The sequence below is a fragment of the Coloeus monedula genome, assembly GCF_965178545.1.
Source record: "Coloeus monedula genome assembly, chromosome: 8".
NCBI classification, from domain to species: Eukaryota; Metazoa; Chordata; class Aves; order Passeriformes; family Corvidae; genus Coloeus; species Coloeus monedula.
Window position 1 is genome coordinate 25,840,239 of NC_138788.1, and position 134,263 is coordinate 25,974,501.

A 134,263-nucleotide genomic window follows, 5' to 3' on the forward strand; every position below is an offset into this window, starting at 1 on the left:
GGCTCATCCAGGTTGTAATTAAGTAGGAAGCCATATCAGTGACTCCCATCAGCACTACTTTATTGTAAGCACCTGCACTGCGGTGGGCCTTTACAGACAGAAATCTCCACAGGGGTTTTAAATGGGTGACTCCAGCTGCAAGGTCAGCTCATCATCACCCAGAACAACAGCAGCAGCAGTGCAACTCCTTGGGGATGCTTAGGGATTCCATGGCCTTAGAGGTCTTTTTCAAACTAAATTATTCTTTGATTGGTATCCTATGCCTTGCTCTGCTGCACGTGATCTCAATAGCTGAGGCTAAATACCTACAAATCACTCTTTAATTACAAACCATGTTGATTACAATGAGTTGCCTGGCTTCTAGGAATTTATAAAAATGACCTGCTTCAGAAGCTACCAGTAAGTCTAATGTGCAAAAACATTGGAAAGTAATAGGGTGCAGTAATATCTCTCTGTACATGGCAATTGGCTTTTGCCTCAATTTTTCGTGGTGAAATTTGAGAACGGCAGAATGGGAGCAACTGTTGCAGTGAGAGATGGAAGGTGATCCATATGGTGAACACAGGAGCTGCTTCTTTGAGAGAAAGGCCCACAGAGAGATCTTAAATGATAATGGACAATGATAGTCCGTAGTTTCTGAAGTACACAGGATGAATGGAAATTATTCGTGGGAGAGAAATGTAAGTAGTTGATTAGTAAGACCACAGACAGGATATTTGCTGGATTACTGCCCCACCTGCCCAAGCAGCCATGTACATTTTTTTGTTTCCACTATGTCATTGTGCAGCTTGGCTCACGCTCCTTGGAGAAGAGGAGGCTCAGGGGGGACGTCACCGCTCTTGACAGCCCCTGTAGCAGGCTGTGATGGTGGGGTAGGTCTTTACTGCGTGCCTGCAGTGAGAGGGACATAAGAAATGGCCTCAAGCCAAGATTCAGATTAAATATGAGAAAATTTTTGTTTCACTGTTCGAGTTATCAGGCATTGGAATTGGTTGCCCGGCTGGTGGAGTTGCCATCCCTGGGGGTTTTCAAGTGGATCTGGCACTGGGTGATATGGTTTAGTGGCTTGGGGGTAACAGTGGTGGCGCTGGCGCGTGGCGCGTGGATGAACTTGAAGATCTTGTCCACCATCGCTGATTCCTTGATGATTCCACGATTCCCCTGACTCTAAGCGCTTGCGTCCCCCGCCCGGCTGCGTTTCCATGGCGACGGGCGGACGGACCATAGAGAAGGCGCCGTCCCCCGGCCAGAGAGGCTCCTGCGGCTGGGGGCGGGGCTATGCAAATAAGGGACCCGGGTGCCCTCACGCGCGATGGCTGCCGGGAGGTGCCGGCGGCTTCACTTGCCAGGATGCAAAATGGCCGCGGGGCGGGGCTGGGGGGGTGCGCATGCGCGATCGCGCCGTGCGCCCGCGGAGCGGCGGGGGAGCGCCGGTACCGGACGCAGGTAGGAGGCGCCGAGCGTCTCTCCCGCCTTATCGCTGGCCCCGGTTTGTCTCCCTGCCTGTAGTGTGGTGGGGCGGGGGCCCCCTCTCCGCTCAGTAATAAGGTGGTTCGGGTACGGAGGGAGAGACACTACCCCCTAGTGGGCCGCCTTTGCGGGGTGGGGGGTTCCCCCCTTCCCTGCAGTGGTAGAGCCCTGGCGGGGACTTCCCTTCATTATCGTGGACGATCCTACTTTGGACTGGGGGGTGACTTCGCACTCTGGTGTCAGTGCCCGTGGGCAGGGGGCTTAGCCCCGGAGCCGGTCGGGCTTTGGCTCCTGGCAGGGAGAGGCGGCTCTGGCATTGCCCTCTTCTCCTGGAGTGTGCAGCAGGTCTCTGGTGTCCCTGTTACACTTTCCCTTCACCTGGCAGGCTGCAACCCACTGCCGTGGAGCCTGCGGGAGAGCCCGCCAGGGAAGGGTGGCAGTGCCTCTGGAGAACCCGCTAGGGAAGGGTGGCACTGGCCCTGCCCGGCCACCCCTTCCTCTGCCAGGGCTGCCAGGCCTCCCTTTAGCGTGGAGGGCCCTTGTGTATGGGGCACAGGGGATGGCAGCGCTACTTGGGCACGTCCAAAGTCACGGTGTCCCCATCTCCAGCCTGACTCTGCAGGCATTGCCTGGCTCCCTGTGCTCCTGTCCCGCACGTGGGACGTCAGTGGCTGCAGTTGGTGACCCAGTGCTGTGCTTTCCAGCCATAAACGCCCCAGAGATCCCTGGTGGCCTCGGCAGCTGGGCTTCTTCCAGCCCTTCAGTCAGTGGCGTGTGGCCTCGTGGCGGCGGCTGGGGCCCTGCGGGGGGACGGTGGCTTTGGGAGGTTTGTATGGGTGAAGAGACTCCGTGTCCCCGGGAAGATGTGTGGCAGAAACTCCTGGTGGCTGCACTTGGCAGAGTGGTAAAAGTTGCTTCTCACCTGGTGCTTCCTGTTAAGTCCTAATAAAGAACAGGCAGTATCTGTGCAGTAATCTCAGCTCCTTTGAACCATCTCCTGGGGGTTGTATTCAATGATGATTTCATATTTACTTCTAGATTTGTAATTTGAGGCCAGAGTTACCTCGCAATTGTTCCCATCCTAGTGCTGTGAGGTCCTCTACAGGATTAGAGCTTATATTGACAGCAAATGATGGAGAACAATTTTTTAAATACATCTAACACTCCTCCTTTACACTGTAAAACATTGAGTTGTTTAGACACGGGATATCGCGTGTTGTTAAGGTAAAAGCCTCACCAAGTTCCAAGGCTATGAGATCTGCCCAGTTATCTCTATTGACAAGCCTTGTTGTCTTGTTAGGGAATGACATCTGATTGAACAAGATTGCTCAGCTGGAGTACAGTTCCATGGAAGCTACCAGCTGGTTCAAGGTGTTAATTGTCTGTGTGGCAGTTGTTTGCATGTATGAACTCAGCAGGAGTGATGGAAGCACTCGATGGAAGCACATGACTGCTTGTAATAAGAAGGGTATTACTTAACCTCATAGTACACGATCATCGGTGATTGTTGAATTGGTAAACAGTACTGGGAAACACCCTCATAGCCTCTTGCAGTCATGTTTCTGTGCCTGATCTAGGTGGTTTCAAAGGTTTCATTGCTTCACCCTTCGGATACCAGGCTGCTGGGAGCCTGCTGTTGGGGTGTTTGTTCATGTTTCACACAGGACTCTGTTTAGTGTTCCCTCCAGAGTCCTTGTTACTAAGTGGATTATCCAAGGGTGTTAGGATTTTAGAAGAAGTATGGAGTGGAGAAACTGAGAGCTTTGGATCTATATTCACCTCTGAAACGGTGCACAAGATCAAAGTTTAGTCAGAGGAGGCTAAATTTTGTGGAGTGTGTATCTAGGAAGGAGCTTTCCTGGGATAGAAATAGGATTTTGACAGGGATTTTTTTAAGTGGGGGCTCTTTTGATTTCATTCATTCAGATAGTTCTGTGAAGGGATTTCTCATTTTACTGACAGAGTTCTGCCAAAATCCAAGTAGCTTCATGAGCTGAGGACCCTCTGAGATGCCTTGTGTTGTGGAGCTGTCCTGGGGTACCATGCGTGGGAGGGAAGGAGTGTGCAGAACCTGGTCTGTGCTCCCAAAATGGGCTTATCACTGATGGATAAGCCTGACCAGACAAAGACATCCATGGCTGTCACTTGCAGGGTCTGGGAGGAACTGATGTGCCCAGCACCAGGCATTTTGCTGGGACAGGTCACAGGACATCAGCTCTTTCACAGGTGCCGCTCCAGCCCAGCTTCCCTGTGAATGGGGCTAGACTGCCAGCAGCCCGGTCCTGTCTGGCTGTGACAAATGTCTGTAAATAGGGTTTTCTCTCAGGTGGTTTTTCCAGCTGCTGGGTGGACTTATGTGGCAGTTGCAGAGATACAGAGCTGGTGTATTTGGCCCTCTGTTAATAACCCCCTCAAAACCCAGAATATGGGTGAGTGGCAGCTCAAGCAAGGCAGAATATGAGTGGCAGCTCAAGCAAGCATAGACATATCCTGAATTATTATTTGGGATATTCCAGCCTGCATTACCCACGCAGGGGAGAATGAATACAAGAGTCATCCTGATACTGTGGTCAGGTCTGCAGATGGCTGTTTCAGGTTGCTGAGTAGCAATTTCAGCACATAAAAATCATCTGGCCCTGCTTAACAGGCTGGCTTGAGCCAAGATTCACATGTATGGCTCTGCTGCTGGCTCAGTACAAGTGGCTTCAGCTGTGGAAGACTGGAGCTCAGCCTTGTTGTAAGGCCAAAGCATTGCTGAATCACCATGGGACACGAGGACTCGTGAATCCAGCTGTGAGCTGGCTAGGAAGTTAGAGCAGATGTGTGAGCCCCAAGCTGTGGTGTGTTCCAGACACAGCTGTATGCCAGCACTCTCAAACAAAAGCAGTGCTTTCCTGGTAGCCAGTGTTCCAACATCCTCCTCAGGAAGATAAGATCTGTGGACGTCACTGGCAGGAGCCAGATGTCAAATGCAGAGGAGGAAGTTTCTCAAATAAAGACTCATTGCTTTCTAATTTATGAGCTTGTTGCTTTATGACTGTGTTAGAAGTTCAGCATCAATGAATGATAGCTATTCCCTCCTGCAGCTCCTTTTCCCATTACTTCTTACAGCCTCATGTTGAAAAGTTCTGACATACTCCATGAGTAATTCTCCATCCTAAGGAAAAGGTTATGAAAATACCACTGTGGCAAGCTTAAATAACACAGTGCTTTGGGTGTAGAAGTAAAATCTGCTTTTTACAGACAACTGTGATTTGTTTCTTCTTAACTGCACATTTGCAGATGGGGAGGGAAAAATATCTATCAAATGACCTAATGGCTGTACTAGCAAAAGTGACATCACTTGCAAATATCAGCTGGCTGGAGGGGTTGCGCATCTGTGAGGGAGTGATGAGGGGGCAGAAGGAAAGAAAGTGGAACTTTACTCTCTTTGAACAGCGCTGTAGCATATATATGACAAAATGAGGTGTCTCTGGAAAGTTCAGCAGCTGTGGTTTGTGCGACGTGCTCAGTGAAGCACTATTTGATGGGGACAGTGTGAAGTGCAGCACTAACACCAAGGCTTGAGCGGGCTCTGCTTTCAAACAGGTTTTGGATAGCAGAGGCAAGCCCAGGATAAGAATCACGCTAGTGGATCACATTGTTGTGTTGGTCTGTCTCTCCCCACATCCTGCCCCACGGTGGCAGCAGGAGATGCCGTTTAGGGGAAGAGTACGTGAGCCTGGGCACCATCTGTGGCCTTTCCACTTGTCCACCCCCAGCCTGCACAGCTGGCTTGGGGCTGCTGCAGCGGATTTCCCCGCCTCATTTCCTTTAGTAGCTGTTTGTGTACAGCTGTTTTCCATGAATTTGTCTAATCCTTTGAACCTGCTGCCCAGCTCACTAATATCCTTTGGCAGCAAATGTCAGGTGTTTACTACCTGTCAGGTAAAGAAGTATTTTCGTGGGCTTTAAAATGATTTCCTGCTAGTTACAGTGAATGTTCCCAGTTCTTGTGTCCCCAACAGTTCCATGAGGGGGCCCAGCACTGTAGTGTCTTCATCTGCTCTTCAGTCAGTCCTCCACAGAAGGCTCTTGGTGAGAGACAGAGAACTTACCTGTGGGACAGTTGGCTTAACTCTCCCTTCTTTTTAACCTTTGTCTTTACATATCATGATTCCTTTCCAATTCTTGACCATACAAAATGAAGTTTCCCCTTGAGGCTTGTCTGTCTTTAATTACATCTATAAAGGTTCATTGTCAGGCTGAATTCCCTTCTAAGCAGTGTCTTTTATCTGGCCATGGGTTTTGGCCTGGCAGGGATGCAGAATGGTGTCTGAGCTCCACAAGGGCTCTGCAGTTGGATCCAGTTGAGGTCTAGTGCTTTGGCTGAGAGTGGAGCTGAGATACGTTTTCAATCTAGTGATGTAATTGATTGGAACAAGTGCTGTTCCTGCTCCTTTGGAGCTAGTTATGAGGAATTCCTTGGCCTAGGCAGAGCAGATGGTTATTTTTGCTTTTCTATTCTCGCCTAGAAGTGGTCAGACTCATGGCTTCAGGGAAATGCTGAACCGGACTGGCATTTCATCAGGTTTCATACCCAGACGTTTATTCTTCTGCTTGATTTTCTGCTTGGACTTGCTGCAGCTGGTGTTGCAAGCCCAAGAGGCTGGTGTGGTGCGTAGGTTCCTATTTCTTATGTGTTCAGTCTTATCCCACCTTGCAAGCCCCCACGATGTGTCTGAGTTGAGTGAATGCAGACCCTGGAGGGCTGAAGCAGGAGTGACACACAGCCCCTTATCTTGCTTTTGAGAGCACCAGGATAACAGCCTTGTTGTCACCCTTCGTGTGTGTGTGTGCTCTGAAAAGGGCTTCTCATGATGGCATGGGCTGGAGGAGCTGACTTGTACTGATTTAAGAAACCCTTGTGTCTCACATAAGTGCCTTGTGTTTTTGTGCCTTTGGTCTGTAGCAACTTAGTGTGAGAGAGGGCTCAGCCTGAAAAGCACAAGAGAACATTTCTGGCCCCACCCCCTGGCCATGAGCTCCAGTCAGTGCAGGTGTGGGGAATCCTCCTCTCACATTCAGCCCCTTGTGAACATACAGCGTCTTGTTCTGGTCTGAGGCTGCTGTGTCCATGTGTTTTATTTCTGTGTATATTGCTGTCCAGCCAAAGCATCTTTATTTCAGACTATGGCCCTAAGATTTAGGCCACTCCAAGACAAGCTGGACAGCTGCTAAGGCACTTCTGGTCACTTTTATTGCATGGTGGCAGCATGCCTGCTGCAGTCGTGTTCTGGTTGTGTCTCTTCATGCCACAAAGCAGCAGCACTGCTCACCATAAATAACTCCTGTCTGAGCCAGCCCAGGTGCAGTCAGCTGTGACTGCTTGGGGAAAGCAGTGTGCACGTGTGAGGTTACATCACAGCTGTTGTCATTTTTATTTGGGTAAAAATTTACATTAGTACCTAAAAATACCAGTGACTAGGTGTGTTTTCTGAAGCCTGCTTTTGTTTTCAGCTATCTAGCTTGATTCCTCCTGTGACCTTGCCTTTAAAGAGCTGGATTAATTGTCTACTTGCTGGATAACAAAGAACATTACAGGGTAAAGGACAGGGCAGGCTGCTCAGGAGGAGACAGTCATACCCCCAGGAGCCCACAGCCTGGCTTCAGCTTAATGAAACAGCTTTAGTGCAGCAGACAGCTTCTAGTCTCTTAAATCCCCTCCAATCCACTTTGGAACAGCTCCTCAAAGCAATATGAATTCTGATTTCTGCAGACAAAGATTTACCAATGAACTTGATTCAACTTCTACTTCATTTAAGAAAATTAACCTGGTTTTGTTTTATTTTATTTATTTTTTTATCTCCTGCAGGAGCAACAATGGATTGGCCCCAGCAAAGATGTAGTAGGTGTTGGGAGAAGACATCTCACCTGAAATGGAGGTGATCAAAGGAGCTGAATACTGACTGCACCAAAATGGGGCTGCGACTGCTGGCTTGTCTTTTCCATTTGCCCACTGCAGTGATCTACGGGTCTCTGTCGCTCTTTGTTTCCATTTTGCACAACGTTTTCCTCCTGTACTATGTGGACACCTTCGTCTCTGTTTACAAGATTGATAAACTGTCCTTTTGGATAGGAGAGGTTAGTTTTTTTCCATAGGCTTCTGTGCTCTTAAGTAGGAAACTCTGAAACCAAGATTGCTCCTTGCTAGAAATGTGAAAACTGTTAGTTATAACAGCAGTGTTCCCTTTTGGAGAGGGAGCAAGGGAGCCTTCCAAGTGCTAACTTAGGCTTTTCAGTTTTTCCCACTTACATAAAAGTAGAACAAGCAGGGATAGAAAATGCAGAGAGTTCTTAAGACTGCCTTTCCTCTGGGGACGTTGGGGTGTTTCACAGGCAATGAAAACCAGTGGCTTCACTGCCAGTTACCCCAAACAGGGGCATCCTACAATGGTGATGTGGCAGGGAAGGTGTGCTGGGACAGTTCCTGCTGGTGGCTCAGTGTGCCAGCTCAGCACTTCTTGCTTTGGTGACAGAACTGAGCTGTCCTGTGGTTTGTTTCACTATCCTGTTTTCTTTCCCAGACAGTGTTTCTGATCTGGAACAGCCTCAATGACCCTCTGTTTGGCTGGCTGAGTGACCGAGTGTTCCTTAGCACGCAGCAGTAAGTGAAGTTCTCTTTCACAAGAGTCTGGGAAGTTGTTTAGTCTCTGGGGAAGATGATGTCAAATTGGCACCTTTAAAATGATGGCATGGGAATGATTTATTGGGCATGGAACTCTTAAATACCTCCTTTTCGTGGCATCTTTGAAGCTCAGTGCTCATGAATGTTGTTTCCGTACTTGACTGTACAGAGAAAGTCACACACCTATTGGGTGGATCTGACCCTAACCTTTAACAGTCATGAGTGGTGCAGAACCTAAAATGTGGGCATCTAAAATCTTGAGTCCCTGATGTATGAGCAAGCCTCTTAATGGGGTGTTAGAGAGTATCTGTACATGGTTTGGGAGGCACAAGGGAGGAAAGTACAGTTATTTCCACATGGAATGCCTCAGATCAGTTGTTCCCAAACTCTCTAGGATGGGAGCTGAGGCAAGACAGCTCTGTATTGTTGGCCATTAGCATTTCTCATGTATTTACGTCAACATTTTAATGAAAATTGTGGCGTGGCTTCCTGCAACTAGTAAAAACTCATGAAAATCATTTACATTGTGCAAAGTGCAGACAGTATAGCATTGTCAGGGAGAGAAATGCACTGGAGAAAAAAAAAAAAAGTCTTTTCTTTTGGCCTTCTTAAACCCATATTTTCAGTATATTCACCATTAGCTGAGAAGGTACCTGATGGGGGTGGTTGTTACTTGAGCAAAAGCTGTATTTGTGTCTATGCCACTTACATGACTTCCTTGGAGAGGAAGAATATGTGATCATGCAGGATTTTGTCCAGGTACCTAAATTTTTTTTCTTCTTCTGTTGCAGGGCAGGAGCAGAGATTTCCTCTCCTGAAGTAGTTCTGAAGAGGCTCAGAGCACTAAGCCACAATGGCCCCCTCTTTGCCATTTCTTTCCTGGCTTTCTGGGTTGCCTGGGCTCATCCTGGTTTGCAGTTCCTCCTTTGCCTTTGCATGTACGACAGCTTTCTCACCATGGTCGACCTCCATCACAACGCCTTGCTTGCAGACCTGGCTGTTTCAGCAAAAGACAGGACTAGCCTCAACTTCTACTGCTCCCTCTTCAGTGCCATAGGCTCCCTGTCTGTCTTCATGTCCTATGCAGTGTGGAACAAGGAGGACTTCTTTTCCTTTCGCATATTTTGCGTCCTGCTGGCCCTCTGCTCCATTGTTGGTTTCACCCTGTCCACGCAGCTGCTCCGCCAGCGGTTTCAGGCTGATGGGAAGGCAAAATGGGACCAGGAATCAACCCTAAAAGAGTAAGGGTCACCAGTTCTCAGCAGGGACAAAGGCCTGGCATAGATTCTTGTCTATTGATACAGTTTTCAGGATCAGCTGTCACACTGGCTCCTCTGAAAACAGAACAAAACTGTCTTGTGTCACCCCTAGTCCAAACTGGAGGCAGAGGCCTGACCCCCTGTATGGCCATCCAGTGTTTGGAACATGAAATGAGTTCATGTCTAGAGCACCCAGTGAGGCCTGTGAGTGGTAAAATGTCAGAACCAGCTTATGAAAGCATTCCTGCTTGAGCGTGAGACCACATTACTGCCCATGCCCTACAGAGTTGGACAAGTGAATGTCTCACCCTGTTATTCACTTCAGCTGCCTGATAGTGGCTGAGCTGTTGGTAGGCCACACCAAGCTGATTTTCCCTGTTCAGCTCCTTCCTTGGGCTGCCTCACTTGTCATCTCTTGTTATAAGCTGCCAGCATATTATGCTGCAGTAGCAGCAGATCCTGATGAGATCTGCCAGGTGAGCTGACTGCAGGGACCTGGAAGAGGAACATATGTGTAGTGGAATGGCTAATAAGATGAGAATGCATTTATGGACAGAAATGTGAATTTTGTGTTAAGACAGATGTTCTTTGTTGCAACACGTGTTGCCTGTGCTTCTTACTAGCATTAAGCAATCACTGTTGTAGACTCCACTGTTTTGATTGGTCCAGGAAGACAAAAGGTTGGGATGGGAGCTGAGGAGAGACAGCTCTGCATCTACACGGGGAGAGCTGGGGACTCTGTCCTACTTGCTGTGAGGGGTTTATGGTTGCTTTTTATCCCTCCTTTTTCTTTAGGCTGTACATTGAGAAACATTCCATCCCCCAGGAGAAGAGGATCACCCTGGCAGAGTATCTCCAGCAGCTCTCCCGGCATCGCAACTTCCTCTGGTTTGTCTGCATGAATCTCATCCAGGTAGGCACAGAAGTGACACGCTGCAATTCAGAGGGTGAGCGCTGGCTCTGGCTGTTTGAGATGGTGATTCAGCAGTATGTGAGTTCCCCAGGAAGGGCAGAGATGTTTCCAGCACCCACTTGCTCTTGGAGCCTCCTGCACATGCTGGCTGATTCAGCAGCTGGTAGCCACTCTCCCTGCTTGTGACCAAGGATACTTCCTGAGCAAGCTGTGGGATGCTTCTTCCTCTCTCTGCAGCGTAGGCTGGGTTATGGGGGCTGACTGAGCTCTGTGCAGCCCATATGGGGTGCAGAAGCCCAGGGCTTGGCTCACAGAGGGGATGAGTTCAGGAGTGCTGTTTGCTGGCGTGGCTATCAGCACAGTCTCCTTTCCCTTTCCGTTTTCCTGAGGCTCACGTCACTCTTCTCACTGTCCAGCTGGATCCACCTCCCAGCTGGCTTTTACCATTTCTGTTCTTCATCCTCTTCAGTGATTACTACCAAATGCCGGCAGCCTGCCCAGCTTTGTGTGCTGGAATCATGGCTCCCTGGGGATCCCTCAGTTCCCCTCAGGCAGGCTCTTGATGCTGGTCTGCATCTTTGTGTTCAAGCCTCGCTGCCTTACCAATGTCTACCTGCCAGCTGCTTCCTCCCTTCTGCCATGCCACTGTCTCCCCCAAAGCCTCGTGGTCACTGCTGTCATCTGCTGGCCCTGTCTGTCCCAGAAGCACTGTGTTGTACAGCTGGGCAGTGGGCCTGACCCCGGGCACGCAGTGGGCATGGCTGATGGCATTGCAGCTTTCCAATCTCAGCCAGCAGTGTCAGAAATGCCACAGCCAAGGTCTTGCTCTGCTGAAGTACTCCAGGCCCATCGTGCATGATCCCCTGGCATGGGGCTCCTAGGACAACAGCACCCAGAGGGCTGTTAGCTTTTTCTGTTCTTTCTCACTGCTGTTCCTGCTGACCAGCTCGTCTGCATGCTGCCTTCACAGGTTTTTCACTGCCATTTTAACAGCAACTTCTTCCCTCTGTTCCTGGAGCACCTGCTGTCAGACCAGATCTCTGTCTCTACTGGATCCTTCCTGCTCGGTGAGTCTCAGGTGGGACTGGGGGGAGCAGGTGAGTTAGGTAAGACCTGGCCTCAGTCTGGGTTTGCTCTTCCCAAACTCCATCTGGGCAGAGGTGCGCTCACATGCAGGACTCTGGGCTGTGAAATTCACACATGCATGCACCCCACATGCTTCCCTGGGACCTCTGAGTTTTCCTCCCTGGCCACAGAACTAACTTGGAGGCTTTTCTAATAAGGACAAGCCTGGTGTGCTGGACACCAGACTCCAGAGAGGTATTGCTCTGAGCACTAGAGGCTGCAGATAGTGTTCCCAGGATGCAGCAGAGAACACAGCCCTGAATTTTATCCCTTTCCTTCTGCAGCATGTGGACCATTTCCAAGATGCCACAGATATGTGGGCATTGGTCCTAGAGTTACCCTGGGAGGGTTCTGTGCAGGCCAGGTCCGGTCAGGCAGTCCTGTCCCTCTTATTTCTGCTCCAGAGCTAAGTCAAAGCCTCTGCATGACACTGGGCAAGTCTTTTCTTCCTTCCTGTCCATGAGGTTGATGGAAGAAGGTCTCCCTCTGTAGGAAAGTGTGTGCTGTGCCACAAAGCCACGGAATAAATCTGCTGCAGCCTTCTGTATGTGCGTGGGAGCTACTCTGTATTGTTCTGCTGGCAGTAGCCAACCTTGCTGTCTTTCTCAGTATCGTGTCTGGGGGCATGGTGGAAACTGAAACTCCATCTAGCTGTTTGTGCCTCTCTCTCTGCTCAGGTGTTTCCTACATTGCCCCCCATCTCAACAACCTCTACTTCCTGTCGCTCTGCCGCCGCTGTGGGGTTTACGCTGTGGTGCGAGGACTCTTCTTCCTGAAGCTGGTTCTGAGTGTTGTCATGCTCCTGGCAGGACCTGATCAGGTGTATCTGCTCTGCATCTTCATTGCCAGGTAGGCAAGCAGTGGTCACTTCCCCTGCCCTCTGCCTCCTGGGAAGCAAAATGAGTTGTCCCTGTTCTAAGGAGAGGAGTGGAAGGCAGGGAACAGGGGGCAGGGTCACTGCAGAATTCACAGGCTGTCCCACTGCAGAGCGAGGAAGGCAGTGATACTCAGGAGGTCATAGACCAGCAGGGCTGGTGGCAGCCTGCAGCTGCCTTTGCCAGCTGCTTAGTGCTCATCTCCTCCTCTGCAGCCCTTGGTGTGTGCTGCAGCTGCCTGTGAGCCACAGGCCCAGTGTGTCCTGTCCCCAAGCCTGTCTGTGTGACAAGTCAGGACTGATCCGAGGTGTCACTGCAGGGTACAAAGGCTGATTGATAGTGGCGTTCCTCTCCTGTAACCAGGGCTTCTGAAATTCTTATTTCAAGTGTGGGGAAACCTTTCTCACCCTTGCCATTTTTTCTCATCTGTCACGTTTTCCTGTCATTTCTTGGTACCCCTATTCAGTACTTTGCCTGTTGTTCTGCAGCAACCGCGTGTTCACAGAAGGGACCTGTAAGTTACTCAACCTGGTGGTCACTGACTTGGTGGATGAGGATCTAGTCCTGAACCGTAGGAAGCAGGCAGCCTCAGCCCTGCTCTTTGGGATGGTGGCTCTGGTCACTAAGCCAGGCCAGACCTTCGCCCCTCTCATCGGCACCTGGCTGCTTTGTGCGTACACAGGTAAGGATGCTCCTGGGGAAAGCAGCGGAGCAGGACAGGGTAGACCTGTGAGTTCAGTGTCTTGTGCCCTGGGTGGGTGCAGAGGGCTCTTCAGTTGCTAACCTGTGCCTGGTCTCTGCCTCTCCACGGCCAGTCACTCAAAGAGAATGGGCAGAGGTCCATCCCGACTGTCCCCATTCTCACAAACTCTTCTCTGACACCAGGCTACGACATCTTCCAGCGCAACCCCCTAAACAACGTGGTGAGTGCCCAGCCAAAGCTGGAGTCTGCTGCGGCCTTGGAGCCAACTCTTCGCCAGGGCTGCTTTTACCTCCTCGTCTTCGTGCCCATCACGTGCGCGCTGCTGCAGCTCCTCAGCTGGTCACAGTTCAGCCTGCACGGGAAGCGGCTGCAGATGGTGAAAGCTCAGCGGCAGAGCCTGACACAAGGCCAAGCGCCAGATATCAAAACAATCTAAGGGTGCCTGAGCCCCCCCAGGGTGCTGCTGGAGGGCAGGCAAAGGGCAGGGATGGTGGGCTGAGAGAGCCTGATGTTCACCGTTCTGCTGTGAAATGCTGTGATGCCAGTGTTTACTCATTCCAGGTGGTGGTCACTGGGGAAGGCAGAGAAGTTCAGCATGTGAAGGGCCTGGGATAGATCACTTAATCTCAGGAGCAAGAACATTTTATTCCAGCCTGTCCCAGGGAGCAGAGAGCTGCTCATTCCAGCAAGGAGGTGCTGGGTTGCAGGTGCTAGAAACAGACACATCCCCAATGCACTTCTCTGCCCTGGCCATGGCTCTGGGGAGCCACAGCCTCTCTAGCTGAGCAGGAGGAAACTGCACAGGGAGTTCTTCCTTGCTAGAGCCTTGCAGCCTTGGGGAGTGGAGTGGGAGGCTCCTGAGGGACCAAGTGACCAAGGGAATGATTGCCAAACAGGATCAGGGATGAGAGGACCTTGAAGGACCTTGAAGGCCTTTCCCAGTAACTGGTACAACCCTCCCACATACAGTGCTGTGGTTTTTGGACCAAATCCAGTCTTAAGCATTTGTTGTTCCCAGGACAAGATCCTGCACAGCTAGGATGCTGAGTGTGCTGTTTTATGAGGTTCCCTCTTCTGTGGCCTTGTAGAGGGTGTTGTTGCTGGCCTGGGAAAGGTGCTGGCCTGAACTGAGTTCAGAGCCTTGAGCTGTATCATCCCATTGCATGCCATTTATCCCTCCTCTCCACAGCCCAGCTGTACCCTGAGCTCCCTCCCATTCTGGGCAAAGTCAGGGAACCAACCCCTAATCCAGCTGCTGGAAGTGCCTCCCTGCCCAGGGCCATCCCAGGTGACCTGGTGAGGCAGCCTGCAGGAGAGCACAAGCCTGGAGGAGACACCAGGTGTTGCTTTTGTGCCTTCGATTCCTCTTTGGAGCCTGACACAGTACTGGGCAATCACAGGGTTGGGATTTCACCCTGGTGGCGAGGGGCAGACACCTCAGCTCCTCAGCACTTGAAACAGTACCCAAGCCCTAAGCCAGGGAACAAGGAGAGCAGGTGCTTTGGTCTCCCTGGTTTCGACTGGGAGTCGACGGACAGGTAATCACCAAAGGGGCCCCTGAGGCAAGGTGACTCCTCAATCCCTGTGATGTTTGGGGGCAGGCAGAAGGGATGTGCCAAAGCCTGCACCTGCCTGCTGCAGGAGGCGGGCTTGGCAGGCAGCATTTGGAATTGCACTTTGAGGGATGTTCTTTGTTTAGTGCCAGGTTCCCTCTGGGGTCTCAGCCCACCAACCTGCCATCTTGCCTCAGGACATGGCTGCCTTCTGTGTTGGACCAAGACATTCCTGCCGTGAGGCTGCTGTAGTTCTTAATGGTTCAATCATAAGTTATTTGTGCAACTTCTAACCAAGTTTGAGAATGATTCTCCATAAATTAAAGATTATCTTTTTCTGAATTGCTTGATGATTTTCTTCTAGGCAGCAGTTCTAGCCTGGCTGGGTAGATGTGGTGCTGTGGCCGTGTGGAGACAAGGGGACATCTCCTTCCCTACAAAACTGCACTGGGGCTTGGCTGTTTCTGCAGGGGGCAGAGGGATCACCTGCCTTTGAGGGGAGGTGTCACTTACCCCTGCTCCTGTGGAATGCCCGAGAGTCTGTCCTGTTCCTACACCAGTGGCTGCTGCAGACAAGACAGGATGGTGGTAGGACTGGCCACTGTGCCGTCTTCCCAGGGCCCACCCTGTGAGCCTGGCTTGACCCACTGCTCTCTCTGCAAACACCTGGGCTGGCACCAGCTCTTCTCACAACAGCAGTGGCATTATCCTTGCTCAGCCCAGGCTCCTCTGTCCCAGCCTTTCACCTGTCTGCAGTGATAGAAGTCTCAGGGATAATGCCTGTAGGGGAGAGTAGATTTGGGCACCACAGCTGCATCCCAGGAATCTCCTCCCGCAAAAGCCAGGCCAAGAATGCAATCCTGGACCAGAGACGGCATCCCTTTGCAGTCTGGCCAGCAACAATTCTGCACAGGCAAGAGAACACAAGTTACCTCCTTAAAATTGCAAATGTGGGAAGAGGAGGCCAGGAGGCTTGAGTGTTGTATATGAATGACTTTATTTAAGTATGCTGGGCACCACCAGGCAACATGGTTTGGACAGTGTGCAAGGGAACAGTCAGGCAGACCAAATGAACGGTAGATTGGAGACAGCACCGTCCTGCCCAGTCACTGCAGGTTACAAAATGGAGCACTGCTGCTGCAAGGCCAGCGGCGGGGCTAGGGGATGGAGAGCACTGCCTGGGGCACGCAGTAATGGAACTGAGAGGAATTTGCTGGAATTCCCCTCTGTGTGCTGCAGCAAACCAGCGAGAACAGAACCAGTTTCCCAGCAGAAGGCTGCGCACTGATGGCTCTTTTCTGACAGGTTCTTGCTTAAAGCACAGTCTGCTCTGATGGGTGGAGATGAACAACCAGCCTGGCCTCAGCTGGGAGAGACCACCCCACCCACCTGCCTACAGCTTCTCCAAACCCATGGGTGAACCCCAAGAATATGGTTCCTGCAGTGACAACTGGCTGCTGCTTACATTCAACTCAGCTAGGGCAGTGCACTGGCCTTTCCCTCACCTCTGTGGCAGTCCTCCAGCTCTTACCCAATCTCTGCACCTGAGAGTGACCCCAAGGTGATGGGTGGTGATGAACAGAAAAGAGGGAAACAGGGAGCAACTGCCACCAAGCAACTCCAGCTCCATTGCTACTGTCAGGTTCTGCAGAAACCTAATGGGGGAAAAAAGAGAGCACCGAAAAATGCACAAGTAAAACCTAAAGGGGAAACAGTGGCATGCCCCAAGACAAGCAGGTCTGCTGGCTGCCCAGGGCTGTTAGAGCAGTAGAAGCAAAGCAGCCACCAGGTAAGCAGAAAGGCACCGCAGTGCAGTGGAACACAGCCAGCAGGACAGCTTCCTGCCCACAAACCTGCCACTCACACCAACCTCCTGGTGCGCTTTATTGTCCTCTCCCCTGGTGCATTCCCAGCGACCAGCGAGTCCCCGCGAAGCAGGGACAGGGTGCTGGTGCAGGGCTGGCCTTTCCACTAAGCGCGGGTGCTGTGTGCAGTGCGAACATTGAGCAGCGGGCAGCTGGGCAACAGGTGTTCAAAAAAGACCCAAAGCATAATTCCCAGGTGCTGTGGTCAGTATTTGAGAGATCCTCAGACATTTGAATAAATAAAACAATTCTTACATTACAATGCACCATCCCAATTATTATTTTGCCCCAGAATGGATAAAGTACACAAGAGTTACGCCTGGCTGTGAATACATGCTCCCTTTGCCCTGACAAGGCGGGAAGGAGGGAAACAGCCTCGACTCTTACAAAGAACACGAGAAGTCAGCACTGTAAATCTTGGCAGGTTGAGGGGGAACACATAAGTGCCTTCACCCCATTACGGGGTACTTGCTTCCAGAGGAGAAAAGGTATTTAAAACAAGGTACGAGAGAATAACCGTCTAGTACAATGATAGCTGATTAGATTTGCTTTGTTCTACTCCATGCAATACAAACTAAGTCCTATCGCCAACTTCTCCAGCTGTGGTGCAGACCCCACATCAGGCTAAGAACTTACACACTCATACACACACTCACACACCAAAACAGTGGGGGCAAATGGACTTAACTGTTGAGAATGTGCTTTCTCTTAATAAAAAATATATTAAAAACAACTTCAAAAACCTACTGATGGTGAAGACACCACTGAAGAAGGAAGTAGCTATGGGGCCTCAGCTATGTGTTTCCAGACAATCCAGGCATTGCAGTCAGGCTGACTAAAGCCTGCATGAACAGTCTGCAGTGGTTGGCTCCCTTCTGGCTTGCCAGGCAGTTTCTATAAGCTGTTCCCTTTGTTTTTGCTTATTTATTTTACAATGACATATGCGATTGTGATACAGAAAATAAGGGACTGAAATGAAAAAGGAATGGGCCATTCTGGAGAAATTTAGATTGGTATTTTCTCCTTTCCATAAAAAAAAACCAAAACAAAACAAAAAAAGAAGTTAGTAGTACTAATACAACCCTCCTGCTGCTGTTGTCTTTGCTCAGTGACATCGGGGCATGCTGGCGCACACACACACACACAGGCAGCTCTCAGACACTCGGACTCAGAAAAGCGAGTTTAAGTGAGTCTTCGGAGGAGACTGAGGACAGGTCCCAGGGCTAGAAGGTTTTTCGGTGGATGGCACGAGCTCCATCTTCTTCATATTCCTTTTTCGAAACCCACATTTTCTTAAAGGTGTCCAGAGAGGCCAAGATAGAGCCACTACGGAGAGACAGGCATGTTATGGGTTAAACAAAAATGCTGGGGGCACTGTGCAGAGATGGGCTGTTTCTATCGTGACACTTCCCCCATGACAGAAAGGTGCCGAGGCTCAGTTACCTGTGACAGACATGCTCTCTGGACAGTCACTCCCTCTCCCACTATCCTCAAAACGTGCCAGTACTACAGAGCCTGGTACCACCTGCCCCCTCCCACATGACCTGGTGACTGCTGCTCCAAGAACACGCCAAGCATTGCCCAGCTGAGCAACGCAACCCCCCTGACACACAGCACCACTTGGGATAACAACCTGAGAGCTGCCGGGTTGTGCTGCCTCAGCCCCATCCCACAGCAAAACGTGTTGCTGTGCAGTACATACCCAATCCACGTGGAATACAATCTCTCCTGAGGAGCCGATATCTGGGAGAAAGAGAGAATCAGTCAGTACCTTCCCAAGCTCCAGTCTGCTCCTCCTAGCACACTGCCCACACTTCACTCCAGCTAACACCTGACAAACACAGATGTGTTCTCTCCCAACACAAAGACACCCAGAAGTCCCCACAAAACAGCCACTCTGGTCCAGGATCCTGGACAGGGGTCACGTCAGAGGAGCCACCTTCTCAGTGATGAAACAAAACTGATTTTCATCACAGTAGCAAATGCTGTTAGGCATGTGAATGTCTCAGGAAAGCCATTTCTGGTTTGAAGTAAATGGCAGCTGTAGTGTGAGCAAGGTTCTTTCAAGGTCACAGAACAATATACTTGGCAAGTGACAAACACAAAAGAGATGGCTCCTACCCTTATTTTGACGTCCTTTGGAGCTAGTTTCTTCACTTCGCTCAACAGCCTGTCACCAAAGCCTACACAAGACAGAAAACGTGTAGTGTGAGCACCTCAGCAAAATCCCAAGTTCCATCCACTAACAAGGTGGACACATCCTATGTAGTCCTACTCAAATACCCCATTCCACATCTTACAGAGAGTCCAGTCTGGGAAGGCACAGAACACAGACCGTGACACAACAGGATTTTGTCTCACTGAGACCTCAAACACTGGCACAATGGGCTCTACTTCTCAGCAGCAACCTGAGTCAAGCAAACAAGGTTTGCTTTGGTTTAGCTAGGACCTCCTCCTTCCCTAGGCATTCCTCCTGTGTCCAGTCCATTTGTACAGGGAGCTGAATGGGAAGACCAGGATCTATTTGGAGATGTCCACCGGTGGATAACAGACTGATGGGTTCTGGCAGAGGGTATCTTTAGGTCAATAGGTACCAACTGAGCCCTGAAGGGATGGGTTGAAACCCTTCTGCACACACATAGCTGACACTCATGCAGGACTAGGACGGTTGAACCCTCACATATCAGAGATCTAAAGAAACCTTAGAAGATGGAAGAGCCCTTTTCGGTATCTAACCTCCGATATCGTGAGCTACAGCAGCAGGAATGAACACAGCTATTCAGTCCTTCCACTGGCACTAATTGGAGGAAAACAGTAAAAGGCCTCCAAGCCCAGAAAGTGATGTACGAGAGCAGGTGTCTAGCATACGCAGAAGGATATGACTAGGACTCAGAAAATTAGGCAGTAAATGCCCCAAGAGAGCAGAGTTTACACAGCCCTCACCCCAGAGGACAAGCTGGGTGATCTGGGTTATCTTCCCAGTTTCACATAAGAAACGAGATCAGGTATGTCACAGCACACTGAAAGAGAAGCAGGAACCTTTGAAAAGCGTGGAGCCTCCAGACAGCACAATGTTGGAGAACAGCGTTCGCCTCAGATCCATGTCTGACTTTTGAATGGCAAAAACGAGCACTTCATGAAGTCCTTCACATTCCTCTCCTATCAGGTCCGGCCGGAACAGGAGCTCTGGGGCTCGGAAACGGGCAGGGCCAATCTGCAAGAGCAGAAGTTAGCACAGAGGGAAGAGAACAGTGTGGCTTTGCTCACTACCTACAGATGGGCCTGCCTTTCTTAGGTGAAGCTTCAGAGTAAGGGAGCTTCCTGGACATTCCTGCTGCACCACTAGATCCCAAGTGAATGCCAGTTTGGACTACAGCTCCTACAAAGGGCACCATTTCCAGTTTGCAGATGAAAGAGATGAAGAAACTTGCTCAGCCCCATACAGCAGGTCTGGCATAAAGGGAGCAAATCTAGCCCTGGTACTGGAGGTAAAACCTGTATTTCCTTTCTTTGAACCATTCTATAATAGTGGGTTCAGTCTTCTGAGGAGTATTCCTAACTCTTCAAAGAAACTGTTAGTGCACAGGAGACAATTCTAGGCAGGACAAAAGGCGCATATAAAACCACTGCTGGATTCAGTGAGCTGACACCTACCCACACTCCATACCTGATCTGCATTAAGTTTTATTAGATCAGAGCCTGCTCTCAAACAGCTCAGAGTCCCCACAATCATGCTGCATCCTTAACCAGGACTTCTACTAGAGGTTGTGAGGTTTCTATTAAAGTTTTCTTTCCCTAAAAATTCCAGAGCCCAGTCAACAGCCTAGGATGAGTTTTGGTCTTTTAAAATTATCCCCTCCCATCTAACACTGTATGAAATTTCCCATCACTGGGGAGCTTTTCTGGAAATCCTGTGCTTCACATGAGGAATTCTCCAGGTGTGGTCCTTACAAACCTCAATAGTGCTTCCATCTGGCAGGTAGTACTGAGCCTTCTCAGTCTCTAGAGTCTCATCCTTCTGGGGGTTTATTGACAGGTAGCAGGCACGCTGGAGAGGAAACAGTCAGGGAGAGGAAGATGAGAAGTGTAAACCCAAATGCCTCTGATAAAATATTTTTCTCACAAATAATCAAAATCCACGTATCCCTTTGCAAGACTGATTTTAACAATATTATATGCTGGAGAAAAGACCCTTGGGGCTCACAGCAGGTAAACCACCTTGCAATATCCCACTTGTGATCCCTAGCTGCCATGGATTTTACTCCATGAAGGGTAAACAAACACTAGTAAAAGAGATCATCAGACCTTGAAAAACTGCAGCACAGGTAAATGCAAAACTGATTCTGAACCACCAACCCAGCTTCACCTCCCTGTTAATAGCCCCTCAAGAGGGATTAATGTGACTTTGACTGTAAGTGTCCCAGAATATGGGACAGCTAAGGTTGCAAATGACCTCTGGAGGTCATCTTGTCCACGCAGGGTTTCCCTAAAGCAGGGTGTCCGGGACCCTGTCCAGATGATATTACCAAGGATGGAGACTCCACAACCCTTTAGACAAACTGTGCCAGCACTTGGTCACCCTCACACTAAAAAAAGTCTGTGTTCAGACAGAACCTCCTTAGCTTCAGTTTGTGCATCTTGTCCTGTCACTGGACATCACTGAAATGAGTCCGGCTCTGTTTTCTCTGCACCCCCCCTTCAGACATTTATATACATTGATGAGACTCTCCCCAACCATTTCTTGTGGCTCAACAGTCCAAGCTCTCCCAGCCTTTCCATATACGAGAGTCCTTTAATCATCTTAGTGGCCCTAAACTCCCTCACGTAGATAATGGATTTAGGTCCAGAGCTAGGTAGGATGGAACTTCCCACCGGATTTCACAAGCCACAGTTTCCTTTGAGAAGAAATCCCCTCTTGGACCAACACAGAAACAAGGCAGGGCATCACCTCCTTGATGGTCTTGACAATCTCAAACTCGGAGGTTGTGTGGAAGTCATAGCCTTCCTTCCGGAGATAGAGACGCAGGAAGCGGGAGACATCCCGGCCAGCGATGTCAATCCGCATGATGGAGTGAGGCATGGCAAAGCCTTCGTAGATGGGAACTGCATGGGTGACGCCATCCCCAGAGTCCAGCACCACTCCCGTGGTCCTGCCGGTCGCATAGCTACCGAAGGGACAAAGGCTCAAGTCAGAACAAGCAACTCAAAGTGAGCCCAGGCAACACATCCACACTCAACTCAGGAGGCAGAGATTTCACACAAACAGGGGCTAAAAAACCCTCAAAACCCAAGTTCTCTTTGCATTTCAGCAGATTTCCTGTAAACTCTTTATTACACAAATTGAGTTTCAGTCCTTGCATGAAAAGGGGGTAAATCAGACATTAGTGAGGTTTTCCACAGGTTTATTTTGTAAAAGAATGGATTTTGTGGCAACATTCCACAAACACAAATCCAAGACGAAAGACACTTACAGGCTAAGCACAGCTTGCATGGAGATGAATAGCGCTGGCACATTGAAGGTCTCAAAAAACACCTCAGCAGCACGCTCTCTGTTCTTGCGCGGGTTTAGGGGTGCTTCTGTCAGCAGCACAGGATGCTGGGAAAGAGAAGAAGGAGCTGTGCTGCAGTAACCAGGAGGCAGTAGGGGTGTGTTCCTAAAAGTTTCTGCTTATTTATTTACTTCAGGAACCACTGGTGCAAGAGGACAGGTACAAAGGAGTAATTTCAGCTGAGCTGTATTGGACTGTGAATAATCTCTATTAGGTTGGAAGACCAGCAGGGTTCTGCTCTAGTTATGATGAAGTGTTAGGAAATGTGCTCTGTGAGTAACTCTGCCCCATGAAGGACAAACAAGATGATTCTCAGTGACAAAAATCAGCCAGATTAGCCAAAATACACAGACCCTAAAAAGGGTGAAGGCATATGGTTTTAGCACAAGCAGACAGAAATATTCCTACTCCACAACTTAGATTACTCTCAGACATTTAATAATTTTTTGGTCAGATCCTTCCAGACCACAAGACTGTGGTTTTCTCCTTCCTCACTTCAAATCATGTCACTGCTGAGTGGATATGCCTGATGTGCAGGCAGAACAAGAAAAGTCAGAAGCACTTGACCTAGAGTAGAATCATTAGAGAGAGTGTGGCTAGCAAACGTGAAAGGCAGATTTTCAGTCAGGCCAGACCATCAGATCTGGAGAGGAATTCTGCTTGGACAATTCTTGTGCAGTATCTCCTGAGAGGTGAAAGAGCCTAATTTAGCAACAGATACATATTTAGAAAGAAGGGCAAAGGAAAAGTCCCAAATCTTTCCCAGAGTCCCAAGGCTCCTGGTGTTACACACACACACCAAATAATGCCTGTGCCTTTATATAATGTGGTCTCTCACCTCTTCTGAGAACGTCTGGAGCTGGTCTTTAGAATACACGTACTGCCAGATGCGCTCCATGTCGTTCCAATCCTTCACTATGCCGTGCTCCATGGGGTATCGGATCGCAAGAAGACCTCTGTGCTCCTGAGCAAATGGAAAGGACAAGAGAGCATCAGAGCTTCCAACAATCATGCTTCTGAGCACTGTGACTTACTGTCAGACTCAACTTCAGTTTTGATTCCACTAAAAGATAACTTATCTATAGCATACAGGGCAAAACCTGAACACTCATCACAAATATCTCTCCCAGAGAAGCCAAGACTAGATAAGGCCTTTTCATACCAAGTAGGAACGTGTATGTCTGACATTTGCAGAGCATATTCCATCCTAACACTTTTCAAGTCAACACACAGACACCTATCATATGGTATCTTTGTACTACCAGCTCAGCCATGATATAAAACATAACAGGATGTTACTGGGGAATGCAGTTGGAAGGGCTCACAAGAAATGTGACCACACAACTGGCTACATGCTGACAGAAGCAGGACTGTGGAGAGAAGCTTCCTGCCCATGGCAGGGAGATATACAGCAATCGAGTAGGGTCCATTTCTAAAGCTCTCAGTCAAAAGTATGTAACCATATAGAGCTATAAGTAGCCTAAAAAGAAGAGAGAGATATCGAAGGCCTTGGGAACTAGGTCTGTGGTCAGCAGATTGGCACAAGAATGTCATTAAGCTTTCCACTGCACCTCAGACACACGTGTAAGCGACAATCTGTTCTACTCTTCAGACCTACACAATACCAAAGAACCACAGTCCAGCTGCCACACCCCTGCCTTACAGCAGCACACTGAGATATACGGAGAAGTGCAGGGTACAGGTGTTCTTACCTCTGCCTTTGGACCAATGAAAATGTCCCCTTCTAAAGCACCAGCCATAACACGAACGTGCTTTGGTCTGCCCACACTAGAACAGAGACAAGAGAGTAAACGCTTCTACAAAGAGTTCATATGTACCCAAGGATTGCCTCCTTTGTGTTCCTCTCTGTCCTAACCAGAACCTTCTCAAGCAATGGGTGTGTCTGGCAGCACTACCAGCTGCAGACAGACCCAGGTTTGCTCTGAGCTAATCTCAGAATCAGAGGTGAAAGGGACAGATTGTACAGTTCTGAATGGCTGGACATAAACCAGCTGAGTCTGGCCACATTTTTACTGATTATTCAGGACTCACCTGTTTCAACAGTGCCTGGGATGAACATGGCTAGACTGAACAACTGTTTGAGGTGTTGGATCCACACGTGCTGCCTTACCTGAGGCAGACTTCTCAGATTAGACATTTGTAGTCCCATACCCCACCATCTCATACAGAACACATTGCTCAGAACACAAAATTACTCATTAAAATCCCACTGCTTTGAAAATAAAAGCCAGTGACTATTCAGAGTTCCCGTTCCAGCAGTCTTCGTCCAAACTTACAAAGAAGACTGTCAGGAATCAAGACATCATACCACACACAAAAAATACAGAGGTCTTCACACCTCTCATCCCAAATTTTAGTTTTCCTAGTCCTCTTTCCTCATGTGTGCAGATTAAACGATCCTACAGCTTGGTTGTGTGTTGAGCCTGACAAAGTGATGTCATCTTTTATGATGTGTGTGTGTCCCTAAAAATCTCAAAATATTTAACAGCGGAGCTCTCATCTCCCTGGTGCTTCTTTGCAGCAGGCAGAAAAGAGTAACTCATTTTTCCATTTATAAAACAGGGCAATTCTTCCCCTCTACATATCAAAGAATTGGTACACAGTACTAGGAAGTTACCAAGACCAGCAGAGTACTTACTAGTTAGGAAAGCAGTATTTTGGTATTTGATCGCCTGCAAAACCTGCTTTAATCACACCCGAGCCCTGTGGAAGCAACAGACAAATACATGAGCTTATCATTCATTCCATTATCGTCACAAGTTTTAGAGATGTGACATAGTACATCAGCACTGCCAGATCCTGTCCTTTCTACTAGGAAGGTTGGGGATGGGAAGTGCCAGCTTGGCTATTGGAAGGAGTGACTAGCACCCTCCTTGGCAGTGACACATCTCACAGGGTACAACTACCCTGTGCACCCTGGTACTGCTCTGCACACACCCAAACACTGCCCTGTACAGACAAGTATTTTTGTAGCCAGGGCTACTGTGAGGGGTACAGGAGGCTAAATCCACACTCCACAATTGTCTATCGATATTAGATAATCTCTGGGGGGAGGAGAACGTTCTAGAAAGCCCAGCAAGAGCAACTGAACTCTGCCAGCTTCAGGAGGCACTGGGAGAATGAAAAATACAGGCCTCCGAGAAGGAGAAATGGAAAGAATGGAGGGAGGGCAGATAAAGTCAGAGAAGGAAGTAGCAAAGAATTGTGGGAAACAGATTGGAGATGAGACTAGGAAAAGGTGATCAAGTGGTGGATGAACTAGCTAATGCTAAGGAGGCAGAAAGGTGGTCAGAAAAGACACTTGAAACCAACCCAGACTGGGGTCCGGCTAGGACAAAGGTGCTGGTTACACTGCAAGGGGAAAGGCTGGGGGCAGGAAGCACAGCTGACGGGATAGAGCTTGTTCAGAAGAGACAAAGAAGAGATGAGGGATGGCAGTCAGAAAGGCACAGATCCAAAGAGCCTTCTGCAACATTCAAAGCAGCAAACATAGAGCGGGTAAAGCCAGCCGCAGCAAGGCCCTGGCAGGGAGTCAGTGCCAGGCATCTGGCCCCACGGCTCCCATCCCCGTCCGGAAGCATCCCGGGAACACCATCATCAACTTGGATCTTTGCTGACTCCTTCCCCTCCTCCATTTCCTCTCCCTGCACAAGGGAATGACATCTTGAAACAATGAGCAGCTTGCAGGAACACCCAAGTTTTGCTAAGGAGCGGATTTTCATAGGATCTCCTCAGATAAGCTGTTTCACTGGTAATCCCAGACTACCATGGGCGCAAGCTCTTCTGCAGAAAGAGGAGCAGTTCTGCTTAGCCCCATGGTGGGAGCAAAGTGTGTGTGAGTTTGCACTGAAAGCTGTGACCTGTGAAGTGCCTGTTCACTCTGCACAGGCAGAGAAGGGCTCTGCAGCAGAACTGCTCTGGTTTTGAGGCCAGAAAGACATTTTGGCTGCTCCACAGCATTTTAAAATGAGTAGCAACACAGCTCTTCCACGGCTTTCCACTTCTGACCACCTCTGCATGGGTAAGCATCACTGCTTTCACTTCCAGGCCAGGGCCAGATGAGTTGCTCAGGGCTCTGCCAGGCAAGCCCTGCCTGCCGCCATCCCAGAGCCAGAGCAGGCTCAGCACAAAGGAATGCGGGGCAGCCCCAGCCTCTCCCGTTCACAGTTCAGCGCTTTACTGCCAAGCTACTTCCATCAGCAGCTTCAGCCACGATGTCAGGCTCTGCACAGAGCACGTGCGCTCTGCCACCAGAGCCGGGATATTCCTGCCTCTGAACCACCAGAGCCAGATTTGTCAGGACACATCTGCAGAAGATGAGTGTCAGGAATACTCTGCAAACCAGAGGTAGCTATTTCTAAAGCATACGAAAGGTGGATTGCTTGAATCCTTGTCTCCTGATAAACACCTGCAGCCAAGCCGGCTCCAGGAGCACACCCAAGCTGCCAACTAGGGAGGACTAACTACTTCCTTTTGGCACAAGGGACTTGGCTCCACTTGCATCCCAAGGTCTCCACTAACTGATATCAGTGTGACAAAGTGGCCTGTGAAGTGTTAAAAAGACTTCATTGAGACAAACTCTCTTCTGGCTATTTCCTTCAAAGCTAAACAAGGAACAAACCAAAACCACTATTTTGATTTTTCTTATCATAGCTTATAAACAACTCTCTGCCCGGGAAAGAATACCACCACCCTGTGTCAAGGTTTGCAGAAAAATAGTTGAATGAAATGCAGTAACATAATGTAACCATGTTAGAATATTGCACTTATTGAATATTTTGTTCAGATAATGACTGATCTTGCTGCTAGCACATTCTGCTGCGGGGAACTGGTTTCAGGAGAACAATGATGCTCCTGTTTTAACTTAGAGATTGAAACTTCCTTATGTCAGGCCAAAAATGACCCAACATGTCCTGGTGAGATTCCCAGCAAGTTATATATTTTAAGATTTACATACTGAAGTTCAAAGTTAACCAAATGTGTTGGGAGTTCAGAACTCCAACTTGGAGTCAAAGACGAATGACTGCTTTGAATGTGCCGGTGGGATGGGACTTCAACACAGTTGTGCTTCCAAGTGCCTGGGAATAAACCAAGAACAACTGTTTGATATCCCCACACTACAAAGACCTCACTGCACTTTCTGACCTATTCAATTTTTCTTGAAAACATTTTACTTCCTTGAAGATATGTGCACACAGAGTAAATCTGTTTATCATAGACCAGTCTGAGATTCCTATGCAACGAGAGGAAAATGTTTACATTTTGAAATAACCCTGATTCAGAAGGTTTAAAGACCTGTTTTTCCATCTTTGTTTCAAATAAGTAAAAACACATGCATCTTCTCTTCTGCTACAAACTCTGATTTATTAAAACTTGAAAAAAATGTACAAATTAATATACTTCCACCAGTAATTATCCTGGCTGGGCTTTCATTCCATTTTGTTTGGCAGGGGTTTATTTTTTTTTTTTTAATCTGAGCAAAAGAATAAAAGAAGAAAAACTACATGTAAAATGTAAAGATCAAGGAAGATAAACTCATTCAAAATTCTTGTGAGTGCCTTGAAGGAACTGAACATACCTCAACCCTGAACATACCTCATCCACTAGCTCTGTAGCCACTTGGTTATGGATTCATTCATCCTGATGCATTTAAGACTCAAATTTAAATGGAAATCACCAATCAATCTTCCATGTAGCACTTTCTATGGAGAGTGCACATTTCATATTGTTGTAAAACTGTTTTACTTCATACAGAATTTATAAGATCAAGAACAAACCAAAGACACAACAGCCCTTGCTGACAGCTCAGCTGCATAAAATGCCACCACTTAGACTACAAAGCAAACAAGAGATAATTCCATGTTCCATGGAGGTCAAGGAATTTGCCCTGACTTAGGCCACAGCTGGACTGTCAACACGTGCATTATGTTCAACAAGGCTCCCAGACCATTCAGAGAGAGCTTGTTGGACTTCAGATGGGAATACAACTCTTAAAAATTAGACAATGAAGAGTATTAAAGTTGTGCTGAGGTACAGCTCCAACCTCCCACTGTACATTACAAAGCTCTCCCTGCTGAAAACATACAGTTAAGAGCAATGTTTGGTAAGAGGAAAGAACCTCCTTGTTGAGTTTTTAGCTACAGAACTTCATGTCCTTTTGGAACACACTGAGATACTAGAGCAGGGCTGGAGGGGTCTGGTTCTCACCAGCTCAGTATCTCACTTCCCCCTTCCCACCTTCCCACACACAGGCACACGTGAGACAGGATAACATTCAGCCTTCAAAAGGTGCCTGCAGCTCTCTGAGGAAAAGCAGTAATGGAACAGCAGTGGGAAGAGTGGTACCTGCTCTGTGCAGCTCCACTTCCTGTCCTGCCTGAACTCCAAAGAGTACCAAAAATGCAGTGTCACCACGAGGCTCCTCGGCCCACAGCCTGCCAGCGTTCCAGGCAGATGTCACAACAACTGCTCCATTCTACTTCTTGTACAGGGAGGGGAAGGGGAGGGAGCTCATTTATCGGAGAGGCAAGAAGAATTAGCTTTTATAAGACCATTTCATAAAATGAAAAAAGACACAATCAGCTGCTGGCACATGAGCCCTTCTTCAGGTCTGAGGCAGGGGAGGCAATCATTGCACTAAATAACAAAAGGACATGCTGAAATTAAATATAGACTGCTACTACGTGAATAGCTCAACAAAGTCATCCTCACAGTAACAGAACACCTAGAGGTAAGTTTATTGTTTAGCTAATCACTCGAAAACACAGCAGGCTCAGTGCTGATCCAGTCATTCCTAGAAACAATCAACATAACACATTTTTTAACATCTTCAATAAAGAAGGTACATGTTTTTCTCAACATAGTCTCAACATACTGCTTACTCTTATTTTCTGTTAGATGCTTTCCTTCAATGTCTAACCTAAATCTCTCTGCTGCAAGATTCCGGGGGAACGAAACAAAGCCAAAATTTTATCAGAGAGCTCAAGCTGTAGAGAGGAATTTGGGATCCAAAATAACGAAAAGGTCAGAAGAATAACTGCCTTTATCTGAGAAGACCTACAATCATTCACCTAATGGGGAGTTAAAGCAATAGGCTGAGAAGTGCCAGGCTAGCAAACCCACTCCATATGGCAAAAAGATTCAGCAGAAATTAAGCTTGTGGAGGAAGAATGGAGCACAGTACTGGCCCTTCAAAACAACACAATCTCAATCACTGGCGGTAGAGGTCAGAAGGGAGGAGCACGGGTTTGTGACTCGCTACACTGAAGGAGGCTACGTCCAAGATATGCCCTCCCACCCCTTCCTGGATGGTCCTTCCTCCTGGGAAGGCAGCATGGATGGGACAAATCAGAACTGGACCCAGAAGTACCTCAAAGAGGCACGGAATCACTGTCATTAATCTCCCGCAGAGCTGTAACACACACAGATTGAAGGTCTGCTTTGTGCTAATGAGCAGCATCAGCAGATTGGAGCAGCCATCTGCAACGCCATGCTACGCTGTCAAATTACAGCTGATGCAACCCGTGCTGGGCACAGATCCTTCAGCAGCGGCATTCCAAGGCATGGGAATCCACGCCTTGGTAAGGGCACTGCTTTGTTGTGACCACTGTGCTGTATGCAATGGAGGAGGGGCAGTGCAAGGGGCGAAGGCTTCTCTCTCACTGGGCCTGTGATGGGGGCCTGGCTGGAGAGCTCCATGTCCCGCATGGGCCAAGGGAAGTGCCGGCACCCCAGAGCCTGTGCGGGGTCCATCCACGGCCTGCCAGGAGCACGCTGGAACCCTGGCCAAAGCCTGCCCCGGAGCATGCTGGGAGAGCTGCCATGGCCTGGCCCAGCACCCCCATTGTCCCCCCAGCACAAAGAGGGGCAGGGCGGGGCCGGGGGAAGCCCCGCGTGACTGACAGCGCCAGCTACCAATGAGCGCAGGTGATCCAACGACAGTCCCGCCCCTCCCCGGCAGGTAGCAGCGGGCTGCCCCGCTGACTGACAGCCGCCCCAGCCAATGGGGGCGCGCCGCCCCTCCCAGCCAGAGGCAGCTCGGCGGCGGCGGGGGCTGCGCCCCCCAGCGCGGGGCAGCGGCCCCGCGGCGGATGACTGCCAGTCGCCCCAGCCAATCGCGGCGCGCCGAGGCGCAGCGGCCCCGCCCCCCGAGGACGCCGTATGGCGCTGTGCAAGGGCCGGAGGCGGCGGCCGGGCCGGCTGAGGTGGGGGTGCGGCGGCGGGCGGGGCGCGGCCGCCCCCGATGACAAAGGGATTGCGGGCCCTCCCCGCTCCCGGGACACGCGGCCGCCCGCACTCACGTTGTCTATCACGACGGGCTGGTTCGCTATCACATCGTAGGACTCCATGGCGAGGACCCGCCGCAGCCGCCCGTGAGGGAGCAACAGCCCAGCCCTCGCCGGCGCATGCGCGGAGCGGCGACGCAGCGCCGCCTGGGTGATGTATTCCCGCCGCCGCGGCGCCTACTGGGAGCTGTAGTCCGACGCTGCGCAGAGCCCAGCGGGGTGGTGCGCCGGAAGCGGGGCATGCCGGGAGCTGTAGGCCGGCGCCGGGAGCGAGCCATGCTGGGAGTTGTAGGACAGCGCGGGAGCGGGGAGTGCTGGGAGGCGGAGTTCGGAAAAAGGGAATCCTGCGGACACATCCACGGCCGAGCAACCGGTGGATGTTGCGGTCTAGGCGATAGCTGGGTGCTTCCACCAAAAATCCTGCATCGCAATTGGCTCGCTCCCGCTTAATACATTTCCACCCCCTAACTTTTTCTAATAGGAAAGGAGAAAAAGGTGATCCCATTAACTTCTGTAGAGGAGATCTATGACTAAGGAAAGCATTTTATTGTCCCAACATTTCATGGGATCATCTTTACAAACTACTGGTCATAACAGATCTGTTCCCTCCACGAAATACCTCCGTTTTTGAGGCAAGAGAACCACAAAAGAGGTGCCAGTATAAAGAATGCATATCATGAGCATTTCAGTGTTGAACCATGAACACATTGTCATTTTCCATTGATTGAGTATTCTAAAAGCACTTGGAATAATTGATGACTGAAACTCCAGGTCTTGTAATTAATTAAAATGAACTTCCATGCCAGTGAGCACACCTGTCTTGTCCCACATCTCTCCTGCAGACATGGATTTTTCTCCTGTAGTTCCCACTTTTAGCCCTGGTAGATGTCTCATCCCAGATGTTTACCTTAAGCGACCTTCCTCATTCAGCTAGTGTAAAAGAGGGAGTTTTGGTACAACAGCACTGAGGGGTTTAAATTGAGGCTAGTGTTGTATCACTTCAGTGAACACCAGGAGACACTCATTATGGCTGTATTGAGCCAACACAGCCTTTCATACAGACTCTGCTACATCCACCTTCTCAGCAGATTGTAGCTGACTTCTCAGGCAGATGTCACAAAAAGTAGTATCACGGTAACAGGACAAGTGAAATATTTTCCACTTTGTGAAGTGAGGACACCAACAGCTCACCTCCTTTATCAGGGGATTGTCACTTGGCTGCCAGCTTGTCAGCTTCTTGACCATGTGTGTTCTCCCAAACGGTGTCATCAATGTTTTTAGAATAAACTCTCACCTATTTAAGTGAGAAATGTGAGCATGAGCACTCACCTTCTCCTCTGAGCACTCTAAAGCTCGTATTTTCTATTTGCTGATTAAGAAGCAGGACCCTGCTCTAGCAAAGGTGTGCAGGACTATTGCACACACACCATCCACATGTACATACCTGGCTTTGCATGACCACAGGTGTAGTTGCAACTCAGGAATGAGCCAGATCCTTAAGTGTGCTTCGTGCACAAGTCACAATCCGCGATCAGAAAGCCCTCAAACTTCACCCACAGACACAGAGAATGCACGGGGAGAGTAAAGGTGCCTTGAGCACTGGAGGAGGCGCAAAGGCAGCAGTAACAAGCCCCTCCTCTGCCCTCAGGCCCGCCCAGGTACGGGCGCCTCCCGCTCCCCCCGGGACCCGGCTCCGCGTTCCCGCCACCGCCGCGCGCGGGCACCGCCCCGCCCACCGCCCCGCCCACCGCGGGGCCCCGCGCTGCCGCTAGGGGGCGCGCCCGCAGAGTAACGTGAGGCGGGGGCAGAGCCTCGGCCGCCCTCCGCTCCGCGCGTCGCCATTGGTCGAGCCGTCCTGTCACTCACACCGCGCGTGCAGCGGGGCCCCGCCCCCTCCGCGCGGAGCCCCGCGCAGCGCCGCCATTGGGGGGGCTCGCTTGTCACTCACACCGCCCGGCAGTAGGCCCCGCCCCCTCCTCCAGCGGCCCCACGCAGCCGCTTGGGCCGGGCCGGGCCGGGCCGGGAGCGGAGTGGGTTCGGCACCAACCGGGACGGGCCGGGACCAGCCGCCTCCGGGACATGGAGGGCGTGCGGCCGGGCGGGGGGCCCCCCGCGGGCGGGCCGGGGTCCGGCTCGGGGTCTGGGTCCGGATCCGGGTCCTTCCCGTCGCTGTTCCCGCCGGGGCTGCACGGTATCTACGGCGAGTGCCGCCGCCTCTACCCCGACCAGCCCAACCCGCTCCAAGTCACCGCCATCCTCAAGTACTGGTGAGGCGGCCTGGATGGGGCCGGGGTCTTGCGTGGAGCTGGGGCGAGCAGTGGGGCCGGCGCCTTGTGTGGGATAGGAGAAGGTTTGGGAGGAGTAGTGGGAGTGGGAGAGGTTTAGGAGAAGCCTTGGGGCTGGGAACGTTGCTCGGGGTGAGGCGGAGGGGCTGGGGAGGGTTGCAGCAAGGGGAGAGGGACTGGGCGTTCCGTCCTGGGTTAGAGGTAAGATGCAAGAGTTTTGGGGATATGCAGCGGATCTGGGGATGGTGGCATTAGGGATGCATTTGGTTGCCCAGGGGCTGTGTTTGGAGGGGCTCCTGAGGAGAATGTGCTGGCAATAGGAAGAGGGGTCTAGGGAGGTGTGCACTGAAGACAGGAGGGTGTATTGGGGTTTCTGTGGGGAATTGGAGGGCCCCTGAGTGAGGGGTGGCTGATGAACGCCCCGGCTGGGGCAGGTCGTACAAAAAGGGGGTGCATGTTACTCAGTGGAGGTGTTCCCACAGAAGGTGAGGGGCTGGAGTTTCCTCCCTGGACTGGAGGAACGTGCTGTCTTCTGGCCAGGAACCTGGGGTTCGAGTGTGGCCGGCAGTGACCGGAGTGAGCCCGTTGTTCCAGCCTCCAGGCCGGATACATGCCGTGTGTACCCATAAAGCCCGCCGGGGCAGTGCCAGCTTCTCTTGGCCTTACGTAGCCATGTGTTATCACAGACTGTGAATCTGCTGCTCAGTGTCTCTGCTGACACACTGTCTGACACCAGGAACAGCAATTGTTTATGTGGGAGAGTGGCATGAAGGAAGTGCTTGGATGTTTAGCTATCAAGATAAGTGTCTAGCGTCTAATCCCGTTTGAAGAGGAGTTCCTTTTGCTTTTTGCTATGGCTTAGCTGCTCAGCCCCCTCTTCTGGGGCTAAGGAACATGATCAAGTAACGCCCGAGTGTTTGCTTTACCTGACATTGGCCAGTCCCTACCCCAGCACATGGAAAAATTTATTAAATGCTCAACTTCTTTATTTATAGTTCATTTCACCTGTATGTCTTTACCTAATTAGAGTCTTGAGTAACAGCAGAATAACATCCTCCCTGTGTGCTGCTCTGACAGACAAAGCTGTTGCTGTAGTTGTCCACAGGAGTGTTGTTTTTTAAGTGATTCTAGCAAGTTTGTCTGTTAACCTTTATTGCTTAGGGGAGTAGTGTATTAAAATGATACAGTGGGCTGGGATAAAATGTTGCAAATCTGAGACCTCAAAATATAATTTCTTAGTCATTTGTGCACATTGGTGGTGGTCTGATCAGTCTGTGTTTACACCTATGTCTAGTCTTAGATACTCATGAAGAGTTTCCAGTCACATCAGCCCTTCTTATCTATCAACAGCTTAAAGTACTGACTATAGTGATGTAAGATTTGTGGGGAAATTTAAGTCTGTAATGAAGAATAGCAAAGACCCTTGTTTGGGAAGAAACCTTGTTGCTTGTTTGCTTAAGGGATTGATTAGAGTTTCACTGCAATTGGAGCTCAAACACTAAAAAAATTGCTGCTGGCAGTGATGGCAGGTTGCAAGTAAGAAGTAATGTGAAGACCTGTTTATCCTGGCGTTTTCCACTTAGCAGTTCCTCCAACTGTTAGCTCAGCCAGCAGTGAGAGCTGAGAGCTTCTGTTGTGGAGGTGAGCTTCCTACTGCTGTCCTGTGCAGGAAATGCTTGTGCGAGGTGAAGCCTACGTGGACACCACAAGTTCTTTCTCTCCTGTTGTTGGGTGAAACTTGGAGCTTGGTTTTAATTCAGTCTGGTAGAATGACTCCTGCCACAACTCTCTGCTAATCTCTCCTGCTTGGGCTGCCAGCTATTAGCTGGTTTAGATTAGAAGAGGAAATTGTTGAACAAAGTTCCCTGCCTTAGGAGGAATATTGTAACACTAATCAGCTTTTAATTCTGTGTACCGGTTTCTCCACAGTTAAGAGCAATTTGGCTTTTTTTGTTCCGGCAGCTGAAGTTGTAGTCTTTGGCTTGCACATTGGAGCAGATCCTTACTGTGTAACGTTGGAGAATCTGCAGAGCTCTATGCCTGTTACATAAAGGGGTTTAGCCGTGTAGATTATTTAATGGAACTAGTCTTTTAAAATGCTATTTGCATATCTTGGGAGAGAGTTTGGGATTCAGTCAGAATTTCCTGGAAGAGTTTCTGGCTGTGTTTGTGAAGGCCATGCACCAAGATGGAGTTTCTCTGTTGATATCCAGTGTCCACTTTTATTATAGAATGTGGTAGAATATCTCAGATTGAAATATCTTGTTGCGTGGAATTGCTAGTGAAAAAATAAAATTTGTTCTTTCCTTTGTGATAGGTTTTGAAATAGGCATAATTTGGGCTGGACTACTGGTTTTTTATCACATGTCTTAAATTTAGGCCATATACTCAAAAACCTGAGCTGTGGTTTGTGGCCTTTTGGGAATCACAGACTACTTCTGAAGGGTTGTCAAAAGGTAGCTGTGAAAAGCAGTCCTATTGTCAGCTACTGGGAAGTGACTACAAACAATACTCTAAGGGCTTTCCAGGGTGAACGAATTAGGAATTCTCCAATTTTTTTTCCATTGTGGGTCTCTTTCCTCTCTTCATTGTGCATTTCTCCTTCCACAGAAACTTCAGAGCACTCTTAACATCAGTCAAAAGAAGGCTCTTGGTGCAGATGCAAATACAGGGTTTCCCCTGAGGCAGCCCTTCTTGCTCCTGAATGAGCTCCATGAATAGAGAATGTAACAAATTTGTACTGTACCTCTGGCTTTGAAGTTGGGCTCTTCCTAATAAAATCCTCCAACGCTTCCAGCTCTTTGTGTGAGTGCATGTACTGATATGTAGATTGTGATACAAGGTCGATGCCTGCGCAGCGGCTGTGGGCGGGAGGATGTACCACAGCAGCGCTGATGTTACAGCAGTAAAACCTGCCACCGAAACTGGATGAATATCTGTGCTGACTAACCTTTGGTGAGCATTATGCCATTCCTATGTTACTATGTGCTGCAGGTAGCTGGCTTAAAGCTCACGTGGGATGCTCCTGCAGTTGCAGCGGTTTTGGGATAGGTGTATGGCTCGGCTATGTATTTTTCAAAATTTAATCAGTCGCCGCTGCAGGATTTTAGTCTACGTCTCTTCCAAGCCTACTGCATTTCTCAGTGAGTAAAGATGGTGTGACGGGATCATTGAACAGCAGTTGGTAGTGAACTCCAGGCAAGACTGAGCTCAGCTCCTCCAGGCTCCCTGGTGCTGCATTGCTGTGGTCACCTCTTGGGTAGCATGGTGCTGCAGTTCCCCAGAGAAGTTTGGCCTTTGGAGACAAACACAGGATTGCTGGCAGGAGTGAAGAGGTGTCTGGCTTGCCTGGTGCTGTCTAGGCAGGACTTGCCGTCTGCATCAGACCTGACAAGAATGTTTGAGTAGCCCTAGGGAAAAGCATGTGCTCATGGAACAGTCCCTGTCCTGAAAAGGGCAGTGTAGAGGTTTGTCTTGTGTCAGAGCATTGATTGTTTGGCTTCTAGATTGTTTGGCATTCATATGGGAGATGCTGGTTGCTTAGCAGTGATCCCTTCATCACAAAGCCCACACAGCTGCTCTGACCACTGACTAATCTTCTCACACTGGTCAGTGTATGAACCTCCCTCACTCTGGAGTCTTCCCAGTCCAGTAATAATTGTGTGTGGCTGCTGCTGTGCACTGCTGCTCCTCAAGGGTGAGTGTCCATCCTGGCTGGAATTGCATCCATCTGGCTGCTTCCACCATGGATCCCTGGGAGACTGAGCACTGTTCAGGACATAAGTGCCATGCTCTGAACAGAGCCACCTGAATGGGTGTTTCTGGTAGAGATCTCAGCCTCCAGTGTGACTTGATGCCAGTGAAATGGAACAGGTGAGGAAAGGGTGTCAGAGGGGACTTGGTTTTTGAGTGTTTCAAACTATTGCTAGACTTTGAGAACATGTTTTCTCAGGTGTCTGCTGAAGACTCAGCTCCATCCTGGTGTCTGACACGTGTTCGCCATGTTTGCTCACCGATTTGCCTTTTATGCCATGAAGATGCCAGTTGTCATACAAGAAGGCTGCATGGTTCTGGTGTAGCCCTTGGCAATGGACACCTGTGCTGCTTCTGGGGGTGAGCTGCTCACCCAATCTGTCCTGCCCCAGTATCCTGGGCTGCATCCTTAACTGACCTGCTGGAGAAACTGCAGCTGGTCTCAGCCACCATGGTGGCCTTATGTGACTTAAGAGGGGGGAAGCTGTCCTAGGTAAAGTCAGTCATGTTAGGTAACTGCTCTGGTTTTTTGCCAGCAGCAGTAGGAGCAAGGCAGCACAGCAGACCTGTGGAGAGAGCCCATGGGCCTTTTAGTACCCCAAGCCGATATTCTGTTTTGTACAGACTTGACAAGGTTGGGCAACAGGAGAAGGGCAGAGGATTTCAAATAGTGTCTCATTGTCACTAGAGCTGGTTCCATCTCTCCAGCCATGGAGATGGCTTATGATGATACACAAACCCACAGGACTAGTGAAGGAAACACAGCCATGCCCTGCAACTTGCAGATGATCGTGTCAGGGTCTGAACAGACAATAGAGATGAGAGGAATTGATGGTTCCAATGAATGGTGTTGTGTGAGTTTGGATTTTCTTGTTTGGAGCAGCTGAGAGTTTTACTTGAAGACAGAGTGCGTTGTAGGCACAAAATGGTTAAACAGCTGCTCAGCCGTGCCATAACATCTTGTGGTAGGTGTTCTGTGATTGACAGGGCAAACAGCAAAACAGTCCAGCATTTTCCTTCCTTCAGTGGGGATTTGTCCTGTCTTTGCACAGGTGACACGAGTGGCAGGAGGATGTGCTGTGCTCTCCACTGGCTCATGGCCTCGCTTCCCTGTGCCTTGTAGGGAAGGGTGGCTGCAGGCTTTGGTGATTGCTGCTTAGCGTAACCTGCCTGTGCTGCATTGACTTTTGAGTTATGTTCTTTTAAGGAACCCATTCTAATGCTGATGAGGAGGGTGCAGTGCTGCTTTCTATGCATTCTTGGTTAATGCAAGTGGTGTATTTTTAGAAGTTTTGGTGCTTATTTTACTGAATCAATGTTTTTCTTCTCCACTGTTTTAACTACTTTGTGTATGTTCATAAGTATGGATTACTCCTCTCAAAACGTAGCCATTTCAAATTCTGCTTTGAGGAATAGCATCACTTTTTTTGAGGTATGTGCCTCTGGACTAAATTAAGAGCTTGCAGTGCAGATACAGCCAGTGCTCTTTTATTAGTACAGTTTTTCAATTTTCTTTGTGTTTTGTGGAAGCTTTAATATGATTTTCCAGAGGTTTTTATGCTTTAATGTTAAAAACATTTTTAGTATGTTGCACACATGTACTTTGCTTTCCAGTGCTTGAAGCTTTCTGGACTTAACTTAACCTTTCTCCTCAATCTTTTTTTTTTTTTTTTTTTTAAGAGGTAGTTTGAATGTTTTAGTTTTTGTTTGAAAACAGGTCTTTGTACAACCTCTTGTAGCACCTGGGGAGACTTACCATTTGTCTTGAGTAAACTAACTTACCTAAGAATTTTTCTGGTTTTAATGCAGGTTGGGAGGACCTGACCCTCTGGACTATGTTAGCATGTACAGAAACCTGGGAAACCCAGCACTGAATGTTCCTGAGCACTGGCATTACGTCAGCTTTGGGTTAAGTGACTTGTATGGAGACAACAGAGTACATGAGTAAGTGTCATTTAAGTTCTGTAGCTGTGTGTTGTGTTTTGTGTTGCATTTTGGCGGTGTGTAGGTAAAACCCTGTCGTGCTGCTCATATTATTTGAACAGCTGGTTTTCTGTTGACAACACCCTAGGCCTGGTCTCACAAAAGATGACGTATGCCTGTTCTTGTATGTAGAAGAAATTCTGTGTTCCCCTCTGCAGGCTTTGAATGCAGTATATTTCCTTTCAGTGTTAAGTTGAGTGGGGTTTTGTTTAAATTTCTTTTAACTGGTTGGGAAATTTTCTTTTAACTGTCTGTCTTGTGTTTTTCACACTCGGTAGTCTGTTATGGTCATACGCTTAAAGCCTGACCCCTCCCTGTGCATGTTAAATGCCTTCCTCTGGAAAACTGCAGTAAGGGCATTTTTGCTGTTGCTGGCACAGCAGTGTTACTGTCAGCAGACTGCCACCCCAGTGGCTGCTGTATAAAGTGCCAATTTGTGTAACAGAAGCCTAAAACTCTTAATTGTTTGACTGTGTTTTCTCCAGTAATTAAATTATTAACTTGGGTTGTTGGTATGGATAGTTTCTAGCACGCACTTTGGATTAGACCAAGCAGGCAGCGTGAGCTAACCTTATTCTTGTCTTTCTTTAGCTGACCTTACTCCTTAACTCCAGTTAAAGTGGGTAGCAGTAGCCAAGTCATCATGATTTTGGGGCTGTGAACATGGCTTTTTAACCAGCCAGAAATGGCACAAGATCTCTACTGTAACTGTTTACTGGAACTGTCTTTGCACTGTGTTGTAGTTGCAGGGTAAATGTCCTTGATGAATGGTGCAGCAAAGGCTCCAGTTTGTTCACACAAGCTTTCCTCCTTTTGTTTGTCTTGGTTAAGATTCAGCCACCAGTTTTTTTCCACCAAAGTGCTTCTCTTGCAACAGCAGCAGTTGGGCAGTTTGTTTAACTTTACCCCTTCCTCAAGGCAGTTTCTCCTGGGTTTTTTTTCTCCTTGTGTTTGTGATTACAGAGCTGTTTTTCAGAAAACAAGTCTGGAGTTTATACAGGACCCTAATGTCTCAGAGATCTGCCTGGGACATCTAACCCACACTTCTACTAACAACAAACTCCAGTTTAGTTGCAGGGGCAGAGGAAAAGTAGGGCAAGTAAAAGAAATGAAGTTAAAGGCTTCCTTCCCTCACTTCCACAAGAGATCTTAGTGTGGCCATGTAGGCCTTCACATGGTGCCTTTGTTGACAGATCATGATATTTCATCTTTGATGCTGAGATATCTGAGGTTGCCAAGGTTAGATGACCTGTGTTTGCCCTCCTTGTTGTGATGGGACTAGTTTTGGAGGGAGTAAGTGCTGTGCTGACTGTTTCTCTTTGGTGACTTGTCAGCCTGAGTTTTTCCCATGAATAAACTGTTCTCTGCTCAGACTCTTTCCTGATGGTTTTGGGTGAGAGCAGGCAGTGTACATGAGGGTCTCAGCTGAAGATATAAAGGGTGTTGTGTTTTTATGAATGAAGAAGCAAATTCTCTAAGGACACAGCCTCCTTGGTGCTGGCACATGCTCTGGCTTCTCACTCCCAAAACCTGTCTGCTATACCAAAACCTGTTGTGCTTCTCTAGTGGAAAACTTGGGAGTGGAAGATTGAAAGTATCAAAGTGGGATGTCAGAACTTTAAATAACTTCCTGGCATGAGGCCTCCTATCGGTTCATACTGTCTTACGGTTTGGTCTGGAAATTTGGATTGAGATAGTGGAACGTTCCTTTTGCTGGTTGCAGGCCACAGGAATTAAATTCCCATCTCTAGACACAGGCTGCAGGTAATCTCCAAGACCTGCTGAGTGAAGCAGGAGCAAAGTCTGTGCCATGCTCTAGGAGGTCTGAAGTCCCCCATGTCCTGCATGTGCGTGATCCTGGACGGAGGCTTAGGGAGCCGGTGTGCTTTGGCTGCCCCTGGCACCCCGAAGCAACCCCGAAGGCTGCCGCAGCTGGGCACCGCAAGCAAATGTGAGTCATCATTGCTGTGCTGCTTTGGGGATATTGGCTGCAACCTCTTCAGCACAGACTGGCTCAGATTGATCAAATTGTTCTCCATGCCCTGAGTACACAGTGTGTACTCAGGTGTGTGTTTCCCTTCTCTCTGTGCATGGAACAGTGTCCCCAGCTGCACAGCACTGTGTCCCTGTGTCGCTTGCCCTGAGATAATCAGCTGTCTGCAGTTTGTCACCTTTAACGTGGCCTCATTCTTGGAGCTACAAAGCTTAATAGTATTTGTCCTGTCAAGTAGGTTCGTTCTACCTTTGTGTCCAAAAGTCTTAATATACAATTATCTATGTGGTAGAGCTGTCAGGACCTACACATCTCCTAAACACTGAACCTGAAGTTACCACCTGGTATGTGAGCACTGTAGACTTGCTAAGAGAAGATTTTCAAAGGAGCTGAGCACTCACCAGCAATTCTCACTCCCAGGAGCAATTGCTGTTTGCTAAAACTGCTCTCGAAATTTGATGGCCGTGGGAACTGCACGTCACCAGCCCAGCCCTGGGTGCACATTGCAGGAATGTGGTGGATTTTCCTATGCACTCAGGAGGTTCTGGTTCTCTGACAGGGAATTTAATAAAGCTTTATTTAAGAAAATCAGTCTCTTTTTTTGCTTGAAGGGCTTTGTGATTCTGCTGTCCCAGGTAAAGTGTGCTGTGGAATGGTTGGCAGGAGCATGCGGTGGCAGGGCAGTTGTTTAAATCTTTGGTATATTTCCTTTAAAGCTGGTGTGGCACTGAACTCTGCTCAGTTGCCCTGGCCTCTGGAGACAGGAAAGGGTTTGTGGGTTTTTTGGTTTCCCAGCTGTCTACAAAGATTGCAGAGCTGGATCTGTTTGTGACAGTCAGCAAGGTTCCTGCAACAGGGATGTGCTTCCATAGCCTTACTGTCCTTCATGCTTTAGAAAGGGAAGGATAGTATACTGCCAAAGGTCTTGTTAATTGCCCAGTTTGGGTAATGCAGAGCTTATTTCTTGTGGACCTCTTGTGGTAATACAGTACAGTCTAGAACAATTATAATGCAGTATTAAATGAAAAGGACTTTTTGATTTTTTTGGGTGAACTAACACTGAATTGGAGGCCCCTGTATTTTTATTTATAATGGAATAGCAAACAGATGTAGCAAATAATGTGAAAATGTTGACTTTAATTTATATTTTTTAATAAGAACCTGAAAAGTCTGAAGTGGAGCTCTCCCGGTGCCTCCCTGTTGACAGATTTATTTTCAGTTAAAGCAGCACTGTTTCCTGCTCTGCTTATGTATCAGCTGTACTCTGCTTACAGAACCAGTCTGGTTTTAAGAATCTGCAGAATAAGATGGAAGAAATCTAAGAATTTGAAACAAGGAAACCTTTTTCGTTTAATACTCCTCAGTGTTTCATAGTATAATGGCAACCATGACACCAGCTGTGCTGGGCTGATAGCTCTAAAAATCCTAAATCATGATGTCATGACAGTGTTAGGGAACCACAGGCCTTTCAGTGGGATTTCATGCCAAGCTGCTTGCATGGAAATAAGTCTCCAGTTCAGCATGTTGCACAACTTGAGTGGCAGCAGAAATCCTTCCAGGATGTTTTTGCACATTATACTCTGTTTTTAGCTTTTTCTATCTTCTTTCAAATCAAAACAAATGTGTAACTTCTTGAATCTATTCAGCAGGGTTAACGTGGGGCCTTTTGTTTTGGACTGTTCTTGCATTCTGAAGAGATTCTGCACTGCAGTGGTGAGTGTGTGCAGCGTGCTGGCAGAAATCATGTGGCCAGTGCAGTTGTGGGAGAGGAGACGCTGAGTCCTGCACTCTTCTCCACTCCTTGCTGGCAGCAACTGCCCACAGCAATGCCAGCAGCAAGGAACGTGTCCCTGTGTGTCTGCACAAAGCCAGTGCCTCACCTGGCAGTTGCAGGTTCATGTTCTGATGCCAGGCCATGAACAAGGTCAAGGTATTCCTGCAGTTTACAACATGATGATAACTTCTTCCTTGGAGGAGGACAGGTGCATGAGGAGGGCAACATCAGCAGGCATAGCTGGACTCCGACTCCATCAGTGGCAATGCCAGCTTCAGCTACTGATGAGTGCTGCCTTTGCAGCAGCCCCGGGAGTCTCTGACCCAGGAGGCAACGGGCAGAAACTGATGCACAGGAGTTCCACCTGCAGACGAGGAAGAGCTGAATTACTGTGTGGGTGACCATGCACTGGAATTACTGTGTGGGTGACCATGCACTGGAACAGATTGTCCGGAGAGGCTGTGGAGATATTAAAGAACTGTCTGGATGCAATCCTGTGCCATGTGCTCTGGGATTACCCTGCATGAGCAGGAAGGTTGGACCAGATGACACACTATGATCCCTTCCAATTTTACCCATTCTGTACTTCTGTGTTACTGTGGTGCAACAGTGTGTGCCAGCCCCAGACTGTGCTGGCACAGGTTTGCAGGGCTGTCCAGGAACTAAGAAGGAAAATGTGTTTTTCCCAGATGGGCTTCTGTCTTCAGTTTGCTCTAAGGCCAAGGTTGAATCTCCACTTAACTGTTTTGTAGTTTGAGTGCTCATCCTTTTTCCTGACACTTTAAAGGAGTGTATGGAAAGTGAAAACCATGATGTGATAGAATTCCTGAACACCTTGAATAGTCTTATTTGTATTAAAATTGCAGGGCTGTAATTCAGAGCTGCAGTAGAAAGTAAGGCTTAAATTATGGATAGATTGAGATAAGATTTTTATTTGTGGCCTTCCCACATCCCGCAAAGAGACATGCCAACTGTGTTTTGATGTTTACTACATCAGCTTCATACTGACAAGGGTGGTGGGGTTTGGGGTTTTTTGGTTTTGTTTTTTTTCCTGGCCCCTAGCCAGGAGCTGAAGTGCAGCATCTCATTTGCATAAAACCGGAGAGATTACAGCTGCCTTCATCTCTATTACAGATGCAGGGTACCACCCGCTGAGACAACAGGTTCCAGCTTGCTGTGGTCCTTTTGATTTGTGCTGCTTTCCATTTGGATCCGGAGGGAGCGGTGCATGCCGGGATAACGTGTTGTCTCTGTGGGTGGTGCCTCCCTATTAAAGGTGAGGGTAAGCATGAGCCTTTCAAGATCTTCAGTCCAGCTTGCGTTCTGCTTGCTTGTATAGATCCTCTGAATGACCTTAACTTGTAAAAGGGCAAGGATGCTTGTTAGAGCTGGGAGGAAGAAAAAGGAGCTCAAAACTGGATCAGGTAACTAATGCAAGGCTTGCAGAGGGGTGGATGTTTTCTGGAAGGCTTTTTCTGAGTATAAAAGGAGTTTGAAAAGAGTATTTAGAAAATAGCCTGGAAGTTGGAACGAGTGCTCTCTTTCTTTTGAGTGCCTGCTGGCTTCTCCTTTGAAGCTGCATGAATATAGAAGGGAGTGGTGCTGACAGCTGTCACTTTAGTGGCCTCTTAGTTCTGTAGCCTTTCATAAATTTAAAAGCTCACTGCCCTCAGCTTGCCAGCCTTTAGCCTTAAATTTTGCTATTTAATGGGTCCCTAAGTGCTTTATAAACCACATGCCTAAAGCACTGCTGAAATATTACACCAAACTCCAAGGTAACAGTGAACGCTTTTGAAATAGTGGAGATTTACTCTGCCTCCTCATTGTTTTTGTGAAAATGTGATAAAACAGAAGAGCTTTTGGAAGTCAGTAAATTAAGAGAGAGGTGGTGGATCCATATTTCAGATAAGATTTGTCAAGTTCAGTATGTCTACCTAGAGAGATGAAACATTGCTGGAGGTGGAGCATCTGCCCCAGCTAAAGGGAATTACATGGAAGAGGATATCAGTGAGCATCAATTTAGGAAAGAGGTATAAGAGGTCGGACTTGGAGGAGAGAGAGTCCAAGGTGGGCACCATACTCTGGACTTCCTTTTTCTTCCCAGGTCTTGTTTGCCTATCGAAGACTGACTCCAAATGTAGTGCTTATTTTTTCATTTGGTCTTTTGTCTTAGACAGAGGGGAGAGAGGAAGGTTCATGGCAGAGTGCAAAGGGAGGGGCCATGGAATTAGGGAGCTCTGTAACCAAAAAAAAGGTATTTTCTTTCAACGATAGCTTATTTGAGAATCCGTCAGTTGGAAAGAGAGTTTAGCTGCACAGCACAATAAAATCTGTCTTTTAATGGATTTGTCTTGTGATTAGATTTTTTCCATACCTATAAAGATATGAGTTAGAATGAGCTTTTCTTAAAATGAAGGGACTTTTAACAAGTCTCACCTGTGTGGATGCTCTGGTGTCTAGAAATATAGGTGAGCTTCTACTGAAACTTGCTTACTGGGAGCGCCTGTAAATCCTTCTCTTTCGTCTGGCTGTTTGTTTTCACATACTTTGCAGAAATGCGACATTGTGGGGACAGTTTTTCCTCTGAAGGACTTGATTGAATTTGTCCAATGAGTTCAGACATTGTAAAGAAGCATATACACAAGTGTGATCATGTAGGGTTCAATTCTCTATTTCCCAGACAAAAAAACTCAGTTAAACCAAGCATCATGCGTATTTATGTGCCCCAGTGAGGGTGTCCCTCCAGTGACTGCAGTGCACCAGAACCCTCTAAGGCTTGTGTTTCACTGCTGGAGGCAGACCTCCCCTGAAGCTATGGTCACCACAGGGAAATCTGATTTTCCCTCCTCCAAGGCAGAGTGCACTTGGCTTCCAAATGTCATTTGCTGGAGGTAGTTAGTACCCTTAATGAAATGAAACATGTAGGCCACCTATGGAGAGCAGCCCGCTTTGTGCTGCAGTCTGTGTTTACATGCAGGGGTTGTGGGATGAGACCACTCTTGAACTGCGCTAGATTTGGAATGTTTTTTTGAAGCATTGAAGGAAATTCATTTAACGTTTACAGCACAGTAGTTGAATTTACAAGAAGGACTGTTTTCAATCAAAAAAAAAAAAAAGGGAAAAAGATTGGAAGAAGGTTTAGTGCTGAGCATTACTGAAGGCAAGCTCCACTTCCTGTTCGGTAGTGTGTCTGCACTCCAGTCCTGCATCCTGGTAGGATGAGCCTCTTGCTGCCATGCAGAGGAAGGGGCATAGTGCTCAAACTGGATGATGTTATGGGGTTTTTTTGCCAACAGAACTTCTGCATTTATGATCTTGGCCCATTGGAGGAGAGTTGATCCAAGACAGGGCTTCCTTACTCTGATCTCTGAGCTGGGTTAGTGCTGAATGATGTGGGAGAGTTTGCAGGCTCTGCTCTCCCAGCGAGTTCAGTCTGCCAGGAAGAGAAGTGACTGGGGATCAAAACTGGGTCTTCGAATGAAGGATTGCTTTATGTGATAAAGATCTGTTTAGGATGTTTTAAAAATCAAGAATTAAAAAATAGTCAGCTTTTTTTTCAGTGGGACATTTTTGAGCAGTGCAGCCATTCCAGCTGTGAGATCAAAGGATAGCTGAAATTTTTTAATCCATTTGCTGCCTGGTATAGAGATACTAACAAAATGAATGTTTGAAGAAATAGATCCAAATGCTGTTATTCATAATCTGCTTTTTTTTTCCTCAATGCATTTTTAGTGTTGGGAACATGCCTTCCTGACTACTGCTAGAATAATGCATGTTTCTTGATGAGGCAGTGGCTACAATTGGTAACAACAAATGACCACTGATAATAAAGTTACCAATGTTATTTGAAATTTGAGCTACTGGTGTTTCTCTCTCTTAAGCTGGAAACTCCGTGGTGATGACCTAACTCAGCTGCCTCTCTACTGTCATCTCAATTTTGAATCAAGGCCCAATAGGCAGTGACACCAGGCTAACAAAAGAGGGCTGCAAATCTTGGTGGTCTCCCATTCAGATGGTATTGCCTTCCTTGGACAAAGGGGTGAGTAGGGCTCCTGAGTGCCACTCTGCCTCCAGGGATGGTAAACAAGGAACGGATCACTGGTGGGAGGCATTTTTTGATCACTTGACAAAGCTGGGTAGATGGGATACCACCTGACAAAGGGCTGCGGTTTAAAGGAAGATTTTGCAAGGGCTCTTAAGAACAAAAAGAAAAAAAATAGGCCAGAAAACTGGTTTTTTTCAGGATGTAAACAGGGTGGGTGGAGGTGAAGGGGGACTTGGCCATTCTTGGGGAGCTCTGATTTAAGCCCAGAGGATACAGACAAGGGAAGGAGGGAAGGGTGCACAGATGGCTCATTGTTTTGTCTAGCTCAGCATTCTTGCACTGCTGAAGTGAAGGACAATTGTTTTAAAATCCTTTTTGCAAAGAGTGCTCTTTGCTTTCCAGCTATCCCTGGTCCTCGAGATGCAAACTGTAAACCAGGGAGACTGGTCTTAAATGCCCGTTTGTTTTGGAGGGTCAGTCCAAGGGGCCCTGGGCAGTTGCTGGGCTGCAAGGCATCGTTCCTATAAGGGAATGGGGGGGAAAGAGTACTCCTGGGAAAAATGCACTGCAGCATTTGGGGAGGAGGCAAGAACAAAAGGATGCACACGGAGGGGCTGATGCAGAACCACATCTGGCTTGGGGGCCTTTACCAAAGCTATGAAATGTGGCATGAAACTGGCACATACCTTACCTGCAATGATATCTGATGTAGAGCATAGTTTTCTTACAGTATTTCACCTTTTTTTTGGTAGCAAATAATTCATTAGTGTAAAGAAATACTGCCATTTCTAGACTGTTACTCTTTCTGCTGCTCCAGTTGCACTGGCACAGCTCATTCCCCTCCTCCCCTGTAAATTGTTGTGGCCTTTCTGGAGCAGGGGCCTTTTTTGGCATAGTCGACAAAAATAAACCATAAAGGCAGCTGTTGTTATGAATAAGGCTCAACAGGGGAATTTTACCAGTAGAACTACAGCAGTATAATTATACTGGTAGACTAGTTACAGTAAATTTCCTCATGAAGACAAGCCTTAAGTTGACATTTCCTAGCTAAGTTGAATCCATATGTATAACCTTATTACGCAAAAATATGTCTCTGAGCCTTGAATTCTTTTTTACCCAGAAGAGTAACATTAAGCAGAAAAGCGAAGAATTTATTGTTCAGAGATAGATGGGGGATTTTCTCTAACAGAGTGGTTGTGATGGGCTGTATGCTGACCCTGGTGTTTTACTGGGCAGGTTATTCCTCCAGAAGTGATCAGGAACACGAGGAGAGTGTACCTGCTTACTGCATAAAACGTAAACAGTACTGAAATATGCTGTAAGTTGACATCTCTCTCCCAACTCTCCTCCTGTTTGAAAGACAAGCTGAGCCATTTTGCAGTTTCCATAACTGAAGTGGTTTGGCTGAGAGGCAAAACTATTTTGCCACTAGTAAAATTTTTAGGGGTAAGCCTGGAGCCACTGAAAGGAAGGTGGGGATGATGCTTTCTTTCCTCCTTTGATTTTTAAGAGGCAAAGATTTATTTTATCCTTTTGGACATTTTCTTACAACAAATGGAGTTTGTGTAACATTCACAAGCCAGGTGTTTATTTCTATAGAACAAAAATATCAGCCTATGATTCCTAGCCCTAGAAATTTCAAGTGCTTCAAAGGAAAGATAGTCTTGCAGGAGAAGCTTAACACTTAAAGGCAGATAAAAAAAAAAAAATCCGTAGTAGACTTTTCATTGCAAGTTTTCTGTTTCCCTTTTGGGAGTCTTTGACCAGCAGTCCAGTGCTTTCTTTTGCCTGGGATTACAGCTCAAGCTCCAAGGACCTTTTGCTGCCTGTTTCATTGATTAAGATGTCTCATGGTGCTCATCAGTATATTTTTAAGTGCACGCTTTGCAATGAAATGAGACTATGTAACAGCTCACCAGGGAAGGCAGAATTGTCTTAATTTCTATAGCTAATGAAGTGAAAGATCAGGGATTGAATTCCTGATCCATCAGGATCATAGAGACATAGAGGGGTTTAGGTGGAAAGGAATCGTAAAGATCATCTAGGTCATCTAGGTCCAGTCCCCACTAGACCAGCTTGCTCAAAGCCCCATCCAGCCTGGCCTGGAACACTTCCAGGAATGGGGCATCCATAGCTCCTCTGGACAGCCCTGCACCAGTGCCTCACCACCCTCACAGTAAAGAATTTCTTCCTAACATCGAATCTAAACCTCCTTTCTGTCAGTTTAAAGGCATTCCCCCTTGCCCTGTCACTACGTGCCCTTGTCAAAAATCCTTCTCCAGCTCTCCAGCCCTTTGAGTACTGGAAGGTGCTCTAAGGTCTCCCTGGAGCCTTCTCTTCTCCAGGCTGAACAGGCCCAACTCTCGGCCTGTCCCCAGTCCTCTGAGCATCTTCATGGCCATCATCAGGACTCACTCCAACACATCCATATTATTCTTAGGATGGGAGTCCCAGAGCTGGATGCAGCAGTTCAGGTAGGTTCTCACAAGAGCAGAGCAGAGGGGCAGGGCAGAACCACTTCCCTCGACCTGCTGGCCACACCTCTGGTGGTGCAGCCCAGGACACAGTTGACTTCCTGGGCTGCAGTCACACTTTGCTGGTTTGCATTGAGCATTTTGCCAACCAGCAATACATGGATGCCTACAGCTTGCTTGCAAGCTGTTGGAGTTCAGGCTCCTTAAAAGCTCCTGAATATCTTTTATGCCTCAAGTTGATTTATTGCACAGCTGAGAACTTAATTGTATGAGTGTCCTAAAAATGTGCTCATGGATATGCTAAAGTTGCTTCTTGCATGATTTTTCTAAATGTATGTTCTTTAGCCAGCAGGAAGGTAATGGGAGACACCAGTGTTTGTATTCTATGTAACGTATATGAGTCCTGATCCTCACCTGAGACTTTTAGGCAGTGCTGAAAAATACTAACTGTAGCTGTCAGTGGCTTGGAGTGTTTTTTCATTTCTTTCCACCCTCCCGTACTGCTTTTGAAAGGCGCTTTGTTATGCGAATAGGTTCCTCCCAGCAGCTGCAGAACTTTCCACAGTAGGAGCTATGAAGGAGCCAGCAGACACTGCAAGGAAAGTTGGTGCCCTTTTCCCGGCTGCTCACTAAGCACAGCAGTACTGCCCTTCCCAGTCACACTGGCTCAAACTAGCCCTTTGCTAATGTTTTCTTGCCTGGTGAGGTTGCAGCTGAGCCCTTAGGTGAAGCTGTGGAGATGTATTACTGTTCCCCATCTATCAGAGCTAAGGATTCAGTTCCAATGTGAAGCGGATCCATGTGCTGATGAAAGGTTGTCTTCTCTAGTGCACTGTGTTGTGCAGTGTCTGTGTGCTTTGTTGGCAGAATCACCTCCAGCTCAGGCCAAGTGAGAGCACTGTTCTTCTGGGCCTTGTAGAAACGAAGAAAGAGTAGTTCTGAAGTGCAGCATAAATAGGCAGCTTAAGTAAAATATTACAGATCTTGATAAGTTTTCTTTTTCACTAGTGCCCTCACCCTTGTTCTGTGAATGCAGTAGTAAATCCTTATTGTACTCCCAGCTTTTTTTTCCAGATCCTTTCAGTGGGCATTAAGATGATACAACTCTGCTGCAACTTCCCAGGCCATTGCAGTGAAACTGGTTGCACTTTCTTTGCCAAGAAGCCTCATTTGTGGTGCTGGTTCTGGTTGTTCAGAACCTGTACTCAACACCTCACCTGGGCTGGGACTGATTCTGCTGGCCATGAGGTGGGAAGCCAGAGTAGCTCTGTGGAGAAATGTGTGAGCCCTTGAGCTCAAACACATGGTCAGTAGTCTACCATTGATTACACCTACATTATTTATTTTTAAGACATTGTTTTGGAAATCATGAAGATGAAATGGTTTGGTCTTGTCAATTTAGTTATAACTGTAATGGGAGAGTAAACCATCACCTACTGGTATAGCTACAACCATGCACCATAAAATAGAGAAAATAAAATGTAAGCTGTCCTCATGTGTACATCTTTTGCTGGAGTAGGGAGTGACATATCCCATGCAACCTCCTGTTTCATATTTTGTTGTTTTAGTCATTTCCCGTGTTCAGTATTTGTCCATGCTGTGCAGAATGTGGAGTTAATTTCCCAGCTTTTGTGACCTTGATAGATGGAGTATATAAGCATTTCCTATATGATGAGTGTGTCATATTACTCTTTGAAGCAGAGAAAAATCATTATTTACAGCTGAGAATCAAATTCCTCAGTAACTTGTTGAGGAGGATGAGAAGTTTGTAGCAGACAGGAGGCTCAAACCTGGGTTACCTGGATGCTGTTTTAGCACTTTGAGAGTATTCTGAAGTTTCTTGACTTGGTGTTACTAATGAGACTGATTGATGCCTTTGGCACTGATAGGGCCTTTACAGCCTTTTACCCTTAATCTACAAGCACTATCCCTACAGGTGTGACTGTATGTTGGCACTCTCCAGAATGAGACAATAATGCTTCCAAGCCTCTGGAGCTCAAAGGGATTAACCTCCAGCAGCTAAGCATGATTCTGTCCTTCTAACAGCTTCTGCTTTCATGGCATGGACAGAAGCCACCCCTAGATTGCCTTAACTTGCAGCCCAGCACATTAAAGTGACCAGAAAACTGATGGTGGTTCACTTTAACATACAATGCTGGAGATAGCACAGTTCAGGAGCTGTTTCCAGGTGGCTGGGCAGGAGCTGAGTATAGGAAACACTTCTGTCAAAACGAGTTTAACTCAAGTGTTTGTGAGTTGTCTGTCAGCTGTGGGTCCAGCAAACACAGTTCTGGATACAGAGTATCGGTGGAATAAGTTCTTGCCTGTGTTCTCAGCCATGATGCTTTGTAGGATCACTTGGGTTGGAAGGGACCTCCAGAAGTTTCCAGTTGATGCTTTCTCAGAGGGCCGACTTCCCTGAATCACATCCCTGGATCCTGTTCTGGAGTTTGATCACTATCTAGTGACACTGTATGAAACAGTTGTGTCTGCAGAATTAGGAATAAGGTTGACTTGTCTCTGTAGGTTTAGAGGAAAAAACAACTTATCTGTTGTATCAACATTTGTTGTTTATAGAGACAATTTTGTAAAAACGAAATCTAAACTGTGAGTCCAGGCTTCAGGGACAAGATTGTCACTGGCTGAGTTTTGAAGAAGCTGAATAATAAAATCTGTGAAATCAGTATTGTGTATGTGTGAGCAAAACTGTACCTTGTCTCCTCTTTCCCCTCTGCCCTGTAACAGCTCTTCCCTCGTTGAATGGTAGCTCAGTGAAGTGCAGTTCTGTTTTCATACTGGCCAGCACAAATCAATTCACAAATTTTACTCAGATCTTACTCAGATCTATCTCAATGTAAGCTTTCTAAGTGGATCCTACATGAGTATGTCAGAAAGCTGACAAACACGCCTCCAAATAACTGCAGAGTCAGTGCCTCTGCATCTGTTTGGATTTAGATGTTGGAATAAATCTCTAAAAACTATTTAACTTTCTAGAAGAGTTTTCCATATGGTGTTGATGGCTTACACATTTGATATGATGTACTGCAAGAGCAAGCTCTAAGCAGCAGCTGCCATAGACTGACATCTCTGAGCACTGTGTCACTCACTTTCCAACCTTGATTTTACATGAACAGAAATCTTTGAGCATGTGTTCATTTTATGTTTGTATTTGCCCTGCTTATACATGAAGTTTTTCTTAAATCAAGCTACAAAGGAGTCCAGTAAGCTTGTGTGTGTGAGTTTGGGGTGGTAGGAGCTCATGGAATTTCCTGCTGAGCACTCTGAAGAGATAACCATCTGACATCCAGATAAGCACCCCCTGCTTCTCAAAAATGTTTTTATGCGAATGCATACTTTTTAAATGTCAGGAAACAATCCAGGAGAATATGTGAGTAAGCAGGTAGGTTTTGGCTGAAATAACACTTCTGGATGCTTTTTAAGCCTTTTATATAAAGGAGTTGCTGTGCCTATTTTCTTATGAAATTGCTTCACAGGAGCCTCCCAGCATGCCATCGGGGTTCTCGGAGGAGAGTTTTATACTGTTTGACAGCTGCACTAGAAACGACTGCTTCCTGTTAGGCAAGATGCTGGAAGCACTAGGTAGGGTCCCCTTTTTTCTTTTTCTTTTTTTTTTCCCCTGAAGCTCTGGAATCAGAGTCATTTGCTTATGGTGGGCAGAAATTGTGCAGTGCACCTGGAACTTGAATTCAGAAGACTGGCTGTGTATAATCTTGTTTGAGGCACATCAGCTCTTGTCCAATGTCTTTTCCAGGAGATGGAGACACTGAAGTATTTAGCTCAGTGGCTGCTGAAAATTTCTCCTTTTGTTTTAGACAGACCACCCTTCGTATTCCTTGTTAGGGGGCAGTGAAAGGGAAGTGATTCAAGTGATTCTCAGGGAGGACCTATGAAGTCAATCACTGGCTACCCTGATGCTTTTTGAGACACCAGTCCTCTGTGTTGCTAATAGTAGTCTCTTTGCTACCTAATAGAAAAATCTTCTGGGATGGGTATTAGCTCTGCAGCCTTAAAACAATATTGAGGTTTGGACTCTGAAGTACTTCGGTCTCATCAGGCTGAGTGGTGGATACTGCCAGTCACCTTGGTTTGACCAGCTTCTCAAACTTCTGAAAGGTCCTGAGAGGCTGATCTGGAGTACTGAAAGCTATGAATTGGCAATTTCTGTGTTGGGGTTTTTTTTGGTGGGTGGGCTGGGGATTGTGGGTAGAATTAAAATTGCTACTGATGCAAACAACAGCAGCTCTTCCTGATGTCAGGTTTAGAAATGTAGCAATACTATATTTCTGCAGCCTTCAAAATGATATCAGAGTAGCTCACCAGCAGCAGAACAGTTAACTAACTATCTTTCTAGAAGACATGGAAGGATGCAATTAAGGAATTGAAGTAAAAGGCATCTTAAGTGGCTTCAGAAAAGTAGTGGTGAAGGAGCTGAAAACTGAGTCTAAGACAAGTCGTTTCAGAGTACTGTGACCTTGCTTCCCAGAAGAGACATGGTTTATCTCCCTGAAGCTATTGGGAGTGCAGCTGTGACTTCTGAAAGTACAGTCCTAACTATCCCCAAACAGCCTGAAAGGGCTTTCTTCTTGTTCCCAGGCTGAAATAATCATGGTGATTTCCCTATGTAAACTCCCTTTTCCAGGGATTGGTTCACCTAATATATTTATATGCACATACACTTAAACTCTCAAAAAATAAACACCTGGTACACTCTGCTCCTTGTACAGAGCTGTGTAGCTTTCAAAAGCAGAATTGCAGAAATACTGCCATTTGCACTGCAGTGAAGCAAACCTTCTCTTCTTCCTTGTAAAAGTGAGAATGAAAATGCTTTGGCAAATAGCTTTGATTTGAACTGAAAAGCCTCTGGTTTTCAGAGCTGCTTTTAAAGCAAAGGGCTACTTTGGCTTTTGATCCTCTTAAGCTGGGTTATTTGATGTGAAAAACGCCCTGGGTACTCTGCTGCAGAGGGGAGCAGCTTTTCAGTTCTCTGTGTGTGGCTTCAGGAGAGGGCCTGGCAGAGCGTGGGGTGCTGAGGGGCTCAGGGGGGCCTGGTTGCACAGCTCTGTAAATAAAGAGGCCTCTATTTCTTTGGATTCTTTTGCTGGAACTAAATATCATGATCAGTGAAACTCTTACCTCATTAAAGGAACAAGCTAGGCTCCTCCAGCATATGCGCAGTGCTGCAGTGTGGTTTGTTCTGCTGAGCTGATTTGCTGAACAGATAAAGGGAGTTTTAACTCAAAGAATGGCATGTAATGTATGACCTTGGCTTTTGAAAGGTTTATTTTTGTTCTTTTTACAAAATAAGGTTTTAATATCAAATATGGGGTTGGATTTGGCTTGGCAGATACCAGAGCCTTCTATTACTGCTGTAGTCATAATATAAAACTATCTGATGTGTGCCAGTGAGCATGCAGCAAGCCAAGAATTTCTCCATCAGTGTTTATTTTTGTGAAAACGTAGCTGGTTGCTTTGCAGTTGGGTTGGCTAAAAAGGTGATATGCCCTTGTGTTGGAGGGGGCAAAGCAGTGGTGGGCACAATATGGTCCATGATGACTCTTTATACTTGGTGTCTTTAGTTTGGGGGCAAAATATGGAATTCTTTCCCCCCCCTTCGTAGTGTTTTAGAAGTGTTTACAAGAAACTTTCACTCAAAACTCCAGGGTTCACCAGAACCAAGGCATAAAACAAACTATGTGAAATATTCAGATCTGTTAGTACAGCAACTTAATGCTGTTTTGCAGCTTTCAGTTTGTGTAGCTGGGGCCATGCATGGATACAAAATACTAATGCTGAGGTTTCCTTCCTGCACACATTCCATCTCAGGTCATCGTCTGAGATGATCAAAGCTGATGCGCTTTTGGACTGCTGCATTGCAAGAGTTTGGCTGAAGAAATTACTTCACTGCTGAGATGCTGAACTGAGCTCCAAAGTCTTTGTTCTAAATTGGCTGTAGTTTGAATTGGTTACCTTCAGATTTAAACCATGACCACCATCCCCCCCCCCAAAAAAAAACCAAAAAAACCAAACCCAAAAACAAACAAACAAAGCACCCAAACAAATAAAAAAAAAACACCCAATCAACCTAACCATGACCAAAAAAACCCCACACCAAACCTACCATCTTAGTCCTCACCTCCCCAGCTCTCAGAGAAACCAGCCCCAAATAGTGCCAGCATTTGTAGATCAGAGTCTGTAATCAAAGTGCATTGCCTCTGCAGCTGGCACAGGAGTTGTGTCAGGCTGACCTGCTGGGAATGCTTTGCTGCTCACTGGAAAGGGAGCAGGTTGGTGCAGGTACAGGTAGCAGAGAACATGGGGAGGTCTGTGGAAGAGGTCATGGCTTCCATGTGCTTTAGCAAGATTTCTTCCATCTGTGGGTTATTCATACCCTTCCACCCAGTTTTTCTGTGGAAATGAGGCTTGTCCAGTCTTTCTCTTCCAGAAGTATTGTTTGGGTTTTTTGGTTTGTTCATCGATTGTGGCTGGATGAAGGTGGCTGATTTTCTAGAAGTCTTCTGGAAGTTTGGGGGAAATTTGGAACTTACAGGAAGAAACACAAGTTTGAACGTCTGCAAGCCTGCAAGGTGTGGTGGGCTTTTTGTCCAGCTTCTTGTCATCCTCCTAAGATAATCCTTAAGCAGTGGAGACATAGTCTGAAAGGAGGAGACTACCATGAGAACCCAGTGTTTCCACATGGAATACAGGAAAGGAGTCTCTTTATCCTTGTGAGAGATGATCAGCCGTTTGCTCTGTCTTCCATTGGCACATGTATCTGGAGATCTTGGGTTTCTAACAGGGAAAAATTGTTTCCCATGCTACTTGCCTCTCCACCAGCAGACTAATGCATCCTTAATTAACATCACAGATATTGAAGTTGGGGCCAGTGTAAGCAATTGTAGTAAGATGGATATCTATAAGAGAAGCCAAGCTGCGTAACTTGGCTACTGGATACTTCTCTGTGATTTTCCTTAGACCAAGGGTCAGAAGCATATAGGAAGGTTATAGGTCTGTGTAGCTCCTGAAGCTCATGTCTGCCTCCATTCTCAGGTACATCCCCCAAACCTCATCCAGGAGCTCTGATCCTGGATTATGGTCCATTGTTCAGTGGGAGAAATTTCATGGCAGCTGTTGAAACTACATTGAACTTACCTTCAAATACAAGACTTTTTTTAAGAATAAAAGCAAAACCTTTGGCAAAAATACTAACAAAATTACTATGCTAATTACATTTTGAATATTAATATTTCTTTCTATTAAAGACCTATCTAAATTAAGCGTGAAGTATTTGCAAAGTAATCACAAGTTTTTAAAGCCACATGTGTCACAATTTCCTCAAAACCAGATTACCAACCTAAAATTAAACAGATCAAAGACTTTTACTTTATAGAACATTACCTCGGAACAGCTGCACAGTGCAGGTGAATGGCATGTTTTTAAATTTTCCCTCTAACTGTATTTTCAGCAACTTGTCACCATTAACTATTCAAAACTATTTTAAGTCTAATCTTTAAATACAAATTTCTCACATGCAAACAAAATTCTTCTAAGATTTAACTGTTAATTTGAGAATATAAGCATTGTATTGCTGCTGCATTTTCTGAGTGTTCTTTGGAAGATACATCTTGAATTTTCGGGGAGATTTTTTAAATCTTAGAAGGGAAGTAACTTAATGCTTGTTTCCTTACCTTTTATTCTCTTCAGTAGTTCTGTTTCAGAGTCTCACTACCATACGAACAAATTAATTTAAGCGTTGCCTGCTAGCTTTATTGCTTTGTGACTACTGGTATGTTGCTGACCAGCAATGTTCTCCTAAATATAAATGTTGCTTTATATTTGATGGATACTCACCTAAACACTTCTGTTACCCAGTAATTTTCATATGGATCAATGTAAAGCACGTGTGGTCCTCTTTAAACAGTTATTTTTGGGAAGCAGAGATCCAAGAGGGTAAAAAAAAGCCCACTGAACTCTATCGCATTGCATATTAGAAGTTGTGTTGTTTCAGAACGTGCCTTGAAAGGAGGAAATTCAATAGGGAGCCATCTTACTTTCCAAAATATTTAACTGGGAAAGATCAGCTTGAAGGCTTTTTGTTAACTTTGATCTTTCATAAAACTGACCCTTTCATAATGTGTTTCAGTTTCTGGTTTATGCTTTTTCCTGGAATCAGTCCTTGAAAACTATCTACTTTGAAGTGTTTTTGTTTCTCCCTTTAAGAAATATTTCTGTTTTTTCCTTTACTAACTGATATGTGAAACTAATAGAACACTATAGGGGGGCTGGATGTTCAAGGTACAACTTTGCATTTGTGAGGCTGTCACTGTCCTGTATCAGTCAGTTAAGTAGGTCTGCATGTATGGTTACAGAACACAGGATTCAGTGCACATCCAGATTCCATCCCTGGCTGGCTGGTTATTCACTAAGCTCTTGCTTTGTCTGAGAGCCAGATGTAATGATTTGACTTGTTGCTTAAAAGTGTATACTTCTCTCCCAAAAGAGGTTTTATATGTACCAGTTGAGCGTTTGAAATGTGTTTTCTGGCCTGTTCGCAGGGAAATTGTTTTCATAGTATTTAATTCTCAAATTCTTTGTTGAGGATAATGTGGAGAGAAATAAAGATGGACATGCTTGTATGTTGTTATACTAATATTTGTTATATTGTTTACTCCTCTATTGCAGACGTCAGAATGACTTCTAATACTTTATTGTTTTCAGTCACAGATATTTTTTCAATTTCTTTTTCCTTAGCATTTTAAAAAAGAAACTTTCACTCAAAACTGCAGGGTTCAGCATAAAGAAAACTGTGTGGAATATTCAGATTTGTTAGTACAGAAACTTAATGCTGCGTTTCAGCTTTCAGTTTTTGTACCTGGGGCCACGTGCAGGTAAAAAATACTAATTTCGAGATCCCTTCCTGCACACGCTCCATCCCAGATGGTTGTCTTATTGTAAAGCTGGGGTCCTTGTGGACTGCTGCATTGTAATTACTGTTGTTACCTCTTTGGGCTTTTCAAATAGAAAGTGCTCTGATTAGTTTCCAGACTGCTCTGTTTGACTGATTTTAGTAGTACAGTGTTATTAAGCCTTTATGCATTGTATCTTTCATATGCACCAGCAAGGTACCAGCATCCAAGACATTCATGAAGTTTCCCCAGAAAATTTGCCAATGGCTGCAGGTGTCAGAGGTTTGAACCTGGAGAATGATATGGGCTTATGAAAGCTTCTTTAAGGCGTTTTTATGCTCAGCATAAATCCTTCCTTTTTTCCTCTGCCTTTGAGGAGCAGCCATGAACAAGGGATGCAATGACAGTGATAGAAATCACATGGATGACCCTAACTTGCTTTCAAATTTGCAAGCTACTCAGTACTTCAGTTGTATCCCACTTCTCAGTGCATAGAAATTTGAATTCATAAAGGTGGAATAATATTATTTTCTGTTATGTCTTTTCTTTGGTGTTCCCATTTAGCTATGAGTGTAAAACTTACAGTGATGCTTTAAAGACAAATTCAAGTTGTTGAAAATCCCATGAGTCCCAGGAAAGTCATGGTTCCAAGGCTGAATTGTTGTGATTGAAAACACTACTATGATAGTTGTCTTTGAAATTGTATTACATCAGCCAATCTCACCATATTCTGCCATTAGAGCCAGAGTAGACTGAAAGGGAATTTCTCAAACATATCTGTTCTATGAGGAGAATGCTCATCCTTTTTCCATGGTCCTGATCTTAAATCCTCCCCTGGTTACAAGAAGTGTGTTGTGACTAATTATTTTTCATTCTCTCCAGGTTTACAGGAACAGATGGACCGAGTGGTTTTGGGTTTGAGCTGACATTCCGACTGAAGAGAGAGACGGGGGAGTCGGCACCGCCCACCTGGCCTGCAGAGCTGATGCAAGGCTTGGCCAGATACGTCTTCCAGTCAGGTACCATAGGGTTAAATACACAACCTCACTTTTTCCTGCTCAAGTTCTGCAGAACCACATCTGTTACAGGGTGTGACACTTGTCTCCTAAGCACCCAGTCAAGTCTTGGGAATTGTCTTTGTGTGGTCACTGTCTTTTCATGGGTGAGAGGAGGTCTGCAGAGTGAAATGGGATTTGGTAGGGTACTTAAGGGGAAACTTCTTGGTGACTAAGCTGGCAGTCAGGGCAGAGACTTCCCTGGTTTGGTTCCTGCAATAATGCAGGACCATGTTTTTGACCTCAAAGCCAAAGAATGATTTATGGAATGAAAAGAGTGGTTGTACCTATGCATACCAATCTGGCATGAACCACCCTCCAGTATTATCTTCTGCTTATCCATTCTGGTTTTTACTTTATATTCACCATGACTCTTTAAAGGCACTGCTCAAACTCATGGTAGTGGATTCTAACCTCTGGGTGTTTAGTTTTCAATTTGCCTTATGAAAAATAACAGTGTATGAATCATAAATTCACTTCTTTCTTTGACTATGAAATTGGGTGTGAGCTAACACCACAATAGTCATACAATGGGCAAACCACATGCTGGGTTACCTTAGGAAAAGCATGAGCAGCAGATAGAGGAAAGTTATTACCTCTTTGGCATGGCACTGGGAAGGCCTTGCTGAAAATACTGTGTCCTATTTTGGGCCTTTAAGAGATACTGAAAAGCTGGAGAGTGTTCAAGGTGGTCAGGGTTCTAGGGCATGTGAGCCATGAGAAGAGATGGAGGGAGCAGGGCCAGCTTAGCCTGGGAAGAGAATGTGCAGGGGGATTTAATTGGAGCCTACAGCTGTAGGGAGGGTAGTTACAAGATTGTGGGGTCAAGCCCTAGATAGTACATCAAAGGGCTACAGCTCTGAACTGCAGTATGGGAGGCCCTGGAAAAGCTTCAAGGAAAACTTGCTCACAAGGAGAGTGGCAAAGGACAGGGAATGGTTTTTAAGAGAGGTGCTGGAACTCCATTCCTGGAAAGGTTCAGGACTTAGCTCAACAAAGCTAAGTTGGCTCTGATCTAGCATTGGTGATGGCTCCACTTCAAATAGGGAGGCTGGACGAGAGACCTGCGAAGGCCCCTTAAAATATTACAGAAGTGTTGGATTTGGGGTGTTTCTTTCCATACTGCTTCATGCCCTTCAGCAAGCAGCTGCGTGCTGTAACTGACTGTTACCAACCATTCCTTGCCTTGTATAAAAGGAATCTGTATGCTGTTGCAACAAGTGAACAAGCTCTAGTTTTATTTTAGTACAAATTTGATTATCACATCTCTTTTAGAAAAGAATTTTCTCAGGCTAAAATTGTCTGGTTAATAATAGACATCATGTTAATCCTGACAAGATGATGCATTTAGAAGTAAGACTTGTAATGGGGCCTACTTTATCATGTTTCTTCTTGATCTTTCAGAGCAATGCCAGTTGACCACAGCTAGATGCAGTAATTTTCTAATTTAGTCAAAGATCTCTCACTACGTTGCTCTGCAGAGTCCCCAGTACTTCTGCTACATCTAACGTGTCCTGCTTTGTTTTGTTTTACTCCCTTGAGCTGTCCTCTCTCAGGATGGCAGTGTCAGAGCAGTTCCCGTGTTCTTCCTTGTGTCGCTCCTGGGTAATCAGGCACCCAGTCCTCAGCAGTGTTACTTTCTTTTCTACCTAGTAGAGTTTTTTCCCCCAGTTTGACATTCTCACTCTGCAGAGCCAAGTGAGCTTCTGCCGTTGTCTTTTTTTTCTTGTTTTTTTTTACAGGACTACTCTGTTCAGATGTTGAAACTTTAAAACTGAAGTATTTGAAGGGTTGGTTCCTCTGAAGCCCATTAGGCATGAGGCAGGCTGTGGCATGACAGCATTGTTTTACACGATGAAAGGTTTCTTTTTGCTCAAGTTCTTCCTGACTGTAGTGCTTAGAGCATTTGTCAAATGGAACACTGATAAGTGTTGTTTAACTCTGGTGTATGTACCTCATTGTTGTCTTCTTCACTTGTAAAAAAAAAAAAAAAAAAATCTGTCGTGTCTCTTTAATACTCCAAAGAAGCCTTAAAAACATTTGATGAACCGAATCAACTTAAGTAAAGCTTAGGAATCCACCCTGAACAAGAAGCAAGAAAAAGAATAAAACCGGCAGAAACTTTTTGGATAGGCTCCAAGCACTTTCACATGTCAGAAGATTGCTTACTCTGAAAGCTGTACTAAGAGCTAAATTCTTATCTCTTGATAAAAGCCAACTTTTAGTTATCATAGAGGTGCTCTGCTGAGTCCAGCTGAAGCTGGGGGAGAGTAAGGTGTAGTTATACTGCTGCTGAGCCTGAGCATTTTCAGGGGGTGACGAGTGAGTTGAATATTCACCTAGCAGCTACTGCTGTCCTAAATATTATTCCTGTGTATTGCAGTTGCAAAGCATGTCTCATTGCAAGTGATGTATTTTTCTAACAAACACTTCTAGGCAAATGAATGTTGCATTCCTTTGTTTCTCTCACTCTCCTGCACTGTGGCAGTGCTTTAGAAAAGCAATCTTCTGCATTGAATTTCAGACCTCTTTCAGCCTTGGCTTCTCTGTTCACTGTAACAAGCGCTTGGTGCTTTTGATTAAAGGGCAGTACTTACCCTCCTTCAACAAAACCAAGCTTTCAAGTCTCAAAAAGTTTTATTTGTGGCTTTGTCTGTTCTTAATTTTATCACTGTTAGACCATGACCACAAATTCCAACTCTGTTAGTTTTAAAAAAACCCCAAACCTTCAAACCTTGAAAATGAAACTTTGCACAATTCCATGACCTTAGCTTGTCATGGTTCGTGGGTCTACTGCAAATATCTCATGGTAGAACAAATTTATACTTCAATTCAAATGAAAAGGAAGAAATGCTCTTCCTACAGAAAGCTTTTCCAGAGCTTACTACAATTGTTAACTCTTCATGTACTGCAGTATTACAACCTTTGATCACTACAGAGAGACTATGGTTTGTGTTTTCCTGAATTAAAATCTGCAATTTTTTTTCTGTCTAAGGTAAATTTAGGTTGTTTTCAAGGGTCTGCCTGATCTGTGTCATGAAGGTAATCTATTGATGTAGCATGGAAACAGGTACATGTGTGTATGAGCTCTTGCTGCTTCCATGGTTTTTAGCTTGAAAGAAAGCAGCTGCAGCTGCCAGGTACAGGTTTTGAGAAATTGTCATGAAAACTCGTCATGCATAGAGCCTAAAGATAATGATGTGGCATATGTCATGGTTATTCTCCACAATGCACAAGTTGTAGTGAGGAATGAGCCAGAAGTATTAAGAGGATGTCCATGAATTAGAAGTTTGCAGGTTGGCTGAGCTTGATCACATTTACCCTAGAACATATCAGCATGAGCAGGCTGAGCCCCTGCTGGTTTAGGGGAGACAGGTGGCATCACAGGAGACTGGGAAACTGGCAAATGCTGTTTTTCACATCCCATTAAAAAACCTGTATCAAAATCAAAACAAACTCCCACAATAGGAAAAAAAAGGTTTCTAATTGGTCAATCAGATTTCAGGTCTTAAGAAACTGCTAAGAGAAACAAACCATCTAGAAGGCATCCATGGAGTAATGGATGTTCCAGCATGGATTTATCAACAATAAAATGGAAGAAACTAACTAACAGGTACCATAGGAAGCAGTGAATGTTGGTTACCTTGAAACTACTAGACTTTTTACATTGTCCCAACAAGTGTGTGAATGAGCTGAGGAAATGAGATTTGGTAAAAGGTAAAGAAGAGGGCTGCAATACTGGTTGGATATTTAAACTCTGAGTGACTGTCAGTGTGTAGTCATCAACCACCAAAAAATGGGTAGAGCTGGGAAGTACTGGTGTGCAGTAAGGGCAGGGAAGCACAACAGGTGCAAGGTCCTGTCCTGACACAGGAATAATCCAGTGCAATCAGCTGGGGGAAAGCAGCAGTTCTGAAAGAAAAAGAAAACTATTTGGAGTTACTATTACCAATGAGCTATACCTAAACCAACATGCTCTTCACACTGAGAGATAGAAGTGAAATTATTCTGATGCATAAATAGAAGTGTTCTGTGTATTGCATATGATTGGGTCCTACACTGCAAGGGAGAGGGAGAGCATTGTATTTAATTTTGGGCAAAAAGCTTCAAGTCAGATGCATCCCAGTTGGAGGGAGACTGGAGGAGAGTGGTAAGAATGATCCAAAGGTCCAGAAAATATGACCTGTGAAGGAACGATCAAAAGAGTTACATTTGTTTAGTCTAGGGAGGAGAAGATGGAAGATGTGAGAACAGTCTTCAAATATGCAAAAGGTTGCTGTAATGAATAAAGTAATAAATGCATTTTTCATGAGCCTACTGGGGATAGGAGAGACTAGAAGTTCTGTAATTTAACTACTAAAAATTCTGTAAAATAGGCTTAGGGTTTGTCATTAGAAAAACTTCCGAATGGCAAGTGCAGTAATGCATTTGGATAGTGGCAGATTCCCTATTGCTGCATATCTTTGAGAACAAGTCAAACTGTTCTTCATGGATATTTGTCAGGCAGAGTTGATCCTTCCTTTAGGCAAGGGCAGAGTAGGAGCCTTCTTAGTCTCATTTATATTATAAATATGTCTTGAATGACTGAGTGATCTTTTCAGGTCTTCTAAATGTAATTTTTTTTGATTCCATAAATATGTAATTAATCTTTTCTCACAGTCTCCTGATGACTAGTGCACTGAAAGATATTTAACTGTGAGTTTGATGTCTCAACTAATTGCAAAGTTGAATTTTAATATTTGACCTTTGACTAGTCAGTAGTAGGAAGCTGTTTGCATCTTGGGTACTGCAAAACAGTAGTAACAAAATGTGCAGGCAAAGAAAGTAAGGATGCAAGGTGCAATTTTTCAGTGGCAATATAATGTAGATTTCAGCTGAGTACTTCAGAAGCAACTTACATGAATTATTCCTTAGAAGACCTACTACTTCTGAAAAGTGGATTGGACAGAACCAATTCCAGTAGGTACATGATAAGTTATACATGTTGATAACAACATGTCAAAACAGTGGCTAAACTAACTATAGCTGGTTTGGTTTGTGTTTTTTTCCCCACAAGCACCTCTGCACTGTCACGGTGAGGAATCCCCTTTTCAGAGGATAAGATAGAAAATATATCTGTTATTTCTGTGAAACCTGTAGGAACTTAGTATCTGTGAGCTTCTGTTCTCTGGCACGATTCAAGTCCATGGCCCAGTTTCCCAAAGTCTCCCCTGGAAAGGAGGATGGTTCTGCTGCATGGAATTGCCCAAGGCAGTACAGCTGCGCAAGCCTTTGGCAGCCAGGCTGAAAAGCAAGCCCAAAATGAGGTACATGTAGCCTTCCTTTGTAATTTCTAACATGTCATACTTTCTTCAGGTAGAAGTTATTTTATGACAGCTTGTCTCTAGTTTAAGGAAGGACACACACACACAATTCCTGCCATGTGCATGATGTCCCAGTACATCAGTTTGGGGCCATTATGCCATCTCTCTATGCTGTAGTTTCACCCTTTGTTTAAACAAGGGTGATTATGGAAGTTGTAAAAGGTGTAGATGCACTCTTCTTATTCAGCACTTTTCACCTGAATCAAGTTAGTTTCATCTGAGTCATGGAGGTTCTTTGTGTTTGACGGGCACTATAACTTTTACACTGGAAGTGGGGCTCAGTGGGATTAGGGGGTCTGATGGGGGTCACAAACCTGCAGCCATTAGCCAGCAGATACCTTGGCACCTGCTGTCCCACCATAACCACCAGGCCTCATCTTCACATCTCCTGGGGTCCAGAAAGCTTCAGTGTAGTAGCCTCAGTGACTCTTTGCTTGCCAACATGTTTTCAAACATTCTTGACACAGGCCAATTTCTGTGTGTAAAAAGGAAAAAAACAAAACAAGCAACCAAACTCTAAACCTAAAACAAACTGCTTGCTTCCTTGAATACAAATGAAGCTTCTCTGGCTTGTTTGTAAAGCTCTTTATTTCTTCCCAGGAGGATGACTAAAGCCAAATAAAATCTGCCAGTAATTCATATACATTTTTCCCTGACTGTACCCTTATCTTTTCTTTTCCAACCCTAGGCCGATTTATTAGTCTCTTCTGGTTGCTATGGCTCTGTAAAATATATATTTTTTTTCTATCATCTGTTTGTAATATTGACCCATTTCCAGTGTAGAGCTGGCCCTGGCTCCTCTCTAGTATTCCAGGATTGTAGATTAAAATTGTGTGGAGATTAACTGTGTTTTTTAGCTCTACAAAGAAGTATAAATCAACATCAGTTTCAATTCAACAGAACCTGTTATGCAGTGAACTCTGCTGCGTGAATGCTGAAATTGTAGCACAGTAAATTGCTGTAGGTGAACAGGACTCCACCAAGTGTGCAGGGGCTGCGTGCCTTTATTCTGCAAAGTGGTATGGAAACATTAAGTCACCGGCTCCAACTTAACCCAAGTTTGTAATGGCCAAAAGCTCTCATCATCTGATAGTTATTCAGCAGTCCATGAGAAATTGGTTGGATTTTAGCCTAATTCCTCTTAGATGTTTCTCATAAAACAAGCTGTTCTGTGAGCAGCAGCTCAGATGGAGCCTGGTCCTTTGCGTTTTTGTGCACTGTGTACCTGCACTGCCGCAGTAAATCCCCTTCTCCCCATACTGCTGCCTGTGAGCTTACCTCCCCAGTACTTCCCATCCCTCCCCCCCAGCTCCTAAGATAGCCTTGTCATATCCCCTAGCTTCTAGCTGGGACGTACCTGCTGTGACTGGTACCAAATGATGTGCTGGCTGATAAAACAAACTGGTTGCTGGTGTGCAGAGCGGTTGGCTGAAGAGCTGGTCAGGACAGGCAGCTGTCAAGCTCATGCTTTGGTCTCTAACCTGTAGCTGGCTTCCTCTGGAGCTGGATGGCAATGCTGAAGTTGTTGGTGGCGGAATTGCCAGATGTAACTCTTGTAAATTGTTTTGAAAGGCGTTGCAGCTGTTGGTTGGAGATAGACCTGGCCCTTTTCACTCCCTGTTGTAGATCTGGGTTCCCTTGGTTAAATTATTGCAGGTCCCCTCTGCAGGCTTGCAAAGCTTAATATTATTTGTCAGTTTGTATGGCTGTAATTTTTGGGACCTCCAGAGTCTGATGCTTTTATCCTCACTTGTGAGGCAGGGATACCTCCAGCTCTGTTTTGTGGGTGGGTGCTGAGGCACAGGCTTGCCAGTCCTTAGACAGCAGCTTTGCAGTGGCCTTGGCTATGGCTGAGGCTTCCCAGGCTGTGAACTAGCACACAGCTGGTGGCCTGTCCTTCCTCTCTGTGAGCCCTCTCTTGATCAGAGTGGTTTCAGGTGTGGGTGGTAAACTGGCAGAGGGCATAGAGCAGGGACACAGCTGTGAATGCCACCACGTGGGTGGTGTGCCTGTTCCTCTTGACAGCACAAGTGGAGTTGCATGGCCTTAGATTTTGTCTGGTTATATTGACTTCACTTCTCTTCCTGTTCACAACAGGAAGGGTGGAATTGCCCCTTTGCAATACTGGAGGCACCCCAGTGCCACGCTCAGGCCTGCTCTTTGCCTTGGAGCACTGTCACTTCATCAGCCACTGATGGGATAAGCTGGCCATTATTTTTGCTGGTTGTCATGCTTTTAGTGAGTAGCACCTTTCTGGCCCTTGTTTGTGACTTGCTGGGACCTTGGGCAACTCTAGAGAATCTCTTCCCCACACATTTAATTCAGCTGCGGTATAGAAAAGCCCTTGGAGCCCTCTGGCCAGGTTTGAAAAGTGCAGGATAATTTCTCAGGAACATGAGAAGAAGGGACCAGCACCACTGCTGAGAGACGTTGCCTTTTGCTTTATTAGCACTGGTGCTGTGAAGCAGGGCTGGGCATGAGGCTCCTCCCAGTCAGAAGTGTAGCAGTAGGAAAGCATGACTGGAAACCCAGGAGTTTCCAAGGACACCTGTACTCTCATTTTACTTGGAGGATGAAAAGTCTATCTTGCATGTTGTGACTAAGCTACTTGTATAATATAGATTAAAGCCTTTTCTTCTCTACCTCCCTAATCTTCTGCAGTTTGGGCTTTTTTCCTCTCCTGCAGTTTGTCTGTACTCATGGGTCAGGCTGGTTACTTCCTGTGCCTTGCTGTGGAAGCCACTGTTGTCTTTCCAACTTCTAATTCTTGGCTGGAAACAGGTCTCTGACCTTCTCCAGCCGCAAAGGATAGGTTCACACTAAGGCATGGAGAGACTTTGTGCCAGGAGCAGAGGCACAGAAAGCCTTTGTTGCTTATAAAAGACTTTGTTGAAATAGAAGGAAAGCTGTCTTCCCCTAGACTGCTTTACTGATTACATAGTATTTCCAGGCAGTAAGTGAGGGATCTCAGTGCTGCCTGAAAGAGAAGGCTTGTTTGTAGCTGCTACTGCAATTTAGATAAAGTAGGTTTAGGCCCAGTTTGAGTTGGCGAGATTTCAACTGATGCTGTCCCTTTTAATTCTGTCAACTCATGTCCTGTTCCTGCCTGGGAACTGAACTTGGCTTGTTGTTTTTCAGCTGTTCAGTAAAGTTCATTCAGTTGTTTTTTTAAAAAAAAGAAAAAGGGAAAAAGAAAAGGGGGTGGGAAATTTGTCTTCTCTCTGTGTTTTACATCAGTCCATGTGCCCTGATGCTGCTCCCAAAGGGTCAGGGATGGACACAGCACCAAGACTTGTAACTTTGATACATTGTTATACTTAGAAATGCACAAGTTGTTTTAGCCTTCATATTGCACAGGGGCTGCTACTAGGAGAGGGAGGGAAGAAGCTGGCAGAGACCTGGAGGAAGCTGTGTGATGCATCTCTGTGCAGGGCTGCTGCAGCAGCCTAAGTGGCAGAGGGACAGCGAGCAGGCCCCAAGCCTAGGGACGCCTGGATGCTGGCCCTTAGCAGGTGTTTATCCAGAGTGGCTGCAGTTCAAGATCAGGACTGATCTGGCCGATGTTTTCTGCCTGAAGTGGAGGGGAGCCGAGCTCTCTGCAGGAAGCCTTTTCTCCATCCTGCCCAGAGCCTCCCCACTGCAGGAGAGTGATGAGGAGCCCACATGTTGGACACCAGCAAGCTCTGTGAGGAAGAATATCTCTTAACCCTGGAATAAGGAAGCAGGGGAGAAGCTGCACATGGTCAGCCTGGCCTTGGACAAAGGCTCTGTCCCCTGTACTGAAGGAGGAATGCAGGACAAAGGAAACAGCGCAGGGAAGGCAGAAAACTCCCCCTCTTGCTGGTGTGAGGTCCTTTGGCCTCTCATATATGAGGTCTTTGTCCCACCCAGCCTTTCCTGGGAAACGGAAGCTGCCGATTTAGCAGTTAAAAGCTTCTGCAGAGAACAGTATTGCCTCCTCCTATGGAGGAGCTGAAAGCGACAACACAGAGGAATTGTTCTGCAGTTGCAAGAGCATCCTCTCTCACTGCCTGTGTGCAATTGTTTGGGATGCACAGAGGAGAGTTTGGGCTGAGCAGCCTTCTGAAAAGGACTGTATTTTCCCTTGACAGCTGCCAAGCCCATGTTAGATGAAACCACAGAGAAGAGTAACTGTAGATGAACTGCAGAGCTGGAAGTTGGGTTCACTGTTACATATCCACCTTCTTACACTTCTATTGAAGATCTGTGCAGCAAGTGCTGCTCAAACTGTGCTTTCTGACTAACCCACTCTGCCTGCGAGAGTGGCAGTGTGCGGAGCTCATTACAGACCGTCTTCTGACAGCCACAGAGGCAAAGATCCTTTGCAGCAGCCTGCTCGGCCAGGAGGCAGCAAATGGGCACAGCAGGGGAAGTGTTTTGTTCTTGGTGGGAAAGAGAAACTGGAAGAGTATATTCAGAGGCTGCAGGCAGCCCAGAACCTGAGGGAAGTGGACTCTCATGCTTTTTGGTTTAAAATTAGGGGCTTAAAGGTGTCTTCTCAGAACACTTGGTGTGTTTCAAAAGATGCTCCGTAAACAGGCTGTCCATTTTGCATTTGAACCATAAATACAGCTCTGGGAATAAGTGTGTTTCTCCTGCAGTACTGTAATGGGTTGGTAGAGCTCAATGCGTAACTATTTTATGCAACTGCGTGTGAATGCAGAGTTCTTCTGTTTCCTGCCCTTTGGCCTCCCGCTTTGCCAAAGTAAAACAGAAGTTTGGCCTGTGCAAGTTTTAAATTCCTGAAAATTTAAGGGAAAGTAATCAGAAAAATGACACAGTGCTCTCTTGAAGACCTCTGCCCTCTTGTCCATTACTAGCCCCAGAACTAATGCCTGGATAATTAGAACCCTTTTCTGAAGGGGTTATGATGTGATAACTTTGTGGATGTTTTCTCACAGACCATCTCCCCTTTCTTGCCATTTCTCGAATAATTTTTGCTAAAAGAGATACCTTAGTGCAGTCTAACAGTCTCTCTATCAGACATCTGTGCTGTGAAAGCCATTGAAAGAAGCTGCTTGCATGTTCTTTGAGTTCTTCAGAGGCAGATACTGCCTTTGCTTCCCCTTCAATTTCCTTGAAAGCTCTTCAACAGAAACGTCTTATAGATGCATATCTAGGGAAAGATCACAAGTGACTGTACAGGCTTATGGTGCTCATGGGTCCATCTAAGCATCTGCCCTTCTCAGTGGCCTGCACATGTGCAAGTATGTAGGAGGTCCAACAACAAGGAAAAAAGTTTTTCTCACCTGCTGCAGTTCTCTTCCCGCACTGAGGACACTTAAAGGTTGCCAAATGCTGTGGGTACCGGTCTTTGTTCTAGCTGCACCTGGCTGGAAAACATTCAGGTAACTGTAAAACATTCCAGCTTTCCTGTGCTGGAACACGGAATAAGGTTTTAAAATGACAGGCAAGTATCTCTTCAGATTGGTCATGTGGGGCCGCATGATCTGTAAATAAGCTGTCATGAAATACCCGTTTTGAGTTGAGTCCTTATCTGACAGGAGATCCTGCTTTATAATACCCTTTCTGGCTCCTGGGCCTCCACCCCATCCTGAGGCTATTCACTTTTTGAAACTGTTGAAGACATAACTACCACCCTTTAAAGGGGTGCTGCAAAATGCATCTCCGTCAGGTGAAGGATGCAGAAAGCTGGTGGCAGTGCAACTGGGCAGGGGTGGAAGGGTCTCTTGCCTGGCCTGGAGCTCAGAATTTGGCAAGTGCATCACTCCTGCTTCCTTATGGTTGCTGGGATGGGGGATGGAGAAAGTAAAAGGAATATTGGAGGAGGTGAAAGCAGCCCAACCCTGCAGCACCCCAAGGGCAATGGGTCTGAGTGGTGGGGTGTAGAGGAGCAAGAGCTGGGAGCAGCAAACTTCTGTGGGACTGAGAAGGAGCAACTCACAGCTGTGTTCATTTTCTTTTTCTGCCATACTCAACAACACCAGCTAAGTCCTTTCATGCTGCCATGCCTTCCTCCAGCTTTCCCTTTCTGGAGGAGGGAGCAATGCAGATAAATCTGTAGATGGGTGAGAACTGTGCTGTTGCAAAAGCAAGGTGGGAGATGCAACCTGCCCTGGGCAGTGCTTATAAAAAGGGGATGCCAAGCACGATGAATGTGCCAGCTCCTGCTTCTGCTGATTGCAAGGGCTGCAGAAGGCTGAGGGGAGCAGAGTGGAGGAGCTGAGTGAAGTTGTGGGGAGGAGAGGAAGTGTGGGAGGACGTGGCTGGTGGAGCAGGCTCTACAGAGTCAGGGAGAGGACGGGGGCCCACCACTCACAGAGGGTGGGAGTGTGCCCTGGGCACCAGAGTCACTTGCTGGGAGCCTGCGTGAGAAATTCCCAGAGTTTGCAGTCGTTGAAATTGTATACACACATAGCATTGGGCAGGGAGAACGAGAACGCCAGATATGCAGATCTGTAAGGGATGGAAAGAAATGTCTTGGAAAACAAGAAGGGGTAGAGGAGGCTCAAAACCGAATTGGTTATGGTACAGTAGCATTTAAACTTTTTTTTTCTTTTTTCCTAAAATACTGCACTCTGCGATGTTGCAGAAGGCATCTGCATGCCTGGGATCTACTTTGTGATAAGAAAAGCAGTATTTGCAACTCCATCCGTGGAAGCTGCAGTACAGTGAGACATTTTCCATCATCCCACTGCCAATAGTAGTGACAGCTCTAAGCACGACATGGACAAGTGAGGAATCACCTTGTCCTACAAGGTGGTGTACCCTGGGAAGGTGTGGGAGGCTCTTCATTTTGGCTTTCAGTCCAAAGAATTAAGTCATCAAATAAGTTTATATGTATGTGCATAAATTGATTGGGCTCTTTTGAGAGGCTTGTTTATTTTCCAGACTTAACACCCTGGAGCTGTGCAGTAATCAATTTTGTATTTTCAACCAGCAGAGCAATTTTTTTAAGATCATCTGCATCATGCTTCTCTGCTTTCTGAAACTGTCTTTAAACCTCAGAGGTCAAGCAGTCCTTACAGTATTGATAATCTGGTTTTTTCCCTGCTATTTTTTTTAAAGAACCTTTTGCCTAGGCCCCTTGTTTTTAAAAGCCCAATTTGAATCCCTGCAGTGGAGCTATTGTTTAATTGTATTTCTGGGATTTAATTCTTCCTAAGGGATCTTCTCTATGCCGCATGTCTGCAGCAGGCAGCAGCACTGTGTGAATTTGCACCTCTTTGGAGTGCGAGGGCTGGGGCAGTTCCTGTTTCCAAGGCAGGAGATAAGGGGCAGCAAAACTGAACTGAAAAAGAAAAACAGAGAGGAAAAGCATTTTTAAAACACAATGCAAATATATCACAGCTTGGATTCTGCTAATTCCTTGTATATTCTTAAAACACATTCATCTTGACTTGAAAACAAAATTATAAACTAACTGCCAGTGGGCCCCACAGATTACATTCCAATTGTTTTTTCCCTTTACCAATCCATGTGTGCAGTTCTTTGTAGGTTAGGAAACTAAGCTTGAGACTGAATTTAGCATTAATTATTTTAGTTTAACATGTCTGGCAAATGAGTCTGAATAAAGTCTTTTTCTTTATACCCTGTTTTTAAAAAGTTTGCATATATATAATGAGTTACAATAACTATTACTTTGAGATATTTAGACACAACTTTGATCTTTAGCTTTTGTATCAATTTATTATAGCTAACATCTTTGCATGCATGCTTATATTTATTATTGAGCTAGTTAGAAATATATTAAGTAGGTCTGGTGAAAAATATAGCTATTACATTTCAGTGTTGGACTCTGTTTGCCTTTAGTTTCTCTCAATTAATTCTAGCTGTTCGGTCTGCAAAATGGTACTGAAAAACAGCATCAAATCTTACTTGTGACAGATTGCCAGATTACTTTTTTTAACAAAGCCAGACTGAATATTAAAAATGTGTTGGAGAAAATGCATTTATATAATAAATTATACAGACCATGCATGGGGTAATGGCAATGCAATAAATTATGTTGTTTCTGTAAGTATTGGATAAGCTGCATTCAATTTAAATGTCTGGCTGCATCACTGTCATGCTGGTCAGGAACTCACTGGGGGCCTTTTTAACATTCCTGCACCCATAAGTCATGGAGTTAAAATCCTTCTTTGCCCTCAAATACACAGTTTCTCTGAGTTACGCAGGCTGACATCTGTGACTCGCTGCCTGCAGTTAAGCGGAGATCTCTGAGTCGAGTACAAAATGCAGGTTTGTCTCCCTTAGAGCAGCCAGTTTTCACACTGCTGAGTGATGCAGATAATACAAGTCTGGCTCGTGTGAGGGACCTGGTCATCTGCTCTGTGTGCAGCATCCCCAGTGCCACACGCTGATGCAAATTTTCTGATTTTGTTGATGTTGTTTGTTTGTTTGCTTGGGAGGTTTTTTGTTGGATTTTTCTTTTTTTTTTAGAGCAAGGTAGCAGAGAATTGCCAAGCATTGTACTAGCATAGCTAAGCCACATCACCGCTCCGAGGAGGTGATCCAGATAGCCCTGCTTTCGCAGGGGACAAGCAGGACTGTTTCTTTCAACATCATCTTGCACATGTCCCCAAATAAAGTGACCATGTAATGATGGCCTGGCTTTCCCCAGAAACACGAGGAACAGAAACATGCTCTTGAAGGATATGAGTCTAGAGCGGCTGTTTCCCAAAACCAAGCACGTGTAGTAGTTAGTGTACTTAGGGCTTCCCCCACTCTATGCAGTATGAGCTTCTAACCTGTAACACACTGTCCAGGTGGATTTATCTGACTGATTACTCAGCACAGTTTAACCCCTCTGTTGCTGATTTTAGCTGGCATTTGGAAGGAGGAGGTGTCTTAGAAGAAGTACAGAGGAATGGTCAGGCTGCAAATCTGTTCTTCTAATTTTAAAATTTATCTCAAGAATTACATGGCATAACCATGTCAGAAGGGGCAAGTTTCTGGCCTCTGGATGAACCAGGGTGGTGCAGTTTGAACTGCCGTGGAGGCAGACAGGCTGGGGACTGTGTGCCAAGCCGTGCATGGACAGGAGAAAGGCTTCAAGTTGCCTTGCTGTCTCCTTACTGGTGGAACAGCATCAGCTCTTTGTTTTCCTCCTTAAGTTGCCAATGCACATTCGAGAGAAGATATTCAACTCCCAGATGCCCAAAGAGTGTTTGCCTGGGTGCAGGGCAGCCATCACTGGAGATGTTCCCTGACTCACTTTCAGCCTGGGGCTGCCTTTAGGATGGAGCTCTCTCTCAGCTCCTAGTACTCCTCTAAGTTTGCTGTCCTCTTCAATTTATTCTCTGTGGCAATTAAGGGAGTAAAGACTCCTAGCAGGATCCCATATATGGAAAGCTGGCAGGTTTAAAAAAGAAATTGAAAATACAGTGGGAAGTAATCTGTGTTTCTCTCTAGAGCTAGGTAACACCACTTGAGCGTAGATTGCATGCATTATACTGTTTATAAAACATCCTGAGGCCAAGAATATTACTTGGTTTTATTTCTTTAGGCATCAGCTGTATTTAGTCAAATTAAAGGAGGGAAGGAGAATGCACTCCAAGAAAATACATGAGCAAAGTTAGACAAAGAAAATTTACTAGTCTACAGTGGAATGGTTCCCTCTGAGTTATTTCCCCAGTTCTTATTATAGAGCAGTTGGATAGTAAAGTTAGGAGAGATTGTGCAGCTGAATTATGACTGTTGCTGCATGAAGGAGCCTCACCTGCTTTATGTGAGCTGTAAAAGAAAATTGATAATGACATTTTAAAGACTTCAAAATATGGGTGGCTTAACAGAGTGGTCTGGTATAACTGCTGCTTTTGCATAATAGAATAGTACAAAAGCTGGTCTATGGCAGATTTAGAGACTTTTCATTTTTGTAAAGCTAGAGAGAGGCTTCAGATTTGCTATTATAAATTATGAACTAAAATACTAAGTTTGAATTGAAATATTTTAATGATTTCCTTGTTGAGTTCTTATGAAATCAATACCTCCCTATGAAGCAGTTGGATTTCATGGAATCAGCATTCCCCAACAGAAAGAAAGAAAAGTCAGTGTTTTTTGTTAAAACACAAACTTGCAGGTAAAGAACCAGTTTCAAAATTGTGAGTATGAGTTATCTTGCTGTGTTAAGTTTAAGGCTTGTTAGTTGGTGCCCCTTCCAAGCAGGAAGGGTGCAAGAGTCCCAGAGGATACCCTGAGCAAGGTATTTACAACATATCCCATGTTCCCATGGTAACTGTTGAAGGGTATGAATTCATCCTGGGGCACATTGGGTACCTTAGCTCATCCTGTCATGGAGGGAACATGTAATCACCTCAGGTTTACCACGAGGCAGAAGTATTCAGCAGCAGTCAGCTTGTGTGCAGTATCAGAGCCTTAGTGTATTCTTGAGGATTTGCTGATTTATCCATAGGCTAAAATAATTTGGATTTAACTTTTTAACATATTTGCTTTTCATTTCTCCTGTTGGTGGCTAGAACATTTCTGTGCTTTGCCACCTGTCCTATGGATTTGACAATTCCCTGTTCATGTCCTGGAACTTTTTCTGATGTCTCTTGGTTTTGCTGTGGTCACCTAAGGAAACGAGGCTTATCCAGTTGTGGTGTTCTCGTCCCTGTCCTGTTTTGCAAACATGAGTGTGAAAGGTGGGAAGGGAGGATACTCTCCCTCTTTGCAGCATAAGGCAATAGAAAGTGGTTATCTAGTCCTTTGTTTCGGTAATTTCTTAGTTTCTGTGGCTACAAGTCATGTAATTCAGGCTGTTCTCAGTGCTGCAATGGTCTCTGTACAAGAGCTAGTCTTCTATCCCACATGGGTGACAATGCAGCAAGTGGAAAGCTGGGTTTCAGGGTGTAATTGCAAATTTCTTGAACTCCCACAGGTTTTAATTTGGCTTCGTGTTATTTGCAGAAATTTTTTTGTGTGATTTAATTGAGTAGTCAGTGTGAATTTTGTAGTGTTCGTGTGTATGCAAGGGTGAGGGAGATTTTGTAAGTGTTCAGTGTTCACATGGACGTAAACAGGTGGGTTTCCAGCAGAGACATTTGCATTTGAAAACCTGCTCTAAACGGGACGGGCTTTCCCAGGAGAAGCAGCACCAACAGTGAAACGCAGCGATCGATCAGCATAGAATTGTGTGAGCATTTGATGGGCAAAATGTTGTGGTATAAAGACAGGGCCCAAGAATAAGCTCTTTGTGGCTTTGTTTCATTCCTGAAAACTGTGACTGAGAGGCTTTTATCATTTTTAAAAAATTAATCAGCCACATTTTGTCTAACTTGGAAAATATCACAAGATATCCCTACCAACATTCTAAGTGCCGTTTCTTTAACCACATTTTGATACTAAAAAAGCAAATAATTTTTCATTTGTCTGCTTATATTTCCTCAACTCTGAAAGTAAAGTAATATCTGAACTAGTCCTTTCAGTCACAGAGCTGGAAGCGTGTAATTTAGTGTACATAATGATAAACTCTTTGAAGCAACTTGCATTCACTATGTTTTCTTTCTTTCCTAATTTTAACTAAGGAAAACATTCCCTTACTTATCACAGCACTTCTGTTACATGCCTCGTTTTTCAGGCTAAGTTCCTTATGGTATTTAGAGTTTATTTTAATTCTTAATCAAATGAGCTGTCCAGGAAATTCATCTGAAAAAACGTATAATAAATGTTCAAACCCACACCAATGGGGACACCCAGTGGAGACGCTCCGAGTTGCCCAACATCACACCAGGAGCGGGCCAGCAGGGGAGGACTGCAAGTATTTTTAACCACAGCGACTCTGAGGGAACTCTCATTAGTTTACCTGCCTGCTGCTGAGGGCTCCCTCGAAGCGTCCTGCCCTTGCTGCCCTTGCATGAGTCCGTGCTCGCTATCATGGTGGTCCTGATGTACAGTGGTTGCAATCGGGTGTGCAAGCACCCAATTCCTCAGTGTTGTTGTATAATGTGACTGGGAATAAGCTGTAATTACTAGCAATTGAAAAAGTTTTCCTCTTGCTGTTGCAGAAGCTGCCACGTTCATCTCTTAGCCCTGTAGATATTTAAGAGGTGTCCTGTTACGGTGTGTTTGGAAGGTGACATGGGAAGGTTAGGTGAAGATATCCAGGACCACCTCTCTGAATTGGATCCTGCTCCTGTAGCATGGGGGATACTCCAGTCTCGACAGACAGCAACTCAAGTAACCACTAACGTTTTTCAGTCTGCAGTGGAATTCCTAGTCCTCCTCCAGTGGGCAAGGCCTCCTTTCCTGCTGTGTTCTAAGTGTGGCCTTGGGAGAGACCACAGTGAGGACAGTAGCCCAGACTGCCTTCATGGATGAGCTTGGTCAAGGAGAGGGATGCTGGGCCCATGACTGACTTTGGAAGCAGGCAGGCAGTCCTCAGTTCATCCCTGGGGCACTACACCTATCTCAGAGGGCAGAATGTGGATTCCAGGTTGTTTATTTGTATGTGCAGTAAAGCTCTGCTTGGACAAGCACAGGACCTAAGATAAAGGCGGTCAGCCAGGCAGCATTACCACACATGCTCCAGGAACTGCATGCAAATGGAGCGTGCTTTAATTGCTGTGAACATGGTCATGGCTGGTTGTTTTACTTCTAGTTTGCTCAGAAAGCAAGCATTAGCCTTTCCTGCGATGGGGGAGCATCAGACAGATGGGTTCTGGTGTGCCTTCTGGCATGCACTAGCTGTGGAACATGGGATTATCTGGGGGTTTTGTCTTTCTAAGTAGGAGGGGAGGAAAAGAAAGGAATGCCTGCCTTGTTTTGATGCAGTCTATTCTGACATAGAATGAAATTTATAGCCTACTGGCTTTCTCATTGTTTGGGAAAGAAGAAACATATTAATTATAATTCTTCACCAGATCCGCCCAGACAACTGGGAGAGACAGTGATTTTGACTTACACTATCACAAGTTGGGCAGCAGAATTTTTATTTGATAAAGCAGGGTAGTATTCATGTTTAATTCAAATTTCAGGGTATTTTCTCTTTGGCAAATTAGTGTGTGAATTGCTGTGGCAATGGGCACTCAGTATGGCCTACTGACTTTCTGTGCCCTCCCACAAAAGGAGACTAATAGTAAATGAGAAACAGGCTAATTTTATTTGTTGGTATTCCTGTTTTGGGCTTAGTATCAAAGTAGGATAGTGGTTTTTGCCACAGGACTCAAGAGAGGGCAATTTTGAAATCAGTGCTTGAATTCAGATGACTGAGTGAGACTCCATTCCTGCTTCAGGTGGCTCAGAGGCTCAGCAGAGCTGGCCAGGGGCAGTCACTGTGAACAGTGACCAGTGACTGTCCCGGTCCAGGCTGGAGGTCCTTGCCTGGCAGCAGTCAGGAGCAGCTGCCAACAGAAGGAATGTTCTAGCAGACTTCACAGACTAAATATTTCTTGCTTCTTGTCCTTGCAGAAAACACCTTTTGCAGCGGTGACCATGTGTCGTGGCACAGCCCTTTGGACAACAGTGAATCTCGAATCCAGCACATGTTACTGACAGAAGACCCCCAGATGCAGCCGGTGCAGACTCCTTTTGGGGTCGTTACTTTCCTACAGGTACGGCCCAGCCACAGTGGGTCCGACTGCCACCTCCTGGGCATGGAGTGCAGCTAACATTGCATTTAGCTGCGTAACTCAGATTATCCTGTCTTCAATTTCAAACATGAGCATAGGAAAAAACGTTGAGAGAAACACTTTTAAAAGTTAATGTAAAGACAAATTAAAATTAATTCTATGGTAATATCAGTAAGTGATCCACTGGTTTGAATGCCAGGAAGAGAAGAGTTTGGAGCAGGACTTGGAGCTGTTTTAGCAGTTCTTAATGGCAGAAATGTAGCTTGCAGCACTCACAAAAAGATCATTTAGAGGCTGAGTTTTCCTGTATTGATCTACTGTTTAGGAAAGGTTTGGGTTTGCTTTGCAAAAGAAACATTAAAAATATCCCTTGTGATTTAACTCTGTTCTTCAATGTGGGGAGCTTCTGTGGCCAAACAGGTTTGCTTGCTTTCCCAAAGTCCTTCTCAGCGATGCCTCTTAGATATGGGCTGCTTTGGATATTTTAAAATTGCATATTTGGCTAATAACCTTAGTGGAAGAGCTGGCATAGTTTATGCCAGCTGCTGATTTCTCCATGCTCCGTGGAAAATCTTCCATCCTGTGGGAAAATGCAAGTGTCTGTATTTTGCAATTTAAGCTTCTAGTTGCTCTTGTTTGTCTTTGACTGTAGTTGTAACATGTAAAAGGAAGTTCTGTTACCACAAACCTGCACAAGGCAACTGCTGTGCAAGGGCAGAGACTTCTCTGAGGTGCCTAAATGTCTGTGTTTTATCAACAAAAACGAGGTGGGTGTGGAATTAATTAGTGCAAGGTGAGTTGTGGGACATGGAAGGAGAGACAAAGAGCCAAGCTAAGCAGGGTAATTCCTGGCTGACTCTCCAGCTAGTACTGCATTAGTCCTCATCTCTTCCTTAGTGCCCAGCTGTCCTGAATCAAAGAACAGTCAACTTGCTGCATCCTGAGGCCCTTGGCCTCTAATCTTCCACAACACATACAGCTGACTTGGTTTTTCGCCTTGTTTGATGCTTGTTGTTACGGATTTATTTTGACCCATGAGGATAAATGATTACAAAAAGCAAAGAAGGAACACAAAATAATTTCCTGTTTAGAGTCTTGCTGTTTGTATGTAATTAGTGAGTGAAGGCCCAGGGAGGGGTGTCCTGAAGCAAGGATGATTCAGGCTGTTGATGGAGGAAGCCTGGAACATGGGTGGGGATGAAGTGCACCTCCAAGGGCTGGGTCCTGAGAAAGTGAGCTCTGCAAGGGGCAGGAGAGGTAGGGTGTGCAGAACTGGGTACGTGCTGACATGAGGGTTTTCCACGCAGTTGTCTATCAGTGCATATATGTGCTTGCAGCAGAGGCACATCCTTCACTTCTGCTTGCTGCTCTTCAGAACTTAGTTTTCAGTTTTCCTCTTTTCTGATAAAACATCAGTTGAACAGATTTTGACCAAAATTTCAGTGCTGTTGGAAAAGACTTAAGAGTATTGAGGAAGAAAATAGAAGGCCATGGCTAAAATTATTTTTCATCTTAGAGTGAATCATTGTGCTCGAAGGCACAAGCCAGTGGTTGACACAGCAGGAAGAAACTGCCTTCCACTATCAGCTGAAGGGTGTTTCACCCCTTCATTTGAAGCAGCTGATCTCAGCTGCTGTTAGAGAGACATCTGGTATTGTTCAGTGCGGCAGCTCCTATCCTGAAAAGCAAACACATCCTGCCTTATACAAGAAGGCAGAAGTCTGCAGTTGCCTGCACTGACAAGTGGATTATGTGGTGTGTAAGCAGCTTTACTTTATGGTGCTGGGTAAGATGTAACTAGTCAGCAAGCTGAGTTGGTCAAGGATTTTATGAGCACCAAAGCAATCCCTTGTGGCAGCAAGTCGCTTGCCTGGTTGAGATTGCTTGTGCAGTATTGCATTTGCCCCTAGCAGTCAGCTGACAGAGCAGTGTTTGTATGTGCTCAGACCCTAACCTGTCTTGCTCAGTCCTGTCTGTGTGGACTTGATTGAAAAGTCAGGGTAGACTAGTGTATAAACCCTGATTTGCCACCAGACCCTCCTCATAGTTAAATTCACACTCTCTGTACAAGATGAAATGTTACTTGACCAGGGTGCTTCACACTGTAAGTGGAGAGAGAGAGAGAGCACAAGGTCTTGCAGGAGGATCCCACTGTTGTCCCAGGCTCCCTCTATCCTGGCTCATCTAGTTAGATTAAAGAAATGGTGCTTCTCTGTATCTGCACTGTACCACGTGGCACATTTTCTCCATAGTTCTTGCATGGTTCCCACCCAGTTTAGTATCTCTGGTGTTATTTTTTCCAGATTGTTGGGGTTTGCACTGAGGAACTGCATGCAGCTCAGCAGTGGAATGGTCAAGGGATCTTGGAACTGCTTCGGACTGTCCCGGTGTAAGTGGTCATATAACTCATATAGGAGAGCATTTCCATAGAGAACAATTCAGTTGTTTATTTTTATTAACAATCTTTAACTTGCTGTTGGAACTTATTTAATCTGTGCTGTAGCAAGAGATGGGAATTCACTGCAAATCTGTTCTCACGCACAGACACTTAGATGGCAAATTAATGCATGTGGAAGGCCACATGTTCAGGGTGAAAGAGAATGAGGTCTTGAAAGTTTAATTTCCTTCCTCTCATGCCTGCAGGGTTTTCTCATTGGCTCTTCCCGGGATAACTGTTACTGGTGACCTCACTGTTTAGTTCAAAGAAAGAAAGGAGAGAGGGTCTGGCTTACAAAGCTGTCTGAAAGTGAGAAAGTCACTCTCAAATTGAGCCCACTCTTGGTGGGCCAGTTTGCCAGCAGGAGGAGCGTTTGTGAAAGTGAAGTTCATCGTTTTGCCATGGGAGAAATAACAAGGATGATGTTGGGTTGAGGAAGAGATGGGTTTTAAATGTTAACTGATATGTTGATGCTTTCTTTGCTGCCAGGGTGCAGCTAAATCTTTTTTGGCTTGCAGGTATTTTGTTTAAACATTTTTAAATTCAGTGGAAGTTATTGCCATGTGATTGTAACTCAAAAGACTTACTTTTATAAGCAAAATAGTTCTGAATATTTGTTTCTGGGAAGAATAGTACACTCTCTAGTGTCACAATAGCTTTGAATTGATTGATTATTTGGAAGAGCTGGACTTCTTTAACTTGAACTTTTCCCTTTTAGACACAAGTGCAGATAGTTCATGCACATGCTCTGGAGTAGAGTGAATTTGTCCAGCTGTTTCTGGGTCCCTGAGACAATAAACACTGCCTGCAGCTCCCTTGGTTCCTCTAAGTCAGTGCAGATACAGCACTTCTTTCCTCAGTCTATTCTCGTGTTGGTTTTTGGCTTTTGTGCTGTGGTATAAGCACCTTTCCAAGGAAACCCAAATGTTCATGATTTGAAGGCAAAGCTGCAAACTACTAAGCCATTGATGTGGAATCAGGGTAAAAGTCTCTTGCATCCCAGTGAGGAACTGTGGCAGGTCACACCTCTGCAGTTAATAATTCACAGCTTCCAAAGTGATGTGAAAAAAAGAGTGGCTATCCATGCATCTGAAAACCTGTAAAATATTAACTTTTTTTGCTTCCACTCTTAAGTGTTTCAGGAGACTAACACAGACTAGGCCAGAGGAGGGGGCTTTTGACTGCAATAACAAAGTATCTCATGAAAAAAATGATTTTTTTATGGCAGTTCCAAAAGACTTCAGTTTTTACTTCAAATGAAAAGCACCATCTAAGGCTGACTTCTGCAGTCTGGCTGCACTGTGACCCAAAGTGAAGTCTCTGAGTATTTCATCTTCACAGTAATCTGTTTTCTATCACCTTTGTTGGGAAACACCTTGAGCCTTCCAACTTTTATTGCTAATGACAACAAAGATTTCCCTGAACCATCTGAGTGCTTGGCCATTAAGTACCAACTGAGCAAAATGTCTGCTGTGATAGTATTTATCAGAGCAATAAGCTCTTTGTGGTACTGAACATGACTGCCAATCTTGGCAAAAAGTGCAGTCCCACTGGGACCCTGCTCTGTTCTTAGATATGTAATAGAGGAATAAATCTTGACTCTATGCCTTGCCCATCTTTCTTAGACGCAGGCTACACTGGACTTCTCAGTCCCAGTTTGTTTCCTGTAAGATTAAAACCCATCTCAGTCTTGTGTGAGCAAGGGGGCCTGCACAGGGGATAACAGCCTGTGTCAGTCCTGACTGCTCTGCATGTCTGGGTGGTGCCAGACACTGAGCAGATTAACTGCTAGGTCATGGAGGGCTTTTACTATTTATTTATTTGGAAATTATAAAGAGCAAATGCATGCTATGGAATGTATACACAGCATAGAGGGGTTTCTAGGCTTATTTTAAACCCTTATCTTGTGCTTTCTTACAGTACAGGTCCACTCTGAGGACCCTGCTGGGGAGTTCTAACTAAAGGGCTTGTTTGGTTCATTACCTGTCTTTCTTTGTAGAGCTGGAGGCCCCTGGTTGATAACAGACATGCGAAGAGGAGAGACCATATTTGAGATTGACCCACATCTGCAAGTATGTCTTTAGTTTATAAAATGTCATGTCTCTTGTAGTAGCCAAGGAAAATTGGTTTCATGTTATACAATAGTTCTAATATTTTCTGTAAAGGTGCTTGGATCTTCTTAATGTTTGTAATAATCCTGGAAAAGTCTTAGAAACTCTTTGCCCTCTTAGAGGTGGTTCAAGAGGGTACATGTCCAGCCCCAGGTGAATGGCAGCTCTAGGAAGAAAGATAGAGAAGGGAGACCAGGAAAACAGAATCTCCTATATGAGACAAATTGGTAAAATTTAGACTGGCTGTTTTAGAAAGGAGGAAAAAAAAGGATGAAAGACATGGAACAATACAAGATTTAGAAATGGCACACCAGGGAATTCCTCCTTTCTTTTATATGCAAGCATAAGGAGATATAACATGCAGAAAGCTCAAAAGCAACTAAGTACTATTTTTTCACAGCAAATGTGACGGTGTAGCTCATTCCTGTCAAGGATGTCACTTGAGGCCAAGTAGTTAGTGTGGACTGAGAAATGATGGGAACCCAAAAGTATCACATGCAGTTATTAGTAATCTGTGTAGGAAGATATACTAAACCTTCTCCAGAGTTCAATTTAATTTCTGAAATTTAAAGATAAGAATAAGACCTCTATGGAAGAGGTTACTGTACTATGGACTTCTTCTGATCCATGCCTTTGGGAGACAGTTCTGCAATCCCTTCAGCAGTGCTGGAGTACATGGGTCCCCAGCAAATCCAGTGTGGTGCTGGCTGTGTTTCAGTGAATCATTGAGTATTTGCCTTTAACAGAGAACTTAAGGCTCAGCCTGGTAGGGCACGTGCAAATGTGCATGTTTTGTACAAGCATTTGCTTATGGTCTGCATGTCTGCATCTGATTACTCTCAGTTGCCTCACAGCATCTTTTACTTTGAAAGCTTAAGAACAAAACCAAATTCTACTTTTACTGGTTTTAAGGATTTGTTCATCCAAAATAACCCCAGTCTGAGAAACACAAAAAAATGTTCCACAAATGTTCTACGGTGTGGGAGCTAATACAACTGAAAGTCCCATAAAGTTTTTAGGATTTCCAGAACTTTGCCCTCTCCCCTCCTGGAGGTGTTTCTGTTGTCTGCACACTGGTGATTCCTAATGATAACAGGGTTTTCTTCAATTTACTGTAAATGAAAAATAGCTCAGCTTACTGGAATCTGAGTCAGCCAAGGCAAGTTAAGGCAAATAAAAGAGTACCTCTGCCTCACCAGTGTGTCCTGCTGCTGAAAGCTGCTACGTCTGTGGTCCTTCCGGACTTCCTCACATTGAACACATTCCTGTTTCTGTTCTCTCTTGCCCTTGCAGAAGTGTGTATGGGCAGGTGTGTGTGTGCACCTTCCTCCTGCTCTGCTGCTGCAGCCCCCAGGGATTCATAGAGCAAAACCCGCCCTGAGTCCCACAAAGAGCCTCTGCTGAGCACAGAGAGCAAGGCTGTGCCAGGCTGGCTTCAGCCCTGTCACGTGCCTCTTGCTCTTATTAGTGGGGAAAGGATAAAGTGTCCTTTACTTGGTGTTGGTACAGGGTGTGTGAAACCAGAAAGGCAGCAGTGGAAGAGAGGTGGAGGGGAGGGAGGGAACAGGCAGAGAAACTGGACAACTTTCCTGGGAGCCAGCAAGCATGTTGTCTGCCTGGGAAGCAGGCAGAGCTTGTTTGGAGGCTGCATTGTCTCTTGTGGGAATTGGTTGAGGCCTAAACCCAGCCCTGGCAGCAGCAGCTGTACTTTCTGTTCGGAGTTGCTGAGAATGGATCCCAACTAAGATGTCATCCCAGGATGTCGGCAATTAACGCTGTGGCAACGCTGGTTGTTCTCTGTTCAGCCAGGCTTCCCTGTAGGCCATTCAGATTTCCCTGGCAGCACTGTCAAACAATCCCTGTCGGTCCCCAGCTCTGTGCTGATTCTCAGTGCTTTGCTTCTGTTTAGCAGATATCTCAGAAGAGAATAAAGCTGATTTGAATTTCCTGAGTTGTGGTTGCTGCTCTGCGGGTCACACTGCAGTGCTCTGGCTCGTTTAAAAAGGGATCAATGACTTATAAGAGCCTCAGAGCATCCCTCCCACATGCTGAGAGGAAAATGGGACAGAAACATCCTTTCTTTAAAGAAGGAAAGAGCTGAACCTCCTTTGCCCTGGGTTCCTCCAACCTCCTGTTCATGCTGCCCTTTCAAGGGAAGAAAAAGAGCCCCTCAGTCCAGGCAAATCCTTGCTGGCTAAAGGTGGGGTAGAACTGTGCATTGCCAGAGTGATGAGTCTACACTGGTTGGCGTTTTTTGGACTTTTCCCCCTTTAACATCAATACTTGTAAACGTTATGAAACAGGCATGCAAATTAGGCTGCCTTAAGCCAGCTCGTTTCCATCAGCTCCCCTTGATCTCCAAGGGATGCCAACAAAGCAGCACTTCTTCCCCTGAGGAAGTGCTCTGCAAGCCAGCTGAGCTGCAGATGAGAGTCCTTTCCCGCTCCCCAAGGCTGTGCACTCTGTCCGCAGGGCCTGGCTGGGAGTGGGGCCCTGGCTGCAGGGATGGGGGAGCAGGTCCCACCAGAGCCTCAGAGCCCTCTGGCCTCTTCTCCCTGCTCAAGAGCAGGTTTGGTGGCTCTCCCATGCTTCCCCAATGACTGGGATAAAAAATAACTTCGCTGACAAGTTACACCTCCCCATGCCAGTTGATTTGGGTCCTCACAGAGCACCATGGAGGGCTCCCAAAGGAGCCACGTGCTAAATCTCACTTAGAGCATTGTCTGCCTATGTAGGAACGGATGTATTTTTATTTCTTTTTCCACAGCTTCTATTTCTGGGTGACACAACTAATTTTATGTTTAGGATAAAACAAAAGAAAATCTCAGCAGATTTATTATTTCTCAGATTTTCCTATTATGTTTTCAAGAAGCCAGTTTCCCCTGACGCTGGAGGAAGATCCTAACAAAGAGAAAGAGACAGAAGAAAGGCTGTCTCTTGAATGCTTAAGTCTAAGTCAAGACTGCTCTGGTCCTGCCCTCAGCCACAGACTCCTGCCTCAACTTTTGGGCCAAAGAGTGGGTTTTGGGAGGTGATCCAGATTAAAAAAAAAAGGAGTTGGCTCAAGGGAAGGGGTAGGAGCGTATGGAGGAGGGTGGGACTGCAGTCACTGCAAATTACATCAACTTAAACCGCTGTGCAACCCCGCCCTGAATGCTTGTGCTTATCTTTGAGCTGCTCAAATCCTCTCTTGAATGGTCACAAGAACAGGCAATTCTCTTCCCAGGGTGCAGCGTGCACAGCTGGGCAAGGGGAGGGATGAATGTAGGTTTATTCTGGTAACTGTTTCTTGGGGACAGATTTTGCAAAGATCAAAATGTTCGCACAATCTCTCGTCTTCAGCAGCAATGTTAAACCAGAGGGTATTTAACATGTGTTAAGTGCAGAGATCCTCTCCCGTTGTGTATAACACCACTCGGCTCTCTCCTCAAATCTTCGAAGTTTCTTGGGACTGCCTGCGTTTTGAGGTGACCCAGATGTATGCAGAGAGGTGCAGACCTTACTGGTGCCACTGAGCAGTACCAGAGGCAACACCCCTTCAGAAAAGGGGGAAGCGAGCCCGACTGGTTTGGTGCCAGGCAAGAGGTGCCAGCAGTAAGAGCCCTTCCTCGGTGTAGTGCAGCCCCGAGTTTGTTCAGCTCAACATTACCCCCTTGTGGGTCACAGGTGGAAATTCAGACTGATGCCCGTGCCCAAGCAGGTGGAACTTCCTGTGGAAGTTTTTGCTGCGGCTTAGGCCAGTCTTGCTGGCAACAGATGCACATGTCCTTGAGAAAATGCTTAGTGTCTGAGAGCATCCAGCTGCTTATGATTGGTGTGTGACACCTTCTGAGACCCAAGCACTGGTTACGTGCTTGGAAAGTCCAGCTTGCAAGGGAGGGAGTTTGTTTATTTGCCAATAGAGAAAGCTATGCAAAAGCTTTGACATTGGGAACAGACTTGTGTCTCCTTGCACGTTCAAACTTGCGTTTTTGTCCTTTATGGGACACCCCAGCATATTGGAAAGCGGGGATTCTCTGGGCTGTTCGCAAATGAAGAACTCTTCTGAGTGATGAGTCTCTCCATGAGCTGTTTTCATTGTGGGACTCCTTAGTAAGGTTGGAAAGAGAGCTTTAGTTATTCAGGGGATTGTTATCATTGACATTGATTGACTGCCGAGCTTGTGCTTTGTGTCTTAAATACTTCAAGCTGGTGTAAATCCGTTAACACTGAAAGAAGCAACCCTGCACACTCCAGGCCATTGATTTCCACCTTTCTCTCTCCCTGCTTTGTGCCTGCCAGGGCCATGTAGTGAAGCAGTGGGGACAGGGTGGGATTTCAGACCAACCTGCTGTGGTAAAAGGTTTGTTTAGTTCAGAGTGGCTCCCTGATTTGGCTCAACGTGCAGTTGCTGTTTGCTGACACAGCAAAGCATGGGGGCCAGAGAGTAGAAATTGTCCGTAAAGGGGGATCTGGAGGAGCTGCTGAAGGTTGGACTGCACCGTGGTGGGTTCCAATTCAGGCTCAAGCTACGCCCAAAAAAAGTCTTGGTGTTTTGGATCTTTTCAAGCAGGAGAGAGTCGACAAAGGGATTGAGACAGATGGCTCAAACCTGAGTGGAGTGAGTGCCAAATGTGCCTGGGATGACCTGAGCCGGCCACCAGAGGATGATGAAGACAGCAGGAGCATTTGCATTGGGACCCAGCCTCGGCGGCTCTCCGGGAAAGGTAAGAGGTCCTGGGCCAAGTTGCTGTCATGGCCTTTCTGCTTCTGTTCTGGTGGGTCTGGGCAATGCACTGAGTCATGTAGCATCTTCATGACAAACACCACATGACAAACACCACAGCCATTGGGAGACTCGGAGTGTCTCAGGGGAGCAAAATGGATTTTGGTGTGGCCTGTTTGAGGAAGGCAGGAGGGAGGAAAAGAGATCTCGGCATTGTTTTGTCTAAATGTTTCTTTCAGTTTTTAGGCAAATTGTAATTTGAATCCGCAAAGTTAAACTGAGCACTTGCTGAAACCAGGACTGTAAACATGTGCAAGGTGAAGCAATTGTATTTTCCCAGGCTGTGTTTCCTTTTTAACACTGTCCCTTCTTGGGAGGCAAGTTGGACTGATGCTGCACATTGCTGCAGCTGAACTCAAGGAATTCATGCAAATACGGAACTCTGGAAAGAAGAAATAAAAAACCATGGAGTTCCCCTTCGCAGTGAGATGCCTTCTCAGGGTACAGATGTCATAGTCATTACACAGGCTTGAAATAATGCATATTGCCTTTCAAATGGGTGAAGCAACATAAAATTTGAGGGCTTGAGATTTCCTGGAATTAACAATGGTTTCTAAGGGAATGGCATGTTACTTGTTCTTAAATCCATGGTAAAAATTAGTTAAATGCATACAGTGTTTCTTATGGCTTCTCTGCAAATATTTTTAACTGTACTGGATCTAAAAATGGTGTTTTGCCTTAGCCCTGAAATGAAAAGCCCAAGAGAGGTATACATGATGAAATCTGTATATCCTTCAAAAGATTTTGAAATAATTTGTGGGTTTTGTTCTCTACCTAATTCTCACATTTCTCATAAAAAGATGAGGAAACTTCTAAGAAAGGCAGGAAAGCTTCCTATTGAAAGTATTTGGCCAGTAGACATTTCAGAAAAAGGCAGAAGTATAAAGACTGCATCTGAACTGCATAATTTGCAGCTTATTTTCAGATATGAGCTTGAGGCTAAAGGTTGCCCTGCATAAAAATCCCTTCCTTTGTGAATCTTGTTGTAAATTAATCAACAGATTTCCAAAGCCAATTGCAAAAAAACTTGGAAGCCTTCATACATTCATTTGTTAAAGGAACAAATTCCTGTTATGCCTAATGGGAAAAATTATTTCCAGTACAAAGGCTTGGAAGTGTCAGGAGGTTCTATGAGAGTTACAGAACCAACAAACACCTCATTTATGAAAATTTACAAAACTACTCAGAATTTCTTCATCAGGAGGACTCAGTACCAAAGATTTCAGCTCTCCTTGCCTGCCATAACAATGAAGCCCAAACAAGGGAATGCTGACATTATAAAGTGAAATAACTTCTAAGGAAGTGCAGTAAAGTGTTACCCTGTAACATTTTTCCACTTCTTTCTGAAGGGGAAGAGTTTAGATGAAACACACCTGATATCTTCTTGTGTCTGTGTTGTTTCTGGGGATTCTAAATCATGTTAAAAAAATTCTCTTTGCAGATACAGAGCAAATCAGGGAGACTTTGCGGAGAGGGCTTGAGATTAACAGCAAACCTGTCATACCTCCAATCAATGCACAAAGACAGAATGGGTTGAACCTCGACCGAGCACCGTGAGTTTCACCCTGCACATTCAGATGGTGGAAGAGGAAGGTTAAAGAGCTCAGCGTGGAAAAAAAAGCTAAAGCTGGGTGGGGAAAGACTTGGCAAGGGGAGAGGAAGCTGGCAGTGAATACTTGCAAAGTGCAAAGATAGAGGGAGAAGAATTGTTCAGGTTGGATTAATGGACTAGTGCTCAGGAGGGCAGCTCTTCAGAGGTGTTTTGGACAAACCTTGGTAATGCAGAGTGGCTCTGACTGTTCTGTAGAACCTGCTGTTCATGCTCTACAGTGTTTTAATTCAGACTGGACTGATCTCTATAAAAAGTACTCTGCTGAAATGTGCTGTGGTGTCCAGAGCTAGGTGGCATAGGTGACTGCTGATAATTTTTCCTGAGTATTTTGTTTTCAAGGTCATAATTACAAACCTTTTGGTTAAAATGTTGATTTTTTTTCTTTTTAAGTGACTTTGATCTTGCCTTGCATAAACAGGTGGGTTCTGTCAGTAATTACATGCCAGTAACACCTGGGTCTCTAATAGCAGTAGTCTAACAGGTGATTTAAGTGGGACTAGGTGGGCCTGTAGATACCTCTTGTAACTTTTGACTTAAGTGAATGTATAGGAAATTACCTGTGCTTTCAAGCCATCTGTAGTATCTGCACTTCTGTCTTTCTGGGTTTCTCCCCTTCCCCTCTTAGACTTCAGGTGCTAGTTCAGTGTCTTCCCATCAATTTTAATGTTTTCGTCTGAATGATACAGAAAGACATGCATCTTTGCTGCACTCTTTCATCTTGGTATTTCCTTTGGTTTCTTAGTCTCTGATGAACATTTGTGCCTTCTGCTCTCAAGAGTAAAGATCATAATGAAAACAGTGCTTCCCTGTAGTGCCAGCAGGGACAGCACCCTGCTCTGTTTCAATTCCTGTTTCATTCTTGATTCAAACATTGCATGAGAAAAATATTTCTTGTTGTTGTCCTTTCTTATTCCATTTTGTGGGTGACTTCTGATTTGCCTGATATATGAATGTTGATGAGTTGCCTTTGGGGGAGGCATTACGTGTCAATTGCTGATGCTTTTTACTAGTATGTAATATGAGATATAGGTGCTTATATTAAAAAATCTCAAGTGACTTTATTATTGCTTTAGGAATAATCTTACTTTTGCCATATAGTAATTACATGGAGCCAAATTCTGATCTTTGAGTAGTATTTCTGATCTTTGAGTAGTATTTCTCTGCCTGCAGGTTGGTCACATTGGACCATTGGTTGGTCCCACTGGCCCCACTGAAAAGAATATAAAATTACACCATGTGATTTGCACAAATCACACCTAGCCTTGGAGAGCTCAAAAGTACTGGGCAGGATTTCTCACAGATGCTGGGCTCCTGCATGCATCTGCATGTCCAGTGTAAGCTCTGAGTCCGCAGTGGTTGGGGGTGACCAGAAACATTTTGGGTGCACATCAGGTCAAGGAGGCAGCTGATGGGTAAGCCTTAATGCTGGGAGGCAGTTGTTGCTTAGATAAGAGAGCTTTACGTTACTCAGGGTGAGATAAACAAAGAGACGCTTGATTCAGAGTGGTGAAAGGTTAGCAGAGGTCTAAGATGAAGCACACAAATATTTACCTGGGTTTTTAACTGTTCTGAGACAGAGGAAGGCAGGTCAAATTCAGAGCCTCGTATCTGTGACAGTGCTCTTTGTTGCAAATCTCTCTTACCTGCAGCAGCTGCACACCCACCCTGCCTGAAGCCTGAGTGGTAGGAATGGCAGGTTCCCAGTGTTTGCCTCCTAGGAGGTCAATACATTTCTCTGAGGTCTGTGGTTACCACTGGGGAAACTGCTAGGTAGCCTGGTTCTCCATAAGCACTTCAGTTAAGGAAAGACAGCTATCAGCTGTGTTACTGTGGTGGTACTATTGGAGGGATAGGGCAGATCTCAGCTTAAGACAGCAGTGTGTCCTAGTTCTTTCTTCCTCCATCTTACTGGCTGCTTTAAGAGGAGTTTGGGAAAGGTCTTCTCCTTGTGCAGTTGCTTCTCCTCTCCATGTAGCAGATACAATGGGACATGTTCAATCCATTGACCATACCAAAAGGGGTGGTTTGTGCTGGAAAGCAGTGTTTACTTACAACCTCTGGCTAACTAGTACTTAAATCAGACCTGATGATTACCCTTACTGTGGCTATAACTGATCAGTCAACACATTTTCCAGAACAGTGTGGTATAGATGAAGCAGAAGAGGAAGATCTTGTTATGCCTCTGCCTTCCTTAATGCACTGTCTCAGCATGTCTCATGCATTTGAGCAAAGTTGCTCAATGTGAAATCAGTACAAGAGCATGATATGGAGACTTTCATCTCCAGCTGCTGCACAGGAATGTAACTTAGGAGCTCAGCTTTTGCATGCAGTAATGTATCTACATCCATGTTCCCTCCAGGTACCTGCAGGGGTAAAGGCTGAGACACAAAAGGCACAAACCCAGTGCAGATATAACTGTTTCATAGGACTTCTGAGCACCTGAGATGAAGGACAATTCTGTACATAGATCTAGTCCTTCTGGTGTGATCCTTGCTTGCACTGCTCGAGCCTGGTAGGGCTGGGATTCAGGTCTGTCCTTTGCTGTAAATCTTGTGTAATCAAAGGCAAGTCATTTAGCTATTGAGCTTCAGTTCTGAATCTATAAAATGGGACTAATAACAATGTCATCTTCTTGAGGCACCACAAAGATAAATATGTTAATGATTACGAGGTGCTGGCTGATGGGAAGCAGGCTTGTGTGTAATCATATCCTGCACTGTACACACCAGATCATAAAATATCAAACCCGTGGTTCTTTGCAAGGGTCCTGTGAATAACTGGTGCATTAGAAGTTCTTTAGGAACTTGACAGAAGTGCTCTGTTGGGGCATGGCAAATTGTTTCAAATATGCTTTCCACAGAGAGCACTGCAGAACCCCAGGCTGTCAAATTTGCACCCAACTGACATTAGGATGTTAAAGTCTGACACAGATTCTAAGGGCTTTGTGCAGAAGAGGAATGTGCTGTTTATTTATCATGGATTTGCAACCACCAACTGCTTTCCTAGTAGCTTTCTTCCCTTTCTTTTATCCTAACTCTACCACCCACACACAATAATCTATCAAGGTTTAAAGCAGACAACCTGTTCTGCATTCAGCATCACAAATAGTATCAGAAACACTCAAACAATTGAATATTTGTTTGTATAAAATGTAGAGGATCAAGATTCCGCATAGATTTCCCAGTCTTTGTATAGTTACAGTTTTCAGTGCTTATGCAAAAACCTCACATTGTTTGGTTGCAGATAGGGCTTGATTCAGTGTTTTGGCTCCAGCAAAGCACATACTTACATGTTAAGCATGCATATTACCAGTTGTTCACTGTCCCAGAGTCCTAAAAAAAAGTTCCTTTGAGAAAAAGCTGGTTTCTGTCAAAACCCTGCTGGGCAGCTGTAGTACTTTGATTCATTAGTGTTATTACTGTAGACTGTGTAGCCCCTTTTCTCCTAAGGATATTAATAAAAGCACACTTAAAGCTTAAAACTGCATCGGACATCTGTTTCTCAAAATGACTGTTGGCTCAGTTCATAAGCAGCCATTAAATCAGTTTGTACGTATTAACAAAAGAACATGTAAATTACTCTTTGGAAACATGACTAATCATTTTGAACATAGGTAACCGAATATTCTCAGTTACCACTTGGGAAAATAAGACGTGTATGAATACGAGTGTGCGTTTCAGTGGTGCATTATTTGTTTCTTAGGATCCATCAGCTTCATAGGTGCTGCTGAGACAGACAGAAAGGCAAGGCTCCCAGTCTCCTGAATCGTGCAGATTGACTCTTGTTGGATACAGAGAACTGTTACCCATAGGGGACATTTAAATGTCAGGCTAAACACTGCTGCTGTCAAGGCCTCAGTGGGCTGGAAGCTCCAGATGTCAAAGTTCAGTGACACTTGTGGAGTCTTGCTTCGATCACTATTTAATTTCTTGATTTAATAATTTCTGGGGCCGAGTCTTTGGTTGTCCCTGGTAATTAGCTCTGTGCTCTCCTGTGTGGTAGGTGAGCAGTATCTCCGTGTTACAGATTAGGACAGCAGAGTTAATTTGCCACAGTTGCAGTGAGAACCAGCATTGGGATAAGGGAATTCTTGACCTTTTCCACCCCTCAAGGGCCCCCTTGATCATGCGGCATTGCTGAAATTGATGTTTTTCTGCCTCTTGGCTGACTCTGACTGTTGTGCTGTGAGTTGAGGCATGGAGTAGAAACCTAGTGCTAGCACACTGCATTACTGCATGTGTTGAAGCTAAAATTACCTGTAATTGTTGCATTTCATTGTGCCAGAATTCAGGTATTGCCCACACATGCCCCAGTGTCTGAACATGAGGTTTTAGTGATAGAAGAGGGTCTCTCAAAGCTATTATTTTGATACAGCTTTTCCATCGTGTCTCTGCTGTTTATCACTCTCCCCCTTCTCAAGAAGGATCAAATGGTGTGGTTCACATGCCTGACTCTCATACTTCTGTTTGGGATTTCCCAGGTACCTGTGCTTCTGCTGGTCCCTTATGTATGGTGGTCACTTGTCCAGGGACCCACAGAGACCTCAGATCCTATCTGCATTCAATTTCTAGGCAGAAAGACAGGTTGAGTCTAGGGAAACCTGAACATATGGTAGCCCTGTAGCCGTGCGCTAATTCCATCCAGCCCTGAACAGTTTCCAGCTGTGCAGGGAAATGAAGGCAGGTTCCTGGCAAACAGAGTAGGGAACAACCCTCCGGCAGGTGGGGCTGGCAGGACTGTCCTGGCGGTGACCTGCTGGAGCACTGCACTCTGAGCATCTCAGGTGGTTGCCCTTCCCTTGTGGGAAGAGGGAGGAGTTGTGTCACTCCAGAATTCCTCCTGGGATAACCCCAGACTGTCACATTGTGTGCCCGGTTTGGAGCATATGAGAAATAGCGGCACTGCTTCCAGGGCTGGAGTCCACTGCCCCTGTAGTTCCTCTGACTTGGTAAATAGGGCACACGGATTTCTCCTGTCAGGGAGCATCACTGGGTTAATGCACATTAACAAACTCCACCTGAGCAGCATTTCTGAGGAAGCTCTGACGGTAATACCAAAACGTAGGATTTGCTTGGAGGCGAGTCTGCACTTTGCTTCTCCCAGTTGCACTGTGTTTTCATTCTGCTTTACTTGGGCGGAGAGGAGCTCTTGTCTTTGTAACTGGTTTCCTGTCTTCAGTTCTTGGAGGCAAACTTTACATAAAGAGGAGCATTTCAGCATTCTCTGAAGCTGTCTGGTTCTGGCTAGGCTTTCTGATTCTGCAACCACTAAGCAGTAAGTTTCCAATCCAGTCCTGCTTATTTAGGCATGCTCTCTCATCGGGTCGCCATTCAGTGGTGTCCTGGTTGAGTCAGGAATGCTGCATGGGGGGAGGCAATATACTTTAGGGAGTGTCTCTCAGCATGAGGCTGAGTGCTGGGTGACAAGATTGCAAACTAGAAAAGTAAATGTATAGGAAACCAGTGTCAGTAGAAGTGCAAAGCAGTCACCATGCTAATAATTTGCACCCCTGCATAGCTTTCCCGATCTAAGAATCCAAAAGTGCTTTGCAAACATTGACTTAATCCTTGCAACATCCCTACGTGGAAAAATGTCTCAGTTTTATAGACATGGAACCTGAAGCATAAAACAGTTGTTTGACTTTGCTCATGAGTCTGCAGGGTGCCAGTGGCACAGCCTAAATCTCTCCATTCCAGTTCAGCTGCAGGTCTTGGAACAGTCTGACCCCTGCAAGCTCTGACAGTAGTTACTATGCAGCTTTCCAAAGGGATATGTGAGTGGCAAGAAGATTGTTGCTACTGGCATTGTACTAGCAGCCCTTCCATGCCAGGAAATGCACACAGAACATCGTCACCATCCTGTTTAACCAGGCTGAGGAGCACCCAGGTCTGAGCACTCGAGGTAACCTTGTCTCAGTGTGACCACGGCAGGAGCTGTGTAACCACGTCCTCCGCGGGTCTGCACTTTCCTCTGTGCGTTCCTGACGGCTGCTGTAATTCTGTGTGCCAAGGTGCTTAGGGCTCTTTCCCACAGCTGCTGGATTGCCCTTCAGGGGAAACTGTGGGAAAGAGACTGGAAGATTGTTGGCACTTAAGTGATCTTTGACCATATCTTCATGAGGGAGGGAGGAGGTTTGAAATAGCCACGGTTGGAAAGGGAAGAAGAGGGAGTGGAAGGGGGGGTGTGGGAGGGAAAAAAGGAAAAGTGGCCCGACCTTTTTCTCCCAGCTGTGTAAGCCTGCACTGATGGTTTGCATTTGCTAACTCACAGCACTGAATTTTATATGGAGGGAGCTAGGAGCAATGACAGAAACTAACTTCAGTGTGGCAGTGAGCACCCACTCCTGGAAAGAGCCCCTGCCATGGCCAGCTTCCAACAGCGTATCCTTTGTGATTTTGATACCTGGGAGGGTAGCTTGGAAATGCAGTAAAATTATTCTTTATATCAGCAGTAGTGCTTGGAGGGGAACTGAGACTTCCTTCCTTGACAGATCCATGAGATCAAGTGCTCTGATCATAAAGCAAAACGCAAATGCAAGAATAAATAAACCTTTCTTAATCTGATCAACCTGGCTATTCTTGAATCTTAAAAAATAACTGCCAGTGGTTGCTTGAGAAGGGGTTGCTATAAACATGACTTATAAGGCGGGGACATCCAAACTTTGTGCAACCCAGTGATTGCATTGGCGATTTTCCAGGATCCCCACAGGCTGCTGCTAATTGGCATCAAATTAAGCAGGTTGCAGCCACCCTCATCCTTAATACAAAGGGAGGGCCCCCGGGAGGCTACAGGTTCCAGCGTGTGGCCTTCTCACATCAAGAAGGAACACAGCACACTGGGACATCGAGTCTCTTCAGGCCTTTTCCCCTTATTGACAGATCTGGGGAAGCTGCAGGCTACACTGGACACCTTTGCAATGGCTTGACCACCCTCTCTTTCTCAGAAAAAGAAAAAAAAAATCAAATATGGCTTTGGTTAAGTTCATGTTAATCAGCACTCATGAGACTTAACAAAAAACAACAAACATAATTTCCTCCCTCTCTCCTCCACCCAGAAGCAGACTACTGGTAGAAACCAAAGCTGGAAAAAATAGTTGAAAGTCAGCTAAAGTCACCTTGGTAACTGCAGCAATACACTTGCCCAGAACAGGAGACATCAAACCCAACTACAAACAGCTTTAAGGAAACAAAAAGAATGTAATCATCTAAAGAATTAATCTGACAACTGCCCACGTTTACACCTCCCACAAGCTCCCAATCAGAGGGAAATGCGCTTTAATCTCCTCCAACTCCCCTCCAGTTTCACAAAACACTAGATGTGCAGTCTTTAAACTGGGGCATTTCCGGCATGCTGCTTCCATTTAAATCTGCTGCCTTTCCTAATGCAGCAGCCCTGGCTTTTGCAGGCTTGTTTTTTCTGGACACTGAAGAAACATGAATTTTTCTGTGGGGGTTGGACGACGTATTAAATCCGGAATAGACAAAGTTTGCAACATTTTGCCTGATAGTCAGCTAGACCTTAGTCATAACAAGTAAAACTCCACTGACTTTCGCTGCTGATTTATTTGGTGATGGGGTGGAGGAAGCAAAGACTTACGGGTAACTGACAGTCGTAAAACCAGGATTGTTAGTGTTAGAAATCAAACTTTTTCTACATTTTTTTCTGAGTCTGAAAACTGCAAGCTGTGGATGGCAACGTGTGTTAGGACATGAGCTTTTTATTAATAACAACCTAGAGGTCCTGCTGACCCTTCATCTGGGCTATCACCCTTTGGAAGGGTCAGCACAAGAATTTCCAATCTCAAAGAGAGAATTTTAATGGGTCTTTCTGAGTCCCTGTGTCATGCGACATTTTTCCAAGTCTGAAAGTGATGGCACTGTGGCTTCCTGATGTGTTATGTGAAGTCCACAATACACACTTCTTGTTTAGAAGGGTCTACCTTAGACCTTTAACCTTAGAAGGTTATTTGGTTTCTGCTATTGGAGTTTCACCCTTAATTTTAAATACCTGAAATTGTGTGAGTTCCTCTGAAAGGAAACAAGAGACACAGAGAATGAGAATTTTGGAAAAATTTTGTCGAAAGGATTAATCCTTTCATGTCATTCAAAGTATTAACTACCATTTTGCTTCACCTTTTTGACAGCAGGGCTGGTTACTTATTAATGTGAAGTCATAATTATTGACAGCCCTAAAGTCATGACAGTTCCGTTTGATAGTTATACATTAGTCAACATCTTCTCTTGAGCATGTAATGACAAACGGCATTTGCTGGTTTTAATAAGACTCAGAAAGCTTTGCCCCTTGCCTCCAGAATATTGTCGTCATTCCTATTATTGCGTTTACAACCGGAGGCTGTTTCCCCTCCGGACTGCAGCCCCATTGTGCTCACAGCTATACTGCCTAGCATGGTGCAAACCTAAACACCCACATTCAGCTCAGAGGGATTTGGAGCCCGGGGGTATGGGGAGCTGTCCTGCAGCTCTCTGTCCTGCTGAAGCACAAACCTTACACCATGGATTGCCTGGGAAGGCTGTTCTGGGATGTCCCCATGTCTGGAACGCTTAAGCAGTCCAGGTGAGCAGGGCACAGTCTCTCATCTCTAGCAGTAACATTGTTGTAAAACGGCTGATCCACTCCACAGTGCCTAAACTCTGTGCATTTAGGAGTGCAAGTTTATGGCTTGCTTGAAAATCATGCGTTGCTAATGGCTGACCCTTTTGGTAGGGGCTGATAAATGAATGATTGGAAGCTGTAGACCACAGGCTGACTTTCCCACAGCTCACTGTGTATATAAGATCTGATAAGGAAGTTGAGACAAAGCTTAGCTTAAGGTCAACTGATCATTAATCAACTGTAACTGCACTTCTCAGGTAATCAGCCTGAAAAATGCTGGCCTGCTCCACTCTTTGAAGACCCCACCTAGAAAGAGCTGTAAAATGTTTGCTGAAGTAGATTAAACACAACTTTAAGTGCCACACATAGACTACAAAGCATGTTGTGTCTTTGCTTCAGGGTTAACCCACTAAACTGACACTCTGCTGACTGTCAGTCCATCAGCCCACCCTGTGCATAAGCTGCATCCTGAGCTACCATGTCCCTGCTGGATCCCTTATTACTTTTGTGTGTTGCTAAAGCAGAAAATGGGACATGTTTTACAGTTTTTTTCTTGCAGAGAGCTGCGCTGCTCTGATATCTTTTTTTCTGCATGCCTCTGACCTGGCCATGCAGTGTATTTGCAGGTTGGACCATGAGGTATCAGAGTTTAACTGTTTCAGAGTGGGCAGCTCAGCAGCATGGGTGAGGGGCTCACCTGGGACTAGGGCACCTGGCAGAAGCAACAGGCTGATCTGCACTGGAATTCACACTGAACTGCACTACTATGTATGTGGTTGATGGGAATAATTTTGGGACAGCCCTCAAAGGTAAAATCAAGTAAAGGTGTCATCTAGGTCAGCTCATGAGGGTGAAGCTGATTCTTTACAATCATTTCCACATGTACATTACAGTTCAGCTGGGATGAAGGAAGGATCCAGGCTTGTTTTAACAGTGTTCTCAAATGGAGCCACAGCTTGATAGCCTTGTTGGCTTTTAGTCCTTGTGGCACAGTGGAGGCACATTGCAATGTGGAGTCTCAGTGCCTTCCTGCTTTCCCTGACCCTCTCCTCTGGCAATTCTGTACTGTAGAAACTATCTTAACAAAGTCTTACCTCTGTTAAGTTCATGTGGAATGCCAGGTGACAAAAATATAAATCATTTATCAGACACTTCTCATCAGTTCATGTCATCCATAAAAGTCATAACCCACCCTGTCCTTTATTCCTTGTTCCAGATTGTCAAGTAAGGGATCATGCTGATGCTCTTTGAACATATAAAGTGTTTATGGTCAAGTATTTTGCGATAGATCGTTTTATTATCTAGAGGATTTGGTCTGGCAAAGTTCCTAATCATGTAACAGCATAACCTTGTTGTAGCTTCAGAATATGCTGGTATTGCAGAAAAGAAGGAATAAGAAAGCAAAGTTACCATTGTCTTAAAGCAGCCCGACTTACAAGGGAAAAGAATCTGTGAATCTCCTACTTATCGCATGGAGATGCTGTCTTTTGGCTGTTGCACTTGATTCTGGTGGAAGCAGGAGATTCTCAAAGCCTTTTGGTTGAACTGTGCAAAAAAAGGCACAAAGGACTGGACAGCTCTTTCCTGCAGGCCACTGCCTGAAAAATCCTGAAGAGAAAGCAAAAGCAGGAGGGAGGACACACCTGGTTATTCTTCCAAACCCTTTTATTGTGTTTGGAGTTTTGGACACTTTGGTTTTGCTGCAGTTCTTTCCAGAAATTTATATATATATATATATAAGGGAGGGATGTACCATGTGCATGCATGAATTCAGAGCCTAGGTTGGCAAATCAAGGTGAAGAGCTGCATGCTGGGATTGGTAGTCTGAGCGAGGCTGTCTCTGCAGGAGTGCTGAAAACTCAGATCTGTCTTTGTAACAGTTTTTTCCTGTGTCCTTCAATATTTGCAGACAAAATAGCACACAGTACCAGAATCCTGAATATGTGTGTTTTGTCTGTTCTCTCAGAAGCCGTAAGGACAGTTTGGAAAGCGAGAGCTCAGCAGCCATCATTCCTCATGAGCTGATCCGCACGAGACAGCTGGAAAGCGTGCACCTGAAATTTAACCAGGAGTCCGGAGCGCTCATCCCCCTCTGTCTAAGGTGAGTGAAGCCATCCTCCTCCCCAGCCTGTGCTAACATGCTGCTTTTGCCTTGTGGCATTGTTTCACCATACAGACATGCATGCAATGGGTCTATAAAGGCCAGAGCTTAGATATTTTGCCAAAATACATTAGAAACAGATGATTCTTTGCATGATTCTGTGCTCATCATGTTAAGATTGTTTCTCATTCTTTTTATGTCCTTCAGTGTCTTTTGAGTGCTGAAGCAGGACAGGGTTAGTATGGGGGTTTTTTTAAAAGTCTAATGCTATCAACTCTGTGATAAAGAAGGGATGTCTTAACATACTCTGTCAAAGAAATCCTTTAAGTTATTCATTCTGACTTATGGACTCAGATAAGTGGTTGTGCAAAACCTGTTTGCAATCAGTTTATGCATAGAAGTGTGGGTTTTAGACAAATTATGTCACATTACTGAAGGAGCAACATGTGTGCATACTCTACACATTGTCTTTTGAAGGTAAAGTCTGTGCATATCACTGCCTTCTAGTTTTCCATAATTTCAGCCAGGATTATTTTTAAAAATCCCTGTGCAAATGTTTTAGTCCTTAAGATAAAGATGAACTGTCGGGTCAAGACAGATGATTGTAGGTGATTGAGTTACTTTAGCTTAACGAGTTACATGTTCGTAGTATCAGAGTTAGCAGCAGCAGGTGCAGACTTGCCTGGGCCTGTTGAGAAACCAATGGGAAAGTTAACGCAAATATATTTTATTTTACATCACAAATGTGTGAACTGTCTGTCCTGATCAGTTACCTCAGCTCATCTGACCAGCAGTAACTCATCAAGCAACTGTGACTCTGGTAGGCACTAAATATATTACCTGAAGTTTTCCCTCTTGCATGTTAGAAGCCATGCATGTGTGTCACAGATGCTCTGAGCTAAAATACCAGAGCCATGATTTTCCCTTGCATTGAATGAAAAAAGGGAAGTCATACTGTAGATGGTCGTGTATGTGTTTTCTAGGCATTTGCTCAAATAAATACAGGTGACATTTGTCAAGCACCAGGGCAATTGATTGCTAGGTATTGTCACAGTAGGTAAGTTTGGCCCCAGCAATGAACCTCCTTAGGAATGCATCTTCACATTCCCACACAATGTGGAGTCTGGATTCTCTTCTGTAGTTTCCATCTTACTAGAAAACTGGCAGTCACCTGCCTTTACATACATCAGCAACTCATCATGGGGATAGGCACGAAATGGGATTTAGATGCATTCTAGCTCTAGTAACAAGATCCTGAGATTAAGGAGGAAGATGAGGGGTAACTCCCTGCCTCGGAAGGAGGCTTGTGACCTGCTTTTTGGAGCTAATCATTCTTATATTCCTGAAAAGTTAATAGTTGCTGCCTTCAAAATAGTTTCCCATGCTGATGGCAGAAACAATAGTGGTGCATCTCCACAGTTGTGTTGAACGCCCTCTCGACTCATGCACGTGTGTTTTAATTCCCCAGGGGAAGGCTCTTACATGGACGGCACTTTACATATAAAAGTATTACAGGAGATACAGCAATCACGTTTGTATCAACGGGAGTAGAAGGAGCCTTTGCTACAGAGGAGCACCCCTATGCAGCGCACGGACCTTGGTTACAAGTGAGACAGCCTCCTTCCTGGTTTTCCCCTTTCTTCCTTTACTGTGACCTAAAAATTACCTTGCTAAGGGCTTATGTTGTTTAAAAGTGTAACAAATCTGTATTTTTTGCTGCAACATCTCTCATAGCTCTTGCACAATATTTTCAGTAATTATGGCCTCAAAAAATAATGGTGAAATGTCACTATTTATATTAGTGGAACTCAAATTGATAATTGACTGGAAAATTCAGAAATCATTTGTGAATACAGTACTATCTATTTCCTGAAGTCGGTGAACGCTTTATAGGCTGTATTTATTCTTGATTTCTTCCAGAAAGGAATTTGGGGAGGCAGAGTGGAATGACCTAAACAAGAATGGAGCCAGGGCGGAAGAGCTAGAAAGCTGTGGGACTGTGATCCTGCAAAGCCAAGATCTCAGTTTGACATCATCCCAAATGGGAGAGCAGCACAGAGAGCAATGCCTTTCAGTTTTAGCTCTTTTCTATTGATTCTTTGACAAAAGCTCTTGGTTGCTTGAAGCACCCACACATTTTTTGCACCCACATGTTTTTGGTGTCACAGATATTCCCTGGAAAATCCCCATCTGCTTGGAGTTGAGGGTCAGCCCTAGAGCAGTGATGCACTAATGATCTGACAGTGTAGCACTATTCTACCCTTGAATTTCTTTATGGCTATAAGCATATTTTTGAAAAATAAAAAGCTTGAGGGAGTGTGTTAATGCAGAAAAGCCCATTTCTGAGGCACTGTGTGTGCAGTATGTCCCTGCCTTCACTGTAACTGTAGCATTCCTGCCTCCCCTTCTGTTTTGAAGACAGGGGGCTGTTTCAGCATTGCAATGTTGCAGTTAGCCTTCCAATGACTTGTTTTCATGGCATTTTGCAGCCCACATTCATATGTCTGGAGGACATCATACCTTGGAATCTGTATGACTTGTAAAGGAGCTGATCTTGGCCAGAAGCATCTTGTGTGTAGGGATTTTCAAAGAGCCTGCATGCTTTGATTGTTCTGACTGGAAAGTGCAATGCTCCTGTAATGATTAACACCAAAGAGTCAGGTTTAAGGGTGGGTCATTTGCTGTTGGTTCCTGTGCTTGCCAACACATGATACACAGGATCTTGTGACTGTGTTAACTCCAAACACGAGTGTTTGTTTGCATTTACATCACATCTCAAAATATATTGATGTGTGGAGTAGTCAAGTAACCTCTAAACAGTGAAGAATGGCAATAATTATGTCACCATTCAGACATGTTAACCCTTATGAACCTGGCTGTTTTCATGCCTGTTACTTTGGTGCTGAAAAATGTGTAAGATTTTTGGAGTATGTGGGATGGAAAGGTGAAGAATTGCTGGCTCAGATGGTAGGGAGAAGCAAGTTCCCTTGCTTCTCTCCTACACAAGGTCAGTGTAATGGATCTTCTTGTCTGACATGACCAGCTCTGCTGCTTACCCCTGCCCTGTCCTGTGTTGAGTACAAAGGAGGACAGGCTGAAGGGGGGAGGAAGGGAGGCTAAAAGCAGCATGGGACAGCAGGAGTAGCACCCAGTTGTGAGATACATCTGGGAGTGCCTGAGACTCTTGGCTTAGTATGCAATGGAAGTCTTGATCTGTGCTCAGTCATCCCTTGTGGTGTTGGGAGCAGGGGAGGGGGAGGTTCATGTGGCTTTGCTTCAGAAGTAATAGAAGTTGTGGTGCATAAAATTTCCGAGGAGAGCTGTGTTTGGTTTAGTCCATTGCAGCCTGGGCTGGCTGAGTTGGCAAGCCCTGCTAAGCTTTCACAGCAAGGCCCAGAGAGGATTTTCCTCCTCCCTCGCTTGGGACCCCAGGCACAGCAAGGAGCTCCAAGGAGAATTGGTGGCTGGAAGCACATTACTGCAATGCAGGGTCATGTTGCAAAGACAAGTAAAAGGAGGAACTGTGGAGGAGAGGAGACATGGCAGGCTTTTCCTCCTGTAGACTTTTTCCCTATATTAGCGTAGAAAGAGCCTGAAAAATCCCAGCCTCAACTCTGCAGCAGCCAGAGACTGACTTCCCTTGAGCCTGGGCTTTGGTGCAGTGAGAGCCCAAACCTGCAGACTAAACACAGTACCTCCTGTTTACATCTTGTGGGCTGGAGTGGAGCATGTCCAAGGTGGGACAGGCCAGAGAGCTGCTGTCTATTAGCCCCTGCTGCCCGGGCTGAGCAATGAGCTGAGAGTCACTGGGCTCCGGTGGAGGGTTAGCAGATGACAGGAGTTTGGCAGGTCCCAGCACCATTCCTACCAGACAGGTGTCCATAACACCACTGCAGCTGGTACTCAGCGGGAACCATTTTAGCAGTCTCAGCAGAAAAAGTAAGGAGTCATTAGACCACAGAGATTGTACGCCCCATTTCTATCAACAGTCTTTCCAGGTCACGTTTGAGGCATGTTAGTAGGGGAAGCCTGTCCTGCTGCTGCCCATGCTCTGGGGATGATTAGATTATTTCATTCTCCAGAGCTGTCAAATTGGCACCTTTCCCAAGTACTTGGAATTTTTTTTTTTATTTAAGTAACATTTAATTAGTTCTAAGAAGCTAAATTCTATTAAAGGTCTAAGCATGTTAGGCTGGTTTATTTCTGAACTCCTTCCACTGTGTCATGTATTGTTGAATAGGGAAATTGCTTTAACTCAGAAATGTACAAACCTATTCAAGAAGTCCTCCTTGTTAACACTAGACTCCTGTTTATATGCTAGTTACTGTGGCAAAGTCTCTGATGTGTAACACTTGAATTAACATTACACATGATCAAAGGCTTCCGCGGTTCTTTCTTCCACTCCCCCTTCCCCCAGTGCTGTGACTGCAGAGCCCCCACATTGCCTCCTAAGCACCTCTCCACCGCTTTCCAAGGGGTAGATGTTCCACATGCCCAGGGAAAGACTGTGCAGGAGATGTCTGGCCCCATGTTGGAGGGTTAAGAATGCTGATCATGCAGACAGATTCCAACATAAACTGCCCCACAGTGACATTCGTATTTGTGGTGGCGTGTCCAAGGTTCTTGGTCCAATGTCTGAGCTGTGCCAAGTGTGCAATTCATCACAGAGTGACCTTGTTTGTCTCTAAAACATTCCCAAAGCAAGGTGAGGTTGTGCGTGTTCTCCCTCCCTTACTTTTGTTCCGACAGATGATAGAGGCACTCTGTTGAAATGTGTTACTGATCAAGCCTGTCCCAATAAAGTTGCCTGAGCCTTTAATACATATTAATATTATCCTGGGGTAGTTTATGTCAAAGCCTGTCAGCATGCATCATCCTTTGGGAATTACCATCATTAAGTCTCCAGTGATGGGAGTCAGGACATGCTTCTGCAAAGCTCCTCTGCTTTTATGTGGAGCTCTCTGCCCGTCTAGCACAAAGCAGGCTGTTCTCCCCTCCTGCCTTGCTCACCTGGACTGCTTACTCTCCCCAGAGGGGAGAAGGAGGTTTGTTTAACTCTACCTTTAGATAATTTCTGCTCCTGCTGCTTTAGGCAGTCATTGTTCTAGGCAAGAAGATGACACTCAAGTCTTTGATCATGTGCAACGTACATGTTACGCATCAGATATTGCTGCAGACTCTGACATACAAGCCAATACAGTGCAGTAAAAACAAACCTATAGAGTCCTCATTAACTGTAAAATCTAGCACACAGAATGTAAGAAATATCTCTGCACTTTAGCCTTGCCCCTGTTACACATGTGTATTTCAGTGCAATATCTAATGGAAGAATTATACATATTTTTAACAGAGTGTGCCTGCCTCATTCACTGCACAGAGATGCAGTGTGTTTGGGATATGAATGAGGAGTGTGGAGTAAAGTAGACTGTTGCCTATAGGACTTCCATTTTGTTTATTTGTTAAAATTGGAAAGTGTGTAACGAATGAGGCAGGTAATTGCAGAAAAATCACAATAGTCTTACAGTGAAGCCTGTTAAATGTTGCCCTGGAGAATTGGGTCCTGTTCCTGCCTCTACTACTCTTTTCTTTCTCAGTGCTATTCCAGAGTCTTAAGCTAAAGTGTTCTCACCTGGCAAGTGAGTTTGTGTTCCTCATTTTATGGATGCCCGGCTCAAGACCTGAGGGCTGATCTGTGTTCCCATTGACAGGAGGAGGTCAGGAGGAATTCCCTTGTGGATACCCCTCTGCTCCACAGGGCTAAGTGGACTGGAAAACAGGGATCTGCATCTTGAGATGGGCACTCAGAAGAAGTAGACATTCAGATTCAACTTTCTCTTCCCTCATTTTCCTATGTCTGTTTAGAAGAACCTTCTTCCAGTCATCCTGTGAAGAATGTAATGAATTCAGTGCTTGCCAGGCATTCCAGCTCCACAGATGAACCCCAGAAACAATTTCAAGAAGAGATTAAAATTTTGTTATTGCAGGTCAGAAGAGAGAAAGGATTTCTTTGGGACAAGGGTTCTGCCTGGAAGCTGTGGTCAAAGACCCATGTTTGTCTTCCTGCTCTTGCAGATTTTCTCTGTGACTTAATGTATTAAAATATTAAATCTCTACTTCCTTGAGCCTCCATCCCCCATCTGCGTGGAGGGGAGCACTTCCCTGCCTCGCAGAAATGTGAGGCTGAGAGAGTGGTGGACAGTAAGATTGGGTACTTCCAGTGTTATCCTTGCTGGCAGTAGTTGGATGGAGCATACTAAATAAAGGGAAAGAAAGGAGGAGAGAACGGGGAAGCAAGTTGAATGATAATGAAAAGAAATGATGACTAATGCTGCATTCCGTGAGCAGAACCATCCTGAGGACTGAGCAGGGCAGAGGTCTTGCTGGAGAAAAACTGCAGGTGATCCTGTGATTACAGATTTGTTTCATGAGGCAGACACGTGCTGGGGCCAAATGGCATAGTCTGTGCAGCAATTTCCAAAGTTTGTATGACAGTGTCACTGGTCTCTGAGTGCAGAGGGTATTTTTTCCAAGTAATTTACTTGGGTTTGGGACTAATCCTGTTAGGCAGGTGAACACTATGGATCATTGGCACTTGGCACCCCCTGATTGTCAGCACAAGGTGGGTGTCTCTGTGTGAGCTGAAGAGCTTACAGCAGTGCTGGAGTGTTATCCTCTGGCACCAGGCACTGTTGGGGGGCCCTTTTTGCTCGCCTCCCATCCCAGTAGGTTCCCAATGTCCATCTGACAGCATGTGGATGTTAAGGCTGTGGAAATGGAGTTCTCCAGTCTCCTTGCCCTTTGTTGTCCCCAGTTTTGGCATCTGATCTGCCCTTCATCCTGTTTTTCTGTGCCTCCGTCTTCCCCTCATCCTGGCCTGTCTCTGCTTTCCTCTCCTCCCCTTCATTCAAGTTGGAAAAATCCTTCTCCTCCTCCTCCACATGGTCTGACTTCCAGCAGAAAGACTGAGAGTGCTGGAGAGTTTCCCTGCCATTAGTCCTTATATGCCTGGTGACATAGCAATCCCTCACCTCTCAGAGGAATGATCAGAGGAAAAATCACTCCTTTGCTACCTCTGCCCTGTGTTTGGGGCAGAACTGCCTTGGGCACATGTTCAATGAAGAAGAGCTCTTCATTTCTCATAAAGGCTATGGGCAAACAGTACCTTCAGAGACTTCTGACTTAGCAGAGCATTTTTATCATCAGGAGAAAGACTTTTCCTTGTCCTCCAGAGCACTTCTTTGCTAATCTTCATCACCCTCCTCATAAGGGATAGTTCTTGTGCCAACAAAATTATCATATGAATTCGCTAGTACTGTCAAAATACACTCTTTCCAAAATACCTCTCTCGATTCCTTTTTCCCTAAAAACCTTTAGAAAAAAATGAAAAACAAGGCATCCAGCATGGAAAAATAAGTTGAGGCTTAGGACAGCAAGGTCAAACCTCTCATAGAAAATGTTAAATGTGCCTGTAGGCAGGATAGGTACATGGAAGCCGTGGGAAGCATCCAGCATGCAGGAGCTATCAACATGTGCTATCTATGCTGGCAGTCACAGCAGAGGGGGGATTACTGTGAGCAGGGTCATGGGGGATGATCCATTCTTTTGGTTTGGCAACCTAAGTGAAAAATCTGGGAAAGAAGATCAGACTGAGCCCAATCTTTAAATATTTTCAGTTTTTCTTGCTGAAACAAAAGCCTTAAAGAGACCAAAAGCTGAAATAAAATCCTTTTATGTTGAATGAAACCAGAAATAAGAAAATTTTCTTCAATAAAAACTGGGAAAAAAATCTAGTTTTGCAGAATAGGTCTGGAGTTGTTAGAAGTTTGCCTTCTCTAATCAATACTTGAGGGATATAATATTCACGTAGGATATGAGAAACCCATATTTTATTTCTTTCCTTTAATTTGAACCCCTATTTCTACTTCTTTGCTTTATGGGCACAACTATAGGGTATTTTGGTTCTTCCTCAGCTCATCCAATTGGAGTTGTTCCACATCATATAAAACACTGAATTAGTCACAGAGACAGAGTGCACAAGAGAATGACTTTGTTCCGGTAGAGTCAGGACATTCCCCTGGAAATGAGCACATCTGGTTCTTCTCTCTGCTAGACCACACGTTAAATCATTTATGCACATTGGCATAATGGCAGCAACAGAGGTTAAAAGCAACATTTGAAAGAGCTACTCTGATGCTCAAGATGCTCACTTGTAAGTGGTAGCTATGGGTTGTGTCCCATAGTCCATAGTCATCCTCTCTTGAAGACATAGGATTGATTTTTAGTCTCCCCACACTTGAATAGATGTGTCATTCTTAGCATGGTGAGTTTAAGGACAACACCCACAAGCTGCTTTGAGTTGTGTACAACTACAGCCTGCTCTTCTCCAAAGCAGTTTTATGTGTCTACTCATGATTTTTTTTTTCAGAATCTTTTGAGTGACTTCCCCCAAATTCTTGAGCAGATCTTAGAAATCTAAGCTAACAGTTGTCCAGTAAGTTTATCGTGTTCTCCAAACATCCCCCAAAATCTTACTGCATTATCCCTTTGTGTTCTTCTACCTCACAGCTGAATGAGACACTGGGAGACATTTAGTCTAGGCTAGAAATGCACCGTTAGAACATGATGATCCTCCCGATGTCAACTCTCCTGCAGCATGTTCTCTAGTACTTTGTCCAGGCTAGTTTGGATGAGTCAGGTTCTTTCATCCTTCTTAATCTGACTGACTGTCGATCCTGCCACCTAATGCCCCTCCCTTGCCATTCAAACTACATTTTGGCTACTTCATGTAGGTTGTCTTCCACCCACTTAGTGCATTCCTTGAAATGCCTGTTCTTCCTTTGCTTTTTCTCTCTGAAAGTACTGGATTTGCTTGTTGTTTTGGCTCCCTTGTCAGCCCTTTCCCCAGCTGAGCCAAATTTTATGTATTGAATCAAAGAAGCCTTGTCTGCACGATGGATCTCATCAGTCTGGGCTCTAAGGAGCTCAGGTCCTCGGGATCAGCCTTGTGACTGGGAATGTCATGAAAAGATCCCACAAGGTCAAAATCTTTCAGTGTCATCCTATACTTCCTCTTCTGGGATTGTAACATCATGGTGTGAAGCAATAGGGTCCCTGAGGCATCTGTGAGTGGATGTTTCTCCTTTACAAGGGGCGTTGTGAATCTCCTGGAAGAGCAGCAGTGGAATTTCCCATCAGAGGTGTTTGTTGCAATACGGACACCTTTGAGGCTGTAGTGGGAGCTGTGATGGATTCAGGCAGCAAGATGGCCTTTTCAGACAGTGTCAGGGCTGGCCCAGTGTAGAACAATGATGTGACAAGGCCTCTGCCCCGAACCACTTGCAGCATGAGCAAAGTAGTGCAAAGAAGGCCAGGTCAAGGAGAGAGCAGAGAGGTGGGCTGGGGAGTGCCTGTGGCACAGCACATGGTTCATCAGGGGATTGTTATTGGTGGAAATTTCAGTGGGAAAGGCTGACACACTTCAACTTAACTTTTTGCTGTGCTGCCAGCAAGAATTAAGCTGAAATATTTTCAGGGCAAAGGACTCCTAAAAGTTGCTGGATATTTGCAGATGTAACAGATGATTTGACTTAGGATACAACTGTTCCACCTGTTCCAGGCATAGCACCCAATGGATGAACAGTTTCTTAGAAGGGTTTATGGTTTTCATAGGGGTTTACTGCAATGTGTCCTCACCTTCTCTGGCTGGACATACAGGCCAGCTCTGTACTAAGTCCAGAACTAATAAAACATGGTTTCCTTTCTTTGACAAACCTGCTAGAAAAACAACTTGCAGTGTTTAATGCAAACAGAGCACTAGGGCAAAGTGTGTGATTGTTTGTTTTTTTCCTAGGTAGGCAAGAAAATTGAGTATTATCAGTGAAAGCCTCTGCTTCGGTGTAGCTGGGCCATTTGCTTTTGTCTTGCCCTGGGCAAAGCATGTTTCTTTAAGTTGGGCAGAGCTGCAGCTTGATTCCTAGCTCAGCTTCTGAGAGTCTTCCTTGATCAAAATCTTGCCAGCTGTGCCAGGCATTAAACATTGGTGTGACCTCTGTCCCCAGCAGCCTTTTCTGAGCTGAGAATTTCAATCCCTTATGGCAGTGTTGAACCCTGTAGTGAGAGATGGGGTGTTAACTGTGAGGTGGTACCCATAAGCTGACTATAAACTCTTTAATGTTTTACTAAGCACCAGTTGCTTTCAAAGTCAGCTGAACTCATCTGGAGCCCCATGATCTTGTGTACCCTTCTAGATTTCATCCGTTTTCATATGCCTGCAGCTGTGTACCTGTAACAAGTCATGATACAGATTTCTCAGCCAGCTGTGGATATGAAAGCTTCAACACAGAAAGCTTCAACACAGACTGCTTCAGGTGACCCACAGGTGAGCCCTGTGGATAAGAAGTAGATTTCAGCAAGCTCAGGTGAGACTTGCCACGAGAGGGAGACAGCATGTGTTTCCTGAGCACATCCACCTGAATGAGACAGCCTAGCCTGGTGTTCTGTAACATGTCTGGACACTGGCAGCTGTTAGTGAAGTAGTGAGAACCCAAACTTCAGACCTCAGTTGTGCGGTAGGTACCTGTGATAGAAAACAGGGACTTATCTTCTGGCTAGTCGTCATCTTCCAAGCATCTGTAGCATGACTCAGTGCCACAAAATACAAAGCAAATGGAATCCAGATCTGCTGGCAATGGTTTAGCACGTGTCCAGGCCTCTCTAGGTCAGGTCCAGGACATCCTGGTGCAAGCAGGACTGCGCAGCACCCAAGGAGATGTTTCAGATACCTGCAGCTGGCTGGTGGAGCCGTTCACTGTTCATACTGCACAGCCATTGCACAGGCTGAGCTGCACCCTGTTACCAGCTTCAGCAGGCTGAGTGTTTGCACAGGCTGTGAAAACACAGCGCTGCGAGCACTGGGCTGCTGCGGCACCCAGGACACCTGCTCGCGACTGCTCCTTTGCTTCCTCAGCACCAGCCGAGAGATTTCATGGGAGAAGAGGCTTGTTCAGTGTACATGGGATGGTTTTGCTTGCCCTCCAGATTGCATTGGCTTTTCCCATGGCTGCAGCACAACAGTGGGGCTCTGTTTTCCTTTGGGAAGGGAATAAGCTGCTTCATCATTGTGATCTCTGTGCAGTGTCCTGTTGATAAGATCAGTCAACAGCATCAGAGGAAAACTCTAGATTCAGTTCTGAAGTAGAAAGTGAGTGAGGCCTATTTGTTTAATTTGAGCTTCTAAGGTTTAAATCCCAGAGGAAATTAAATTAGGTGCCTAGAGCAATGGCAGTCTGTCATGTTTATTTGCTGGGAATGTCACCTTTAATATCGTGCACATACAACGTGTGTGTGTTAATGTAATGGGGTATCATACTGTGCAGGAGCAGGCACGCTACAAGAACTGGAAACGTGAACTCTTGTGAGTGAGGGGCGCTGAGATAGGATTGGATTTATTCTCAGCCTTCTCTGTAATACTCACTCACCAGCACAAAGGTGGTTTTGCCAATTGCAGGTGTGGATGGCACTCTGATCTATGTATGAGCACAGGTGTTGGTGCTCTTGGGCCGTTTTGATTGGGCTACTCCTAACAGCAGAAATCTTGTCTAGACGCGAATCCAGGATGACAATACTTCTTGCTTCCAAGCCCTCTTAAGCAGTTGGTGTCCTGCTGGCACATGCCTTCCCCCTGCATGCTCAGGAGAGTCCCAAGAGTGCCAGTTTCCTGTGTTGAGGGATGTGACTGCTTGTACGTTTGGTTACACGTGCACTTTGGAGTCTCCCTTCTTCTCCAGGAAGGAAGGCAGGTCTCCCCAGCAGTGTGGGGTAGTAGAATTTGGGGTGGGGTTTTTTCTGACTTGGACTGTTAAGGACGGGCTCTGAGACACACACTGTGCGTGTGAATGTCACTGCAGCAGTTTGTCATTGCAGCCTGTGACGCCTGCCCTCCACCAAAGTTAACTGTCCATGCAGGGCTTGCAGAAGGTACTGCGATCTTTCCTCATGTGCTGTGCAGAGCAGGCTGCCATTGCTTTGAGCTCCCAAATGCAGCTGAGCTGAGCTGTGGTCTCCTGTCTCGCTCCACTTGTCAGACCTTTCAGGGAGCCAGTTCAGCTCAGTACCTCAGTGGAATTTGTGCTTTTTTTTGGCTGGATTACCAAAATTCACTGAGAGAGGGCAGTGAGCTGTAGACGGGCTCAGCCATCTTAAGGCATTGCACCCCCGTTTCAGTGCTAGGCACAGTGCTCCACGTAGCTTCGTCCCTAGCCAAGACCTGACCTGTCCCCTCCTTCATTCTCTCTACCCTTTTCTGTTTACCCCTGCATACCCTGTCTTGTTTTCCTACAGCCTCAGAGCAGCTGGCTGCCTTGCACACATGGCTCCCATTTCTCTCCTGCCTGTGGCACCTTGGGAGCGCCCAGGGGTCTTCCTGCTGCGCTTGTCTTCTAGTATCCCTGCCAAAGCTGCAGCTCCTCATTCCTGCTCTCTCACCCATCCCAACCTCTGGCATTTTTGCTCATCCGTGGATGGCTGAATATTCATTTCCTCCTGGCCCGATTGCTGTGAATACCAATTCCTCCTCCTTTTTCCGGCTGTTCTGTAGATTTTGATGTCTGCCAAATTGTTTTCATTCCCTCACCCCACTGCAGACTGCACCTCCGCAGAAAGCGATCCGCTCGGTGCAGAGCCCCAGCTCCCCACCCAGCCCTTCCTCCTGAGCTGAGCGATCAGGTTGCCCTCCTGCCTCCAACAGGGACAGACTTCTCCCTCCTCCTGCAAACAGTCAACAAATGAGTGTCTCCAGTTCAACAGGCACAAGAGTTGCAAGCCCCTGCAAGGAGACTGCAGCAGTTTGCGTTGGCACTGCGTGTTTCAGTGCAATGTTCCTCAGCTTGCCAGTCTGCAGATTGGTGCCAGGTTGCAGAGTCCTGTCCAAAGCAGCAAGCTCCTGGCTCCAAGCTGAAGCAGAGTTTTTTCAGGCTCGAGGTATGATCAGAAAGGCCTGATAAAGGTGCCTGCATTCATGCTGAGCAGCTTGGTCATAAGCCCTGGCCTGGAGCCTGCTGCAGGTTGAAGCTAAGTGAAGAGGTGAATGTAGTGGAGAGGGGAGTTTGTGGTTCCCTCATCCCCCAGGAAATCTGTGTGTAGTGGCAGCAGCTTGGCAATATTGAGGGGAGAAGACTGCAGACACCTTGGATTTAGATTTGGTGGTTTTTTGATCTCCTCTCTTGCCCAACAAAAGAAGAAAGGGAAACCAGGGTCTTCCCTGTCTCTTTCTGTCCAACAGTCCTGCTTATGTGTTGCCAAAATGGAGCCCAGAGGCTTCCACTTGCCCATGGCATCCTGGCAGTCACTCGCTCTCCACTGGTGTTACTGGCCCTAAGCAGCCAGTGGGCACAGGAGGCTGGCTTCCTGCAGAGCAGTGGGACAGCCTGGCTGCCCCTCTTCCAGATGTGAGGTGGAGAGCAGTGCAATTGGCCACTTAGCTCCACCAGTGTTTGGTGCTAGAACAGTCCCTTCTTTGAAGCACAGAGCTCATGGCTGGGAATAACAGGGAAAGAGAGAGTGAGAAAGGAGGCATGGGAATAGTGGGCTCTTCTGGATGGAAAGTAATGCCAGAGAGGAGGAAAGGGTGGACCAGAGGAAGGAAAGGAGGAGCAGGGGGAAAGAAACAAACCTGTAGGCTAAAATGGGAATAATAATCCACTGGATGCTGCTGCAACCTAACTCCCAGGAATGCTGCTCCAAGGCCCCCTCACTGCGTGGGGATGTTTGCCTGGTCCTGCACTGCCGTCTCTGCTCCTGTGCCAAGCCAGCTGTCCTGCCTGGAGCTCTGGCCTTTACGGCTGCTGTGAAGAGGGCAGGATGTGTTTGCTTTTGCCTATCACATATTTTTTTAAACAGGGTGGGAGTTCCTCTGCTTCAATTCCCGGGGCTGATTTCTCCCGTGATGTCTCTGGTTTCTGTGACTTGGGGGACTACATGGAGTTGGGGTCGTGGTGCTCATCTGGGACTTTTGACTTGACAGCAGCTGTTTCGGACTGCTTCATGCTTGCCAGCCTGGCTTTGAGATGGGCCAAAGCTTTCCCAGCACAGGCACACAGGATGGGCCTCACACGGGCACTTCTGGGAGCACTTCCCATACCCAGCATCTGGTTCATGTGAACAATGTGCTGTACTGGGGTCAGGCCCTTCCCCATGCCCAGAGCACCAGTTCTGTATGGGTCTCTGGCTCTTCCTATGCTGCTATTTCCTGATTAAACTGTGAGCCTAACTTCAATGGATCAGATGAAAAGTGGCCGTCTCCTACTGTCTCTACAACAGTTGTTATCTTGACCCTTTTTCCTCCTTCCCCACTCTTTCTGTCTAAATCTGAGCCTCTAATTTTAGACTGAGGAAGATAATTGAGGGTCAAAAAAGATTGCTGTATAATTTCAACTTTTTTTCAGTGGTTGGGGTGGAAGACAAAGTTAGGAGCTTCTTGCCCTTAAGCCTTTGTATTGTGGGAAAGAAGGACATAGGAGGAGTGAGTTGGTATAGTCTGCTCTCTGTAGAAGTCATGCTGTTCCTTGCAATTAGCTAAAACTAAGAGTGTAAAGGCATAAATTACTGTATTTCCTTTGCAGATCCTATTGACTGAAGAGTTCGTAGAGAGAATGCTGGAAGATTTAGAAGATCTGAATTCTCCAGAGGAAGTAAGGCTGCACCATTCCTGTATCTTCCATGTACTGTCCCAGAGAGCTCAGCCCATCCTGCAGTTTGCCTTTGATCCTCCCCTCAGCCTGCAGGCTGCAGCCCTGCCCCATCCATAGACTTGAGGCCATGCTAAGCCTTCACATCTGCTGTGAACTACCGAGGCACTGAGAGAAGGGATTGCAAGAAATACAAGACAGGGATACGTATTAAGGGAGACTCTGCGTTTTCATTTCCATCAGCATCTGTCCCAGCATGGTGTCTGAGCACCCTGAATCAAAGCAGTGCGGCCCCTGGGCCAGGTGGCAGGATTTCCTCCATGCCATGCATAGATAATGTCCTTGCCAGCAGCTCCTAGCACATCACCTTCTCTTCTTTCAGAAAGGCTGAAAGTGGTGGCAGCACATTTACTTTTGAACAATCTGTTGTATGGGCCTCCTTTTTTGGGTTTGGTAAGCAGGCAGGGCTGTTTCTCATCTGCTACTTAGCCTTCACCTGCTGGCCCTGCACAGTGTGCAAAGAACCATCACCAGTCTGGAAGCATTACAGCAACAGCCAGGGGAGCTTTATAAAGCTGGTACTAAACTTCCCACTGCCATGTGATCTCTTCCTGGGGAACATTTAACACCCCGTCTCCCATGCATGCCATATAAATATTCTGCTCGACTTCAAAGAGCAGTGGCAGAAATGACATGTAATATTTTTAATCCCATTTTTTACAGCTCCCTGCAGACTCTAAAGAAACTTTCCTTGGCTTGTAGAGCAGCCCTCCCATCCCTTGCTCTGCTCCCCTCCCCCCAGGAAAATCTCAGGGCTCTAATTGTTTAATCCAGAGTTGACTTAATGCCAGGGTGTTCTTCACTGTGTGAGTGAGGGGAGCACGCTGCTGGCTGTGCAGTGACTTTCAGGCCAGCTTTTATCCAGTTAAACCTAATCCAAAGCTCATTTTTGCTAGTGACATGGAAGCCTGGAGCACTTTGGTTTGAAGGCCATTTAGTGAAGGCTTTGGACGGCTCATGTTCCTTCGCTGTCCACTGAGGCAAAGAGCATGGCAGCTCCTGGCACAGCAACCGGGTGTTCGGTTCCGACTCACTGTGACTTTGCTGAATTAAAAAGTGAAAAACAAACAAATGCAAAAGATGACTTCTCCAAGAGGATTGCTTTGGAACCACTGCTGTTTATAAAAAGGAAAATACTTGAGATGAAATGTGATCTTTCAGCATCCAGATTCCTCCAAGGATTTGTAATTTGCAGGATCCCGGGTTGGGCCAACTGAAAGCATTCCCCAGCAGCCCTGACTGTTGTTTGATGATGTTCATGTGGTAGAACGAAGTGCTGTGAGGAGTCTTTCCTTTGCTGCATAAAGAGCCACCTGTGTTAAGTGAAATTAAGTGAAATAATCTGTCTGAGTATCTTTAGCATGTTTTTCACGTGTCCTAGACAGCGAACTCAGAATTCCCTGGGCAGTGCAGAGCCAGTAGATTACACAGTGCAAGCTATACCCTGGGTTTGAGTTTATAAAAACCATAAATGGGACTTGAGCTGTTTGTTTCCTAGAGGATAATGAACAGGCATTTGGGGTAGCCTCTATCCCGAAGAATCCTCCTGCTGTGTCCCCAGATCATGGGTCAGACCATGAACCACCAGCCCAGCATATTTAGGTCAATGGATACCAACTGCAGGTTACCCTCATGGGCAGCTGCAAGTGGAGCAAGGTCAGGAGCGAATTCATGTTAGAGACAACCTTGCTGTGGAGCAGACAGCTGGAGGAGATCTCCTTTAGCAGGAACCTCACACTGAGCCTGTCTTAATATCCATCAGAAACAGGGTGCTTATGGGGAGAAAACCAAGTGATTGGATAAAGACTGAGGATTTGCAAGTTGCTGTCCCCTTGTACCAGCTCTCTCATTCAAACACCCCCTGGGAAGCCTCTGGTACTGCTAGCCTCAGTCTGAGGACTCTCCTAGGAGGGGACCACTGCACCCATAATCACTCTGAATTAGCCACCTCCAGGGCAGATTGTCACTGGTGGTGTTGGGTCCCTGTGAGATTCCTCCCTGGGAGTCCCATCAGGGTGTCAGGGAGTATTGTAGGGCGAGGCAGTGCAACACCAGGTGCAGAACAGTTTTGAAAACAAAATGATCCTGCAAACAGGCTTCCAGAGCTATCCCCCATGGGGTTTGGGTCCTCAGGCTGAGCACTGGGATTGCATGAAATGCCTATGCAGAACTGGTTGCCATTCAACTGTGGATGGGGCATATTTGTAGCCTAAGAGATTCCACCCCACACCTTCCACCCCCACCCCAGAGCTGTGTTTGAGAGACCTTTGTGAATGCTTGGTCACTGGCCATGTGGTTGTGAGCAGGGCTGGTGGTAAGGCTCCTTGGAGCTCTGTCCCTGCACGGTTGTGTTTGGGTTGATGTTGGGGTGACTTCCTAGCCTAAGGAGTGGCATCAGGATGGGACCAGTGGACTTGCCTTGTTTGGGAAACATTGGCCACAGACAGTGCTGTGTAAACCAGACTGGGGCAAAAAATCTCCCTTCTGTGTGCTTCAACCAGTGTTTGCAAAACAGCCTGAGCAGGTGAGTGCCTGTGTGAGCACAAGGCGTTGTAGAACTCTGCGAGGCCTTTGTGCCAGAGATGGGAAGGACTGGAGCAGGAATGCTGTGCAGGCACATTGGCTCTCCCCAGCCAGGGCAGCACAGTTTGCCTGGCACCCAGCAGAGCTGTGATGGCTCACCTACGTTCCACCCTGAATGAGGAGGGGTTTCAGACCTGCCCTAAGTCTCCCTTTAAAGCAAATGTGGGCGCTGGGGGCTGGGCTGGGTGAAAGGAGAGGGACATGGTTAGATAGGAGGGAAGACACTTCTGCAGATCTTCACAGAGCTTGGGAAGGGGAAATGGTGATGGGGGCAGAAACCCTCCAAAATTCATCTGATGAAATAAACAGCGCTTGGGCTGAAAGCTCAGAACTTTCCTTTGGCAGCTGAGACAGGCCACATTATCTAATGTCCACTGCTGTCCAAAACATACTGATGGGGAAATGTTTTCTTAGTGGCCTCTTGTTTTAAAAAATAATAATAACATGGGGCTGCCTGCCTTTGCAACAATTTTGTTTTTTTCTGTGCAGATTGCAGTGATACACATTAACTGGTTCTCTTTACTGTCTTACAGTTTAAACTTCCAAAGGAGTACAGCTGGCCTGAAAAGAAACTGAAAGTTTCCATCTTGCCAGATGCCGTGTTCGACAACCCACTGCATTAGAGCTGAATTACACTCTTCTAACAACTGGGAGAGCCAAGTTACTGTCCATTACCCAGTGACTCACAGGATAATTAATGCAGTAAAAACTCTGCCTGCAAATAAAAAGAGTTTGCTGCACAACCACTGCAAACAGAAGAGGAGCTACTCAGCACCAGCCCAGACTGAACTGAGCCCTTTCCTTTATCCCTCCCAAGGCTGAACTCTCTGGGAACAGCCTCCGTATGTGTGAGTGTGAGTGAGAAATATTTAACTATGAAAATTAGTAGTAAGAATCCTTTCTCTCTCCTAGCTGCAGAACTCCCCTCTGCCTTAGCCCAGGGTGTAGACACTCTGCACGCCTGTATTTACACATACATTTCTGCCAGGTGCGAGCCTATAATCCATGGATTAAATGTTCTTTACGTGACTCTGGAGTCCTTTTGTTAGCCAAACTTTTACTGACTGCAGAACTGTTCTTCCATGTGCTATTTTTTTTTCTCTTTTCAGAAACGGAATGGTATTTCCCCTGTTTAAAGGAGGCCAAAAGCTCACATGCTTGAAGCTGAACAGATTTAAGGATGAACTTTCTAGTTCAGTCAAGAAAAACAAATCCAGATCCTCCCTGCCCTCAAATTAGGCATGTTTTTTAAGTGTTGGTCTTGGTGCTATTAGCTATGGTATCGCTGCAAACAGAGGCAACTTTATTCTCGTGCATCCTGTCCTTGTGCCTGAACCCCAGGGAAGGTCACAACCTCTGGTTTTGCACAAGCAGGAGGAAGAAAGCTACCGGGGCGGGGGAGATCTCCTGTTTACAGTGTGTTTATCTTTAAAGAGATACTGTCAAGTATTTTTTCCTTGCTATTGTACAGAATTTGAGAAGCTAGAAAGGATCATTTGTTCACAGGGACAACTTCAGCAGCTCTGCAGGATAGGGGGCTGCTTGAAAGCTTATGAAGTGGAGATCTCTGCTGCCCTGGCATAACAGAGAGGAGACTCAGCCTCAATGAAGCCAACTATTCTCCCTGTTCCAGCAGGGTTGTGTCCTAGTGCAGCTCCATTTTCCCCTCTAGCTTTGCTGTGGTGGCTCTTATTGCTGACCTTCCTTTTTTCAGATAGGCTTGAACTGTAAAGCATCAAAACCAGTGTGCAAAGACACTCTCTCTAGATCCCTGTGGCTTCCTCCTTGGAGCAAAACATGTGCAGAGGAGCCGGTCTCTGCAGTGCCAGGTTGTGTCTCTGCATCAGCTGCTGGCCCTGTGGATACGCTGCAGCAAACCACCGCAGGCTTTACCCCCTGCTGCTGCTGCAGGTTGTTTGTGATGCATATTCCCCAGCCTTCCTCTGCCCATTGTCTTTTGGTGACAACTCTTCACTCCTTGTCAGGGGAGGTGCAGCTTTCCTTCCACCCCTTTCTGCCTACAAGATAACTTGGTGGTTTATGCGCAGTTGCTGTGTGATCCTAATACAAGTATAACAAAAGCTTTTAACACTTAACTCCCCATATCAAACAGCAAAGTCCAGGATGCCTCACAGTACCCCAGGGTTGGTTTTGTGCTTGTTTTCTGATTTAATTTCTTCCCATCACAGTCAGCTTTGATGTTTTCTGCATATATTTGAGGCCAGTTAATGTTGGTCAAGAAGCAGAGCTAGGAGCCACAAAGCTTTCCTTGGACTTGCTACAGAATTCCTCTGTGGCCTCAGGCGAGTCACTCAATGTCTCTCTGTGCAGAGAGGGTGACTGTTGACTAGAGGGCTGTAGGACCTACCGAAGCATGCCAGGGTTTGCAGGGGAGGGCGTGCTTTGTGTACAAAGTAGTATTTGTATTATTATAATTGTTTTTATATTATAATTTAAGGCAGGCCAAATGAAGGGTCCAACACTGCTCTGCAGAACCTTCCTTTCTGCAAAGCTATGAAAGCAATTTACATGTAAATGAGTTTGTCATTTTGTCTGAACTCAGAGGATCATCTTAAAATCCTGCTGTGAAAGAACAAACTTTCAGATATCTGCATGTGCCAGCCAGAGTGATTTCTGTGCTGTGGCAGGCTGCATTCATCCATGGGATCTCTTGGCCAGTTTTCATTGTCCTGGTTAGCACTAAGCATCCCTTCTGCATTGTAGATGTATGTGCAGGGGATAGCGTGGGTGAGAAAGTGGCATGAAAACCTACCAGTCCAGCTTCAAAAACAACGTGCCCAAGTGTCCCACCTCAAGATAATGGGCAAACAGATGATTGTGGAGGTGGGGGAAAGGCAAGGGCAGCAACTACAATTTTGTCCCAAAGCCATCCAACAGTAGCCCATGGATGCTCTTGTACGAGCTTGCTGGGGGTGCCGCAGCAGAGCTGGCCTGTTGCCACGGTGCTGGCTGCTCTTCCTCATTTCCAGATGCTAGCTCTCATTAAAAGGAGCTTAAAATCCACATCTTTGTGGAGAAGGGACATTTGGAAGGTCAGTTGTTGCTGTTCCTGCAGAGATCAGCACAGGGCAGAGAGAAGTCCATCAGACCCTCTCTGGGCTCTGACACACATCTGGAAAGCTTGGCACCTCCTGCCCTGTGAACTCTTCAAGCCGTCACGGCAGGGATTTGGTGCTGTATGCAGGGAAAGCACCTCCTCCAAGCTGGCTTGTGCTCCAGTTCTGCCTTTCTCATGCAAGTGTTTTCCTCACCATATTTACTCTCATCAGACGCTCTGGGCTGGGTTTCCATTGACTTCAGAGGGAGCACACTGAATGCATGTGATAATCCACCCAGTATCCTTGTGTGTGTGTGTATTTTTGTTCCATGTCATGTATTTATATATAGTTCTGTGTATTTGAGTTATGAACAGGTGGCATGCCAGAAATCTCTATTTCTGAGACACTTTCTCACAGATCTTTGCTGGTAGCCACATAACAATTGAGGGGGGAAGGCTTGAAGGGAAGGAAGTGAAATCTTCCTATTTAGGTAAGGGGGGAAATATTAGACAAATAATTGCTAAAATAGAATTCTGTATCTTATTGTTAGAGCAACTACGAGAAGCTGGTGGAAGTCAGCCCTTAAGCTCCCTGGTTGTGTCGCTGCCTCTCAGCAAATTATCTAGGAGTAAGAAAGTTGCAGTTACTCAGTATCGTGAAGAGCTGTGCACCCACAGGACATCCCCTCATGATTCACATCAAGTTTGCAACCGTGCCAAAGGCTTACTCATTGGCAAGTAAATGAGATGTGAAGTTTGGTTATTTTCTTCTTGGGGCAAGAGGACATGTCTGTGTGTGAAAGAAATGGAAAAGAAACCTTTGTATTTTAGTGAGCAAGTAGTTTGAAAGAGGGAAGTGCATCAGTGTTAATAAATGCCATGGTGTTTTTCTAGCCCAAACCTGCTGAGATGGTAGGTGCACTGGTGCTGATGTTTTTCTAGATTGTGTAGAAGGCCTGAAGCAGGTTTGTATGGAACCAAAACCTGTGAGGCTTGTGTTGGCCAAAGACAGTGACCTGGATGGAAATGAAAGCAGTTTAGAGGCAGTGAGTACAGGCTTTCTCCCTCCTGAAGAAATCTGGCAATGCAGGTCAATTTGGATATTTGGAAAGATGAACAGCCTTGAAAATCCAACATGTGACAGCAATTCTGAAACAGGAGAAGTCCTAAAAGCCAGGGCTACTCTCTCTTTCTCAATTTCTGATTAAAAACAGGACAAGGAATGTATAATTTCAGTATTAAAGTATGTAGGGTGTGATCTGAGCAGAGCAGTCAGTCTTGTAGCTGCTGTGACCGTATTTTCAGTGGCTTAGAAAGGTGGTGCCTGCTGTGTCTAATTCTTTGAGGATGGTATATATTGGTTTTACTCTATCTGGAATTGCCAACAGTGATTTGAAATTATATTCTGAAGCTCTTCACTTCAAATATTCAGTTGCTCTTGGGTGGCTTTTGAAATTACACTATCAGGTCATCAAATGGTCTTGGGAGAAGTGAGGGTTGTGTTGTTTTTCATCTGGGACCAATAGAAATATTTTTTAGAAACCCAAAACACTTGAAAGCAATGCTTGGCTCTTCCCTCCTCCTAGGTTGGCATCCAGAGTCCATGTCCTGCTTTTCCAGCTTGTATCTGGCCAGGGCAAGGCAGCATCGCGTCAGGTGGGGAGAAAAGCTTCAGGCCAGAGGAAACCCTTAGACCCATGTGTCCAATTTTCCCCTAGCCCATGGCCTTGCACCTTCTGGCTCCACTGTATCAAGTCATGGGCTTCAGCCCCTGCTCTGTTGCAGCCAGGTGAGGAGGGGCTCCAGTACCAGGAGAGCCCTTCCACCTCTCAGGGACTTGGTCCTCTAAGTGACTGCCCTCCCCTGAGAGAACACATTGTGCCTTAATTTTTCCTGTGAGTGAAGCTGCAAGGGCAGACGAACTGTCGAGCAACCAAGAATTCCTTTCTGTGCATCTGTCCCTATCGATAAATGCCAGCCTGCACAGCAGCCACACTGTATCCAAAACAATCTAAAAATCCACATTTGCCTGTGGGGTTCACCTCTTAAGGTTTTAAAGCTGGATTTAGGGCTCTCAACCTAACAAGCTCTCTTTCGACCTACTATTTTTATAACATTTTCTTCTGTTGTGCAGCATCTGCTTGTTCTCTTTTCTTTTAGAAAAACCCAACCCTTGTGTTTGACATGAGTCCAAAATTTCAAATGGAGAATAGGCCTGAGGTTGCAAATGTGTTTTAAACCTGGTCCCGTATCGACTTGTCTCTCAGGCAGTGAACCTGTCGTGTATCGTGCTTCACCACCTCTTCATTTCTACCATGATTCTGTTTCCCCTAAAGTTGCTGACAGACCATAAAATCATCATAAGTGGCACATCAGTTCACAAATGTCATTTCTAGTCTGCTGTGAAGGGGCTGCCCCATCCCTTTCCCTCACTAGAAGATCATGGCATCGTTCACCATTTGGCTTGTGGAGCCCCAATAGCAGGAGAGGAATATCAGCCCAGGAAGGGCTGCACATGGCAGATGTGGCCTGGTTGTTTTTAAACTGTCCTGATGCTGTGCCTGCCCTCTTTAAAAAGATGAAGAGAGAGAGAAAAAACCCAACCTCGAAAAGCCAGAGGAAAATTTCCTGCTGATTGTCGTGTTTTGCAAACACTGGTCTTTTCTCTTGCCCTCTCCCTCCACTCCCAACGAGGCTGGAGATGAAAATGGCTCCTTTGTTCCTTTCCCTGGGGCCCAACTGCAGCGAAAGTGCGGCTCCGGAAACTCTCCACTGCACGAGCGGCGAGGGTGGGAGGGACTGGGCTGTCACCGTATGCGGTGGGTCCTACATAAACACGGCACGTTGACAATGCCCCGAGCAGGATGGGAGCAGAAGGGCTCTGTGGTGCTGGTGATGAGGCTCCTGTGCCGTTCTTCCTGCAGAAGCAAGTGGGATGCAAAACCCACAGGGGCTGAGGAAGGGGAGGTGGGTATGAGTGGCCATGTTGTCCTGGTAGGGACTGATCACAGGCAGGGGGGCCTCTAGGCTTTTGGCTTTCCCCAAAGTGGGAATTTGCAGCCCCATGGAAGCAGGCAGCATCCCACAAGGGGCTTGTAGTGATGCCCTGGCCCACACACTGGGATGCTCCTTGCACCCATCCAGCCCTGTAGTCCTGGTACTCTGAGTTTAGCCATGGTCATGCTCCAAACCCAAGCTTAGTCTTTCAAAACCCTTCTGTTGTCCAGCCCAAGCTGGACACACCAACTTTTCCCTTTCTTTAAAGGGATGGAGGTTTTGCCTCTTGCTGGGGACACTACTTGTTTTGTGTGCTGAATGGTTTCTGCAAATCCTGGAGCAAAGGCAAGGTTCCCAGGGCAGGGGACACATGGGTGACTGGGACCACAGTGAACCCTGACCGCTGGGGCTGTCCTTGCAGCCCAGAGGTGAACCTGTCAGTACTTCAGCCGTGTGTGTGTGTGTGTGTGTGTGTGTGTGTGTGTGTGGTCTGTGGGCACAGGGGTCATGTGGATGGAGGAGCCCCAGGACACTCCTGACAGGGGGCTGGAAGGAGCCTGTGTTTCTGTGGCCGGTGTACCCGTACCTTGTAGATGGCCTTTCTTCCCTCTCCCCTCTTCCTTTTTTTTATAAAAGACAAAAAACAAATGGAAAGCTAAACTAGCAGAGGTTTTTAAATATTTTATATTAGTTTCTAATGTAAATTCTTACATTGTTATTGCAGTGCTGGGTGTGTTTCGCCTGCACATGACTTTTTGTAATATTTTTGTGAATCACTAAACTTTTTTTTTCCTCCCGTGTATTCTAAGTGCATTAAAGGTATTTGCAGAATGGTCAGTGTCCTTCTCTGCGGGCAACACGGTGGAACCGACTGTCTCCTGCTCAGCTCTGCGACTCCTTTGGCAGCTCCTTCTCCTCACTGACACCTTCTTGCCCTGCTCCCAGGGAAACAGAGTCTCTTGCCCAGACCTCTGGAGTACAAGTGTGGGAGGGAAAGGGATCTTTTTTCCCCAAAAAAATCAGCAAAGGGACTGGTCCCAGGACTTGCCAGGTTCAGCATCTTCCATGAACATCTGCTGGTAAAACCCCTTGAGTCAAGGCAGCCCGAGTGCCCTAACAGCCAGGGTTTTCCACGCTATTTGCACAAGCTGGAATGGGGAGTGCTTGCACGTGGGTCGAAGGATGCAGCCAGTTGGCCGAGGGATGGCAACCTCGTCCACCGGCAGCGGAAGGAGGGAGCTGGGGTGAGTGTCAGGTCAGGTCCGTGTTCCTGTGCTCTGCCAAGTGCCTCCTGGCTTCAGTGGGATTTGTGGGGGTGTGGATGTGTGCACAGAGACCGAATATGTCGGAGAAGAGACACAGCAAACACTTATGAAAAAATATTACTGAGCTAATGTTGCAATGATTTCCCAGTAACGCAGAACGATTTTGCAGTAATCTTTTTACACTCCTCAGTAATAAATGCCTTTAAGGCCGGAGAGAAAGGGTGGAATATCTGGGCAGAGGGGGAAGGGAGATCACAGTGCTCAGAGGAAGGATGACAGGGAAAGGAAAGGATGGATAGAGAGCCAAAATCCAGCTTTAGGCAGGTTTTGCTCTTGCTCTTTGCAGGTGTTATCTCAGCCCGCCCTGCATCAAAAAGGGAGCAATCTGCAGAAAGGGTTTCTGTGAGGATTTCTTTTCCTTTGAAGTTTGGAGTGAAAACCATCCTTTCCCTAAGAACCTGTCCCACAGCTGCATCCAGACACAAACTGTCCCAGCCCCAATGCAAAGTAGTGGCATGTCCAAGCTCTGCCAGTGCAGAACAGCCCCTGCTGGACATGCCAAAGAGAACATCACCACAGCTTGGCCAGGTTTCACCATCTCACTTGAGGAAATCTTGGTCAGCTGGGTTCCCCAGTGAGGTTATTTACCCAGACAGGGGCTTGTGGGGAGAGAGGCCACCCATAGCTGGTTCTTTGGCCCAAGACCTCCTCACACCTCTTGCCTTCCCAGGTTTTGAAGCATATGCAAGCACAGGGCCGCCCCTTTAGGACATCTCAGCAAGGACGGCAGAGCGAGACCAGCAAAGGGACCCCACGTAGTGCTGGGAACCCTCATCGCCAGCCACGTGGTTAATTTAATTAATGAATTAAACGATCCACTTTTGCCTTTCCTGTGGTGGCCAGGCAGTGCCCCCTTTGCAACAGTGCATCCCAGCTAATTCCTCTGTTCAGCCCCAAATCCAGAGGGGATCGTGGAGCTGTGGCACAGTGGGGTGCCCCTCTCCTGCTGGCACCCTTCCCCCAAGGCCCAGCACCAGCATGGCTGTGCCCAGCCTGGGCAGCCTCACCGCTCTGCCTCCACCCCAGCCAAAAGCACCTTCGGGCAGTGAATTTAATTAAGGTTTCTGAAAAGCAGTGTCTGGGAGCCCCTCCTGGATCTGCGGCTCTGAACTTCATTAGGAGCGGTTTGTTGCTAATAATGCCGGCAGCTTCTCTAATTAATAATGGAAGGACTGTGAGCAGATGCCAAGCCAGGAGAGGGAAGGGATTTGTTTGTTTATTTCGCTCCTCTCTTGGTGTTTTTTTTCTAGAGTGTGGAGAGAGGGCTGGGGCTCATTTCCCATCTGAAAAGTGAATGGCAGTGCCTGGGAACCTCAGTGGGGACGAGGGTGCACCTGTGAAGCTGAAGAGGGAGATGGGGTGGGGTGGGAGATGGGCCCCCATGGGTGGAACAAGGGACCATCCCCCATGGCAAGGGGCTCCTTCTCGCGTGGTGCTCCCTGCCCACCCAGGACAGAGCCAACATGGCTGGACTTGGGTACCCAGGGATAGTTCTGACCCCCAACCCCCTCCCAAAGCATCACCCCCACAGCATGTCCCTTCCCATGGCACATCCCCATCCCATGGCATGTCCCCTAGCCCACGGCAGGATGTTACAGGCATGAGAAGGAGATATTTTCCATGCTTCAGCCCTCTGGACCACAAGGATGTGTCCTACAACACCCAGAAATGCGGGCTCACGGGATGAGCGCAACAGGTCCCTTTGGATTTTTCTTTTTCCCTTCTTTTTCCCTCGTTTCTCTCCTCCTTGCTGTCTCTCCCAGCTAATGTTTGTGGCACAGCTGGCCACAGCAGCACCTCGGTGCAGCAAAAAGCTCCTGATACAACCCAGTGCACAGGACCCAACACGTTAACATCCAGTGCTCCTGGGGGCCCTGTGGCCAAGCCATGACCGGAAAGGGTCCTGGAGCAGCCAGGCTTGGCCAGATCCTGCTGCATCCCTCCAGCACAGGACAAGCACCCCCAGCCCCACAGCCAAGCCCTGGGGACACCAGGGAGCCAGCAAGCATTGTCCCATTGCTTGTCACAGGCTCAGGTCTTGCACAGGAAACCAGGACCTGGCAGGAGTGGGAGGAGACTGTAGGGAAGCCCCCTGCATGCCCCAGCTCCCTGTCTAGGCATCCATGGTGTGCCCAAAACCTCCAGCTTCTCCAGATAGTTTTTGGAGCAACTGTTCCTGCTGTCAGGCAGGGTTAGCACTGGGTAAAAAAATGGCCTTACCTTGCCCTGTCACCTCATAGCTCACAAGAACTGAAGCAGTGCTTGGACAGGCCACAGCAGCTCGGCCAGAGTGGCCTCAGTGCGGGCTTTGTCCCCTCTGTCCCCTCCATGCCCCACCACTCACCTGCCGCAGGGCAGCACTGCCTGCAGCCTCATTTCAGGCAGCAGCCATTGCCACAGTGGCTTTCCAAAAAAGCATACCTCAGGTTTGGTTTTGTTTTTCCCAGGGGAAGAGTATTTTTAATGCCCTTTTCCATCATTTCCTCAGACTTTCCACACTCTGGCCACAAATCATAACCCGCTGGAGGGCAACGAGCAGGGCTGTCCCATGCTGGAGATGCTCCTGCTGCTGGAGATGCTCCTGCTGCTGGAGATGGGGTAAAACCACTTTGGAAGGGCTGGACAGCAGAGAGCAAAGGAAACAGCATGGTTAGATATTAAAAAATCTCCAGGAGTGTCCAAGGCCAACATGACCTGGGAAACCCAACTTGTCACCCGGGCTGGGATCATCCCTGTCTGCTTATTGTACAAATCCTTCCTCTGGCTGTTAAAAACGCTGGAGCAAGCACAGGGCCGTGGCACTTCATATGTCCCACTTGATTTTTGAACAGGAAAATTATCAGAAGCTTGCAGCAAAAGGAGAAACATAAAGGCAAAGGGACTCAGGAGTGGAGGGGCGGCTGGGCCGTGTGACAGGGAGCATCCCCAGGGGCACAGGGCGGTGTGGCAGCCTGCCCAGCCCCAGCACAGCCAGCTGAACAATACTGTGAGGTGTTGGGAACAAGCTCGGCAGTGGGAATCCCAGTCCTCGCCTTAAAAGGAGATTTCAGGGAATGATTTTATTGGAAAATTGTTTTCTGATTATTCAGCTTGTTGAAAGCTTCATTTCATTATATGCAACATGGTGGGAGAGGGGCTTCGGCTGCACAGGAACAGCGATGGCCAAGGATGTTTTCGTGTGTTTCTAGTCCAGAAAAGCCCATTAAATCATCGCGTTTTACCTCCTGTGTTTGCAGACCAGAGAATTTCCCCCAACTCCCCTCGCACTGAGCCCAATAACTTGTGGTTTTGATTCAAGCGGGCGGCCCAGGACGACGTCCTGTCTCGGCTCAATGACTTCAAGAGAGGAAGAATCTCCCACTGACTTCCCTTGGCTGTTTGTCCTGGTGGCCAAAAAAAAATGCACCCATGAGAGCAACACCCTGCTGCCAACTTATTTCTGATGCAGCTGCATCCTGCTTGCCTGGAGCGTCTTTTGGATGAAGGGGGATGCCCACACTGCCCCTCAGCTGGTGCAGGTGTGCCCTCTGAGCCACATGGATCGACAGGGAAAAATAGCGGGATACCCCCAGCCTGCCATTAGCGAGCAGCTCAAGAGTTAATAAACTTCAAACAGATGTGACCAACGTGTCAAGACACGAGAAGTATGTGGTATGGATGTTTATAAGTACATCGACAGAAGGCATTCATAAAAGGTTATAAACTGTGGTAATAAGCAACCCATCAACTTGTTTGGACTCTAACACTTGATTAACCATTTATTATAAGGTGCAGTAATCATTTATAAGCCATAAGTGGGACCGAACGTAAAGTATGACTCCTTTTATGTTAATAGATGCCTCAAGAATTTCTTCTTCCTCTGTGCCATGTTTTGGGTGGTTAAAGGCTAACCCTGGCTGCCAGGTGCCACGGCCCCTCCTTAGTATTGTGCATTAGCTGGATTCACTCCAGGAGCCTCCCACTCTCCTGTCACCCATGGAGGGGATGCGGGTGCCCCCACCACAGGTTTGTCAGGGCCCTGAGGTTTTGTTCACGGAGAGCCCTGAGTTTGTTCTGGCCAGGCTCTGGGTGACCTCCAGCAGCAGCCAACCATCCCTTCAGAGACTGGCAGCAGGGAGGGATGGACAGAGAGGTATTTGCTGCCAGCAGTGCAGTGGGCAGCACAAGGTGGTGGGCAGCAAGGGAAGCCTGGTAGCTCCACAGGGAGAGGAGGGCCATCAGAGGCAGGAAGAGCTCAGGCATTTCTCCCAGGCTTTCCTGGCAGAGCCCAGCAAAGGCCCTGCTGCCCACAGGTCCCCATTGGACCCCAGTGGAGGATCTGTGGGGGGATAGTGGGCACCAAGCGCTGAGCTGAGCAGAGTGGATCATGGACAGGGAGACTTCAGAGGGGTTAAAACCACCTGCCTAGAGCCTTTGGAGCCCTGGGGTGCCCAGGAGAAGGAGAGAGCACAGTGAGAGCTGGGAACCCACTCCCTGTATTCCCCATACAAGAGTCTGTTCAAGCCCCAGGCTGCCAACGCACCAGGATGAGACAGAAATGCCTCCAACATGAAAGCAGCTTCATCCTTCTGTCAACAGGACCCTCCTTTTTTGTTTGCCATCACACTCCTACCCCCAGACAGGTCATGTTTTCCTTCCTGGTATCTTAACAAGACCTAAACCCGTAATTGCTCCGATTACACAACCAGGAGTGACAGTTTATTAGCAATGCTTCCTGGCCTAATTTATACCAGTACCCTCCTGCTTTTCCCTTCACTGTGGGCAAACAGACCTTTAGGCTTTCTGAGAGGAAGTTGAGCCCCAGCAGAAGTGAGTGCATGTGCCGCAGCTCTGGAGCAATCCCCTGCCCTCACCTGCCTCAGTTTCCCCCAGCTGCACCAAACTGGAGCTCCATGGCACCACTCAGCTTTGGGGCTTTGAGTTTGGGAGCTGCACAGGGCACGGCAGCCTTGGATGCTCTGCCCTTCAAAGGAAAGCCCAAGAGCTGCCCGGCAGGGGGCTTTTTAGCATGTGTGTGGCACTGGGTCATTTGGCTGCAGCCAAACTGAATTGCAGAGAACATGCAGAAAATGAACATGAAGGCTGAGAAATTGATGTGAAGATTGCAAAGGTTACACCTTGTTCTGGGCAGGGACCACAGGGGCCTTCTGGGGGAGAGTGGCTGAATTGAACTGCAGATGGGAATGGAGGTGGTGGGATTGTATCCTGCTCCCATCCTGTCTCCCATGATTGGATTTGGGGCTGGCATCTTCATGTCCCAAGCTTGTTGCTGGGCCAGCAGCACTGAGGAGCTCCATCTTTCCCTCAGGAAAATGCCTGAGGGAAATGTGGTGTGGGATGCTGTGCCAGAGATCGATGCACCAGGGGAAGGGCTCGTGCAGAGGGAGGAATGGGCCACTGGTGGCCACAGGCTCAAGGCAAAGGGCTGCTGCTTTCTGCCCTGGCCCTGGGGACAGCAAGGGGTGTATGTGATTGTGACACAGCAAAGCAAGAGCCCGGGGGCAGGAGGGCTTACAGGGCCACCTGGGAGGCTGTAAATCCTGGCCTCACCACTACAACACAGATCAGGTGGGAAATGCCTCAAAAAGTGCCTTTTCTACCTGTGGCACAGCCTGGGCTTTGGGCAATGCCAGCCTGGATGGACTGTGGGAGCAGCCAGAGGGATTCATTGCCAGCATCACCTTCCCTTGCCCCGACCTGTGGTGGGAGACCCGCCTCACTGGGGTCTGTTGGCGTTTGCTACCATCCTTTCCAGACCCCTTTTAAGATGAATGAGTTACTTTTAACCCCATTCAGTATATTTTTCAGAGTGCAGTGGTGAAGCTGCCCCAGAGCTCTGCTGCGGAAAAAGAAATGTCAGACAAATTCCAGGGATGGTGGCTCCCCCGGATGCTCTCACCAGCCATCCCCTGTTAAAGGCTGCCCACTGGCAGCGCGGCTCTGGCAGCACCTCTCCACTGGCAGCAGAAGATAAAATGAGACCAAGCTGCATTTTTTCCCCCTTGTCCACCCAGCAAACTTCTACAGCTTTTCTGCCAGGTCCTGTCCCCTGGGTCTCCGGGGAAGGAGCCGCCCCAGGAGGGGGAAGAGCGGAGGAGCCTGTCTGGCCGCCAGTCTCCATCACGCTCAGAAAAAAAGAATAAAAGAAAATTGTGCTGGATTTTTTTGTTTGGTTGTTTTGGGGGGTTTTGAATATATATGGAGGTTTTGTGGCTTTGACGCAGTTTCCTGAAAATCCTGCCTCATCCTGCCAGGGACTGAGCAAATGCACATCCCAGCCCTCGGCGGTGGGGGAGAGAAGGAGGAGAAGCCAGGGAGGGAGAGAAGAAAGCCTTTGCCAAACTGGCCTGACCAGAATGTGACACAAGAGCAGGAAATGAGTCACGCCGGCAGGGCAGCTGCTCCCAGGCATTTGCATAGAAAGAAACCCCACCAAGCAGGGAACTACACCGGCCCTCGTCCGGCTCCCCATGCTCCAGCCCCGCAGCTGCTGGACCCGCTGCCACGCTCACCAGCACCCACCAGCACCCCGAGCTCAGCCAAGGTGAGCCCTGGAGCGTCATCCCTGCTCCACGGCTGGCTGGCTGTGCACCCCTGGATTTGGCTGTGCAAACTCAGGTTGGGCTGTTCCACCCCGGATTTGCTCAAACCAAAGCAGAGCTCCCCTCCATCACCCTGCCATGCAGTCCCCCTTGGCCAGCCCTCAATATCCACTTTGGCCCATGCTTTAGGGTCGGGGAGGAGGGGAGAAAGCCCAACATTTCTGCCCCAAGAGGAGCCCCAGTTGCGCACCCATTGCACAAGGGTAAGGCTCTCCCACGGGGCAACAATGGCATCACCATCCCTGCACCCAGCACACCGTTCCAGACCTGTTCCCAGCTTCCAGTGTCAGACGTGGGTGTCACTGGATCCCAGTGCCTGGGGGCTGGGAACCTGCTTTGTGTGGTGTGGGGACCAGGCTGCACATCCTGCTTCTGGTTCTGTTTAATTCATGTCAGAGGACAGGAGGTTTTTCCTGCAGATGCACCACATACACACATGTGCATCTTCTCCCAACAGACGCTGGGCTGGGAGGATGCCACAGCAGGCAGGTGACTGTGTGAGGGACAGGTGTGACTCCATGGGATGGCTGGGCACAAATGGTGCATGTTGGTGGTGTGCCCTGGGCTGGGTCAGCAGGTGACCATGGGGACCTCTGTGTTGTGCCTTTTGCATGGGGCTGTTTCCCTCCTCCTCCACTCCAAACAGGAACAGGGGATGGCCATAAGCAGATAGATTTAGTGTTGGAAACCAGGCTGTTGCCACCCTGCATGTAAGCCCAGCTTTAAAACTTAAACTTCAGTGAAAGCCTTCAGCGTGTTAGTCACATGGAGGAGGGTGAAGGGAGCTTTCTCCATCACACTAAGCCACCTCACCAGACTGACATGGAAGGGGACAGAAGGGGAGTGATGGTTTTTCTCTGACTGGTTAATTGAGAAACACAGCACTTTGTATCACTTCCAGAGGGCTCAAGGCTTCTGAGGAAGGTGCAGGGCTGGGTGCCAGAGCCTTCAGGAGTGTTCCCAAGAGAGGGTGGTGGCAGACAGGGATGGTGTCACTTTAACAGCCAGCTGCTCTGTAAATCTCTGCAAACACCCTGCCTCTACCATCAGTTCAGAAGGGTCTGAAGCCCTAAACAACAAAATGAGTTTGGTACCTCGGCTCTGCAGAGCAGCCAAGTTCATCTCCACTCCCAGGGACATCATCTGTACCAGGCAATGCCACCTCAATGTGAGACTGAGTGCCTGAGCATCCTGGCTCTGCAGGGTGTACCTGCAGTCCAGTCAGTGCTCATCGAGGGCTCAGCAGAGATGCTGATACTTCACTGAGGAGGCTGGGGAGAGGCAGTGGTCTTTCCAGAGCAGGACTAAGGGCTGCTGAAAGGAGACTGCTGGCAAAGGGGAATGATGGCCGGGCAGTGGCTGGGAAGACTGAGGCTTGTGGGAGGTTGAGGGATGTACACCAGGACTCAGCTACAAACCACCTCTGTGGCCCCTTGGCATCGGCTGGGACACCCACACCAAGATCCTGATGGAGGGGAGACTAAAGCATGGGCAGACTTTCTGCAGTTTCTCCTGCTGGTGTTCATCGGCCACCCAGCACTGTCAGGAAGGGGTCTGGGAGCTGTGTAGGCAGAGGGGGCCCTGTCTACAGCCTTCCTTCAGGCAGCTCCTGCTGGTTGTGGAAGGGCTGCAATGCCCAGCCTGGCTTTGGGGCTTCCCTTGCCAAGGGAGTTTCCCTGGCATGGGCAGGGAGATGGCATCATCCAGATGTGGGTATGATGACAGCAGGGCCAGTGCCAGTCCCAGGACAGAGGGATTCCCAGCCAAGAGTATGGTGCATCTTTGAGCTTGGCTCAGCCCCATCCCATCCACTTTCCACTTTTAAGTACTGCTAAATACCAACCAGCTTCCCCAGCACAGTGGGAGTTCAGGGTGCCTGAGAAGCCCCTGCAGAAGAGCCCTGAGCTGGCTGGGGTGGGGATGGTGGCTGTCACTGGAGGCTGTCTGGTACTGTGTGTGTTTATAAAGAAGTGAGAGTCATGAATAGTTTTGCGCTGACTTTTCGAGGAGAGGTTTGCCTCCACATGGCCTCCGCCAGTCAACTGCGGTTCTGACACATCTCACGCTGCCCTGCCCAGCTCCCACCAGTCCTGGCTGCCGGATGGCTTGTAAAACCCTGGAGGAGAGGTACAGCCCATGGGCTTTGAGGCCTGGCACAGGAATTACATGGCAAACCGCTCCCTTTTCAGGAATTGGCACTTGAGCCCCAGGAGCTCTGGAGTGGGTGTGCAGGAATGGAGGGGGGCGGCTGAGGGGTGATATGGGGTGAGCCCCAGTCCTGGAGCAGAAGCCATCACTGTCTCCTTATCAGAGTGTCTCTTGGCAGGACCTGCCTAGGCACAGGGGTTCCTGTAAAACACAGTGTGGAAAGACCTGAATAATCCCCATACTGGGAGTGGTGTGGAATGCTCATCCCTCTAGCAAGCTGCCCCGGGTGGTCCAAGGCACTGGGGATATAGGGTGCTATAGCAGACACTACTGGGTGGTGTCTCCAGACGTTTTGGTCGGTAGCTTTGAGGCCGCAGATGGGGAATTCCTGCTAAATCCCTCCCAGAGGCAAATTGCCATCAGAGAGCGTCACCCAAGGGTCAGGTTTGGGCCAGATCCCGAAGCCGCTGACTGAGCCTTTGCTCTCTTGTCACTCCACCATAAACCTGACTGTGGACCCTGAGCATTTTTTGATGTAAATACTTTGTTTTGAGCCATTGACATGCTCGTCAGTGGGAAATGGATTTACACCAGCAACGTGCTATATTATTATGAGACCTGGCACATATGGCAGGGATTAGATACACAGTGTCCCACAAAACAGCTGCGGAAACATTTGGTGGGAGAGCTGTTAACAGAGACACCTCTGTGCCCTGAGCTCTGGCAGAAGGTGCTGGGGCTGCTGGTTTGGGAAAGACCCCAGGGAACAAACGGCTGTTGCTCTGCACAGGGAGGAAACACACCTGAAATGGTCCTGTGCAAAGTAACAGCCCATCTAGAAGTCAGCCAAGAGGGGACAGGAGGCTCTTGAGGGCACTTATCACAGAATATCTGAGTTGGAAGGGACCCACAAGATCATTGGGTCCAACTCTTGGCCTGCACAAGACAGCCTGAAGAATTACACATCCTCAATGTGCCTGAGAGTGTTTTCCAAATGCTTCTTGAGCTCAGGCAGGCTTGGTGGTGTGATCACCTCTTTGGGGAGCCTGTTCCAGTGCCCGACCCGAACCTTTTTCCAATATCCAATCTCAACCTCCCCTGCCACAACTTCAGGCCATTTCCTTGAGTCCTGTCACTGGTGGCAAGAGAGAAGAGATCAGTGCCTGCCCCTCCAGTTCCCCTTGCGAGGAAGCTGTATACAACGATGAGGATGGTACCTAGTGCCAGCTGTGACCCAGATGTGCACTGGTTCCAGGGCAATGAATCTTTTTATAGACTGGCACCCTGAGCAGTGCCGGCCGCGTAAGGATGCTGGTGGCCCTACGGCCGATGCAGCGGCCAGACGGGACATCCCAAGCCCGGCCTCCAGGGAGGCAGCGGCGGACATCGGTGTCGGGCCCCACCGCGGGCCGTGTCCCCTTTACGGCGGCGCGGCCGCGGGGCGGGGCGGGGGCGGTGCCGGTGACGCGCGGGGCGGTCCCGCGGGCGGGGCGGGGCCGCTCCCGCCGCAGCGCAGCGGCAGCTCCGAGGCGGCGGCGGCGGCAGCGCCCGGCGAGACCCACCGGCACCGGCGCCTCCGCTCCGCCCCCCCACCCCGGCCGGCTCCCGAGCGGGGCGGGGCGCGCCCGTCCGCACCCCTTTCCCCGGTTGATCGATCCCGGCGGCCGCCGCCCCCATGGC

General features: G+C 46.7%; 3 protein-coding genes across 6 annotated transcripts; 2 read left to right on the forward strand and 1 right to left on the reverse strand.

The window, feature by feature from the left end:
- The first annotated feature begins 7,339 nt into the window (after positions 1–7,339).
- MFSD13A (major facilitator superfamily domain containing 13A) lies at positions 7,340–14,987 on the forward strand. 3 transcript variants are annotated; one of them, XM_082285903.1, is made up of 8 exons: positions 7,340–7,593; positions 8,037–8,116; positions 8,929–9,378; positions 10,192–10,309; positions 11,280–11,376; positions 12,112–12,283; positions 12,798–12,991; positions 14,930–14,987. In XM_082285903.1, the coding sequence occupies exons 1-8, from the start codon at positions 7,429–7,431 to the stop codon at positions 14,953–14,955; spliced, it is 1,302 nt and encodes a 433-aa protein (XP_082142029.1). In that variant the 5' UTR covers positions 7,340–7,428; the 3' UTR covers positions 14,956–14,987. The 3 variants fall into 3 exon arrangements, with proteins under 3 accessions (XP_082142029.1, XP_082142027.1, XP_082142028.1); XM_082285901.1 differs by lacking the exon at positions 14,930–14,987 and adding an exon at positions 13,195–14,875; XM_082285902.1 differs by lacking the exon at positions 14,930–14,987 and adding an exon at positions 13,195–14,875 and having other exon boundaries at positions 11,328–11,376.
- Positions 14,988–15,543: 556 nt separating this feature from the next.
- ACTR1A (actin related protein 1A) lies at positions 15,544–30,427 on the reverse strand. The gene is made up of 11 exons (XM_082285894.1): positions 30,301–30,427; positions 24,639–24,703; positions 23,692–23,767; positions 22,818–22,943; positions 21,902–22,026; positions 21,379–21,595; positions 20,386–20,478; positions 19,470–19,644; positions 18,552–18,613; positions 18,133–18,173; positions 15,544–17,756 (listed from the first exon to the last, which is right to left on the reverse strand). Exons 1-11 carry the CDS (start codon positions 30,346–30,348, stop codon positions 17,654–17,656), a joined length of 1,131 nt encoding a protein of 376 aa, XP_082142020.1. The 5' UTR covers positions 30,349–30,427; the 3' UTR covers positions 15,544–17,653.
- A 1,874-nt stretch (positions 30,428–32,301) lies between these two features.
- Positions 32,302–118,708, forward strand: SUFU (SUFU negative regulator of hedgehog signaling). Of its 2 annotated transcripts, none has more exons than XM_082285781.1 (12): positions 32,302–32,552; positions 38,133–38,267; positions 58,399–58,535; positions 77,327–77,469; positions 79,791–79,876; positions 81,924–81,996; positions 86,585–86,741; positions 88,242–88,353; positions 98,992–99,126; positions 100,595–100,733; positions 113,745–113,813; positions 116,987–118,708. In XM_082285781.1, exons 1-12 carry the CDS (start codon positions 32,365–32,367, stop codon positions 117,074–117,076), a joined length of 1,464 nt encoding a protein of 487 aa, XP_082141907.1. In that variant the 5' UTR covers positions 32,302–32,364; the 3' UTR covers positions 117,077–118,708. The 2 variants fall into 2 exon arrangements, with proteins under 2 accessions (XP_082141907.1, XP_082141908.1); XM_082285782.1 differs by having other exon boundaries at positions 86,588–86,741.
- Positions 118,709–134,263: the final 15,555 nt, after the last annotated feature.

Coding starts and splice junctions, on each gene's coding strand:
- MFSD13A (XM_082285901.1), top strand. CDS start 7,429: ATGGGGCTGCGACTGCTGGCTTGTCTTTTCCATTTGCCCACTGCAGTG. Junction 12,284..12,797: donor CTCTGCATCTTCATTGCCAG/GTAGGCAAGCAG, acceptor GTTGTTCTGCAG/CAACCGCGTGTTCACAGAAG. Junction 12,992..13,194: donor GCTGCTTTGTGCGTACACAG/GTAAGGATGCTC, acceptor CTCTGACACCAG/GCTACGACATCTTCCAGCGC.
- ACTR1A (XM_082285894.1), bottom strand. CDS start 30,348: ATGGAGTCCTACGATGTGATAGCGAACCAGCCCGTCGTGATAGACAAC. Junction 20,479..21,378: donor TTGTCAAGACCATCAAGGAG/GTGATGCCCTGC, acceptor TTTCCTCTCCAG/CGTGCCTGCTACCTGTCAAT. Junction 18,174..18,551: donor CAAAGGACGTCAAAATAAGG/GTAGGAGCCATC, acceptor TCTTTCTCCCAG/ATATCGGCTCCTCAGGAGAG.
- SUFU (XM_082285781.1), top strand. CDS start 32,365: ATGGAGGGCGTGCGGCCGGGCGGGGGGCCCCCCGCGGGCGGGCCGGGG. Junction 77,470..79,790: donor GGGTCGTTACTTTCCTACAG/GTACGGCCCAGC, acceptor TATTTTTTCCAG/ATTGTTGGGGTTTGCACTGA. Junction 99,127..100,594: donor CTCATCCCCCTCTGTCTAAG/GTGAGTGAAGCC, acceptor TTAATTCCCCAG/GGGAAGGCTCTTACATGGAC.